Raw genomic sequence first — 144,179 nt, forward strand, 5'->3', positions numbered from 1 at the left:
TGGACTCACTGCTCTCTCACTGGCTGAACTCACTGCTCCCACTGGCTGGACTCACTGCTCTCCCACTGGCTGAGCTCACTGCTCTCTCACTGGCTGAACTCACTGCTCTGTCACTGGCTGAGCTCACTGCTCTGTCACTGGCTGAACTCACTGCTCTCACTGGCTGAGCTCACTGCTCTGTCACTGGCTGAACTCACTGCTCTCTCACTGGCTGGACTCACTGCTCTCTCACTGGCTGAACTCACTGCTCTCACTGGCTGAGCTCACTGCTCTGTCACTGGCTTGATTCACTGCTCTCTCACTAGGACTCACTGCTCTCTCACTGGCTGGACTCACTGCTCTCTCACTGGCTGAACTCACTGCTCTCACTGGCTGAGCTCACTGCTCTCACTGGCTGAGCTCACTGCTCTGTCACTGGCTTGATTCACTGCTCTCTCACTAGGCCTCACTGCTCTCTCACTGGCTGGACTCACTGCTCTCTCACTGGCTGGACTCACTGCTCTGTCACTGGCTGAACTCACTGCTCTGTCACTGGCTGGACTCACTGCTCTGTCACTGGCTGGACTCACTGCTCTGTCACTGGCTGGACTCACTGCTCTGTCACTGGCTGAACTCACTGCTCTGTCACTGGCTGGACTCACTGCTCTCTCACTGGCTGAACTCACTGCTCTGTCACTGGCTGAACTCACTGCTCTCTCACTGGCTGGACTCACTGCTCTCTCACTGGCTGGACTCACTGCTCTCCCACTGGCTGGACTCACTGCTCTCTCACTGGCTGGACTCACTGCTCTCCCACTGGCTGGACTCACTGCTCTGTCACTGGCTGAACTCACTGCTCTCTCACTGGCTGGACTCACTGCTCTCTCACTGGCTGAACTCACTGCTCACTGGCTGAGCTCACTGCTCTGTCACTGGCTGAACTCACTGCTCTGTCACTGGCTGAGCTCACTGCTCTGTCACTGGCTGAACTCACTGCTCTGTCACTGGCTGAGCTCACTGCTCTGTCACTGGCCGAACTCACTGCACACTGCTCTCTCACTGGCTGAACTCACTGCTCACTGGCTGAGCTCACTGCTCTGTCACTGGCTTGATTCACTGCTCTCTCACTAGGACTCGCTGCTCTCTCACTGGCTGAACTCACTGCTCTCTCACTGGCTGATCTCACTGTTCTTTCACTGGCTGAACTCACTGCTCTGTCACTGGCTAGGTTCACTGCTCTCCCACTGGCTGAACTCACTGCTCACTGGCTAGGCTCACTGCTCTCTCACTGGCTGAACACTGCTCTCCCACTGGCTGAACTCACTGCTCACTGGCTAGGCTCACTGCTCTCCCACTGGCTGAACTCACTGCTCACTGGCTAGGCTCACTGCTCTCCCACTGGCTAGGCTCACTGCTCTCCCACTGGCTGAACACTGCTCTCCCACTGGCTGAACTCACTGCTCACTGGCTGGACTCACTGCTCCCACTGGCTGAACTCACTGCTCTCTCACTGGCTGAACTCACTGCTCTCTCACTGGCTGTACTCACTGCTCTCTCACTGGCTGGACTCACTGCTCTCTCACTGGCTGGACTCACTGCTCTCTCACTAGCTGGACTCGCTGCTCTCTCACTGGCTGATCTCGCTGTTCTTTCACTGGCTAGGCTCACTGCTCTCCCACTGGCTGAACACTGCTCTCCCACTGGCTGGACTCACTGCTCTCTCACTGGCTAGGCTCACTGCTCTCCCACTGGCTGGACTCACTGCTCTCCCACTGGCTAGGCTCACTGCTCTCCCACTGGCTGAACACTGAACTCACTGTTCACTGGCTAGGCTCACTGCTCTCTCGCTGGCTAGGCTCACTGCTCTCCCACTGGCTGAACTCACTGCTCACTGGCTGGACTCACTGCTCTCCCACTGGCTGAACTCACTGCTCACTGGCTGGACTCACTGTTCTCCCACTGGCTGAGCTCACTGCTCTGTCACTGGCTAGATTCACCGCTCTCCCACTGGCTGAACTCGCTGCTCACTGGCTGGACTCACTGCTGTCCCACTGGCTGAACTCACTGCTCACTGGCTGGACTCACTGCTCTCCCACTGGCTGAACTCACTGCTCTCCCACTGGCTGAACTCACTGCTCTCCCACTGGCTGAACTCACTGCTCTCCCACTGGCTGAACTCACTGCTCTCCCACTGGCTGAACTCACTGCTCACTGGCTAGGCTCACTGCTCTCCCACTAGTTGAACTCGCTGCTCATTGGCTGAACTCACTGCTCTCCCACTGGCTGAACTCACTGCTCTCCCACTGGCTGATCTCGCTGTTCTTTCACTGGCTGGACTCACTGCTCTCCCACTGGCTGGACTCACTGCTCTCTCACTGGCTGGACTCACTGCTCACTGGCTAGGCTCACTGCTCTCCCACTAGTTGAACTCGCTGCTCATTGGCTGAACTCACTGCTCTCCCACTGGCTGAACTCACTGCTCTCCCACTGGCTGATCTCGCTGTTCTTTCACTGGCTGGACTCACTGCTCTCCCACTGGCTGAACTCACTGCTCTCTCACTGGCTGGACTCACTGCTCTCCCACTGGCTAGATTCACTGCTCTCTCACTGGCTGATCTCGCTGTTCTTTCACTGGCTGGACTCACTGCTCTCTCACTGGCTGGACTCACTGCTCTCCCACTGGCTGGACTCACTGCTCTCCCACTGGCTAGACTCACTGCTCTCCCACTGGTTAGATTCACTGCTCTCTCACTGGCTGGACCCTGCTCTGTAACTGGCTGAACTCACTGCTCTCTCTCATACTGGCTAGACTCACAGCTCTCTCACTGGCTGGACTCTCTGCTCTCTCACTGGCTGGACTCACTGCTCCCACTGGCTAGGCTCACTGCTCTGTCACTGGCTGGACTCACTGCTCCCACTGGCTGGACTCACTGCTCTCCCACTGGCTGAGCTCACTGCTCTCTCACTGGCTGAACTCACTGCTCTGTCACTGGCTGAGCTCACTGCTCTGTCACTGGCTGAACTCACTGCTCTCACTGGCTGAGCTCACTGCTCTGTCACTGGCTGAGCTCACTGCTCTCCCACTGGCTGGACTCACTGCTCTCACTGGCTGGACTCACTGCTCTCACTGGCTGGACTCACTGCTCTCCCACTGGCTGGACTCACTGCTCCCACTGGCTGGCTCACAGCTCTCTCACTGGCTGGACTCACTGCTCTCTCACTGGCTGGACTCACTGCTCTCCCACTGGCTGGACTCACTGCTCTCCCACTGGCTGGACTCACTGCTCTCCCACTGGCTGGACTCACTGCTCTCTCACTGGCTGGACTCACTGCTCTCCCACTGGCTGGACTCACTGCTCCCACTGGCTGGCTCACAGCTCTCTCACTGGCTGGACTCACTGCTCTCTCACTGGCTGAACTCACTGCTCCCACTGGCTGGACTCACTGCTCTCCCACTGGCTGAGCTCACTGCTCTCTCACTGGCTGAACTCACTGCTCTGTCACTGGCTGAGCTCACTGCTCTGTCACTGGCTGAACTCACTGCTCTCACTGGCTGAGCTCACTGCTCTGTCACTGGCTGAACTCACTGCTCTCTCACTGGCTGGACTCACTGCTCTCTCACTGGCTGAACTCACCGCTCTCTCACTGGCTGAACTCACTGCTCTCACTGGCTGAGCTCACTGCTCTGTCACTGGCTTGATTCACTGCTCTCTCACTAGGACTCACTGCTCTCTCACTGGCTGGACTCACTGCTCTCTCACTGGCTGGACTCACTGCTCTGTCACTGGCTGAACTCACTGCTCTGTCACTGGCTGGACTCACTGCTCTGTCACTGGCTGGACTCACTGCTCTGTCACTGGCTGGACTCACTGCTCTGTCACTGGCTGAACTCACTGCTCTGTCACTGGCTGGACTCACTGCTCTCTCACTGGCTGAACTCACTGCTCTGTCACTGGCTGAACTCACTGCTCTCTCACTGGCTGGACTCACTGCTCTCTCACTGGCTGGACTCACTGCTCTCCCACTGGCTGAACTCACTGCTCTGTCACTGGCTGGACTCACTGCTCTCTCACTGGCTGAACTCACTGCTCTGTCACTGGCTGAACTCACTGCTCTCTCACTGGCTGGACTCACTGCTCTCTCACTGGCTGAACTCACTGCTCACTGGCTGAGCTCACTGCTCTGTCACTGGCTGAACTCACTGCTCTGTCACTGGCTGAGCTCACTGCTCTGTCACTGGCTGAACTCACTGCTCTGTCACTGGCTGAGCTCACTGCTCTGTCACTGGCCGAACTCACTGCACACTGCTCTCTCACTGGCTGAACTCACTGCTCACTGGCTGAGCTCACTGCTCTGTCACTGGCTTGATTCACTGCTCTCTCACTAGGACTCGCTGCTCTCTCACTGGCTGAACTCACTGCTCTCTCACTGGCTGATCTCACTGTTCTTTCACTGGCTGAACTCACTGCTCTGTCACTGGCTAGGTTCACTGCTCTCCCACTGGCTGAACTCACTGCTCACTGGCTAGGCTCACTGCTCTCTCACTGGCTGAACACTGCTCTCCCACTGGCTGAACTCACTGCTCACTGGCTAGGCTCACTGCTCTCCCACTGGCTGAACTCACTGCTCACTGGCTAGGCTCACTGCTCTCCCACTGGCTAGGCTCACTGCTCTCCCACTGGCTGAACACTGCTCTCCCACTGGCTGAACTCACTGCTCACTGGCTGGACTCACTGCTCCCACTGGCTGAACTCACTGCTCTCTCACTGGCTGAACTCACTGCTCTCTCACTGGCTGTACTCACTGCTCTCTCACTGGCTGGACTCACTGCTCTCTCACTGGCTGGACTCACTGCTCTCTCACTAGCTGGACTCGCTGCTCTCTCACTGGCTGATCTCGCTGTTCTTTCACTGGCTAGGCTCACTGCTCTCCCACTGGCTGAACACTGCTCTCCCACTGGCTGGACTCACTGCTCTCTCACTGGCTAGGCTCACTGCTCTCCCACTGGCTGGACTCACTGCTCTCCCACTGGCTAGGCTCACTGCTCTCCCACTGGCTGAACACTGAACTCACTGCTCACTGGCTAGGCTCACTGCTCTCTCGCTGGCTAGGCTCACTGCTCTCCCACTGGCTGAACTCACTGCTCACTGGCTGGACTCACTGCTCTCCCACTGGCTGAACTCACTGCTCACTGGCTGGACTCACTGTTCTCCCACTGGCTGAGCTCACTGCTCTGTCACTGGCTAGATTCACCGCTCTCCCACTGGCTGAACTCGCTGCTCACTGGCTGGACTCACTGCTGTCCCACTGGCTGAACTCACTGCTCACTGGCTGGACTCACTGCTCTCCCACTGGCTGAACTCACTGCTCTCCCACTGGCTGAACTCACTGCTCTCCCACTGGCTGAACTCACTGCTCTCCCACTGGCTGAACTCACTGCTCTCCCACTGGCTGAACTCACTGCTCACTGGCTAGGCTCACTGCTCTCCCACTAGTTGAACTCGCTGCTCATTGGCTGAACTCACTGCTCTCCCACTGGCTGAACTCACTGCTCTCCCACTGGCTGATCTCGCTGTTCTTTCACTGGCTGGACTCACTGCTCTCCCACTGGCTGGACTCACTGCTCTCTCACTGGCTGGACTCACTGCTCACTGGCTAGGCTCACTGCTCTCCCACTAGTTGAACTCGCTGCTCATTGGCTGAACTCACTGCTCTCCCACTGGCTGAACTCACTGCTCTCCCACTGGCTGATCTCGCTGTTCTTTCACTGGCTGGACTCACTGCTCTCTCACTGGCTGGACTCACTGCTCTCTCACTGGCTGGACTCACTGCTCTCCCACTGGCTAGATTCACTGCTCTCTCACTGGCTGATCTCGCTGTTCTTTCACTGGCTGGACTCACTGCTCTCTCACTGGCTGGACTCACTGCTCTCCCACTGGCTAGACTCACTGCTCTCCCACTGGTTAGATTCACTGCTCTCTCACTGGCTGGACCCTGCTCTGTAACTGGCTGAACTCACTGCTCTCTCTCATACTGGCTAGACTCATTGCTCTCTCACTGGCTAGACTCACAGCTCTCTCACTGGCTGGACTCTCTGCTCTCTCACTGGCTGGACCCTGCTCTGTAACTGGCTGAACTCACTGCTCTCTCTCATACTGGCTAGACTCATTGCTCTGTCACTGGCTACATTTACTGCTCTCTCACATTGGCTCAACTCACAGCTCTCCCACTGGGTGAACATACCACAGAATTACCAGCCTCTGACCTGCTCCTGTAGCCACAGTATTTATTAGGCTGGTCCAGTTAAGATGGCAACTCGCAGGATAAAGCAGCCCATTCACAAACATTCACTTCCCCCACCACTGATGCAGAGTCAAAGTCATGTGTACCATCTGCAAGATGCACTACAGGAACTCACCAAGTCTCTGTCGGCAGCACGTTCCAAACCCATGACCACTAGCACCCAGAAGGACAAGGGCAGCAGATACCTGGGAGCACCACAACCTGGAAGTTCCCCTCCAAGTCAATCATCTTCTGGATTTGGAAATACATTGTTGCTCCTTCACTGTCAATGGGTCAATATCGTGAAACTCCCTTCCTAACAACGCTGTGTACCTACACCAAATGGGCTGCTGTGGCACCATAAAACAGCTCAGCACCACCTTCTAAAGGGTAATTAGGGATGGGCAATAAATGCAGGCCTAGCCAGCAAAGCTCACATCTACGAATGAAAAAATAAAAACATTCAGTAATGATAATACCACTGAATGTTAAGGGGTGATTGTTAGATTCTCTCCTGTTGAAAATGGTCACTACCTGGCACAAATGTTTCTTGCCACTTATCAATCAAAGCCTGAATGTTGTCCAGGTGTATACAAACATGGACTGTTTCAGTACCTGAGGAGTTGCAAATGATACTGAACATTCTGCAATCATCAGCGAACTCTGATGCACTCTGATCTGCAGCTGAAAGTAGTTAGGGCTAGACTACTTCACAGGTTAACTCCTGCAGCAATATGCGGACCCAGGTGACTGGCTTCCAACAATTACAATTATCATCACTTGTGTTAGGTATGGCTCCAAACCCCGATTCCTATTGATTCGAGTTTTACCAGGGCTCACACTCGGCCAAATGCTGTCTCTGGATCAAATGCAATCACTCTCACCTCCCCTCTTGAATTTAGCTCTTTTCTCTATGTTTGGACTAAGGCTAATAGGTCAGGAGCTGAGTGACGCTGGCAAAATCCAAACTGAGCGTGAGTGAGCAGTGATTGCTGGGTAAATGCTCAAAAGTATGGTTCATGACCCCTTTCATCACTTTACTGATGATCAAGAGTAGATTGATGGGTTAGATCGATCCTGCTTCTTGTGTATAGGACACACCTGGGCAACTTTCCACATTGCCAGGTTGATGCCAGTGTTGCAGCTGTACGGGAACAGCTTGGCTAGGGGTGCGGCAAGTTCTGGAGCACAAATCTTTAGTACTGTTGCTGAAATATTATCAGGGCCCATTGTCTTTGTATATCCAATTCCATTCAGACATTTCATGATATCATGTGGGGTGAATCAAATTGGCTGAAGACACATCTGTGATGCTGAGGACCTCTGGAGTCGGTTAAGATGGATCTTCTAACCAAATACCATTTTCCAGTTATTGGTCCAAAACCTTGTATGTTATGGCAGTTCAGGTGCTTATGCAAGTGTTTTTTAAATGTGTGACGGGGTATGCATCCACCACCTTACAGGCAGTGAGTACCGGGTCGGAGAATCGGCGGCGGGTGGTGTGAATCCCTCCCCCGCCGGCCGCCGAATTCTCCGGCACCGGATATTCGACGGGGGCGGGAATCACGGCGCGCCGGTTGGCGCCTTGGCGCCCCACCCCCCCCCCCCCCCCCACCGGCGATTCTCCGGCCCGTGATGGGCCGAAGTCCCGCTGCTGTAATGCCTCTCCCGCCGGCGTGAATCAAACCACCTCCTTTACCGGCGGGACTGGTAGCGCGGGTGGGCTCCGGGATCCTGGGGTGGTGGGGGGGGGGGGCGCGGGGCGATCTGGCCCCGGGGGCTGTCCCCACGGTGGCATGGCCCACGATCGGGGCCCACCGATCCGCGGGTGGGCCTGTGCCGTTGGGGCACTCTTTTCCCTCCGTGTTGGCCATAGCCTCTGCGATGGCCGCGCGGACGTGACCCCCTCCCCTGCGCATTCATGGGGATGACGTCAGCAGCCGCTGACGCTCCCGCGCATGCGCGGACTTCCGCCGACTGGCGAAGTCCCTTCGGCCCCGGCGGCGTGGCGCCCAAGGCCCTCCACGCCAGCCGGCGGGACGGGAACCACTCCGGTGCGGGCCTAGCCCCTCAAGGTGAGGGCTTGGCCCCTAAAGGTGCGGAGAAATCTGCACCTTTGGGGTGGCCCGATGCCGGAGTGGTTCCTGCCACTCCATCGCGCTGGGACCCCCCGCCCCGCCAAGTAGGGGAGAATCCAACCCCAGATCCTCAACACCCTCTGGGTGAAAATATCTCATCTTACTCCATCTGACAATTATGTTAAATTTGGTTATTGGCATCTTTGTTAAGGGAAATAGGTTCTTCCTATCTAACAAAATGGATCATCACTTATGGCTGAAGATGGTTACGTGGCTCCTTCAGCATTGAGGATGGGGAAAGTAGTGCAGCTTCCTGTTATTTGTTTAATAGTCCACCACCATGGACTGCAGAGCTTTGATCTGATGGGATTGCCGTGTTCTATCATGTGCTGCTTCTGCTGTTTGGCATGCAAGTAATCCTGTGATGTAGCTTCAGCATGCTGACACTGCATTTTTAGTTATGCCTAATGCTGCTCCTGGTTCCCCCTCCTGTACTCTTCATGAACCCAGGTTGCACCTGTCTTGATGGTAATGGTAGAGGATATAAGGCCATGAGTTTGTATTTGAATACAATTCTACTACTGCTGAAGGCCCACAGATCCTCATTGATGCCCAGCTTTCAGCTGCTAGATCTGTTCTCAATTGATCACCTTTAGCAAGGTGGTAGCCATTCTCCACAAACATGATGCTGAGTGTGAAAATGGACTTCATTTTAACAAGAATTATGCGGTGGTCACTCCTTCCAAGACTGTCATGGGCAGGTGCATCTGTGACAGGTGGATGGGTGAGGACAATATTGGGTAGGTTTTCCAACTTGTTGGTTCCTCGCTGGTTTAGCTCACTCGGCTAAATCGCTGGCTTTTAAAGCAGACCAAGCAGGCCAGCAGCACGGTTCGATTCCCGTACCAGCCTCCCCGGACAGGCGCCGGAATTTGGCGACTAGGGGCTTTTCACAGTAACTTCATTGAAGCCTACTTGTGACAATAAGCGATTTCCATTTCATTTCATCACCTGCTCCAAGCCCAGTCTGGCAGTTACCTTCTTCAGGACTCAGCCAGCTCGGTCACTGCTGGTACGTTCTTAGCCATTTTAGGCAATGGACAGTGAAGTTCCCCACCCAGAGTACATTCTCTGCCCTTGCCATCCTCAGTGTGTCCTCCAAGTGGTCATGGAGGGGCACTGATTCATCAGCTGAGGAAGGGCAATGGGGGCTGCTCCTGAGGCAACACCTTCCAAGCCCACGTCAACTACCTTCTAGAAGGGCAAGGGTAGCAAATACATGGAAACATCATGACCTCCAAGCCATTCATTATTCTGACCTCAAAATATATTACCGATCCTTTACTGTCGCTGGGTCAAAATCTTGGAACTCCCTCCCTAATAGTAGAGTGGTTATACCTACATCACATAGATTACACTAGCCTAAGAAGGCAGCTCACCACCGCCTACTCAAGGGATGGGCAACAAATGCTGGCCAAGCCAGTGAAGCCCACAGCCCGGAAGAATGAATTTTTAAAAAAAGCGGATTTCCTTGACATGATGCCATGAAGTTTCATGGGCTCCAGAGTCGATGTTGAGGACTCCCATAGCAACTCCCTCCCAACTGTATACCACTGTGCCACAGCCTCTGCTGGATTTGTCCAGCAGATGGGACAAGTCAGATCCAGGCATGTTGGCATTGTCTGTAAGGTATGGTTTTGTTCAGCTTTTGCTTGATTAGTCTGTGGGACAGCTCTCCCAACTTTAGCACAAGCCCCCTAGATGTTAGAACGAGTACACTGTTAAACTTCCCAGTGCCTAAGTCAATACAAGATGTCCATCCAGTTTTATTCTTTTTTGACTTTTCTGTAGCGCTATGGTACAACCGAGTGACCATTTCCGAGTCAACCTGTCAACGGTAGGAATGTAGATTTCTTATCCAAAAGAGCTCTCCTGAACAGCTCTCGTGAACAATCAGTGATAGTTTCATGGAGGACTAGCTATTAAATTGAGATTCTTTTTTGTGAATTTGGTGAACTTAAACTTCAGAGTGGCTGTTGCAGGATTTGAACCCATGTCCCCGGAGCAGTCGCCTGGTCCCATGGATTACGAGTTCATTGTCATTGGCATTGCACCATCGTCTACCCAAATGTCAACGATACAGAATAGATATTAAATGGTATATGAAAGCTCTTTGTGAATAGGTCAATAATGCTTCATTTTTTCCAATGCCAATATTGCATTATATAGCTGAAGAGACAGTAATTGTTCACTCCAGAATGCAATGGGATTAGATGTTCTTCCATGACATTAACTCTATTTCTCTCCACAAATGATGCCTGACTGGCTGATTATTTCCAGGATTTGCAGCATTTAGCTTTTGGCCTTGGTGTCGGGTTGGAATATATATTTAATATATTTTAAAAATTAAGCTTCAAAATAAACTGCATGATGGCATTTTAATAAAAGCAAAATGCTGCAGATGCTGAAAGTCTGAAATAAAAACAAACTGCTGGGAATATTGACTGTAATTTAAATTCTATTTGATTTCATAATTGAAATGCGAATGGCCAATTGGAGAGGTGGGAGTATGAACTGTTCTTCCAGATTAAATGTTACAATATATAGGCAAGCGCCGAGGACAGATGACATATTAAATGGCATCTCAACTTCCAGGAGGCAGCTCAGATCAAACACAGACAGACTCAGGCTCAACTCCAAGTTCACGTTTGATATCATGCCAGTTTGGAACACTCTTGGCAGAATGACGGAATATTGGAACCAGTATGAGATAAGCATTAGTGGTTTTCACAGCAAAGTACTCTGCAGAATTTGAACCAGTACATCCACTCCAAATGGTAGCCCAAAGAAAATATATCAGTACCTTTCATAAAATCGGCATCTCACTGTCATACAGTAACTACAAAATTCAATCCGCAACTTACATAGGATTACATAAGAGACACAACAGCAGGCCATTCAGCCCAACCGGTGCATGCTGGTGTTTATGCTCCATTTGAAACTCTTCCCATATTTTTTCATCTAAATCTCCCATTCAAACCCTCTGTTACAATGGTAAAACATCATGGGCAGGATTCTCCATTTCTGAGACTAAGTGTTGCCGCCAACGCATAATTCGTGGACTTTCATGACAGCAAAACTGACACCCCACCTGGAATGATTCTGCTGCTGTCGAGGGTCTAGCACTGGCGCCACGTGGAACACAAATCGATTCTAATGACAAATGGTGCCAGATTCACCGGTTTCGCGATTTAGGAGGCTGACAAGCTGCAGCCGCATATACACACTTCACTCCCCACACACACCATCCCAGCCAACAAAATGGCAGCGAGGAGAGCGGCACCAAAGTTCACGGACGCAGAGATCGAGACACTCTTGGACGCCGTGGAGGATGGCCGTGTACCCCGGTCGGGGAAGGAGGCTGCCAGCCGCCGCCATTCATGGTGCCTGGGTGCAGGTGGCAGAGGCGGTCAGCACCATGGGCAATGTAATCTGGACGGGCCAGCAGTGCCGTAAAAAAACCGCACGACCTCCTCAGGATGCCCAGGGTGAGTAGGCAGCACTGTGTCCCTGGCACTAACCTCCACTCCACACACCCGTAACCCAACATTCCCCCTACCCAGAGGGCATCCGAACCCCCACCCAGCATCACATGCCGGTACCCATACCAGCCGCCATGGCCAGGTTCACTGGCCACCGAGGCCACATGAGTCGGACTGTCTAACGCTGTTGTTTTCTGTTTCCGCCCCAAGGAAAAGGCCAAGTACAACTGCCAGGAGTGGGAGAAGACAAGAAAGGGACCGTCGGACCTGTGGCCCCTCACTGTGGCAGAGCAGAGGGCCCTGGTCATGGTTGGTGGCCCAGAGGAAAAGGTGGTCGCTGAGGTGGAGTTCAACCGTGGGTGAAGGAAGTGAGACCCCGCTTAATTGCGATTTCCCAATGCCACATGTGCCAACCACCCTCACCCCCACCTTCACACCACCCTCACCCCCACCCTCACCAAACACCACCCTCACCCACCCTCACCCCCACCCTCACCAAACACCACCCTCACCCACCCTCACCCCCACCCTCACCAAACACCACCCTCACCCAACACCACCCCAACACCACACCCACCCACACCCTACACCACCCCAACAGAACCCCCACCCTACACCCTGGCGGGTGGCAGATGGTGGGGTGTGGGGGAGGGTGGGGGGCACCTATACAGGCGGTGTCTATTTGCAGAACAAGTGGCCAAGATGGGTGGTCTGTGGGGTGCGTAGCAAACTGGGTGCCTTGCAAGCTGCGGTAATGGAGCTGGTCACCCCAGCCACTCGGCCAATTCCTCCCATCAACCCAGCCAGTGTCTGACCCGGCAGTCCGCAGTCGCTTCTCACAATGTCCTACCTCCTCTCTCCCTCATCAGCCATGACACCGATTTCACGATTTCTAAAAGCACAATTGAACCACGCTGTCGGGAACTCGTCCCATCGGAGGCGGAGAATTGCAGTGGCCCCGGTGAATACTGGGTCAGACCCGCTAATGTAATGCAAACTGTGTTTACTGTACGTGCGTTCTGTCATGCATTGATGCCGCTGTTGAGGTGACGGAGAATTGCGATATGGTGTCAAATCGGCGCCTGCCAAGATTTTGGCGTTGGAATTTATTCTCCGCCAAATCGCGTTTCATGATTTCGGCATCGCCCAATGGAGAATACCACCCCATATGCTTGGCTAGTTGCCCCTTAAATGCATCTATACTATTCACTTCAACCACACCTGTTGGTTGTGAATTACATATTCTCATCATTTCTGGATAAAGAAGTTTCTAAATTCCCCCTTGGATTTCTTGGTGACTATTTTATGTTGATGGTTCCTTGCTCTCAAGATTAATCATTTCTTCTGTATCACTCAAAATCATAATTTAAGAAATCTCCAGGTCACCCCTCAGCCTTACTTTTTTCAAGGGGCAAGAGACCCAGCCTGTTTATTCCTTCCTGATTTGTACACCCTATGCATTTCTGGAATCATCCTTATACATTTTCTCTGCACCCTCTCCAGTACCTTAATAACCTTGCTCCAAAGAAGAAAATGACACTGACGTCACCCGTGGAACTTTTTTTCAAATAAATTTGGCAAACGCAATTTTTCCAATTAAATGCCAATTTTAGCGTGGCCAATCCACCGACCCAGAACATCTTTGGGTTGTGGGGGTGAGATCCACGCAGACACGGGGTGAGCTCATGGGACGTCAGTACGTGGGTGACATTGCCATCTCCACTCTCTCAGAAGAGAATCTCCTGGTCATACTTGACATCTTTGTGGAAGCATATCAAAGAATGGGTCTCAACCTCAAGAAGACTCAAGTCCCTTACCAACCTGCCCCAGAGCAAAATCCAGTCTCTTCGATCAATATCAATGGAGAAACTGTGATAACCCGCATGGATCTTATGGGGTAGGGGTGATTAACTCTCCCGTTAAGGGGCCAGGGACCTTTAACAATGTCTGGTTATGTATAAATAGAATCATAGAATAGAATTCAATTACTACAGTGCAGAAGGAGGCCATTTGGCCCATTGATTCTGCACCAGGTGCCTCCACCCTATTCCCATAGCCCAGTAACCCCACCCAATCTTTTGGGCACTTAAGGGCAATTCACCGTGTCCAGTCTACCTAACCTGTACATATTTGGACTGCGGGAGGAAACCGGAGTACCCGGAGGAAACCCACGCAGACATGGGGAGAAAGTGCAAACTCAACACAGACAGTCACCCGAGGCCAAAATTGAACCCAGGCCCCTGGAGCTGTGAGGCAGCAATGCTAACCAAAGTGCCACCGTGCCACATTGGTCAGTAAGGCACTGACTAGAGAAGACTCAGTAGGGAACTACTGGAGCTGTGTATAATAATAGTTGTAAAATAATGTATGTTTTTGTTTCAACAAATTTGGTGTGTTCTTTGTGGCCCTTACAAAAAAAATCCTAGCAAATATGGAAAATTTCCCATAGCTGGGGTGCCAGCTCTCTTCTAAGGCTGAGATCGATGCAGAGATCCAACATCATATCCAACCCGCAAGCACCTCCTTTGGATACCTAAGGACGAGAATCTTTGACAACCGCGACATTCATGCTGACACCAAGATCCTTGTGTACAAGGCGGTCGTCCTCCCAACAGCTCAGGAACTTGGACTACATACAGGCGCCATTTTAAGGCCCTGGAGAGGTCCCATCAACACTGTCTGAGACCGATTCTCTGCTTCAGCTGGGAGGACAGATGTACTAACATCAATGTCCAGAAAGGAGTGAAGAGAACCGGCATCATGGCTATGATCACCCAAAACCAATTCCGTTGGGCTGGCCATGTGCTTAGGAGGTCAGAGTCCGGATTGCCAAAGCAAATCATCTTTGCCCAGCTCAAGGAAGGCTCCCAAACAAGAGGAAGATAAATGAAGCGTTTCAAAGACACACTGAAGGCCTACCTCAAGAAATGCAACACAGACCCCAGCACCTGGGAGACTCTTGTTCCGAAGAAATAGACTTGGAGGAAGCTCCTGATTGAAGGGACACAATCCTTTGAGGACACCCGACAGTAAGAGGAGGTCTGGAAAAGGAGTTTGAGAATGGAATAAAAGCGATTAGAGTCCAAGGACTGATCCCACCTCCCGGAAACACCTGACAACTGTGCAGTCAAAGATGCGGCTGTAGTATTGGGCTCACCAACCACGCAAGGACCCACAGAACCAATGATCAATAATATAGAGTTTCTTAGGTCGATAATCTTACTCGTTAGCGAGTGATCACTGAAGAAGAAGAAGATTCCCTTTTTGTAATATGGCAACCAGAAATACACACACCTGCCTGTGAATCTGAATGCAAACAAATTCTCCCATGTTCGCCTTTGTGAAATCCAGCTTCGGACTGAAAATGACGATTATCATTCAAGCAAACAATTTTGAAGTGTTATTTTGGGTGAATTTGGCGTGGTGTTTTCCGCTGGCTCTTTGGCACCCAGGCTGGCATACACGCATGCTTAGGGCGGATTTAACTAAAGAAAAAAAGAGTCCATTCTGGGCAGCCATCTAACTCAAGAGGCTCAAAGGTGGCGCTCGGGTGGCAGTGGCAGGGTGCCCAGGTAGCACTGTTAGGGTGCTAGGCTAGCGGTGCCAGGGTGCCATCCTGTCCAGACGCCAACCACTGAGGGCCTCCAATCACCTGGGTGATCCCAATCACATGGGTGTCCCTGACCACCCCCCCGACAAGTGCCATTCCACCTGGTCCCAGTTTGCAGGCTCCAGTGCTGAACACCGCGTGGTTGGTGTCTCCTTGGTGAGGCCAATAGATACAAGGTGCCTATTCGATCCAGTGTTGGCAGAGTTAAGTGAGTTTTTAAACTCACTTAACTCTGTGAGACTTAATCCCGCCTATTGTGGGCGGAATCCAGATTTCATCATCTCGCATTAGATCTTGTTCGATCTGAGGAGACATAACGAGGGTTGGGAATCTTGGGAGAGGCCTCTCCTGGGATCTACAGGTCGAGTCCCACCCCGTTCCGGTGGGTCGCAGCCAGTAAATCGCGTCCTTAATAATTTTTTTGGCCTTGGGGAGCTCCTTCCCAGTCCTGCCCCCGCTCAGAAATGTTTCTGCCACACCACACCAACTCCTCAGAAAGGCCGCCATTTTGAAAGGGTGCTCTGATCTCTAAGTGAGCTTGAGAGTCCCCCAGATACCCCACCAACGGACAATACCACCACTCCACCCCCCCCAACCAAGTGAGGATATCCGCTATGGGGATGCTGATGGATGCCTCCCTTTTCAAGCCCCCCCATAATCCCTTTCAGACTCCCTCCCTTTTAGAATATCCCCTTCATCCCCAACCTTTATGAGGCTCCTATATGCCCCCTTCACCTCCCCCCCACCCTTCATACCCCACTCACCCCCTTTCTCGGGCATGGCCCCTTTCAGGCCCCGACTCTTGCAATGCCAAACTGGCACCATGACTCCATGACAATGCCAGCCTGGCATTTGGGTAGTGCCCTGGCACCCTTACAGTGCCAGGTTCACACTGAGGTTGCCCAGTTGGCACTTCCTGGGTGCCCAGGTGCCAGGGGGAGTGCCAGGGTATTATCCTGCCTTGTCCCTGACCAGCTATGGACTTCAATAACCTCTGAGACTCCCGAGTGGCCATCATGACTGGTCTCTGACTGTGGAGAGCAGTACCAATCGGTGGCCAGTTGAGGCCTTACTGGTGACTCCCAGCTGATGGGTCAATACGACATTGGCATATTTAAATTTCATTATCTGGATCGCGCCCAGTGAGGGCGTAAGCCAGATCTGGCCGGGTGTAGAGAGTCGGGTGACTCGCAATCAGCCCAACGCACAGCCCGATTTGGGCCTCACCCACGATTCACCCGTCGGTGAACGCTGTGGCTGAATTGTGTTCCTGATGTGCAAATGAAAACAATTGTGGCTTTTAAGTGGAGATTGGTCTTCCCATTCTGCATTGCACAGAAAAGTTAGAATGGAACAGAGGATTTGGGATCTTGTGACAAATGAGGCCCTGGTTCCAGTGCAACTAGTGAGGGACCACTACAGTCCCCGATTCACCATTATTATGCAGCATTACCAATCCCATACAGTCATTAAAGGCCCTGAAGAAACCATATCTGCTTTTGTGGCCAGACTTCAACAGATGTCGCAACATTGTGAATTTGGTACATCTCTTAGCGATATGTTACGTGACTGATTGGTATATGGGATCACTAACTTAAATATTCAGAAGAAGTTTCTGGCAGAAACCAAAATATCCCTTCGGCAAAGTGGTTGAGTGGGCTCAAGCGACTGAACCGTTGGACAAAGCACTTTTGAACTACAAGTCGTGCAAAACGAGGTAAATCAGTTCTGGTCGGAAGCGGCAGCCGCTCAAAGTACCTGGAGTGAGGGTTTGGCAAACCCTGAAAAAAAAGCACCTTTGCTAAGTAGCAGCCATTTTTCAAAAATAATCCAGAGAGTTAAAAATACACTTCCTTCCTCCCATCAGTGATGGGGGGCATCCTATTACCTTCTGGCAGTTATGATTATTCTTCATCCTGATGTCCCTCATTCTGCAGCACTGTGGTTTTATTAACTACCATTCTTACACATGGTATTCCACTGTACTCACCTAGTTCACATAAAATCCTCACCGTCAGATATTCATTGACCAGGAATCAATGTAGCTCCACCCTGCTTAACCTGTGCAATAGATATTGGGATTTATTCACAAGGTAAGCAATCATTTTTTTAAAAAGTATGGGTGGTTTCCAGCTTTCCTCAGAGCTGAAGAATCCCTTTGCTCTGTACTTCAATCTGAGGTCCTAGTCTCATTACAAAATTCTGCCTTATTTAATGAGCAATTATTCAACGTTTTAAATACTTTTAATACGTTTTTTTTCCAGTTTAACTCTCCCGACAGATTGTTACCACAAGTAAAATATTTGTATTTTAGCCACACCACCCAAACTAGTAGGTGGAAGCAATAGAAAGATCAGCTGAAATATTTGCAACACAAGGCTGAGGGTTTTTTTCGTTAGAAAATTAGCTTAGAAATTATTACATACAATTTAGCTACAATAGCACAAATAAAATGTGAATCTTTTGAAGGTGGTTAAAGTGTGTGACAAAGGATGTGTCTAGATTTGCCTATCGATAGGTTATGATTACAGCCTACGTAGTTACTCTAGGAGAGGTTACGGCAGCTTGAAGTACCTTGATCTTTGTGCAAAAACACACAGGCAGGTGGGCTGGCTGTAGGGTGAATGTGGTCAGGTGACAGTATTTGTGAGGCAGGTTGCTAGCGTGGGTGGATTATGCTATGCTAGTGTGCAGGCGGCAGCAATTTACTCTTCCATGTGACAAAGGGGTGGGAGTTACTCTATAGGTTAGCTGTGCCTACCAGCAGGTGGTCAGTTTCAGGCGCCGAGATGAGGGAGATAAGACATTCAAGAGCCTGACTCCGGAGGCTTTGGGGGTGTGGGTCTGTGCTTCAGGGTGCAGTCATCGAACTTGCTCGTTTGCTGCAGAGTTAACAAGTCATGCACACTAGCAGGCTCGCCAAAGTACAGGTAAGACTTATTTATAGAGCTGAATGAAAACCTATGTGAACATATTGTTACTCAGTGTGATGTAACTGGAAATAATCTTAATGATGCAGTATCTATCAGCATTCTCAAAATCAATGTGATCTGTTCTAATCACCCAGATCTGGAGCTGATGAGACTCAACCTCAAAGGTTCCAACAAGGTAATTTTAAAAATCATTTCTGTAGCTTTCTGCAGACCTACAAAAAATTTTGAAATGTTAAGATCTGATGTGCATTCATTGATGATGATGTATATTACATTTTAAAGAACAGGTTAATAGTTCTGATTTTGAGAGGTTTGTTTTAAAGAGTAGAGAATGGAGCTCTGTTTCTGACCTCCAGTATGACAGCTTCTCATCTGTAAAGTTTAAAAGAATCAGATTATACATTGCATTTATATTGTTTTATTCTGGGGAAAGTGTAATTGTAATAACAAAGAAGACATTTTCAGATTTATTCATGTCTTTGTGAATTTTGCTCTTGGCTTGCCTGTTCCTTTAATACAGCCTAGCGTACATGAACACAGAATCATAGTTGCTACATGTTTTCTATACTCCACCAAGAATTTTCACATAACAGGGAACAGCAAATTCCTTTCACCTTTGGCTGTAGTCGGCGTATAACAAAGATAAGAGTACAATTCAATTGTTTTAATATGGGGCATTTAGCACCTGCTCGGCTGGTCGGCATGAGCTCAATCAGTGGTGGTTTAGGATTGCAATGCTTTTCCCTGACAGCCTATTAGAAAAGAGGATTCTCTCAACCTTGTTATTGGTAGTGGAGTACAGACACTTTTTTTTTATAAGAGTCTCTTGCCTCTAAAGTAATGAGTTGTGTGTAGTGGCACACCATGATATGCTGCACTGGCCATCAATAAAGACATTAATTTTGTGCTGGGGACACAGAATCATGAACCCCAATAGTGCAAAAGGAGGCCATTCAACCCATTGAGTCTGCGCCGGCTCTCTGAAAGAGCACCCTAGCTAGGCCCAGCCCGTTGCAATCCCATAACCCCACCTAACTGGTGCGATTCTCCCAGCCCCGCGCTGGGCTGGAGAATCGCTGCAACTGTGCCACGACGCCCCGACACCGAGGTGTGGAGACTCGGCGCCATTTGCACCAGCGTGTTTGACACTCCGCGGGAATCGGTGGGGCTGCTGATTCTCTGGTTCGGATGGGCCGAGCGGGAACTCTTCGCAAAGGGTTGGGGTGCGGCCTGTGGGGCGGGGAAAAGCACTCCTTCACTTTGGTGTGGGGGGGGGGGGGGACACTCTGATTGAGGTCTGCCCCGCAATTGGGGCCCACCAATCGGCAGGCCGGCCTCTTTTTTTTTTTTTCCCTCCCCTGGCCTACTTTGTTGTGCGGCCAGCCCCTGAACCCCCACGCCATGTTGCGTAGGGGCTGGTGCGCTGAAGAAGTCTCATGCGCAGGTGTGCGCGGTGCCCATTTGGTGCTGGGAAGGGAGGCTGAAGTGGCATGGACCGCTCCAGCGCCATGCTGGCCCCCTGTGGAGGACAGAATCGGTCATCCCCGTGCCCATTTCGCGCCATCGTGAAACGTGATGGTGTTCATGGCGGCGTGAACACTTAATCTCCATTTTGCAGAATCACCCCCAACCTTTTAGACACTAAGGGGCAATTGATCATGGCCAATCCACCCAATCTGCACATCTTTGGACTGTGGGAGAACAAAGGACAAAGAAAAGTACAGCACAGGAACAGGCCCTTCCGGCCCTCCAAACCCGTGCCGACCATGCTGCCCGTCTAAATCTTCTACACTTCCGGGGTCTGTATCCCTCTATTCCCATCCTATTCATGTATTTGTCAAGATGCCCCTTAAACGTCACTATCGGCCCTGCTTCCGCCACTTCCTCCAGCGAGTTCCAGGCACCCACAACCCTCTGTGTTTATAAAAAAATAAAAATAATTGCCTCGTACATCTCCTCTAAACCTTGTCCCTTGCACCTTAAACCTATGCCCCCAAGTAATTGATCCCTCTTATCCTGGGATAAAGTCTCTGACTATCCACTCTGTCTATGCCCCTCACAATTTTGTCGACCTCTATCAGGTCGTCCCTCAACCTCCGTCGTTCCAGTGAGAACAAACCAAGTTTATTCAACCTCTCCTCATAGCTAATGCCCTCCATACCAGGCAACATCCTGGTAAATCTCTTCTGCATCCTCTCTAAAGCCTCCACATCCTTCTGGTAGTGTGGCAACCGGAATTAAACACTATAAAGAGTAAACTGGAGCACCCGGTGGAAACCCAAGCAGACACGGGGAGAACATGGAAAATCCATACAGACTCACCCTTTTTCGGTTTAACTTTATTTATCCTGAAATTTCCTCCTTTTGTCCTCGAATGGGAATTCAGCGGGAGCATGGTTCTGTGGTTTTTCAGCATACGCTGGCCTCTGGAGCAAATTGAGGTAGGCTGTTCATCATGGCAGCAGATCCTGATCTTGGTCTCGTCCAACATCCACGCACAAACACACTTCCTTGGAAATGCCATTGAACGCTATTCAGGAGTGGGAACTACAGCTTATTTTGCTGCTCTCCTAATTAGGGCATTGGGTCCAATTGCAATGCCATACTCCTGCCCTAACTGTAACTAGTTAACACCAGATAAAACAGATCAACCTTGTTGTATTGTGTGTGTGGTTCAGTACTTTCAGAACATTTACCCACCAAGACTTGGTGGAGCTTTAAGTTTCTTTTTCTGCGGGATAACGGTTATGGCGGAGAGCAGGGATTGAGAGGATGGGGGATATGTTCATAGAGGGGAGCTTTCCGAGTATGAGAGCGTTGAGAGGAAAAGTTTGAGGGGAAACTAATTCGGGTATCTGCAGGTGCGGGACTTCCTTCGTAAACGTGTCAACATTCCCGCTCCTACCGCTAAGGGGGATTCAGGACAGAGTAGTTTCCAGAGGGTGGGTAGGAGAAGGGAGCGTCTCGGACATTTATAAGGAGCTTATGAGATTGGAGGTGACGCAGACAGAGGCGCTGAAGCGCAAGTGGGAGGAGGAGCTGGGAGGTGAGATAGAGGATGGTCTATGGGCAGGCACGTTGAGTGGAGTCAACACGTTCGCAACATGTGCCATGCTCAGCCTGATACAATTTAAGGTTGTTCATCGGGCTCACATGACAGTGGCACGGAAGAGCAGATTATTTGGGGTGGAGGACAGGTGCGCAAAATGTGCCGGAGGACCGGCGAACCATGTCCACATGTTCTGGGCATGTCCAAAGCTTTGGGGATTTTGGCAGGGGTTTGCAGATGTCATGTCCACGGTGTTAAAATCAAGGGTGGCACTGAGTCCAGAGGTGGCGATTTTCGGGGTGTCAGAAGACCCGAGAATCCAGGAGGAGAAAGAGGCAGACGTTCTGGCATTTGTTTCTTGGTAGCCTGGAGACGGATACTATTAGCATGGAGGGACTCAAAGCCCCAGAAGTCAGAGACCTTGCTATCGGACATGGCTAGCTTTCTCTGTTTGGAGAAAATCAAGTTCTCCTTGAGAGGGTCACGGTCAGGGTTCACCCGGAGGTGGCAACCGTTCATCAACTTCTTTGCTGGAAATTAATTGTCAGCAGATTGGGGGGGGGGGGCGCGAGTAGTTTAGATTAGAGTAGGGGGTTAATAAGGGTGGGACCTGTACGAGAGGTAAATGGCTTTTGCACTATGTTTATGGTTTCATGTATATTGTTTATTTTGTTACTATACCAAAAATACCTCAATAAAATATTTATTTAAAAAATTTCTTTTTCTGACAATTGGTACCAGTTGTTGAATAGTTTTTTCAGAGGAAGGATAATAATATTCTTGTTTCAACATCAATGCAAATTACCATCATGATTTGGAAATGACGAGGTCTCATTCTGCACAATGATTCCTTTGCTTACTGCATCATTGTTTTATTACAGAATTGGCAAAAAGTCTGGTAGGTTTATCATTTCCATTATTTCATTTTGCTTCTTCCATGTCACCTTGACGGAAGCTTCACAGCTAGACAGCTCTACCAATTTAGATTTGAAATTGCAAATCTTTCAGTCAATAGCCACATTTTGAATTACAGTTGGAATTACTGGTCCCCATTCGCCCCAGTTCCCAATCTCATTGAAAGGAAAGAAGTGATCCTGTTCACTCGGGAGTTTGTCTCCACTTGCAGTGCGGCAATGAGAAAGGTTATGGCAAGGTTGGCAGGCTCGTCTGACCAAAGTGAAGGAGGAAGCCTGCTAGTGAGAGGCAGTGTGGGAAAGGAAGAATGGCAGGGGAGTGGGAGGAAGTGGGACAGCAAGAAACGGCAATGAAGCCAAAGCGTGACAGTTAGGGCATTTCATGGGGGAGGGAGGGCATAAACAAAGATATGACTGTGGAGGAGGGATTATTAAGAGCAGGTGTGAGGGGGAAAAAAGAGGGAGTGCAGTAGTGGGAGAGAACAGATACTCTATTGAAAAATATTAAAATTATAACAGTTCTGTTCTGAAAATAACAACTTTTATCACAATATATCCTTGTTGCTTTTTAGCAATTTAATTGTTCGTTTTTAGCTGAGTTATGACGTTTAATGTCAACCAGGAATTTGTTAAGATGGGTGAGCAAGAGCTTAGTCAATGAGCTGGGTTTGAAGGAGGGTCATAAAGAAAGAGAGAGAGGCAGGGGAGAGCAGAGAGATCACAGGGCTACCAGAAGGAATTTGACTTGGGAGGAATTTCTCGGGTCCAGGCTGCTGATGGGGCAGCTGAAAACGGCAAAGGGAGGTAATGGTGGACCACAACAACAGCTTGTATTTATATAGCAATGTGCCAAAGGCACATCCTAGGAGTGTTATCAAACGGGATTATCCGTCGGCGGGATTCTCCGTTGCGCCAGCAGCGCACTGACACCTGCAGGTTTCCCGGCGGCGTGGGGTGGCCTCAATGGGCAATCCCATTGGCAGGTGGCGGGAACGGAGAATCCTGCTGCTGGTGAGGGTACACCAGCCAGGAAAACGTGGCTGGCAGCCTGGAGAATCCCACTCAAGGAGTTATTAGGACAGATGACTAAAAGCTTGGTCAAAGAGGTAGGTTTTTAAGAGTGTCTTAATGAAGGAAAAAGGGTATGGTTACAGAAAGGCTCAGTGAGAAAATTTCAAAACCTGTTGGCCGGGATTTACTGACCACCCTGCTGCATGTTTTCCGATGGGGGAGGAGGTGGCCTGCCTACTGGTCCCGCTGTTGTCAATAGGATTTCCCACTGACAGCACCCCTCACCCCTCAACTTGAGCGCAGGCGTGGGACCGGAACTTCCCACCATTGTGAACATTTGGTAAATCCCGCATATGGTCTTCGCATGTCCACCAAAGGTGGAGCAATATATGTGGGGTGTCCCAGAAGCCAGAATTAGAAGAGCGCAGATATCTCAGAGGATTATGTGGTTGGATGAGTAGAAATAGGGAGGGTCGAAGCCATGGAGGGAATTGGAAACAAAGGTCAGAATTTTAACTTGGTTAACTGAACTAATATCCATCAGCAAGCACAAGGATGATGGGAGACTAGGACTTGATGCGAGTTGGTTGTAGGGTTTGGATGAGCATAAATCTATATTGAGTGGGAGATGGAAGATCGGTCAAGAAATCATTGTAGTCAAGTTTAGAGGTAACAAAGGAATGGTCGAGGGTTTCAGCTGCAGATAAGCTTGAGGCAGGGTAAAGTCGGGTGACGTTAATGGCTGCCATAGTGATGGTGTAAATGTATAATCAGAACCTCATCTCCGGGTCAATCATGGCACCATGGACAGCCTGGTTCAGGCTCGATAGTTGGCAGGGATGGATGGAGGCGGTGTCATTGTGACATTGTCATAGAACTGGTCTTACAGAAACCAAGGGTAATACTCTGGGGACCCAACTTTGAATCCCGGAGCATCACGGGTGTCAGTCTTCAGCCAATATGATTCCCTCCAAGTGATATCAAGAAATGACTGAAGGCACTGGATACTGCAAAGGCTATGAGCACTGACAATATCCCAGCAATAGTACGGAAGACTTGTGCTCCAGAATTTGCTGCACCCCTAGCCAAGCTGTTCCAGTACAGCTGCAACACTGGCATCTACCCAGCAATGTGGAAAATTGCCCAGGTGTGTTCTGTACACAAGAAACAGGACAAATCCAACCCAGCCAATTACCAACTTATCAGTTTACTCTCAATCATCAGGAATGTGATGGAAGGGGTCAATAATAATGCCATCAAGCAGCACTTGCTCAGCAATAACCTGCTCACTGACACTCAGTTTGGTTTTCACCAGGGTCACTCAACACCTGACCTTATTACAGCCTTAGTTCAAACATGGACAATAGAGCTGAACTTCAGAGGTGAGAGTGACTGCGCTTGACATCAAGGCAGTATTTGATCAAGTATGGCATCCAGGAGTCATTACATAACTGGGGTCAATGGGAATCGGGGGGAAAACATTCTACTGGCTGGAATCATACCTAGAGAAATGAAGATGGTTGTTGGAGGTTAGTCATCTCAGTCCTGGGGCATCACTGCAGGAGTTCCTAAAGGTAGAGTCCTAGACCCAACCATCTTCAGCTGCTTCATCAATGTTCCATGTTCAACGCCATTTGTGACCTCCTCAGACACAGACGCAGTGCAAATGCAGCAAGACTTGGACAATGTCCAGGCCAGGGCTGACAAGTGGCAAGTGACATTCATGCCACACAAGTGCCAGGCATTAACCAACTCCAATGAGAGAGAATTAACATCCTGGGGGTTCCCATTGACCAGAAACTGAGCTTGACTAGCGATATCAATACTATGGCTACAAAGGGGCAGCACAGTGGTTAGTACTGCTATCTCACGGGGCAGAAATCATGGGTTCGATCCCGGCCCTGGGTCACTGTCCATGTGGAGTTTGCACATTCTCCCATTCTCCCCATGTTTGCATAGGTTTCACCCCCACAACCCAAAAATGTGCAGGCCAGAGGGATTAGCCACGCTAAATTTCCCCTCAATTAGAAAAAATGAATTGGGTCTCTAAATTTATTGAAATATATACTATGGCTACAAGAGCAAGTCGGAGGCTAGGAATCCTGCTGCGAATAACTCACAATCTACTATGTACGTACTGTGTACATTCCTCGGCCGCAGAAAAATACTTTTCACCATACTTCGGTACATGTGACAATAAATCAAATCAAATCATCTCCTGATGGGCAGCACGGTAGCATAGTGGTTAACACAGCTGCTTCACAGCTCCAGAGTCCCAGGTTCGATTCCCGGCTTGGGTCACTGTCTGTGTGGAGTCTGCACGTTCTCCCCGTGTTTGCGTGGGTTTCCTCCGGGTGCCTCCCACATCCAAAGATGTGAAGATTAGGTGGATTGACCATGCTAAATTGCCCTTAGTGTCCAGAAATGTTCAGGTGGGGTTACGAGAACAGGGTACAGTATTCCCCGTTTGCCTGGATGAGTGCTCCACACTAGAAATTCAACACCATCCAGGACAATGTCACCTGCTTAATTGACGCCCCTTCCAGAAACTTTCACTCAATCCACCATCAACGCACAGTAGCAGCAGTTTGTACCATCTACAAGATGCACTGCAGGAACTCACTAAGGCTCCTTAAGCAGTGCCTTCCAAACATAGAATACCTACAGTGCAGAAGGAGACCATTCAGCCCATTGAGTTTGCACCGAACCTCTTAAGAGTACTTGACCCAAACGCGCTCCCCCACCGTACCCCAATAATCCCATAAACTAACCTCCACATCATGTTTTGACACGAAAGGGCAATTTAGCACGGCTAATCCACCTAACGTGCACATCTTTGGACTGTGGGAGGAAACCAAAGCACCCGGAGGAAACCCTTCCAGAGAATGGGAGAAAGTGCAAACTCCACACAGACAGTGACCCAAGGCAGGAATTGAACCCGGAACCTTGGTGTTGTGAGGCAGCAGTTCTAATCACTGTGCCACTGTGCTGCCCAAACCCATGACTACTTACCATCTCAAAGGACAAGAGCAACAGATAGATAGCTGACAACACCTCACCTGGATGTACCTCTTTGAGTCACTCACCATCTTGACTTGGAAATATATCACCATTCCTGCACAGTCGCTGGGTCAAAATCTGGGAATTCCCTCCCTAATAGCTTGGACTGCAGTGGCACCATAAAACAGCTCACCACCACCTTCTCCAGGACAATTAGGAATGGGCAATAAATGTTGGCCTAGCCAACAAAGCCAATATCCCGTTTAAAATTTAAAAAACAAAAAAAACAAATCCATGTGGTGTAGGTATACCCATGATGCTGTTCAGGAGGGAGATCAGGATTTTGACCCAGCGACAATGAAGGAACAGTTATGTTTACAAATCAGGATGGTGAGTGACTTGGAGGGGAATGTATAAGTGATGATGTTCCTAAATATCTACTGCCGTTATACTTCTCAATGGTAGTGGTCATGGGTTTGGAAGGTACTGCCTAAGGAGCCTTGATGAGTTCCTGCAGTGAATCTTGTAGATGGTGTACATTCTTGTAAGTATGAAAGTTCAATGTTCCAGGATGTCAATGTTGTGGAGGGGGCAACAAAAGCTTTGAAGACTCCAGGTACCGATGAACGAATTGTTAGACATGCTTTGACTGTGCTTGCATAGTTAAAAGCAAAATTAAACTAGGGTAGTCCTATAAATGACCCTAGCTCCATACATGATTTTGACAAGAGGAGACTGAAGTCCAGTGGAGTTGGTGCAGTGCAGTCAGACCTGGTGCTGTGTGGTCAAGCCAACTGTGTGCAAGATGTACTTAAATCTGATTGGAAGACAGTGATGATTTTGCTAGGGGCAAGAGCATCCAAAGGCAAGGTGAAATAATAGTTGAACAAATGGGCAGTTGCAGAAATGTTTGTGTAAATGACGGGCCAATGTGCCTAAACAGTTGAGAGTTAGTAACTGTTTGTAAATGATTTAGGAGAGTTCCTTTTACAGGGGTGATGTAGAAGGAAGTGAGATTGGAAGGAAATATGGAAATGTGATTGTAACGGTTTCAAGAAAATGGTTGGTGGTGATCTTGTTAGCAACCAAAAGCCCAGGAGCAGAGAGGTAAGGGGGTGGTCATAAATATGAATAGGAGAGTGTGGATTTAGTTTAGAGGGTCAGGAAGACAACTAATTCAAAGAAGATGGGGGCAAGAGGAACTCAGATTGAAATTCAAATTACTGATAATGAATTACCATTCAGCACAGAGTCTAAGGGCGGAAAGGAAAATGGGTATATTAGGGAGAAACTCGCAAAGGGATTTAGGGGACTGCAGAAAATAAGGATTTTGCAGGAGAGGGAGGAGAGGTGAAGCAGGTAAGGAGGAAAAGTAGAGTAAGGTGAAGGAAGGTGATAGTGTGTGGGGAAGGGGAGAGTAAGGTGTGAATTGACAATAAAGGAGATAACCACATTCAAGGTGCTTTGAGCAGGAAAGGAGGTGCAAAGTATAACCTGGTAAGAGGCAAAGATAGAGAGGATTTGGTGATTGTTAATCTTCAGTGGAGTCCAAGAGGGCAGAAGTGGAAGGTGTGATTTGGGAATTGATGGAAGCTGATTAGGTTCGGCTCCTGCAGACATGCTGGGTGCGATGTGTAGTGTAGTCTCAGGTGTTAGCAGTGCAGACTAGTGGAACTGGTTAACAATAAAAGGTGTGGATCGATCCCAATTAAATCATCAGGATCAGACAGAAGCCTTGGCAGGTAACAAAGGTTATTCTGACCCTTCTGATCACTTGGTTTCCACTGGGCAGATACACTTGAGGATCACCATCTGCGATCCAGTCATGGTCGGCCAGCAGATTAACAAATTGTGAAACCCAAGGACAAGAGCAGGGTAAAGCAGGAGGCCAGGGGAGAGTAAAGCCACAGGATCAGTGCCGGCTGTTGGAACCAACAATTCTACGGACACGTTCTTGCAGGATTAGAATAGCGGTTTTAATATACTCACAACAGAGCCAGCCTATTAGCCATTGAACTTTCGGTGAACTGGCCGGCTGACCATGTGGCACTGATCTTTATATAGCAGCTTCCGGGGGAGGAGTCCTGGGCCGAGCCAAGGGAGAAGCCCCGTACAACTCTAGCATTCCCAGAGCTACTCCCCCTGGAGGACAGGTAGTGTAACTGCACTTACAATATAGACACATGTATATACAGATTATAATCCAGTGTGAATCACATTCACCACATTCACTCCCTGTGAAAACAATTGAGTCCAGCGGGGGTGGTGGCTCACAGAATTAGTCTGTCCGGTGGATGAATTGTTCTTTTCGATCTGCGGAGCACCGGGGTTGCAGCCTCTTGCGGTGGCTGGGTGGGTGTTGAGAGCTGGGGTACGATGGCAGACTCCGGGGCGGGTCTCGTCTGAACTTTATACACCTCTGGCTCGACCGGAGACTGGGGGCGGGCTGGTTCTGGCGCGTGGAATCGGTGGGGTGAGCTTGCGGAATCGGGGGCGCGAGGGGACGGCAGTATAGGGAACGGGGTAAGGGGTTCCTCAGCGGGGGTAGGGGGGGCTGGATCCAGCAGGTGCCAGGTCCCGAAGGGATACTGTGTCCTGGCGACCGTCCGGGAACTCCACGAATGCGTACTGAGGGTTGGAATGGAGGAGGCGCACCGTTTCAACAAGGTGGTCAGTTTTGTGCCCCCTGACGTGCTTCCTCAGGAGAACCGGGCCTGGTGTCCTCAGCCACGCCTGGAAGTGAGATCCCCGTGTTAGTGCCCCTAGAAAAAATGAAGAGTCGCTCGTAAGGGGTTTGATTTGTAGCTGTACAGAGGAGTGATCTGATTGCGTGGAGCGCGTCTGGGAGGACTTCTTGCCATTGGGAGACTTGGAGTTTTCTAGACCGGAGGGTCAGTAGGACGGTCTTCCAGACCGTCGCGTTCTCCCTCTCCACCTGCCCGTTCCCCCTGGGGTTGTAACTGGTAGTCCTGCTCGAGGCGATGCCCTTGTCGAGCAGGTACTGGCGCAGCTCGTCGTTCATAAAGGACAAACCCCTTCCATTTCGCTGTGCACGTAGCTGGGGAAACTGAACAGGGTGAAGACACTATGCAGGGCCCTAATGACTGTGTGGGAGGTCATATCAGGGCATGGAATGGCAAAAGGGAATCGGGAGAACTCGTCGATGATGTTGAGGAAATAAATGTTTTTGTTAGTGGAGGGGAGTGGCCCTTTGAAATCGATCGCAAGGCGTTCAAAGGGCCTAGAAGCCTTGACCAGGTGGGCCCTGTCTGGTCTATAGAAGTGCGGTTTGCACTCTGCACAGATCGGGAAGTCCCTGGTGACCGCTTTTACCTCCTCGTTGTAGAAAGGCAGGTATCGGGCTCTGATGCCGTGGGCGAGCCGGGTGACCCCTGGATGGCAGAGGTCAACGTGGATGGCTTTCAGATGGCTGATCTGCGCGCTGGCGCATGTCCCGTGGGATAGGGCATCCGAGGGCTCATTGAGTTTCCCCGGTCGATATTTAATATCGTAACTATAGGTGGAGAGTTCGATCTTCCACCGAAGGATTTTATCATTTTTTATTTTTCCCCTTTGCGAGTTGTCAAACATAAAGGCAACTGATCGTTGGTCGTTGATGAGGGTGAATCTCCTACCTGCGAGGTAGTGCCTCCAGTGACGAACAGCCTCTACGATGGCTTGTGCTTCCTTCTCGACTGAGGAGTGTCGGAGTTCTGAAGCGGATGGAGTACGGGAGAAAAATGCAACGGGCCTCCCTGCCTGATTTAAAGTGGCTGCTAGAGCTACCTCTGAGGCGTCGCTCTCAACCTGAAAGGGAGTGGATTCATCCACCGCCCGCATGGCTGCTTTGGCGATGTCCTTGATGCAGCTGAAGGCCTGGCGCGCCTCAGCTGACGGGAGAAATCGTGTGGCCTTAGAGTGGGCGGGCTTTGTCTGCATGTTGGGGGACCCACTGGGTGTAGTATGAGAAGAACCCCAAGCACCGTTTGAGGGCCCTGGCGCAATGAGGGAGGAGGAGTTCTAAGCATGCGATCCGGGTCTGGGCCCAGGACTCCGTTCTCCACGACGTAGCCGAGGATGGCCAGTCTGTTTGTGCGGAAAACGCATTTCTCCTTGTTATAAGTGAGATTTAATTTCTGTGCCGTTTGGAGAAAACGGTGGAGGTTGGCGTCGTGGTCCTGCTGGTCATAGCCGCAGATGGTAACATTGTCCAGATACGGAAACGTGGCCCGCAGCCCGTACTGGTCTACCATTCGGTCCATTGCTCGTTGGAACACCGAAACCCCGTTAGTGACGCCGAAAGGGACCTGGAGGAAATGGAAGGGGCGGCCATCAGCCTCGAACGCCGTGTAGTGGTGGTCCTCCCGGGCGGATTGGGAGCTGGTGGTATGCAGACTTCAGATCCACTGTGGAAAATAGCCGATATTGGGCGATCTGATTAACGATGTCTGCAATTCTGGGGAGGGGATACGCGTCTAGGAGCGTAAAGCGATTTATGGTCTGGGTATAGTCGACGACCATGCAAAATGTTTCCCCGGTCTTGACGACCACCACCTGAGCTCTCCAGGGACTATTACTGGCCTCTTATTATCCCCTCACTGAGCAGCCGTCGGACATCCGATCGGATAAAGACCCTATCCTGTAGGCTGTATCGCCTGCTGCGAGTAGCTACTGGCTTGCAATCTGGAGTGAGATTGGCGAAGAGCGGAGGGGGGGGAGATGCGCAGCGTGGTTAGGCTGCAGATAGTGAGCGGGGGCAGGGGCCCGCTGAGGGTGAGGTTGCACTAATAAGAGTGGCGCGCAGAGGTCGGGCAGGACATAAAGTTTAAATTTAGAATAACTAGCGCCTCGAATTGTGAGCGTAGCAATGGTGCGTCCTTGGATTTGGACTGAGTGGGAGCCCGAAGCGAGGACGATAGTTTGGCTCACCGGAAAAATAGAAAGCGAACAGCGTCTTACCAGCTCTGGATGTATAAAGCTCTCGGTGCTCCCGGACTCAAAGAGGCATGGCGTGCTGTATCCGTTGATCTGGACCTCCGCCATCGAACTTCGTTGGTGCTTGGGGCGGGATTGATCCAGGGTGACTGCGCTGAGTTGCGGGTAGTCGGCGGCTCGATCAGCTGTGCTGGAGTGGCCCCGTGATGACTGCCCTCTGAGTTCGTAGTCGTCGATGTGACTTTCAGAGTTTGAGGGGATGGATCCCAAGATGGCCGCCCCCATGAGTCGCACATGGCCGGCCGCATGGAGGAGGATTGCCAAGATGGCTGCCCCCATGAGTCGCACATGGCCGGCCGCATGGAGGTGGATTGCCAAGATGGCCGCCCCCATGAGTCGCACATGTCGGTGGGGGTGGAGTCGGCATACAGGCTGCAGCATTTCGGGGCCTGCAGGCCTGTGAATTCAGGGAACGAGTGCTTTGAGCCCTGGGAGGGTTAGAGGCTGGGGCTTTCTTCGCCAGACACACTCTGGCATAGTGTCCTTTTTGCCCGCAGCTGCTGCAGGTCGCGTTACGGGCTGGGCAGTGCTGCCGCGGGTGCTGGCTTTGGCCACAGAAATAGCTGGCTGGGGCAGCAGAGTAACTGGCTTTGGCAGCGCGGTAGCTGGGGGGGGCCGTGCGGCACAGGCTTGGGGGGACTGTTGGTCGGGGGTCCACGATGAGGTCGCGGGGTCCGCGGGAAACTAGGTGAGGCTGCGGAAGGAAACTTCCATAGTGGTAGCAGCCTCCACAGTAGTGTCTAAGTCCTGGGCCCCCTTTTCTAGAAGTCTTTGGCGCACATAGTTAGACCAAAGGCCCGCCACGAAAATGTCCCGCACAGCAAGCTCCCTATGTTCAGCCGCGGTAACTTGGTTTCCACTGGGCAGATACACTTAAGGATCACCATCTGCGATCCAGTCATGGTCGGCCAGCAGATTAACAAATTGTGAAACACAAGGACAAGAGCAGGGGAAAGCAGGAGGCCAGGGGAGAGTAAAGCCACAGGATCAGTGCAGGCTGTTGGAACCAACAATTCTACGGACATGTGCTTGTAGGATTAGAATAGCGGTTTTAATATACTCACAACAGAGCCAGCCTATTAGCCATTGAACTTCCGGTGAACTGGCCGGCTGACCATGTGGCACTGATCTTTATACAGCAGCTTCCGGGGGAGGAGTCCTGGGCCGAGCCAAGGGAGAAGCCCCGTACAACTCTAGCATTCCCAGAGCTACTCCCCCTGGAGGACAGGTAGTGCAACTGCACTTACAATATAGACACATGTATATACAGATTATAATCCGGTGTGAATCACATTCACCACACAGGCATAGAACCCGAGTCAAGGAACAACTGTAGGCTTTCAGTGAGCACATTAAACAGCAGCAGTAAGAACACATGGAGCCTGCCCATTCTCAATTCAGCAAAGGATGAGGAAGGAATCCTGAAAGATGAGAAGATCAGTCAGTAACCACGGGAGGCAAATGGATAACGGCAAAACCGAGATGATTCAGACAGAATGCCAGTCAATAGCAATGGATTAGAAGTAGCCCAGAGTTAAGTGGCTTTTGCAGATTTTATTTAACAATTCAAATAACTGGATGTTTCCCCACTGCTTATTAGATATTATACTAAATGTAACTTTTAAAAAGGAACTCGGCCCCGCATTGAATGTACATGCTCTGAGCGAAGTGAGAAGGTCCAGGCTTTTTCCACATGTCAATGTGTATAATCTGTTGATTGTAACCTCAAGTGATGCACTCTTTCAAAGTGAGCTTTGAATGTTTGCATAAGCCAAAACACTGACCTTCTATTCAACACAAAACGTCTTTCCAGCAAACATGGTCATCCTTTTGTTTTAAACTTCTTTTCAGCTTAGACTTTACAGGCAAACTATTGGGAGTGGATGGTGGTTTAACACTGTCCATTCACTTCCAGAGCCCGATTTCAAATCCTGTCCAGATTAAACAAATGAGCATCTGTTCTCTGTCCTTGAAAGTTGGCTTGATGAGGAGTATAGGCAACCTTGATCTAGTTTAACAAAGAAAAGTACAGCACAGGAACAGGCACTTCGGCCCTCCAAGCCCGTGCCGACCATGACTGGATCACACATGGTGATCCTTAAGTATATCTGCCCAGTGGAAACCAAATGATGAGAGGGTTAGAATAACCTTTGTTACCTGCCAAGGCTTCTGTCTGATCCTGATGATTGAATTGCGATCGATCCACACCTTTTATGCAGTGGCCTGAGTAGGAAGCAGCAATGACTTTTCCACGAGACCAGGCCAGTGAGAAAGAGGGTCAGGGCTAGAGAGGTTTAAAAGATAATAGATAGAACAGTACAGCACAGAACAGGCCCTTCGGCCCTCGATGTTGTGCCGAGCAATGATCACCCTACTCAAACCCACGTATCCACCCTATACCCGTAACCCAACAACCCCCCCTTAACCTTACTTTTTTTTAGGACACTAAGGGCAATTTAGCCTGGCCAATCCACCTAACCCGCACATCTTTGGACTGTGGGAGGAAACCGGAGCACCTGGAGGAAACCCACGCCACACGGGGAGGACGTGCAGACTCCGCACAGACAGTGACCCAGCCGAGAACCGAACCTGGGACCCTGGAGCTGTGAAGCATTTATGCTAAGCACCATGCTACCGTGCTGCCCCGCAATAAGTTTTATTGGGTTTTTTTTACATCCCTTGTGAGGCCTAAAGGAACAGAATCTATCAACTAGTTAGCCAACAGACCAAAACAGAAACAAAAAAAAGAATCTTACACTTCTGAGGATGAATGATCTCTGTTCTGCCAGAGTAAATCATTCTTCTCATCATTCAATTTTACACACTTACACACCCATCACGTATCCACAGGGATCTCACTCACTGCCAGCTCATTGGACACCACCTCGCACTCTCTCACACACGTCTTCAGCTCCCTTGGGGGCCATGTCCTCAATACAGATACATTAATAAGTACATTTGAACACATTCCCACCTGCACAACCTGAATTTCTATTACAATTTGATACATTTTTGGGTAGTTTTTCTGTTGTACATTCCTATGTGCAAACTTTATAATGAGGTCTCTCTATGTTTACTTACTGCCTATATCTCACCAGTAGCAATGGCAGAACACTTTAGTTTATTTGCATCTCCCAGCTTTTTAGTCTGTACTGGGGAATAATCTGTGCACCAAACAATTCCATTTCTGTTTCCCAAATTGTCCAAAGTTTTACTTTTCTTGACTATTAATATTTATGAAATCAAAATGTTTTTCTTTGACCTAATCCTACTATGATGCTCAAATGGTTGGCTTAAATACCTAATATCATTGATGAAAATGAAGATTCTGCATGTAGCATATTCCCAATTATACCCACAGGGACAATTACAGCAAGAAGTGGGGATGAAGGCTGATTGTAACTCTTTTGGAACACTCTTTGCTCTATGGGAAGGAATATTCTGTTTCAGTGGTGACCAGGAGGGTATAAAGCTAGCAGCAACAGGAAGTATAGTCATGGATCACTTATACTGCATCCCTGCTTACTAAGATATTTGTGTGGTAGTTGATATCAGAAGTATTACGGTACCTCTGAATATGCTGTACGACCATTGGTGTGGGAGGTACCTGAGACTGCTGTTTCATTGGTTAAGCCTGCCTGCTGGTTCCACCCAGTAAGATGGAGTATAAGAGCCTGTGTCTCCCCAGCAGCTGCCTTCTGTACCTGCGCTGCTGGGGGAAACATCTAGTACTATAAAACCTTCAATTGTCGTCCAATCTCGCCTCTGGAGTTATTGATCGAGCATCAATTTATTGGACTAGATTTTAAAGAATGGAGCTCCGAATCAAGCCGGAGTGTCTGCAATTCAGCCCCCACGCGGCAAACGCAGCAGCAACGTTCAAACACTGGCTGGCGTGTTTCAATGGATATCTCAGGATGGCCACAACTACACCCACAGTGGACTAGAAATTACAAGTTCTGCACTCGAGTGAGCCCAGAAATCTACACCCTCATCGAGGACGTGGACGATTTCAAGGCTGCGATGAATCTGCTAAAAAGACACTATATTCGCCCTGTAAACCAGGTCTACGCCCGACATCTACTAGCGACGAGGTGACAAATCCCTGGGGAATCGCTGGAGGAGTTCTACCGTACACTCCTGGTGTTAGGGAGGAACTGTGACTGCCCGCAGGTTTCGGCCAACGACTACACAGAACGTTTTATCCGGGACGCATTTGTTGCAGGTATGCTGTCCTCTCAAATCCGCCAGTGATTGCTGGAGAAAGAGACACTAGGCCTCTAGGAGGCAAGGGCCCTTGCTAGCGCCCGATATGTAGACTCTCAAAACGCCTGCGCTTACGGCCCCTTGGGCAGCGTGAAACCCCCCCCCCGCGGCTGGCCCCGAGGCATCTTCCATCCCCCCCACAAGCTTGCGCTGCGAGACTGCCAGGCAACCCTGGGTGGCCCCGCTGCTACTTTTGCGGGCAAGCCAAGCACCCCCGACAGCGCTGCCCGGCCCGCTCATCCATCTGCAAAGGGTGCGGCAAAAAGGGCCATTTCATGGCAGTATGCCAGGCCCGGGCGGTCGCTATCGGGACCGCCATCACAGCCCCCTCCACGAGCCATGTGTGGCCAGCGGGCGCCTCCAGCTTCCTTCTCCCGAGCCACGTGCGGCCTCCGGGCGCCGCCATCTTGCTCCTCGGACACCACGTGCAATGGATGGCCGCTGCGATCTTGTGTACCTCCGGCCATGTGCGACCAGTGGGCGCCGCCATCTTGGCTGGAGTCTCAGGACCCCGACTCGGATGACCGCACACCGCCCGAGGGAAATCTCCAACTCCTGCCATGACTCGCCTCGGTAACCCTGGACCAGTCTCGGCCCCGAACGCTCTCAACTGCAACGGCGAACGTGCTCATCAACGGGCATGAAACATCCTGTCTGATCGACCCTGGGAGCACACAGCTTCATGCACCCCAACACGGTAAGGCTCTGTTCTCTCCCCATCCACCCAGTTAACCAAAAAATCTCCCTGGCCTCCGGGTCTCATTCAGTGGAGATCAAAGGGTTCTGCATAGCGAACCTCACGGTCCAGGGAAGGGAGTAAAAAAATTTGTATTATAATTCTTCCCCCCACCCCACACCTTAGTTCCAGGACCCTTGATAGTCACGCTTAATAGAAAGTTGTCAGCTTCATTTTTGAACTGTTGAATTGACCTAACCTCAACAGCTTTTGTGTTTTTGTGTAGAGGAAGTTCCAGAGTTCCCCTGTTCTTTATGTGATGAAGTATTTCCTGACTTAATACCTGAACTGGCCCGCTCTAATTTTAAGGTTATGCACCCTTTTTGTGGACTCCCCCAACAAAGGAAATGGTCTAATGATCTTTTTCACAATTCTCTTCTCATTGTTGTCTTTCCCGACAATGGGCAAGTTTTCCCAAAACTAGCAAAAGGTTAATGAGGGCGGTAAAAGCAGCGGTGAGGCCGCCGACGGCAATGGTGGCTTTTTCCATAACACATCGTGCCAAAACATTAATCGACATGTTCACGTTGTAACGTTGGTGGGCAGGATCGGATTCAGCCACTCTGCCATTACCTCCGCACCACGGTCATCACAGTTAAAGGCTACCCCAGCGCACATCAGCCACACTTCAGTGGTTGCCAGGAAGTGATGGCTGCTAAGAAATCCACCCCCAAGGTTTCAGATGGCTCCCTAGAGAGACTCCTGGATGCTGTAGAGACCCGTGCTGAAGAAGAAAACAACCCAGCGTGGGAGGGGGTGGCAGCAATGGCCAACACTAATGCCCTGTGGAAGAGGACAGCCAGGAAGAGGATGAATGATCTCTGTTCTGCCAGAGTAAATAATTCTTATCATTCAATTCACGCACTTACACACCCATCACACATCCACAGGGATCTCACTCACTGCCAGCTCATTGGACACCACCTCACACTCTCCCACACACATCTTCAGCTCCCTTGGGGGCCATGTCCTCATCTCCTTGCTGATTCTACTCCCCATCCACACATGCCAGGCATCCTTATCATCTGCCCTGGTACCCATCCTACTTACACTCCCTCCATCTGTATTCATGAAGGAGAAACTGACGCACAACAAGCGGGAGAGATCCCAGATGGGTGGAGGGATGCCAGAACTCAAGATCCTCATGGGCTTTGAGGAGACGGCCATCCAGCTGGCCAGGGAGGATGTTGACACTTCCCTGCTGATGGTGTGTCAGCAGCGATAAAACAAGTGAAGATCTAATACTGTATAATCCTTCAGACAACAATGCTGTGCGCCATGCCTCCTGTTACTAAAGGCCACTCCGTGCACTAGTGAACTTTCCTGTCTGTCGTAGGCATATCTGGGAAGCAGTCCATAGGGAGGCTGTATGAAGTGTCTACCACCTTTATGTCTGAGGTGTGCCGACACTCCAACACAAGGTCAAAACAGCTAGGGTGGCAGGCGCCTTGGAAACCTAGGTGCAAGACTGCACTGCTGCAGAACATTCACTCCATGGCATTGGCACTTGCTGGAATCTGTCAGTGCCAAAGCCAGAGGGTGATGGAACTTCTCAAGCTCATTCCAGCTGCCCCTCTCTACAAAGGATCCTCGGGCCCCCACGGGGAGGAGGATCAGATGGTGCATACCCTGTGGCCATCAACGCAGATGACTCCAGGAGTGTCCTGCCCATCTGTATCCCCTCTTCCTGTGACTGCTGTAGCTCCAGCGCCACAGATCGAGGCGGGTGGTACTGCCACGTAGCAGGATCCCTCAGGATTCAGCCCGCCAGAGGACGTCCACCAAGGTCATCTCAAACAACAGGGCATGGCAGACAGCAGGCTTCCTCCACCTCTGCTGGGGGTGCACCAAGGTTAGAAATAATTTATTTTAAATTTAGAGTACCCAATTCACTTTTTCCAATTAAGGGGCAATTTAGCATGGCCAATCCACCTGCCCTGCACATCTTTGGGTTGTGGGGGAAAAACCCACGCAAACACTGGGAGAATGTGCAAACTCCACATGGACAGTGACCCAGAGCCGGGATCGAACCTGGGACCTCGGTGCCGTGAGGCCGCAGTGCTAACCACTGCGCCACCATGCTGCCCTCCCAAGGTTAGAAATATTAAGAAGCTCTAGATGCACAATATGGCTATTGATAAGCATTTGTTAGATAGCTTGCACCTTTGTAAATAAACTCCAACTAATCGCACCCTTTCTGTGGCTCCTCATGGAATCATATAATTCCTTCAGCTCAGAAGGAGGCAATTCTGCTCATTTGAGTCTGCACCAACGTTCTGAAAGAGCACCCTACTTGGATCCACACTCCACACTATCCTCGTAACCCAGGAACCCTACATAACCTTTGACACTAAGGGTAATTTAGCATGTCCAACCACCTAACCTGCACATCTTTGGACTGTGGGAGGAAACCGGAGCACCCGGAGGAAACCCACACAGTCGCGGGGAGAACGCACAAACTCCACACACAGTGATCCAAGACTGGAATTGAACCTAGATCCCTGGCGCTGTGAGGCAGCAGTGCTAACCACTGTACCTCTGTGCCGCTCACTGAGGAGCTGTCTTCCTGTAGCCCCAACCTGAGAACTGGATTCCTGCACCAGAAAAAGGCAGGGTGCTTAGTTCAGGGCTTCCCCCATGTGCTTTGAGCAAGGTTCCCAACACTTTGATGGCATTCCTTCATGGTAACTGAACACACCTGTTGCTTGTAGGGAATGAGGACGTCTCCCACAATGTACAGGGCTAGATCACTCATTCCAATCATTGTCTACGTGCGCTCTCTGCACCTTTTTGGGTGCAGCTGGCCTCCTATCTCATATGCCTCAACCTTTGGTGACAGTGAACCTCCAGGGTACAGCTCACCAAAGGATGAATTTAGATCGGGAGAGGTGAAACGTTCCTCGCTGCGTCGCCATGATATTACCCTAGACATTGACGGCAAGTGAGCAGCCATTAGTCAGATAGGAGTCCAACATTCACAGAAGCTCTGTGAGGATCTGTGCCCTGTCCCCACTGCAAGCTGTCATCAACCTTCTGCAATGTAGGGACTATGGGTAACCCCTGTGTCCCCATCACAGCAGCCTTGTCACAGAGTGTGTGTGCTGCCAGGAATCAAACAGGGATCTGAGAGCGGCTCACAATGTAGGAGTTTTGCACACTCCCTGAGAATCCAGCACACACCTGGAAGATGCATTCAGTGTGGTCACAAACCAACTGAACATTCGCTGTGTGCAAACCCTTGCGGGTTCATATAATCAATACTGGATGCCGCAAAGGCCTAAGTGCCACGTGAGTATAATTGGTGGCACCCTGCACCAGTGGAAAGCCAGAGAATTACAAACAGCCCTCTTGCACCCTGGCTTGCCTGATCCTGGTCGAAATGGGGAAGTTATTTGCTGTGCCCTCTTCCAGGGCAATGTGTCCAAGTTTGCAGATGACACTAAGATGAGTGGTAAAGCAAAAAGTGCAGAGGATACTGGGAGTCTGCAGAGGGATTTGGTTAGGTTAAGTGAATGGGCTAGGGTCTGGCAGATGGAATACAATGTTGACAAATGTGAGGTTCTCCATTTTGGTAGGAATAACCGCAAAAGGGATTATTATTTAAATGATAAAATATTAAAACATGCTCCTGTGCAGCGAGACCTGGGTGTGCTGGTGCATGAGTCGCAAAAAATTGGTTTACAGGTGATTAAGGCGGCAAATGGAATTTTGTCCTTCATTGCCAGAGGGATGGGGTTTAAGACTAGGGAGGTTATGCTGCAATTGTGCAAGTTGTTCGTGAGGCCACACCTGGAGTATTGTGTTCAGTTTTGGTCTCCTTATCTGAGAAAGGACGCACTGGTGCTGGAGGGTGTGCAGAGGAGATTCACTAAATTAATCCCAGAGCTGAAGGGGTTGGATTACGAGGAGAGATTGAGTAAACTGGGACTGTACTCATTGGAATTTAGAAGGATGAGGGGGGATCTTATAGAAACACATAAAATTACGAAGGGAATAGATAGGATGGATGCTGGCAGGTTGTTTCCACTGGCGGGTGAAAGCAGAACTAGGGGGGCATAGCCTCAAAATAAGGGGAAGTAGATTTAGGACTGAGTTTAGGAGGAACGTCTTCACCCAAAGGGTTGTGAATCTATGGAATTCCCTGCCCAGTGAAGCAGTTGAGGCTCCTTCATTAAATGTTTTTAAGATGAAGATAGATAGTGTTTTGAAGAATAAAGGGATTATGGGTTATGGTGTTCGGGCTGGAAAGTGGAGCTGAGTCCACAAAAGATCAGCCATGATCTCATTGAACGGCGGAGCAGGCTCGAGGGGCCAGGTGGCCTACTCCTGCTCCTAGTTCTTATGTTCTTATGTCACCTCCTGGGTGTACTTGTGTACAGGAGGCTTGCGAAATCCACACAGGTCAGTTGTGGAGCCCTGGAAGGCATAAAAATTGAGTGTCACCGTAACTTTCATTGACAGTCAATGGATGCCTCAAAGCCCCCGTGGCACCAAATCTTGCAGAAGGTGGTAGATGTAGCCATACAGGACATGCATAGTCTTTGGTTCTCAGATACCCGAGTTAGGTGCTGTCTGTAGATCCTGGGTCTAGCGAGGTGCCTCCGAGTGATGGTTCTCTGGGGATCATCCTCTGAATGCGCAGCAAGCCCTGCCACCCTTCCTCTTCATGGTTCTACTGCCATTGGCCAGCTGATGCTAACAGGAAGGGAAAATCCCGCCCAGTGTTTGTTATCCCTGGATGATGGTATTGGTTCCTAAAAATCTTTGTAATTCGAGGTCAGGTGAATTGACGTTATGTTTAAGGTGAGGGTTAGGTTGGGTTAGGCTAAACCTGCCAAAGGCCTCAACCCAGGAAGCCTGGGAAAATCACCCTTAATTGTGCCAGTCTCCTTTTTATTGGTAAGTTTTCAGACGACAAAGGTTGGTGGAATTGCGGATAGCGTTGAGGACTGTCAGAGGATACAGCAGGACTTAGATCATTTGGAGACTTGGGCGGAGAGATGGCAAATGGAGTTTAATCCGGACAAGTGTGAGGTAATGCATTTTGGAAGGTCTAATGCAGGTAGGGAATATACAGTGAATGGTAGAACCCCCCAAGAGCATTGAAAGTCAGAGAGATCTAGGTGTACAGGTCCACAGGTCACTGAAAGGGGCAACACAGGTGGAGAAAGTAGTCATGCTTGCATTCATTGGCCGGAGCATTTGAGTATAAGAATTGGCAAGTCGTGTTGCAGCTGTACAGAACCTTAGTTAGGCCACACTTCTGGTCGCCACACTACCAGAAGGATGTGGAGGCTTCAGAGAGGGTGCAGAAGAGATTTACCAGGAAAATGCCTGGTATGGAGGGCATTAGCTATGAGGAGCGGTTGAATAAACTCGATTTGTTCTCACTGGAACGATGGAGGTTGAGGGGCGACCTGAGAGGTCGACAAAATTGTGAGGGGCATAGACAGAGTGGATAGTCAGAGGCTTTCCCCCAGGGTAGAGGGGTCAATTACTCGGGGGCATAGGTTTAAGGTGCGAGGGGCAAGGTTTAGAGGAAATTTACGAGGCAAGTATTTTACACAGAGGGTAGTGGGTGTCTGGAACTCACTGTCGGAGGAGGTGGTGGAAGCAGGGACGATAGTGACATTTAAGGGGCATCTTGACAAATATATGAATAGAGGGATACGGACCCAGGAAGTGTAGAAGATTTTAGTTTAGACCGGCAGCATGGTCGGCACAGGCTTGGAGGACTGAAGGGCCTGTTCCTGTGCTGTACTTTTCTTTGTTCTTTTGGCAGGAAACTTTCCCGTGGTACTGAGACTGATGGCTCTCCCAATACACCTCCTCATTACTTCCTCGGCTCTTTGCCCCAAGGCCGGTACAATTCTGCCCGTTTACTCTATTTCGCTGTCCACAGTTTCTACCTGACTTGCTCAGAATTTCCAGCATTTTCTGTTCTTATTTCAGATTTTTAACATGAACGGTATATTGCCGAGGTAGGGTCCGCTCTCAGAGGATCGGTGCGGACTCGATGTGCTGATTGGACCCTTCTACACTGTAGGAATACTATGGTTCAAAGGTCAGCCATCACTGAGACATATCAAACAAACACAAACCATGAACAAAGAGTTTGAGGAGCTCTTCATAACAAATTTGACTTTGTTGACAATCTGGCAGTTTGATGGTTACTTTTACTGACATCAGACTTTTATTTTGTTAAAGAAAAACTAGAAAATGCTGGATACAATCAGGCAGCATCTGTGGAGAGAGAAACCGAGCAAACCAGCCATGTCAATGACCTTTTCATCAGAACTGGAAGAAGTTTGAGGAAATCCACCGAGCTAGGGAACAGATGAACAGGAAAAGCCCCAAAGGGAAAGGCCTATGATACAGTGGAAGGCAGGAATGATTCAATGGCAGCGGAATAATGATGAAAGGGATGGATAATGAGACGAGTATAGAGACAAAATATGGTTTCATTGGAATGAAAATGGGTATAGCAGAGGGGACGGCAACATGGAAAATTTGGCAAAATGGAAAGGATTACCAGGGCCCGGGATATGGTCAAGGAAATGCAGATCCCAGGGGTGCAAATCAATTATTTAGTGGTAGAGGATCACCACAAATCCCAAACCACAGCTGCTCTACTGCTGGACGTACTGGTGCAGAAAATTAGAAATGCCTCTAAAATATTTTCTAAAAAAAAAAGGACTTGCTGGTGCAGCCATTCACCATTATCAGCATTTGATGTCCAAGAGTAAATGGCAGTGGTGATTAAGATTTAAAGCTGTACTCCATTCAAATTCTGAAGTCATTATGGTGAAATTTGAACTCCCATTCTCCAGATTGTTAATCCAGCCCTCTAAATGACCCTTCCGTTACTATAGTCTTAAAGAAATGTAGATATTTTCCAGGAAAGAACTTGGCAGGTAAGGGATTTTTTTCTATTCTTGATTTGCAACAAATTACTGTATGATTTGGACAGCACAGTGACGCAGTGGTTAGCACCGTTGCCTCACGGCACCGGAGTCCCAGGATCGATCCCAGCCCTGGGTCACTGTTCATGTGGAGTTTGCATGTTCTCCTGTGTTTGCGTGGGTTTCGCCCCCACAACCCAAAGATGTGTAGGATAGGTGTATTGGCCATGCTAAATTGCCCCTTAATTGGAAAAAATGAATTGGGTACTCTTTTTTTTTAAAAGATTTAAATTATGTATGATTTTAGAGTCCCATAAATCCCTGGAAATAACAATATTTAAGAAATTTACAAAATTTAGTACTTATTTTGTGGTGCCTGAGACATTTAGCAAATAACTGATCTGGCTCTCGCAGAAGAGCATAAAGATTAACTTTCCCTCTATTTTCCCATCAATAAATGCAGCGAGAGTGGTTTTGAGAAAAGTTCGATAACACTAATTTGCAAATTAGTGAAAGGTTGTGGCTAGGGAGGTAAACTCCCGGCGGTAATCATTTCCTGCTGGCTGCTCCGATGGTTATTGTCAGGCCCTCACTTCTCTCAACTGTGGTGATTCATATGAAACCATGATAAGAATTTTAAACCATCATCTACCGTAAGATACAGTGATTCATAACTGGGCTAAAAAGTTCACCATTTGCAGAATATTTTGTTTTCCCCCACTGCATAGGTAATAGAACCATTTTGTACTTTTATGCTTCAAAGTTCAGTCACTTCTTTGAAAAAAAAGAGCATTAAAAAAAATGTTCACTTGTCTCTTTATTTTTATTGTGATTTACACGAGTAGGAAATGCCAGCTTACTTATGTTTCATTCCATTTCTAATGCTTCTCTTTTCTTTTGTTAGTTTGAAAGGTTTCCCATCAAGTCAGGTGGGAGGAATTAAACAGCACACAGAGCAGATTTTTCTAGCAACACTTACAGTAAATAGATACATAAATTAATAAAGGACATAGGCAGAAACATAGGGCTGGGTGTTCATCCTCAAGGTGGGTAGCGGCAGTCAGGAGTCTGCACTATACTGTAGGGTTGCCAGAAGAGATGGAATTTTCGTTGCTTTTGAGGCGGGTGCAGGCTGCAGTCAGATTACCTGACCTGGGAAAGACTTTGGAGGCAACCACACTGATGCTGAGGCGGACTGTTTTTTAAAAATCCCACCTCCTGTGCTGTGGGATTTTGTCCCACTTCGAATGAAAAAAGCACTTGCCCTTCCCACCCCCAGCATATGCCTCCCACCTATCGCTAATGACCCTTTAAGACCCCAATGCCAAAATATGTCTTCCATTTACCCCTATGGTCCCTCATACACTCTTATGCCAAGCTATAGCACTTCAATGAGCATTCATCTACGATACACTCTTTAGAACCAACCAACCCTACAGTACAATACCATGTGTAAGAAAAAGCTTTTTAAAAGTCATTCATTGATGACTTTCCATTTTCTTAAAACTCTTTTTTTTTTTACAAGTGTCAATCATCCAGGAATCTTAAATTAATAATAGCTTAAAACCTTGAAACTGCATTTTCTAAGTAAATAAACACTGCAATTGGCAAAAGTGATCAGAGATCCAGAGCTGTCAATCAAACTGTTTCCCCTGGGATTCGGGTTTTTCAGTACTCTAAGCGATGTCTGGGTTCTCAGTCAATAATACAGGTTCAGACTCTAGGAGTTGACCCCCATCTGGGCAGCTACTTGCGCTCCCTTTCGAGGGTGTTCCTTGAGGGCCTCTTGGCCCCCTGCAGATTTGTAGCATTTTGCCTTCTGTCCACCTGCACCAGTAATGCCTCCAGCACCGCATCCGTCAAAATGGATCCCTATCTCTGACCTGGTCTTCACTTTGCAATAATTTATATGGCAGCAATGTTGTTGAATGCATATCCCTTTTAAGATCAGCTTGTCTTTAAGAAGAGTGGGTTGGCTGGAACATGTGATCTGCAAACTATGCTAGTGGACCCTCCCATGGGGCACAGAGCCCATAAACAGCATTTCTGAGTAGACCTTAGTGTAGGAGCTGTTCAGTTTAACACCACAGCAATATGAATGGGCATGGACAGGCCATGAATCATGAGCCCAGTGCCCAAAATATAGAGCGAACCAATTTCTAGCTCTATGATTCTAAATTTCCCAGAATAGTGCATCAAAGTTTCACTGACTGTTTTACCAGTGGTTGTCTGATTACCTGATGTTGGAAATTCTTTGCTGCTGAATAACATTGTAAAGTAAGCTGCATGTTGTGCCAAGTCTACCTCGGTTGGTGTCAATTAATAAAAAACATGCTTGTTCCCAACTGAACAGTTCCCAACTGAATTGTTGCCTATCATATCAATCAGAGTACTTGTTGTGACAGCGAAACTGATTTAATATTTGAGGGTTGAATTCTCTTCATGAACAGGGTGTTTCCTACAGAAAATCTACTGTTAAGTATACATGGGTGTCATGAGTCTGCATAGCAACAGCAGTAAATTAATTTAACACGCTAGCCAGCAACAGGTAGACATTTGCCTGGAGACAGCAATTTACTGTATTCAAAAGGCCCCAATGATTCGAGTCTCTCCCCAATAACATGATTAGGAGGCTGAATAGATAATAATCTGGTGTGAATAGCTTATGAGGAGAAACAGCTTATCGACAATGGGGGAAGACTCGGTGTACAAATGTCTAGAGTAGGAAATTGATGGGGGCAGACAGCCAAATGCACAGAAGGCCTAATCAAAGAGGAACAAGGGTATAATGGACTGGATGATCAGTAGCCAAGGGGGCAGTTAACATCTAGCAGTCTCAGAAAGCAGACAAGCCAGATTCCAGCCACCAGGCCTGAAGGCCAAAGTTGTTTTTTTTCCAGCTAGCAGTTGAAAGGTCAAGTTTACATGAAACAAACCTGTAAGCCTCAGAGCCAACGCAGTGCAGAAAACCTTCATAATGGCAGTTTTAACTATCTTTGTTTGGACCAGGGAAAAACGTTTCCCAGAATTGAGTATCATTCCTATATTGTGTGGTAATTATAAGCTTGTTATTTAATTTAGATGTTGTTTGGGGAAGAGGGGCGTCTTATGGCATTCAGGTATCATAGATATATTTTGGAACAAGGGGTATGTTCTACATAAATTGTGTGTGTTTAGTGATTCATACATCTTAATTACATAAGAGTAGCATAGTCCTGTTCGTGTGTATTTGTCGCTTATTTACTTTAATAAATAGTCTCTAATAATTGTTACACAATGATTGGATTGTTTATTCCCACTGGGGTTTCACTTGTTTTATCACACTAAAACAAAACTATATACCCCCACAGTTGGGATACCCTCTCAGATAACATTGACGTGCTTCATGACAAGTGTCTATAATGATAGTGCTGGGCTTCATTCCCTGGGACTGTTTAGTTAAGATTAAAGGGCTGTTGTCATCCTGAATTAAATTTGCCAATCTTACTTTGTTTGAAGACGGGGAAAAGCCAAATAAGTTGTAGACAATTTTTGTTAGATAATTGTGCGAAAGTGATATGATAATGTGGCATGTTAATTTAAAAAAAAAAAAGCAGTGAAATGAAATCATGGGGATATGAGGAGAATTTGGGCGATTTTCAGGCTACAAGTTTAAATATGGGATAGAGCGAGATGTTCATGATCCAGGCATGGCGTCAGGAAAGGAGACTGAAGGAGTTACCTTTTTAAAGTGGCTGAGAGGAGTTTTAGATATCTGGGGATTCAAGTGGCTAAGAATTGGGGGCAGCTTCCTAAGTTAATCTGGGCAAAGTGACCAAATGAAAAGGGACTTCTGCAGGTGTGACATGCTCCCACGGACGCTGGCGGGGAGGGTCCAGACGGTGAAGATGACGGTTCTTCCGAGACTACTCTTCTTTTTTCAATGTCTTCCGATTTTGTCCCAAAGGCTTTTTTCAGGGAAATGATTGTGGCGGTATTGAGTTTTGTGTGGGCGGGTAAAACCCCGAGAGTAAAGAAGGCACTCCTAGAACAGGGTCACGGAGAGGGGGGCTTGGCCCTCCTGAGCTTTATTAACAATTACTGGGCGGCCAACATATTGATGGTCAGGAAGTGGATAGTGGGGGAGGGGTTGGTTTGGGAGCGTGTGGAAGAGGCATCCTGCAAGGGTACGAGTTTGGAGGCTTTACTAATGGCGATCTGCCATTCTTGCCGGCTCGGTACTCTACAAGCCCCGTGGTGGTGGCAGCCACAAGGGTGTGGGGGCAATGGAGCCAACACATGAGATTGGAAGGGGCATCAGTGTGGTCACCGATTTGTGACAGCCACCAGTTTGCCCCAGGGGTCTGGATGGGGGCTTTAAGGGATGGCAGCGGGCAGGGATTGAAGATTTGGGGACCTATTCATCCAGGAGGGCTTTATGACCTTGGCAGCACTTGAGGAGGAGTTTGAGTTGCCAGGTGGGAACGGGTTTCGGTACCTTCAGGTGCGGGACTTTGTACAGAGGCAGATTTGAAGCTTCCTCGCCTCCCCCTGAGGGGACTACAGGACAAGGTGATGTCAAAAACAGGGGTTGGAGAGGGGAGGGTTTTGGAGATATACAAGTAGTTGATGGAGTGGGAAGGTGAAGAGGAAGTGGGAAGAGTAGCTGGGAGGAGAGCTGGAAATTGAACTGTGGGGGAAAAAGCCTTGAAGAGAGTCAATTCATCCTCATCGGGTGCCAGATTTATAGATACATAGAAGATAGGAGCAGGAGGAGGCCTTTTGACCTTTCAAGCCTGCTCCACCATTTACCGCGATCGTGGCTGATCATCCAACTCAATAGCCCAATCCTGCTTCCTCCCCATAGCCTTTGATCCCATTCTCCCCAAGTGCTATATCCAGCCGCCTCTTGAATATATTCGAGGTTTTAGCATCAACTACTTCCTGTGGTAATGAATTCCACAGACTCACCACTCTGTGTGAAGAAATGTCTCCTTATCTCTGTCTGAAATGGTTTACCCTGAATCCGCAGTCTGTGATCCCTGGTTCTTACCCATCATCGATAACCTCTTCCCTGCATCTCCACTGTCTAGTCCTGTTAGAATTTTATAAGTCTCTGAGATCCCCCTCATTCTTCTGAACCTCAGCGCGAACAATCCCAACCTAATCAATCTCTCCTCGTATGACAGTCCCGCCATCTCTGGAATCAATCTGGTAAACCTTCGCTGCACTCCCTCGAGAGTAAGAGCATCATTCCTCCGAGAAGGAGACCAAAACTATGCACAATACTCAAGTGTGGCCTCACCAAGGCCCTGTACAATTACAGCCACCCATCCCTGCTTCTATACTCGAAACCTCTTGCAATGAAGGCCAACATATCATTAGCCTTCTTTACCGCCTGCTGAACCTGCATGCTTACCTTCAGCAAATAGTGCACCAGGACACCCAGGTCCTGCTGCACACTCTCTCCCCTCCCAATTTACAAATATTCAGGTTGTAATCTGCCTTCCTGTTTTTGCTTCCAAAATGAATAACCTCATACTTATCCAAATTATACTGCATCTGCCATTGGTTTGCCCACTCGTCCAACCTGTCCAGATCTTGCTGTAGGAACCCTGCACCCTCGTCACAATTCACCCTCCCTCACTCAATCAAGTTCGCCTTGAGAGGATCAACTCGGGGGTTTGCCTGGAGATGGCAACCATTCATTGACTTCTTCAAGGAAAATTGAATGTCAGCAGTAAGGGGGGAGGAATGTTCGATAAGGACAAGGAACTTAGTATACAGGTAATTAAGGAAGAGGGCAGGGGTAATGGGGGATCTGGTTTTTGTTCTTTTAGGTGTTTTGCATGTGTCGGCCCGCGTGGTTGTTTAAGAAATGTTAATGTGTTAAACTGTGAAAATTATAAATGCTTCAATAAAATATTTTCTTAAAAAAAAAAGCAGTGAAATGTTTGTTAAATACTCACAATTTTGGCATTTAAAAAATTGTATCTTGGGTTTCCTATTTATAGGGCAGCAAGGTGGTGCAATAGATTAGCCCTGCTGCCTCACAGCGCTGAGGTCCCAGGTTCAATCCCTGCTCTGGGTCACTGTCCGTGTGGAGTTTGCACATTCTCCTCGTGTTTGCGTGGGTTTCTCCCCCACAACCCAAAGATGTGCAGGGTAGGTGGATTGGCCTCGCTAAATTGTCCCTCAATTGAAAAAAATTAATTGGGTACTCTTTATTAAAAAAAAAAAAAAATTTTTAAAACAGGTTTCCTACTTATGTACAAAAATGCCACCACCAAATAATAGACTTAAAAATGATTACCTCTACGACTTTTTGATATAAAGATGATACAAATTATGTTCTGGAGGCACTTGGATTGAAATAGAGGGATGTGGATTTTTGCATTTATAACTTATATTGTACTCCCAATGTTTAATTTTGCTAAATTCCACAAAGGAATATTGCCATCAGGGTGCTCAGAGACACCATCAAAGAAACTGCAGGCAAGATTCTGTGACAGTGCAGGCAAAAATGAGCAAAGTAGCTTGTGTGGTCTGAGATGTTATGGAAACCCACATGTATGGGATGTACCCTATGTTTAATTGGAAATATTTTGTCAATCAGAAGAGACCGAGAGAGAGGGGACCTTACTGCAAGCAGTTCTGGAATAGCTTGTACTATAATTATTGGTAGTCCTGATTACATAGAAGAAATCTTAATGCAAACACTCCCATCATGGTATAGAGCATAGAACATTACAGCACAGTACAGGCCCTTCGGCCCTCAATGTTGCACCGACCTGTGAAACCAATCTAAAGCCCATCTACACTAATCCCTAATCATCCATATGTTTATTCAATGACCATTTAAATGCCCTTAATGTTGGCGAGTCCACTACTGTTGCAGGCAGGGAATTCCACGCCCTTACTACTCTCTGAGTAAAGAACCTACCTCTGACATCTGTCCTATATCTATCTCCCCTCAATTTAAAGCTATGTCCCCTCATGGTCACCATCACCATCCAAGGAAAAAGGCTCTCACAGTCCACCCTATCTAATCCTCTGATAGTAACTGCTTCACCCTGCAGCCCCTGGCACAACCACTTCTGGTTTTTTTTAAACAGGGGTATGCAGGGGTGACAATAGAGTGGCCAACTTTGGAATAATCACTTTACTCCTTTCCTAATTCAATTTCATACCTTCCTGTTCCTGTTCCATCTCCCTGGTAAATAACAAAGTGAAATAATTATTTAATATATTTGCCATCGCTCTATTGTCCTTGTGATATTGTCCTGTCAATCCCTTAATGACCCCTTTTCCCAGTACAACCGTCCTCTTTTTATTGATGTGCGTGTAAAATATTTTGGTTTTTAAAAAAAAAAGTAGAGACCAAACTCGAGCAGTTAGAGGGCCTCAGGGTAGTATGACCAGTGTAGTTTGCAGAGGGGGCTGCACCAATAGTCCCCATCCTCCAGCCCGACAAGATTGTCCGTCCTTGCAGGGACTATAACATTTAATAAAGCCTCCAGTTTGGATCAGTATCCAATGCCACGCGTAGAAAATCCATATGTCAAACTGGCAGGGGGTCAAACCTTCACCAAACATGTCTACCTCCAGCGAGAAATGGACGAACCATCCAGGAAGCACGTGACAATTAACACCCATGAGGATTTATACAAATATACACGCCTGCCTTTTGCATGATGAAGAACATTCTCCAAGGGCTAACTAAAGTGGCACAATACTTAGACAATGTACTAATCACAGTAGCCACGGAAAAAGAGCACCTAGCAAACTTGGAGGCGGTTTTAAAACAATTTTCTGATGCAGGTATCCATCTCAAACGAGAAAAATGTGAGTTCCAGGCTGGTGAAGTGATCTACTGAGTCGATTTTTAAAAAAGGACTACCCCAGTGGAGGATAAAGTTAAGGTTATCAAAGAGGTACCGACCCCACAAAATACGACAGAATTCCTGGGCCTTGTAAACTACATGGGAAATTTATTCCAAAGTTGGCCACTCTATTGTCACCCCTGCATACCCCTGTTTTTCAAAAAAACAAGTTGTCGTGCCAGGCGCTGCAGGGTGAAGCAGTTACTATCATCAAACATCCTGTTCATTACGACTCCCAAGAGAGTACTGGTACTAACATGTGATGCCTCTACATATGGAGTAGGGGCAGTCCTTTCCCATCAATGGGGCAATGGTGCAAAGAGACCACAGCATATGCCTCCAGAACATTGGTGGATGGGGAAAGACTCTTCGCAGATCGAAAAGGAAGGATTGGTTATTTTTGGGATGAATAAATTCCATCCACATGTCTATGGCCAACATTTCAAAATCATGACACACCATAGAAATGGATAAGGCGATTTCCCTCCATCGCCTCGGCTCAAATACTGTTGGCATTATTGTTAGTGGCCTATGAATAGTCTCAAGCAATACCCAGGAACACTTTGTCAATGCGGATGTTCTGTGTCGCCTCATGCTGTCTACAAGCTGGGTCCCTCTGCTGGCATTGGAAGAAGTCATGACTTTGAACTTCCTGGATACCTTTCCATTATCCACTAAGCAGATTCAAGCGTTGTCCCAGAAGGACCCCACACTGGCAAAATTGACCCATATGATCCTTGGTTGTGGAATCAGAGGACACTCCACAGATAACATGAAGCCCTTCCCTACTAACCGACAAGAGTGGAGTGCATAAAATGGCATCATCCTATGGGGAGCCCGAATAGTCATCCCCTGCCCAAGTCAGTGCCCAATCTGAGGGAATTACACAATGGACACCCCAGGACATCCAAGATGAAAATGCTCACAAGAAGCCACGTCTGATGGCCTGGGCCCGATTACAGACATCGAGAATCTGGTGAAGCAGTGCTTCTTGTGGCTGGAGAACCAGAAGCTCCCGCCTTCAGCCACTTCACACCCATGGGATGGCCAGGAAGACCAAGGTATGGGTGCTTTGGCCTTTGCTGCCCGTTCTTAGAATCAATGTTTTGATGTTCACTCAAAATAGTTAGAAGTACATCAGTCCTCCACAACTTCTCGTGCAACAATAGAAAATCTCTGCCAAACGTTCTGTACCCACTGCAGACGGGAGGTCCTCCCATCCGATAATGGTACCTACTTTTACCAGTGGAGAATTTCGGGCATTCATGAAGTAGTAACATTTAAACACTATCCATCTTCTAATGACTTGGTTGAATTCAAAACCAGAATGAAGAAACAGCCTGCTCGTACACTGGATATGATATTGGCCCAGTTTCTCTTTGATTATGGGAATCGCACCAGCAAAATTGTTAATGAGATGACGACTGCGCACCAGGCTCACCCTACTGTTTCACAACTTGAGGGGGTAAGTCGGAGTCAAAGCAAGAGACCCCAAAAAAGAAATACGACACCAGAAGAACCGAAGAACCTACAGGACAGCAGATGGTATCTGTGCAGAACTTTGGAGATGACTCCCAATGGTTTCCAGGAATAATATTGTAAAAGATTGGTCCTGTTTCTTACAAAGTCAAAGTCCAAGCGAAGGCTGTGAAAAAACCTGGATCAGCTGAGAAGCGGAGAACCCACTCCAGCGACTGATGCCAGCAGAGACAATGTCTTTGTCGCCTGTCACGACTACCTCTGGCAAGGGGACTCAGACTATTGGGGATCCACGAGACATCCCACCGACCCAGAGTTCCCGATTGTCATGGGTTGGGATGTTTGTTTTGTGTGCCATGGTAGTGGCTTTATTTTAATTTTAAATAAACCAGTTTGACCATACATTCTGTGCCCCCTGGAATTGTTGTACCTTCATTGATCCCCTTTGCCTTCCAAATTGTTCATAGTAACTTTAAAAATACCTCATTTGTTTCTTTATTTACTTGTTATTGCAGATATATTGATTGCATATTTCAGCATACAATTGTGTAACACTTCTGCCTTCAGCATGATAGAAGTTGCAGCAATTCCTTTGTAATAGTTATTATTGATTGTGAATAATAATATTAAATTTTTTTATGACAACTGGAGTTTTGGCCAATGGGTGAATGGGACTTGGTGTAAACTGGGTTACGTGCAGCAGAGGTTTGGATGAACTCAAGAGGTACAAAGTGGAAGGCCTGTCAGGAGATACATTAAAAATGAAAAAGGTTTGGATTAGATTTTCAGCAGCAGTTAAAGTTTGTATGGACTAGAACAATACCAGGTTCAGCCCCAGTTAGCATTGCACAATTAAATCTTAGCTGGGGTGGTCAAGGGTGATACAATTTCTATCAATGTCCTTGGATTATTGTTCATGATGTTGATTATTATTAAGCGATTGCTGCTGGCAAGTGCGTAGACGTAGTCTGCCAGAAAAAAATGTTTGATTCCCAATCATTCATTAAACTTGGAGACAATGTGATTGGTGCATCAGAAGAAAATGCATGGGGCACACCCATGCTGTTTTGGGTAGGTCAAATACTCTAGGTGTCAAAAGACGGAAAGCTTTTAATTTAGAAACATGTCTCTCCAACAGTGGGTTTAGGAGTTGTGCAGGACGTTTATTCAAAATGTGCCTCTTTACACAAATGTATTTAATACCAAGTAAAAATAGAGAAGGGGTTTCCCAAGTTGTTTTCCAAAGTGGCCCCATTTTAACATTTGAAAATCAAGGCACCAGAAAAATCAAAACAGCAGTAAAGCAGCATCCAATATATAATGATTAAAGGTTCATCTATTATAGATCAATATATAGAAATGGAAATCTGTTCTTAAAAGTCTTTATAAAAACAATTAATTATTTTATGTACTCCTGAAGGTTTCAGCTAAACCCATATTCCTGTCACACACATTATTCCCTCTTGTCCCCACACAATAATCGCCCCCCTCCCCATATACATATCCCTGTATGCACACTCGCATACAGTAACCAGCTCCTCTGCACGGTCACATATCGTATGTTATAATCACCCCTCCTGGTTTTGGTCTAGTTGCTAACCCAGGGCAAGAGTAAGCCTGTACAGCAGGAAGACAGGAGCAGAATCACAGCAACATTTGAAGCCGCCACTCTCTCTCTCCCGTCTCAACCGCATGGCCTACACTTTTTTTCCCCCGAACTCCGGACACATCAATCAGTGACTGAGTTATTCTTGTCTGCAACAAGTCGGGTACACTGGGCACTCGCTGTTAAACGGAACCAGTGGCTGCAGCATTGTGCCTCTGGATTGGGGCGTTTCTTTTCCTCGGTCATCAGTGATGCCCCAGAGGAGGGGGAGCTCGGGAACCCAATATACTACCAAAAATAAAATGCTGGAAAATCTCAGCAGGTCTGGCAGCATCTGTAAGGGAGAGAAAAGAACTATCATTTTGAGTCCAATGACTCTTTGTCGAAGCTAACAGAGAAAGTGGGAAATATTTATACTGTGGAGTGAGAACTAGCTCTCCGACCCAATTGAGGCCGCGATCCACAATTTGGGAATCGTTGGGTTAATGTTTCTAGTGATTCTCGTGATAGATCCCATGCAAAATGTGAAATGCTAAGTGACGTCTTTGCCCTCTTGTGTGGTTTTTCTTTCTTACCTTGTTTCACTTTTTTTGTCAGAAGTGTTTCATACAATTTATCAATGAATAGGAAAACAGTAAGAAAGAATGGAGAATAGTTTAAAGATGGGGGCTATCACTGGTTGCTCTGCAGAATCACGCGTGTTGATGCAAAAAGTGCTTGTTGCTATTCAATTGGTATGGGATTCCCCTCGCCAAAAACGGTCTTTTATCAGCAAGCGTGGGACTGAGAGTGAGAAAATGGCAAGATCAAAAAGAAATTTCAAAACAGGCAGAATGAAACTGAGATTAGGTCATTTCTGGTGCTGAATAATACCAGGCTTTCACATTTACACTCTGGACTTTCCTAGCAGAAATTCCAGAGAAAATTAGCACACTGTTTGGTTTCTGATATCACTCCAGTCTACACGGCAAACTGCACAAGGGACAGTCCCTGTGGACAGTGGGGATTTCAGGGATTGTGCTGGAGGGCGTAGTGTGATACCGATGTGAATGGGGAGCAACACGCGCTTCTCTTTAACGGAAGACTCTGATACAGAGGCATTTCCGACACAACAGTGGAGAAATATTTGTGTGAGAGAGAGAGAGCCTCTGACCAGCAGACAAAGGCAGGGGAAGTGCTGATCAGATGAACTACCGATTAGACCGCGCGGGCTGCACTAAAAGAAAGTTCTGACTTTGTTTCTTATTAGTTTCATTGCGGATTTATCTAGTGGAAATGACTGCTATTGTAAGATATTCCATCGCTGGATTGAAAGAATAAGAACCACGAGACTAACACAGGTTAGAAGTGAGAGCGTATGTGGTTTTGGAGAATTTGAATCAGAAAATAATACTTTCACTTGAGCTATTATTTCCTATAGTTTAAACCACCAGGGAGACTTAAAGTTCTGATTTAAATAATGTCTGCCTCTCAGAATAAGGCAATTTGTTGTAAGGGAGCTGAGTGAATGGAATGTGGAGGAACCAAAATCTGATCGTTGGTTAGCAACCATTGCATGTGTTCTGCATTAAAGATTCTGCTTTCTTTGAAAATTATTTTCTAATTTAGTTTTGGAAGGCCCCATTTCCTGAGATTTTTTTTTAAATGTGCAGGTTAAGTGGGATTATGGGGATAGATCAGCTGAGTGGGCCTAGGTGGGGTGCTTTTTCAGAGGGTCGGTGCAGACTCGATGGGCCGAAAGGCTTCCTTCTGCACTGTAGGAATTCTATGGTTCCAAGTGCTTGTAAATCCCTTTCTTCCTGTCGTTCAGTGAGGCTGCCCCTGGCGTGTATGGTCGGGGTAACAAAGTGTGTGGTCTTCAGCTCTTGACGAATGCAGTTTATGTTGTGTGACTGGAGCCTAGCAGAATTGACTGAGTGTTAAGGAATGCTGAGCGTTTCTTCCTCTCTGTGCCTCTCTCTCTCACACACACACACGCTCTGAGGTAAATGATTTCGAATGGATGTTGCTAAGTTTGCTTTCATCGGAACAATTTGAAAAATGTCGTGAGAGGAGCTTTTGTGCGTGGGTTGTCAAGAGTGTGACTTCCCTCAGGAAGTATGTTAGTCCATAGTGAGGCACGAAAAGAAGAACCGCGCGTCTTGAGTGTGGGGCCCAGTTTCTCTTCATTAGAAATGACAGCTGGTGCTGTCACAGCTCACATGACAGAGCGCTATGGAAACAAGCTGTTTAACTGAAGCCAGCCAGCAAGGGTGGTCAGCTGATCGCAAAGCATTAGTCAGGTGATCATATGATGTTGACTAATCACATTTAGTACTTACTGTGAAGACACTGAAGGCTGCAGGTAGGAGTGAAGAGATCAGCAATGGTTTTTAAAAAAATTTAAGTTGTACCCTTGGGGTTTGCTATTTGCTTGTACAAATCATCTATGCCTCTCGTATGTTCTCTTAGTATAGTTTTAAGAGCTTTCTGTTTAATAAATAAGTTTACTCACCATTTAATATGCCTCAATATAGGGGCTGGTTTAGCTCACAGCTAAATCGCTGGCTTTTAAAGCAGACCAAGCAGGCCAGCAGCACGGTTCGATTCCTGTACCAGCCTCCCCGGACAGGCGCCGGAATGTGGCGACTAGGGGCTTTTCACAGTAACTTCATTGAAGCCTACTCGTGACAATAAACAATTTTCTTTTCATTTCATTTCAGTGTGAAGTATTCTGTGCCTTCATAGATTTTGTGGCTGCAAACTAATGATCTCTACAGTGGCGAGATTGAGCACCCGTGCAGTGTATACATTTGAGACTTGTGATTTTAGTGAGAATGAGCTTGGGATGTAATTGTTGTAAAGTGACACTTGTGTCGAGGTGTTGGATCTGATTGCTGTGGTGTAGAATCTGTCCAGCTTTAATCTGCAACAGCAGTAAAGCTTTGGAGTTGGTTTAAAATAGTAGTACTGTCCTGGGAGCTGTTTTCTGTAATCTCTTTCAAATTCATTTTAGAAACAAAGCTCACATTTAAATAACATCTAGCATGACTTCAGGACATCTGAACTGCTTTTACAGCTCATTATGTACTTTTTGAAATATGCAGTTGTAATGATGGATTCCCACCAGTCTACTTGTGCTCACTGAGATGACACCAAACGGATATATGATAATGACTAGATAATCTATTGCCCAGGAGGAGAACTTTCTATTGTCCAAATTAACATTTGGAAAAACCCATTAATTTGATTTTAAATAGGTTTCACTTTTTTTTTACATCCTCATCAGCTAGGGATGACAGCCCGTGGCTTTCGTCAGGGAATTCATTTATCACCCAGTGCTCACTGACCCTCATTGGATCTCCATAAAGAAGAGCTTCAATATTACCACTGTTCTCATTTTCAAATTCCATTGTGATGTTGCCCCTCCCGATGCCTGTCATATTCTCCAGCCCCACAACCCTCCGAACGATCTGAACTCCTCCAAATCTGCCCACTTGAGCATCCCCAAATTTCCTTGTGCCGCCAATGACAGCCATGCCTTGAGTTGCCTGGGTGTTCAAGCTCTGGAACTCCTTCCCTAAACCTTTCCACCGCTTTTTTTCTCCTTTTAATCTGATATCTTTGACCAAGCTTTTGGCCATCTGCCCCGACATTGTCCTATTTGACTCGATGTCAAATGTTGTTTTATCTTCCTCCTTGAAGTGCGTTGAGATGTTTTATTACTTTGCTTTGTGATGGTATATAAAATACAAAATATTGTTGTTGAATCATCATCTTGAGTCAAATCTAAATCCAATAGAATAGTGGTGATGGATCCATTTGGTTAATTGGCACTCAGTGAGTGGCCATTTGGACAAATGCTGTGCATTTCAAACCACAAGCCAGGAAAAAAGAGGGAAGAGACACAAATGGCTCTTGCAGGACATTATCAACTCACAATTTCACTGGGCACAATTCAATGGCCACGCTGCACCTGAAAAGCAGCATGCCACGGTACAAGTGGCCGATAGAAGCTCATGGGATCTACATTGCTCACAATGCCTTGCTAGATCTAATGCGATCTCATGAGATGTTGATGTGAATCCTGTGCATTGTGGACGGGATCACTTTTTAGCAAACCTGCCTATTAAAGCGAGACAGCTAGTCCCACTTTAATGTGCAGTTTCCCGAGGTATCTAAAACCATTGGATCTATCCCCTTCTTCTTGGAGACGTCTGGTTAGCATTGTTCAGTGCTGGTCACCACAAATGGGGACCAGATGGAACGGCAGTCGTGTGAGTCACCCAGGGGATCGGAGGTCCCCTGATGCAATGCCATTTTGGGAAGGGTGGCACCCTGGCACTGGTGCCACAGTGCCAGCCTGGCACTGCTATCTGGCAGGGACACTGCTAGGTTGGCACTGCCATGGTGCCACACTGGCCTTTTTGTTGGATGCTGGCAATCGGGCAAGGGGTATTGGGGGGGACCTGGAGATATTCAGTGTAGAAAACGGGGCTATGTGAGGCATTGGCTGCATATTCCCTGCTGAAGCCCCTTATTTAAAGCGGGTGGCATTTATAGCCATGTGTTCCCATTTAGTTGAATTACGGCCACTGTGTATAGTAGGACAGTGCTCCACTGTACAGGTCACCTTCAGGAGCCTACAACTGGGAGATATAGTCTCAGGGTAAGGGAGTAGCCATTTAGGGTTGCAATGAGGAGAAATTCCTTCATGCAAAATAATTCAGAATCTTTGAAATTCTCTACTCCAAAGAGTTGTAGGCACTCGATTGTTGAATATTAAAGCTCGTCGAAGGACTTCAGTAATCTAAGGGGATATAGGGATAGTACAGAAAGACGGAGTTGATGATGAAGATCAACCATGATTTTACTGAAGGGTGTAGCAAACATTTTAGTGGTGTACGACTTACTCCTGCACCTACTTCTGTCAATCTGTACCAATTCCTTTAATTTTTCTTGAACCCATTGTCTGGATTATATTCCCTTGGGCTGTACTTCAGTCAGTATGACTACATAAAGTTGAACTCTGGACTTCACGAAGGGTTGGAGAATACAGTGAACTGTGAATAATGTAAGTGCAGGCTCTACTTTAACAAGTCACTGTATGGGACTTCATATTAGTGCCCCCTGGAGGAGAACAAGTGCAACATGAAGTACAGCATAAAGTAAGGAAGAGATGTGGGAATCTGGGTTTACTGTTTAGACTCTGTTCCCAGAAGGTATACCAACATATAGTGCAGCTGAAATTTAATGGAAACAGTTCTGCAAGTGGCTAGCTAGTACATGTACAGGGAGTTGAAAGTAAGTCTTGTAGGATCACTGGATTGAACCAAAAACTTCTGGTTCACTGCGGAATTCAGCAGTAACCAGTGAATAATGAGAACACACATTGAAAGTTTCTCTACGTGTTTGAGAAATGATTGTCTCCATCCGAAATTGTAAAACTGATGGGTTGCTCAACTTGTGCTCAATAAAGAACTCAGTGGCTGCATGTCCCTCCTTTTCTTTCTTTGTTATATGGTTTCATAGATGGTGGTTGCCTTCCAATACCATGGCCTGGCGGTAAAAGAAGATAGCAAGAGTTTTTTTTCCGATTATACGGGTAAGCAATGCGAGAATGGACATTGGACCATTGGAAAATGAGGCTGGAGAAGTAGTAATGGGGAACAAAGAAATGACAGAAGAACTGAATAGGTACTTGACATCAGTCTTCACAGTGGAAGACACCAGTGGCATACCAGAACTTCAGGTGAGGTAGAGGTGAGTGTAGTGGCCATCACTAAGGAGAAAGCCCTAGGGAAGCTGAAATGTCTGGATAAATCACCCGGACCAGATGGACTACACCTCCGGGTTCTGAAGGAGATAGCTGAGGAGATTGTGGAGGCATTGGTAGTGATCTTTCAGGAATTGCTGGAGTCAGGGAGGATCCTGGAGGACTGGAAAAATGGCTAATGTAACACCCCTGTTTTAAGAAGGGAGGGAGGCAGAAGATGGGAAAATATAGGCTGGTTAGCCTGACTTACAAATGTTTAGGTTCCGGAATACACTGCCAGGAAATGTGGCAGAGGTGGGTTCAATCGAGGTATTGAAGGGAGCATTAGATGATTGTTTGTGCAAGGATACAGGGAAAAGGCATGGGATCAGGGGTTACAGGGAAAAGGCAGGTGAATGGGGATGAGGGAAACATATTAGCCATGATCGAATGGTGGCATTGATGGGCTGAATGGCCTACTTCTGTTCTTTTTATCATATGGTCTGTGGTAACCATTCATCCATAACTTCAGTAAGTCTCTGCACATTATCCAGCAATGAAAGCACAATTCTTCACCTGTTAACCACAGAAGGTGACACTCCATAGCTTCTCCAACCCAGAAACATTGAGGCCACTTGTATTTTCTCCAACGCTGGCTTGGTTGTGAGCAACCATCTCAATGTGAAACATATCCAGATCTGTTGTCTTTCTGATTGGTATGGTTCAGAGATAATTATGTTCTGCATTCTTTTCTTGCCTCCATGCCCGTGACTGCCCACCTCCCCTGCCACCTCCACAAGCAATGGGCATGATCCAATTGCCACACACCTGAAAGTCAGCTCGTCATGGCGCAGCGTGGCCCAGATCTACACGCCTTGCAATGCCTCTTGAGATCTAACGCAACCTCCCAAGACATTGCAATGTAAATCCTGCCCATTGTGGGCGAGATCACTTTTGTCAAACCTCTATATTGGAGCGAGACAGTATACAGTCTGACTTCCCAAGGTACCTGAGGCTTTGGGATCTATCCCCTTTGCCTCGGAAAACTCGGGCGAGTGCCATTTGGTATTGGTCTCCACAAACGGGGACCAGATGGAATGGCACTGAGGGTCTCCCATGGGATCAGAGGACCCCAGCTGCATGCCCTTTGGACAGGGTAGTGCCCTGGCACTGGTGTAACCTGGATGCCTTGGCAGTGCCAGCCTGGCACCTAGGCAGTGCCACTTGAGTGCCAGTCTGACACTGTCAAGATGCCTGGGTGACACTGCCAGGGTGGCACTGTCAAGGTGCCAAGCTGGCATTTGTGCATGTGATTGGGCCAGGATGCCCTATGGTGGGTGTTGGGGTGTGTGGGTGGAGCTGGGGACCCTCCCAAAGTGTGTTGAGGCTGAGAGGGGTCAGGGGCTGCTTTAGGGCCTCGAAGATCAGGATGCCATTTACAAATGGCGTCCTGATCTCGCTATACTTGAGGATTCCGCTGAGCAGGGCTCCTCGTGTATGAAACGGGACCATTCCCTGCTGAGGCCCCTTCTATAACGCGAGTCACATTGTATAGCCATGTATTTCTTGGCGCTGTGAGCGCCAGGAAATACATGGCTAAACACGCTTGCTTTGGGATTTTGGGCATGATACAATGTCTCATTCCTCAACCAAGAAAACATTCCGAGGACCACCACCCATATCTCTGACACACTTGGGGGCGGGGGGGGGGGGGAAGCATATTCTGTTTTCTGCCAGCCCCCACTGCCTACCTCCTTCCTACATCTTTTTCTCCCTTTCTCTCTTGCAAGTGCTGACTTTTGCTGAGCTTTGTTTCGTGGGTGCAGCAGTTTCCCAAAGCCTTGCCCAAAATGCCCATTCATTGAGTGCAGGATAAGGCAATGGGTGTTACTCTGCAAGGTAACTGAGGGGGTGCATTATAGTCACACCCAGTCTTGCACTCTCCTGGAAAATACACAAAACAATCTTTGGGTGGGAGTCACACGATGGTGATCAAGAGCAGGAAGTCAAGTTTCTGCATTTCCACCCCCCCCCCCCCCCCCCCCGCTCCCCAGATCAGGAGCATTGAAATTAAGTATAGTATTCTCTTCATGACTTTAAATCACTGAGCTCTGCATAGTTCTGTCATTAAATCTGGGACTTGAATGAGGCATTTACTCACAAGCACTGGGATGCTTACAAATGACTTGCTTCTTTCCAGCTTCCCACTTCTTTAGCATCAAAAGAATGAATGCCTTCCAAGTTCTGCTTGCAGATAGTGACAAAACCGGAATATATTATCCTCCTCCCACCCCCCACATAATGCTTGTGGCAGGTGATAATTTGTCATTTTTTTGGAAAAAGGTGATGCAGAACCTGATGGATGAATTCAGATTTGCAGTCATTCTGGCTTTTAGGCAATAAACTGTTTGTTGCTGCTCGAGATGTTGGGATTAAATTCTTCAATGTAGTTATATGAATTATTTAAATGCCCGTACTACATGTTGGAATGGAAACTTACTGGGGCAAAGTTCAATTTATAGCTATCCTTTAACAACACTTCCGTCTCTGTAATTTGTTGCACCTGATCTGATCTAGGAATGCAACTGAAGGCATGTTGGCTCAATGACTTTTAGTCGACTAGCGTGCCCATATACATTGGGGATCAGGCTGCTTTTAATGTGCCCAATGTATCAGACATAATATCAAAAATGCTATTCTCTTTAAGCTATAACACCACATTGTTATTCTGGAGGAACCCAGGATAATTCTGGGGTTTTTTTTCCCAAACCATTTGTCTTCATTTAGCAAATACAATGTGATACTTGCTGTACAGCAGCATTTTGGTGAAAATTTGTAAAACAAAATGCAGGATCTGTCTGACTGTGAACAAAAAGATCTCAGCTGGTTGCTGGGCATCCAGGATAGAATCAGAAATGGTTGCTAGGTAGCATGTACTAGGTTGCTTACTAAGTAGCAGAGGGAAGCTCCAGGATGCTTGCTAGGTATTCAGATACTTTACGGGATGGTTATTTTGACACACGGGCTGATTACTAGACTACTAAGATTGTACCAAGCTGGAATTCGGGGGACATGTGGAGGCACTTGGCTTTACTGGGCTACTCATGGGTACCCTGGCTGTGACATCCTGATCAGTGGACATTCCACTGGCATGTTCATTTTGCCACATGAGGCAGTGTTGGTCTTTTCTGGGCACTTGAGAGAACCCAGCCTTGCAATTGAGTGGCTGATGGAGTAGACTCTCAACGCTAATAGAATCATCACTGCATCTGGAGCTCAAAAGTTACTGATCAAGGTAACCACATTAGATTGCCTTTACCCAACCCCCTTTAGTTATTCTTTAGCTTTGCATTTCTGGATTTAGGAATTCCAGTCATTTAATTTCTCCACCTGGTGTAATGGTTAACTTGCTAGAAATGTTTGTGGAATTTACTTTTCGAAGCAGACTGAAGCGTATACTGTGTGAGAGCACATAGCTAACCTTGTGGTATTTCTCCACATGTTCATAACCTAATGTGATGAGGATTAATTTATTCTATCATTTGTCCATTTACATTATTATATTAAGAATTTACTTAAATTATCTCCTTTTGACAGGCTTCTTTTAAATAGTTTTTGTTCTATAATATTTGTGTCCAAAATTGTTTCTTCATGTGAAGCAACAAGATGCCATGACCTTTTTTGTTTTGTGTGCTGATCTGTAAATATTAATCATTAAAAAAAGTGCAACACCAGAATTTGGGATGCCCTTAAAGTACGAGAAGAGCACTGACCATGATGCCCAATCATCTGGTATTAGTACAGCACTGCTTGTTCTCAAAAGTAAATTTCTATTGAACACGTTTGGACCATGCCTTACCCTTCAGTCTGCACTTTTACTTTCAATTCCAGTGTACAGCACTGTTCCCGTCTTGGAAGCAGAGCCTGAATTCTAATGAGGAGCCAGGCTCTTACTTACTGAAACTAGAACTTTAAAAAAAAAACAGAATCCTTTACTGATGTAACCTCAAGTGCTCTCACAGATGGTGATGTTTGGATAGATGAGCATTTGGACATTGTCAAAAGAGTGCAATTGAGCAAAAGATCTAAATGTGGTTCTTAAAATTAGATATTTTAGATGGAACAGCCAGAAGTGTTATTTACTGCTGGAATATTCAATTGAGCTTGAATCCTTCAAGAGAGCACCACAACATTAGTATTAATGACGTGGCTCTAACTGCTCCCACTGCAGGGCTACAATGGCTGCTGATCATATCTTGCAGGTCCATGAAATTCTCTCTTCCCTGCACTTTTAATAGAATTGCTAACCTTCTTATTTTGAATAGGTTAACATTCACTAAAAAAGCAGAAATGAATTGGGTTTGAAGCACAATAGCATCGTTAATGGTTATTTCTACTCTCTTTATATCAAAGAGATAGGTTGGGAATGAGGGAGACTTCAAATCTATTTCTTAGCAGAAGTAAACTGGGCCCATAATTAATTCAATTTCATTGCACTTCACACAGTAAAATGCTGAAATTTCTTACGAAAAGTGTAAGCAAACAGCCCAGCTATTAACTCTTCTCAATATCTTTGAAGAAGATGCATTGCTATTTAATGTATGGCAAAGAGGGGTAAATTACTGAATGATTTGCCTGATATTTCAAGCGTGACCTGGAAAATGAGAATTGGGTGAATGCTGCCAAATTGGTTGTGTTGTAATTCTCGGGTGTTGTACTGAAGCTGAACACTGGAACTTACTCACCAATAACTTGTTCGTGAATGAACAGTTGGGGTTCTAACAGGATCATTTGGCTCCAGGCCTTATTACCAGCTTGGTCCAAATGTGGACAAAGAGTTGAATTGCGGAGGTGAGGTGAAGGTTACTGTCATTGACTTCAAGGCAGCATTAGTTTTCTCTTATAACCTAGAACTAGGTTTTTGCTACTGAGGCAGGCAGATCCAGTCAGCAACATTTGCTGGCACTGCCAGGCGGCGCACTAGCAGCACCATGATGCCTGGCTGGCACCAGCTGTGTCAGGGTGCCAGCCTTCCCAGAGGCCAACCACCTGGGTCCTCCAATTGCCTAAGGGACCCCCCCCCCAACCAAGGTATCATTCTACCTGGTCCTGTTTGTGGGGACCAGTATTGAACAGCACCAAGCTGGGGTCTCCTTGGTGAGGCCGGTGGATGCCGGGTGGCCGATCGATCTGGCATCAGCATGGCTAATTGGGTTCAAAAACTCACTTAGCCGTGCAAGATGGGTCCAGCCCATTGTGGTTGGATCTCGTGACGCATACCGGCAGTGGGGAATCCTGGGGGAGGCCTCTCCAGGATCTACAGGCCACGTCCTGCTCTGCTTCCGGTGGGGTGCGGTCGGTAAATCGTGCCCAATATCTGTAAACAGACCTGTTACTCCCCTTCCAAGTGCATTTACATCTCTACAATAAATTTGTGACCCTCACAACTGCAGGTTACGACCCTTGGAATAGGGAAACTGGGATTTGTTTGAACTCCGTACTAATTTCAAATGACCCTGCTGTGTTTGGGCTTCCCACCTGTGTGATTCACACCCTTCCACATTCCACCTAGTGGCGAAAATGGGGCCTACTGGAAATGGGGATGGGACATCCCCATTCGGCGCCTGCCCATCATTTTTAAAGACTTTCGAAGTTAGCCCAATTCTGAAAATGTGGCCCCTGTTGCGGCACCAAAAAATCCTGTCAAAATTGAAGTCGATGGGAAACTCTCCACTAACTGGAGTTACACCTAACCCAAAGAAAAATGGTTGTGGTTGCTGTTAGCTAATCATCTCAGCCCCAGGATACTGCTGCAGGAGTTCTCGGAGAAGTTTCCTAGGCCAAATAATCTCCACTGCTGCATAAATAACCTTCTCCCCACCATAAGGTTTGGGTTGGGAGTGACGATGTTTTCTGACTATTAGTGTTCAGTACCATTTGTAATTAATTAGTCCATGACATGTATGCAGCAAGAAGTGGACAATGTTCAGGATTGGACTGATAGATGGCAAGTGACATTAACCCAACACATGTATCAGATATTGATCACCTGCAAGAAGAGACAATCCGGCAAACGAGAAAGAAACTAACCATCTCGGCTTGACATTCAATAACATTGCCATCGCTTGAATCCCCACCATCAAAATCCTGGGGGTTACAATTGATCTGAAAATGAATTTAATCTGCCATATAAATACTATGGCTACAAGAACAGGTCAGAGACTGGAAATACTGTGGCGCTTAACTCATCTCCTCGTTCCACAAAGTCGCAAGTCAGGAGTGTAATGGAATATTGTGTACTTGTCTGGATGAGTGCAGCTCCAACAACATTCAAGGGTAATGGAAAGCATCCAGGACAAAGCAGTCTGCCTGAATGGCTCCCCATCCACCGTCTGCCTGAATGGCTCCCCACCCACCATCTTGAACATTTACTCCCTCCAAGACTTGTGCACAGTGGGAGCAGTGTGCACAAAATGCTCTGCAGCAACCTGCCAAGCCTCCTTTGACAGCATCTTCCAAACCCATGACCTCCACCCCTAGAAAGACAAGGTCAGCAAATGTATGGGAACTGAAAATTTCACTCCCAAGTCACACACCCATCTTCACTTGGAATTTTATTGCTCTCCCTGGGTCAGAATCCTGAAATTTCCTCACTTCTCAAAATGGTAAGTGTACTTTTAAAAAAAAAATAAAATAATTTTTATTCAAATTTTGACAAAATATCAATAACAAAATACAATAAGAAAAGAGGAAACAACCCCCCCCCCCCCCCCCCCATATATATAAAAAAGAAATAAATTAACACCCGTCATCAACAATGAACAAATATACATGCCCCTTCAACGCAAAACAAAGAGACAAACCCCCCCCCCCCCCGGGTTGCTGCTGCTGCTGGCCTTTTTTCTAACGTTCTGCCAGGAAATCTAGGAACGGTTGCCACCTCCTGAAGAACCCCTGCACCGATCCCCTGAGGGCAAATTTCACCCTCTCCAATTTAATAAACCCTGCCATATCGTTCATCCAGGCCTCCACGCTTGGGGGCCGCGCATCCTTCCACTGAAGAAGAATCCTCCGCTGGGCTACCAGGGACGCAAAGGCCAGAATACCAGCCTCCTTCGCCTCCTGCACTCCCGGCTCCTCTACAACCCCAAATATTGCGAGCCCCCAACTCGGCTTGACCCTGGATCCTACCACCCGCGACACCGTCCTCGCTACGCCCTTCCAAAATTCCTCTAGCGCTGGGCTAGCCCAAAACATATGGGCATGGATCGCTGGGCTCCCTGAGCACCTAACACACCTGTCCTCACTCCAAAAAAACCGGCTCATCCTTGTCCCGGTCATGTGAGCCCTATGCAGCACCTTAAATTGTTATGAGGCTGAGCCTCGCGCAAGAGGAGGAGGAGGAGTTCACCCTCCCTAGGGCGTCCGCCCACGTCCCCTCCTCTATCTCCTCACCCAGCTCCTCCTCCCACTTACCCTTCAGCTCCTCCACCGAGGCCTCGTCCTCCTCCTGCATCACTTGGTACGTTGCAGAGATCCTCCCCTCTCTAACCCACACCCCCGAGAGCACCCTGTCCTGGACCCCGTTCGGCGGCAACAGTGGGAACTCCGCCACTTACTGCCCGACAAACGCCCTTACCTGCATATACCTGAAGGTGTTCCCCGGGGGAGCCCGAACTTCTCCTCCAGCTCACCCAGGCTCGTGAACTTCCCATCCACAAACAGGTCCCCCATCCTCCTCATACCTGCCCTGTGCCAACTCAGGAACCCGCCGTCAATCCTCCCCGGGACAAACTGGTGGTTCCCCGTTTCGGGGACCCCACCGAGGCCCCCACCGCCCCCCTGTGCCTCTCCGCCCGCCATCATCTTGTGCTTCTTCCCTCGCACCTGCTTTGGCTCTGCTACCACTTTTTTTACTCGCCCCACTCCTGGTCCAAGCCGTACACTGCTGGGGAAATGTTGCTGACTCCTTCCCACGTCGGGAAACGTCGAACAAGTACCGCTGGGGGCCCTAAAAAGAGCCCAAAAGTCAGTTCCTAGCGGGAGCTGCTGAACGTGCGACTTAGCTCCGCATAGCCGCAACCGGAAGTCCCAAAATGGTAAGTGTACCTGCACCACATGGACTGCAGTAGTTCAAAAAGGTGGCTCACTATTTGGGATAAGCAATAAATGCTGGCCTTGCCAATTGTTGTGTTTAGTGTTCAATGTCTAGCAAGGAATCTGATGTGTTGGGCAGGCTGGGTCTATGTGGGCTGTGTTTGATGCAGTGTAGCGAGAGACAGACTTCCAACACTTGATGAGATGCAACACAATTTTATTTAACATCTAACTATTTTACATGTTCAACTGTGGGTTGACACTATGCTGACTTGACTGGAGACCTGAGGCTAGCCTGACCAGACTCGCTGACTACCGCATGGTGTTTGCACTGGCTACTGCTCACGAGCTCTGACTGTCTCAGAAGCTGGATCCCGAGAGAGTGGGAAAACTGGTGCCCTCTGGCTTTATAGTGGTCGTGTCCTGTCTGGTGATTGGCTGCTGTGTTCTGTGTGCTTACTGGTCATCCTGTGTGTCAATCACTGCCTCTCTGCACTCCATTATATACATGGATGTATATTATGGCAGAATCTCCCAAACAACTTGACTTGTCCAAACCAGGATCCTTATTGAATCACGCATGGTAAGATAACAATCTGTTACAGAGCAAGTCACCATTGAGTTTCTTTGTACTCCTCTGGAACTACACCTAGTACGACTGTTCACTTGTACATCTTACAACCATCCTCTGATGGCTGGATGTGCCCCCACTTATATTGGAGTGCCTAGTCACATGACCACTGTCTTGAGACCGCATGGCATGTTGCACCACCACCTGCTGGTTGGAGGTCGCACCACCTTACAGGCATATCACCATTCCAATGACTCCTGATTTCCATAAATAAATAAAAAGAAACATTGGTAAGCAAAGGCTCCAAACTAACTATTCAAAAGCAAGAAATATACCAGTACCAAGAAATTACCCAAAGGGCCAGTCTTTCTGAAGCTTATTTGATGGTGACACATTAGAAAGCTGAGCAATTGCCTCTGAGTCTTGCAAACACTCACTCATGTGCACACACTGACACGCTAGCATGTGCAAACACATGCATACGTTTTTCAGCAGGAATTGCAAGATTATGTTTAGGGTGAGACATCTAGACTAAATATTGCCCTCCCTATCTGGAAAGGCAGAGCGGAACTGTATTAATGCTTTTTTTTTTCTTAAATCCTTCTGCGTCAAAGTACTCATATTATTCTAAATAAATTAAACTGTTATGTTTCATAATGTTAAAATTTTCAGGCCTTCCATGTGTGTTTGGAATCTCGAGGGTTAAAGTTCTGATCACATTGGCTTATTCTTATTTAGCAGCCAAAATTGGAGGCTGGGAGTGAAAGGCCTGTCATAAAAGGGAGTGTATTAGCAGGAAGCTCTTGTCGGTGTTGAAGTAGAATGGAATGTTTGAAAGATCAGACATGTAATTTCCAGGATAAGGGTGGTTGCTGCATTCTGGTGGTGATGTGGGAAGCATTGAGAAGCACAGCCTGCCCACTCACAGGATATAAAGGGGAAGTATGACCAAATGGGCAGGGGTCAGAGAATAGTTGGGTGGAAAGCTAGCCAGGGGCTTCTCAGGGACTGCTGTGGTCATATATCCTGAGTTTCCACAGCTGAATACAGGGGCTGTGTCCTGCAGGATGCTGGGTGTGCTGCATTGCGTTAGCTGGTGTGGTGCGACAGTGGGTGGAGATTATAGTATTCAGCTGCTTTTCCTCTGACACCTTTTAAAGGCACAGCCCACCACTTGCTTTCTAAACTCCGTTGTTTAAATTCTAAAACTGTAAGATTACCTAATTTGACTGTAACTTAGGCTATTACCTTTTCAGCGGTCTTAGTTTCTCTAACGAGTTCAGGAAGGGCCACAGAAAATTGTCTTGGATGTGTTAAGGGTGCAAGGTCCCTGAATGGCCCATCAAATCTCGATTAAAAGCACTTGCTTAGAAATTACACAACCATGCATTTCAAAAGCTGGTGTCTTGCCTCCTACCAGCAGCTGTTCAACACTCAAGATTGCTTGCTTTTTAAATTCACCTCCCACCTGCTTTATTTGTTAATACATTTTCAGTTTCTCTGCCTTGATACAAGCTGATGTCGAGGCATTCTGTGCCTGGGGATAGAAATAATTGGTTGAACCTTATTTTCCATGTGATGCCTTTGGAAGTGCTGGCGATTAAATGGAACAGCCAAGAGTGATGGCATCAGTTTGACAGCAACTTTTAAAAGGCAATTGGACATAATTTTAATCTCGATCAATAATAATCTTTATTGTCACAAGTAGGCTTATATTAACACTGCAATGAAGTTACTGTGAAAAGTCCCTAGTCACCACATTCCGGCGCCTGTTCGGGTATACAGAGGGAGAATTCAGAATGTCCAATTCACCTAACAACACGTCTTTCGCACCTTGTGGGAGAAAACTGGAGCACCCGGAGGAAACTCACGCAGACACAGGGATAACATGCAGACTCCGCTCAGACAGTGACCCAATCCGGGAATCGAACCTGGGACCCTGGTGCTGTGAAGCAACAGTGCTAACCACTTGGTTACATGCACCAGAGAGATTGGATAGACTGGGGTTATTTTCCTTGGAGCAGAGGAGACTGCAAATGACAGTTCTACCTGAACCCTCCCTGGTTTTTTTTTAAAAAGACCTTGTGCATTTTCTATTTTTTCTGTTTTCATTCAACAAACATTTGACATTACCTCGATTTGGAATTATCTGTTCCTGGACTTTGGAGGACTAAATTCTTTAAAAAGCCAGCATGAGCCTAAATGGCTTCATCCTCCTCCTGTGTTCTAGGATTCTTATGATTCTATTCCAGGCTGCTCTGATCTCCCCTCTGGCACAGACTATATGGTCAGGGATTACCTGCTTTGGCCAAACAATGGAGAGGCTGCACAAAGGAGTATAGAGAGTGAAGCATTATTTTTTTTAAGAAAGTGGAAAATCAAACACTCCATAAAATGGAATCACCAGGACCAGAGACCGATCATTCCAAGTTGAGGCAATCTCAAATGTTTGTGCAATGAAAACACAAAATACACAGGGCTTTTTTTTCACAGGGAGAGTTCAGGTGGCACTCATTTGCACTTGATTAAAATTATGCAGGGGGATGTAAAATGGGCAGCTAACCCAAACCCAGCAGGCGAGTTAAGTTTAAAATTACCCCAGCATGTCTAGAAGGGAATGACAATTCAGTATTTTATTTTGTGTGTGGCCTTGCTCGGAGGACTTTCTCCCATTTTTGACAAAGGACTGCACCTAAACATGTCTTTCTCGGATTGCCAGTGTTCAGCTTTGCTCTTTATCTCATGGATATATCCCACTTTTGGACATTAACGGACAGAAATAAAGTGTATTATTTAGCAAAATATTTGAAAACGATAAACTGAATTGTAATTAATTCAATTAACAAAAGATTATTGTAGGTATCAGATGGTATATAATGGAGGCAACAGGGATTTCTCACACTGGCTGAAGAGCCAGCAAGAGACCCATGTCACCTCTCTTCTAGAAAGGCAGTGGTGGACCTTTCCCAGTATCAAGGATCTCGGTGGTGATGATCTTGCCCACCAATAGCTGCTGGCCAGTCCATGGCCAGCAGACCTTCATTGCTCAGCAGACCCACCACTGGGAGGCAGTGGCTGCTGCTGTTACTACACTCCCATGAGGCCTCAGTCATCATGGAGACAAACACAGGTGGAGGGGGGGAGGGGATTGGCAGCAAGGGCCGAGCGATGGCTCTCGGCGGCCTCAGCCATGTGCCAGATTCCTCGATCGACGAATGAGCAACCTCTGGAAGCCTGGCATATTTGCTTTTTGGGCTTCTTGCATGGCAAGTCCCCAACTTGCTGCTGGGTGAAACCCTTAGTGAGTATTAATTGCCCACCAGAAACCCAGCTGAACTAGCTTCAAGAGCAGGTCAGCGGCTAGAAATCCTGCAGCAAATAACTCTCCTTCTGGCTCCCCCAAAGCCAATCCACCAACTACAAGGTACAAGTTAGGAGTGTAATGAAATAGTCTCCACTTGACAGGATGAGTTGCAGCTCCAACAACACTCATAGGTTGACACCATCCAGGACAAAGCAGTCTGTTTGATTGTGCCCCCTTCCATAAAAATTCAAACCCTCCACTTACGCACAGTAGCAGCAATGTGTACCATCTACAAGATACAATGCAGGAACTCACCAAGGCTCCTTGGGCAGCACCTTCCAAATCTATGATCGCTACCATGTAGAAGGATAATGGCAACATATACCTGGGAGCATCACCACCTGAAAAATCCCCACCAAGTCACTCACCATCCTGTCATTCCTTCACTGTCGCTGGTTCAAAATCCTGGAACTCCATCCCTAAGAGCCCTGTGGGTGTATCGACACAACATGGACTGCAATGGCTCAAGAAGGAAACTATCCACCACCTTCTAAAGGGCAATTTGGAATGAACAATAAATGTTGGCCTAGCCAGCGAAGCCCACATGGAGGGTGTGGAGCGGGATCACTATCCATGGGGCTTACCACCACAGACTTGATCAGAGCAATGGTTCGGTTTCCACCTGCCATCCTCCTGTTTGATTAAATGCCCCCATCCCCAGGAAGCAGGGCAATACATTCCGCCCATCATATCACACAGTTCTGGGACATAGTTATTGCTTTCTTCCAGCAAAATGCAATGTTGCAAAATATAATTCATTTTTGATCAAAATTGAAATGGGTTTGAGTAAATTGGTAACCTGACCTCAAGGGAATTTTTTATGAAGTCTTCCCCCATACCAAAAACAAGCAATATCGTATTCTGCTATCTAAAATGGAAAGACAATGTTAGTAATGTATAAAACGCAGAATCTTAAAACATCGAAAGGTCTTGAGTAATGTCTGAATATGTTGTCAGTCAGGTTTTCCATGACTGCCTGTCCATTAACGTGGGCTGGAGATGCTGCCTGCCTGGATTCCTGGAGGCAAGATCCCTTGTGTAATAGACCAACTTGCATTAAGTAGGGACTTTTTGTTTTAAATATAAGCCCCGTTTCCATTAAGCTACCATCTGTTAAAACTTGTATTTTCACATTGAAAGTGTGTTGTGACTGTTTTTGCTCTTTTCAGCATCTTTATAAAAATAGCTATTCTTCCAGAAAGTGATCATTTATTAAAAGACGTTTAAGTGGCAACATTGTTTTTGTTGATGATGGGCCTTCTGTAAACAACAGAAAAATGTTTAATTTCTCTGTTAAACTTTGGTCTAACACCAGCATTGCCTAAAGCTTATTGGTCTTCAGACTTTAGACTTATCAGGGTCCTGGGCAAAGATTAAGGTGTAAACCATGCCCCTCTTTCATCTTTTCCGCTCCCCTAATTTAGTCTACAAGGACCCACATAGCCTGGGACCCTGGGCTGTAACCCTGCAGTTGCTCGTTTGGAAGATTAGCTGGAAAAACTAGAAGTATTTCTAACTTTATGCAGTTTCTTTACAATTATAGCCTTCTTACCAAAAGAATTGGCCATGACCTAGATGAGAGAGTATCCGTTGAGCTATGCAGCCAAGTGATCGATGGTCTGCAAGTAAGAATTCAACTGAGCTGATGAAATTAAGTAAATTGAAGCAAGGAAAAAATGTGGTCATAAGGACCCTATTTTAGCCTTTTGATAAATTGGCTTTTTTAAAAAAAGACATGTGATAAGTTGTCAGGAGTTCAACAGTAATTCAGAGAGACTTGGTCAAAGATTCAGTTTCGTTTCAAGTGTCAATTTTACTAAAACTTTCAAATCAATTCAAATTACTTGTTGATCATGGGATGGGCCAAATTAAACCAAAAAAGAAATCCTGTGTGGCAACAGAATGAGGTCATGTGGTGTGAAATGTACAACAAATGGTGAGGTCTTCCAGGCAGATCAGTTGAGTGAAGAAATCAGAAGCACGAATCTCCAGAAAGATTTCGAAGTGTGTTAATGAGCAGGAACTGCTGCAGCTGCCTGGTGCTCAGCTGGCAAAGCTATTCCACGTTAATTGGTCCACTTAACGAGCCCCACAAGCTTCTCGCCACAAATGAAGGCCCACCAGCACTGTGCTTTCCTGCCCCCCCCCCCCCACGAGGCCGAGCAGCAAGCCACAGGGCAGCCAGTACTGCCTGGGATGAGTTGGTGACTGTAAGCTCTGGGAGTGTGACCAGGAAGACCGGCCTCCATTGCCGAAAAAAGGAGGGGGCCACCTGGGATAGGCCGGCGACGACACCTGGAGGACCTGCGGGAGAATGGGCATGCGGTCAGTGGGAGGGATAGATCAAGTCAGTCAGGCAATAACAACGTTGACAGGCCCTCTGGATGGGGCCAGATGGTTCCTCACCTCTGCAGTTTCCACCAACCTCTGCATGGGTGACCGCCCGGTCCTCATCCACCCAGTCACCTCCAGGGCCTGCTACTCGCCGGCCTATCCCAGGTGGACCCCTCTCCTTTTTTCAGCAATGGAGGCCGGTCTTCCTGGTCACACTCCCAAAGTTTACAGTCACCAACTCCTCCCAGACAGTACTGGCTGCCCTGTGGCTTACCCTCAACTACATACACCGAGCAAAAAAGTTCATCGACATACACCGGGCAACACAAGTGAGTAGACACCAAGGCTATCACCTCCCCGCAACCTTTTTGCCCCCATGCGGCCCCCAACCCTTCCTTCACACCCCTCTCCCACCACTGTGAACCATGCGTGCGGCTAAAGATGCCCTCTACGTCTCCTCAGGAAAAGCTGTCCCACAAGTGTTGGGAGAGGGCCCAGACTGGTGGAGGTATACAGGACATGAGAATCCTCACCTCCGACTAGCGGGCCCTGGAGGTGACTGGGTGGATGAGGACCGGGCGGTCTCCCATGCAGAGGTTGGTGGAAACTGCAGAGGTGAGGAACCATCTGGCCCCATCCAGAGGGCCTGTCAACGTTGTTATTGCCTGACTGACTTGATCCATCCCTCCCACTGACCACATGCCCATTCTCCCGCAGGTCCTCCAGGTGTCGTCGCCGGCCTATCCCAGGTGGCCCCCCCTCCAGCCTCCCAGGAGACCCTCTCTGAGGAGAGCTTAGAGGAAGACACGATTGAGGCATCACAGCTGTCACCCCCACCCTCCACCAGTGCAGATACACACCCTCGGTGGGAAACATTAGTGGTCAGGTTTCTGGGGCACAATCTGGTGAGCACCACACAGTTGCTGATGTACATCAAATGGAAGCAGGAACCCCCAGACAAGGCTGCAGCCAGAGGTCTGCCATCCCAGGATCCAGCTGGGTCTCAGCCTGATACTGAGCCTGTGGAACAGGCTAGCCCGGAGCTGATGGAAATGTTTGGGTGCCGTCAGGTCAATTCAGAGGGAGATATCAGCGACACTCCAGCAGGTCTATAGCCGATTGGAGGAGTCCCAAAAGCTACAGACACTGGAGATGTCATTGGCAATGAGTGGCACCGAGGCCAACACTGCTAGGGTGGTGAACGCAGTGGAGAGCCTGGTGCACAATGTCAGCACCATTAGGGAGGTGTCCAAGGTGTTGCGCAGAGGGTCTCAACAGAATGTTCACCTCCTTGGGGGATGTCACCCAGTACCAGGCCAACCTTGATGGGGTTCTCTGGGACATGTCCCACTCTTAGATGGGAATGGGCCAGGCGCTACGGAACTTGTCCTAGTCACAGGTGGGAATTGCCAAGGCACTGCAGACCATGGCCCAATCACTGAGGAGCATCGCAGAGGGCGCTAACACGATGATGCAGGCATCGGGATGCCACTAGGGCTGGCAGAGCCAGATGATGATGCTGGGGCTCAAACCAGCTGCCCCTCTGAACTCCAGAGCCCTATAGGCAGTGGGCGGGAGGTGGGGGTGCTGGGTGCCAATCTGAACCCATCACATGGAGTGGCAACGGTGGCCACCACCCTCCCAGAGTTCCACCCGAGGCTGTGTCTCACAGCCAGCACACAGGACAACACGGCACGGCTGTCCATATGCTGCCGACAAGTGCTCCGGAGCCTTCCAGCCCCAGAGCCCCCAGCGGTCGCCGACCAGGAGCATCGAAGGCTACTGGACGAGGGAAACATCTGGCTGCCTCCATCTCCACCTGTGATGTGCATCTTGGGGGAGACACCTAGATGTAGCAGTAGAGCTAGAAGGGCAAAGCATATTGAGGATCACTGAGGGCACCAGGGCAGGGTGGGGCCAGGTAGGAGGGGAGGGGGGGGGGGGGGGGGAGTGTACCATCGGGAGAGTGAGGAATTGTATAACATATTAAACACCCTTGAGCACACCCAGTATGATGACGCTGTCACTTCCTTCCACAATGTGGGCCGACCTCTGAACCCTTTGGCCATCTTGCCACATGGTTTCCACCCCACCCACGCAAATCACCTTGTGATGTGTGAAGTGCTCACTAAACCACGATTGCCAATTCCCATTCGCCAATAGCCCCCCCCCCCCCCCCCCCCCCCCCCCAGCCGAGCACTGGGGTGGCAAGCCCAGCACCCTCAGGCTCTTTGCTTGCGAGCAAAGATTGCTACTCACCTCCTTGGCTCCCCGCAGTTCCGTCAGGTTCACGTTTTTCAAAAGGAGTACTTGGTATTTGAAAACCTACACCCACATTTTTGTGTAATTGACCAAGGATGTTTTTATCAGCATGGTTCAGAATTGAAGGAAATGCTGGGAGATGGTGTGTTACAAAGCAAAGCAGTGATCAGATCTGCTTGGAACGGATCAGGACCGGTATTCATTTTGCCCTTATTTTAAAAAAAAAAGAGCTTTTGGTGAACTTTGATTGGATTGCCAGATGTACAGGAGAATGGGTCCCGTTAATTGTATGGAAATGGGGCTTAAAGTGGTGACAATTGGTTCCTTGACACACTATATGGTGGGATCCTGATTTTGCCGATGGGAGCCGGCCAGTTGCAAACTGTGGAGCCTGGCACGGTTCTCGTTTTTGGCCTCTCCCGATGTTCACTGGCCTCGTTTTGCTCAAGTGGAGCGTAAAAAGGCCGGAGAATTGCACCCCAGGTGTTGAAATTGCAATGCTCTCTCTATGTTTAGAAACAAAAGGCATGAAATAGTGATTGATACAACTGGCATCAAATTACACAATTGGATGCAAAAATGATTGTGTTAACTTTTTTAAATAAAACTATAAAATCTAACTTGTATTAATAGATGTATATTCTGCCATATGAACCTTCCTGAACACAATACATGGTGTATTTTTCAATACTGATGACACCTGGGCGTTTGACATTTTAGAAAATGTTCCAGTGAGGTATTGGGAGCCTTGGTCTGGTATAATATTTCCAAACTGATTTCCTGTGTTTCAGGTGTAGCAACGTTCTAAGTTTGTTGTTTCTATGCATGTTTTTCGCTACATTTCCTGAACACAGGAATATTTTTTTTATTTTGCTCTATTTCATGTCATTTTCTATTGTGTCTTTTGTTTATTTGTAAATCTTCCCAAATGTAAAAAGCAATGTTCAACAACAAAGCCCTGGAGATGATAGAAATGAGCTAGCGCAATGTCAATCTTGGTTTTTATAATAATCTTCAATATTGTCACACGTAGGCTTACGTTAACACTGCAATGAGGTTACTGTGAAAAGCCCTAGTCGCCACATTCTGGCACCTGTTCGGGTACACAGGTAGAATTCAGAATGTCTAATTACCTAACAGCACATCTTTTGGGATTTGTGGGAGAAACCTGGAGGAAATCCACACAAACACGGGGAGAACGTGCAGACGCCGCACAGACAGTGACCCAAGCAGGATTCGAACCTGGGACCCTGGTGCTGTGAAGCAACAGTGCTAACCACTGTGCTACAGTTTTGGTCTAATGTACCTATTTATCTGCCTTTCTGTAATTGCTACTCATTGGAAGCTTTCTGCTCTGCATTCGCTAAAACTTTTGAGACGTGATTTTGTAGTGGTTAAGACAACTTGTTTAATCCCAAAATGTTAGGCAGATCTATCTGTGTCCCAGACTTCTCTACAATGCCACCATGACCAGCCAGTCTATAGGGCAAGTTAAACGGAGCGGTTTGAGCAAGTGCATTTTTGGCTCCACATTTTCCCTTCTTGTCATGTATACATGTATATCTGGCAATCCAGTCAAAGTTCACCAAAAGCTCTTTTTTTTTTAAAAATCAGGGCAAAATGAATGCCAGTCCTGATCCATTCCAAGCATTTCATATTGAGTTGCTGTAGGAGTCAAGAGAATTGGCATAAAGCAATTTTAAGATAGTGCCACTGACTGTGATGTGGTGCATCCTGCCTGGTGTATTGAGCCCTACAGGCCAGGACGATTGTGGGTTTGCTCAAATGGTTTGAGCTTAGTTTACTATTAAGGTGGCAGTGGAATTGACACAAGTGGTTTTGATGTCTCTTGAGCTAATTGGGAATGGCCATCCAACCCCCTTCTGATTGCTTGAGCCACCTCTGCTGGGCAAAATTGGCTTCAGGTCTGATGATTGTTCCTTCCCACCCAATAATGTTCAAGATCACATGTGAAAAATGGCCAAATGGCAAGCAGACAATCCAGGCATGTCATCAAATTTAGGATTATGGGAAGTGGGGCCCTTCTATGTCCCATCGTGACCACTGATTAATGCTAACATAAGTCTATCGACAAATAAGATGAAAACCGAAGTGCTTCTGGACTTTGCAGGGGCTAGAAGAGAACAAAAAGTGAGATTGTTCTAGTCACTAACGATGTTACCCAAATGCAAATAACACATGATGTGTGGCAAACATTTGGTGCTGCACCTTATTAAAACAACTCCATTTGATTTCCTGCAGACAGCTGTGGTGAATGGTGGCCACATGCATTCATTGTTCAAAGGAGGAGTATTTAAGAGATTAAAATTATAAAAAATATGCAGGTGGATGGACACCCACAGTGGCATTATGGATAGCAAAAAAAAAACACACACACACTGATTCTCTTAAAGGATAAAATAGCCCCATTTTTAGAGAATCCCGCTCAAAGTTTGTGAAGAATTTATCTCCCCACTGGAACTCTTGAGTCATGTGCCACTGAAGATGTTTAATAGGGACTCCTATTGATGACTCAGTGAATAAATTGTTGTTCTAAGTTATCTGGATCAAGAAAGTCCAAAGTTCAATCCACAACCTGCAATGAGTCAACTGATTTTAGGCAGAGTAGTGATTACAGTTGACTACTTAATTCCGGAAGTGAAAACTTCCCAAAATCATTGCACTGTTCACTAGCCTTCTTTGAAAATCTGCACATATGAACTTTGAGTGAGGCAGAGGCAAGCATCAGCCTAGATGCTAAAGTATGGAATAACATTTTCTCAAATTAAATAACTCGGCAGCTATAGGAGATAAAACTGACTTTCCTGCTGTACATGGCTCAGTATCATGTTGGGTTGTATATTTACCAGATTATCTGGCTAAAATTAGCTTACTTAAGAACATATGAACTAGGAGCAGGAGTGGGTAATTCAGCCTCTCGTGCCCGCTCTGCCATTCAATACCATCTTGGCTGATAGCTCGGCCTCAAACCCACTTTCCTAGCCATTCTCCATAACCTTTCAACCCATTACTAATTTAAAATCTGTCTATCTCCTCAAATTTACTCAATGTCCTGACATTCACCACACTCCTGAGGTAGTAAATCCCACTGATTCACAACTGTTTGCCAGAAGCAATTTCTTCTCATCTCTGTTTTAAATCTGCTACCCCTTTATCTTAAAACTATAATCTCTCATTCTAGATTGCCCCACAAGAGGAAGCATCCGCTCTACATCTACTTTGTCAATACCTTTTTATCATCTTATATACTTGATCTCCTCTCATTCTTCTAAACTTGAGTATAGGCCTAACCTGCTCAATCTCTCTTCATAATCTTCATAAGACACACCTCATTTCTGGAATCAATCTAGTGAACCTCCTCTGACAGCTTCTAATGCTTACTGCATCCCTCCTCAAATAAACAGACCAAAACTGTACACCGTACTCCATGTGCAGTCTCACCAGTTGCAGCAACACTTCTCTACTTTTCTACTCTATTCCTTTTAACTGTGACGGCCAAAATTCCATTTGCCTTCCCCATTACCTGCTGTACCTGCATGCTAGTTTTCTGCAATCCATATGCAAGGACATAGAAAATACAGTGCAGAAGGAGAATGTAGAAAATACAGTGCAGGAGGCCATTCGGCCCATCGAGTCTGCACCGACCCACTTAAGCCCTCACTTCCACCCTATACCCGTAACCCAATAACCCCTCCTAACTTTTGTTTGGTCACTAAGGGCAATTGATCATGGCCGATCCACCTAACCTGCACGTCTTTGGACTTGTGGGAGGAAACCAGAGCACCCGGAGGAAACCCACGCAGACACTGGGAGAACCTGCAGACTCCGCACAGACAATGACCCAGCGGGGAATCGAACCTTGGCGCTGTGAAGCCACAATGCTATCCACTGTGCTACCGTGCTGCACCTAGATCCCTCTGCACCAAAGCACTAAGGTTTCTCTCCATTTAAATAATAAGTTGCCTTTCCATTTTTCTGACCAAAATGGATAACCTCACACTTAGCCACATTGAACTCCTACTGCCAACACAATCTACATCCATTTGTAAATTTCTTATTTCTTCATTGCAACTTACCATCCCACCTACCTTTTAGTGTCACTGCAAATTACTTTTAATCCCTACATCCAAGTCAATGTGTATTGTGAATAGTTGGGGCCCGAGGACCAAACCCTGTGGCACCCCACTAGTTACATCTTGCCAACCTGTAAAAGACCCATTTATCCCAACACTTTGCCTTCTGTCGGTTAGCCAGTCTTAGAATCCTTGCAGTGCAGAAGGAGGTCATTCATCCCATCAAGTCTGCACTGACCCTTCGAAAGAGAACTCTACCCATGTTCACTCCCCTGACCAGCCCCCCCCCCCCCCCCCCCCCCCAAATCTCCATAACCTAACCCGAACGTCCCTGGACACCTAAGGGGAAATTTAGCATAACCAATCGACCTAACGCACACATTTTTGGACTGAGGAAACCAAGGCACCCAGAGGAAACCCATGCAAACACTGGGAGAACATACAAACTCCACACAGTGAGTGGAGGTATGGACTTGGGTAGGGTGCTCTTTCAGGGGCTGGTGTAGACTCGATGGGCCTAATGGCCTCCTTCTGCACTGTAACGTCTATGACTCCTCAGATAATGAAGCAGTCCATGTCCAAATGCAGCAAGACCTGGACAATATCCAGGCTTGGGCTGACAAGTGGCAAGTTACATTCGTGCCACACAAGTGCCAGGCAATGACCATCTCCTAGAAGAGAGGATCTAACCATTGCCCCTTGACATTCAATGGCATTGCCATCGCTGAATCCCCCACAATCAACATTTTGGGGGTTACCATTGATCAGAAACTGAACTGGATTAGCCACATCAATACTGTGGCTACCAGAGCAGGTCAAAGACTAGGAATCCTACAGCGAGTATCTCACCTGACACCCCCACCCTCCCCCAAAGCCTGTCCACCATCTACATGGCACAAGTCAGGAGTGTAATGGAATACTCTCCACTTGCCTGGAAGAGTGCCACTCCAACAACACTCAAGAAGCTCGACACTATCCAGGACAAAGTAGCCCGCTTGATTGCTCCCCCTTCCACAAACATTCAAACCCTCCACCACCGACGAATGGAGGCAGCTGTGTGGCCATCTACAGGATGCAGTAACTCACCAATGTTCCTTATACAACACCTTCCAAACCCACGACCACTACCATCTAGAAGGACAAGAACAGTAGATACCTGGGAACCCCACCACCTGGAGCTTCCCCTCCAAGTCACTCACCATCCTGATTGGAAATATATATCGCCGCTCCTTCACTCTCGCTGCTGCAACATCCTGGAACTCCCTCTCTAACAGCATAGTGAGTGTACCTACATCTCCAGAACTGCGATGGTTCAAGACGGCAACTCACCGCCACCTTCTGAAGGGCAACTAGGGATGGGTAATAAGTGCTGGCCTAACCAGCGACGTCCACATCTCGTAAATGAATTTTTAAAAAAATTGAACCTGGGTCATTGGCGTTGAGGCATCAGTGCTAACCACAGTACCACCAAGCTGCCCTTCTATCCAAGCTAATAAATTGCCCCTAATCCCATGTGATCTTACCTTTTGTGCATTAATCTTTTGTGCGGCACCTTATCAAATGCCTTCTGATGTCCAGATATACTACATATACAGGATGTCCATTCTCCTCTTGGCTTGTTGCACCTTAGAAAATGAGTCCAACATGACTTGCCCTTTATAAAACCATTCTGACTCTGATGGATTGTGTTTTGACTTTCTAAATGTCCTGTTATTACTTCCTTAATAATGGATTCTAACAATGTCCTAATGACAGATGTTAAACTAACTAGGTTAGTTTCCTGCTTTCATTAGCATTTTTTCGATCGACTGGTACCTTTCCCCATCCATGGAATTTTGGAATATTATAACCAATGGACCAATATCTCTGTTACCACTTCCTTAAAGACTCTCTGATATAGGCCTTCAGGCCCTGGGGGCGTATCTGCTTTCAATCCCAATAGTTTGTTCAGTACCGTTTCCCTATTGATGCTGATTGTTCTAAGTTGCTCCCGTTTTAATACCTCTGCATTACCTGTTACTATTGTCATGGTACTAGTGAAACCACCGTGAAAACAGACAAAATATTGATTTGGCGTCTCCACCATGTGTGTTCCCCATTATTAATTCCCCGGTCTCATCAACCAAGGGACCAACATTCACTTTATCTATTCTCTTCCCTTTTATATACTTCTAGAAGATTTTGCTGTCCTTTTCTTATATTTTGCACTAGTTTTCTTTTAGAATTTATCTTTGCTCTTTTTATTACCTTTTTAGTAACCCTTTGTTGATCTAAACATTTTCCATTCTTTCAGCCAGCCACTGGCTTTTGCACTATGGTATGCCTTCATTGTTGTCTTTGTTATCTTTAACTTCCTTGCTTAGCCATAGATGTTTCCCCCCACTCCCTCTTACAATCTTTCTTCCTCTAGAATATCTTTTAGTTGGGAGGATTGGGAGGAATTGAATATCTCCTTAAACATCTGCCACTGGTCTATGGGCGATTCCTGATTCCCATATGTTTATGTTAACATGCGGGCTAATGTTTGGGGTTTGATGGAAGGATGGGATCGTTGTTATTGAAATGGGGATTCGCATTACATTAGTTACTGATTATTGTTTATTGTTGGGTGTAAATTTGGGAGAAAATGTGAAAAAGGAGAATAAAAATATTTTAAAAAAAACATCTGCCACTGCTCAACTGTCCTACATTTTAGTCTTCCTGCCCAGTCCACCAGGGCCAAGATTTAATTACCTTTGTTTACCTCCAGACGAGAGTGTGAGACTCCAGTTTCTCGCCCTCAAACTTGAGCTTACTGACAAAGTTGGAGGGCAGATGCTACTGTATTAGTTGTTTGTAGTCATCCAAGAATTGGATAAAACTATAACTAATGTTTGGACAGAATCTGCCATCTTACTCGTGAACAACAAATGCTGCGCATCGACCTGAAATGTGAGTGACGGGGAGAATCTGTAAAAAATTTTGTTCCTAATTAGCCACTTGCAATTAATAAATTTTGAGATGTAATGAAAATAAGTACTTAACATTTATTTTGTTTTGCTATAATGGTACAGTATTTTTGAAGGCCAGAATTTAGTGGACTTTTTTTTATTTGTAAAAAACATATGATGTGATAAATCATTTTAAACACCATGTAATTTGTACATGTTGCAACAGTGGCTAAAATGACTCATTGTTTTCTGGCACTATGGCCTATCAAATTGTAAAAAGTTTTAACAAATCTTCAATGAAGGCAGTGCACCTTTGTTATAACTATGTATCTCATTTGTTCTTCACTGGCTGTCTGGATATTAATGCTGCACAACTCTATATGGAGTAATTGGACTGATTCATGCTATTCTGACATCTTAACTTAATTTGACCTACTGCAAAACAAACTGTACTATATGAAATGCACTCCCATCTGCCTCAAAACCTCAGTGACACATCACATATGATTCAGACACTGCCCACTCCCTCCCCCAGAAGCAGCCCCCTCTTTTTTATGCTTTAGTACTAGAAGTAAGTCCTTTCAACAATCTTTGAAGCTTGCAGTTGCTCTTGTGTGTTAAGCTAAGCAGAACACCAGTACCCAATTATAGGGAGAACAACAACACTTGAGAAGTTGAGATTGAACAGTATTGACACCTGGATTTAATTGAAGTTGGTACGTATTAATAATAATTTCAGAAATTGCCTACTCGTTTCTGTTCAGACTAATAATAAACAAAGACAATTTTTAAAGATTATGTTTTGTTATATTTGCGATCTTGACATGTGTAAGAATGGCCTCTGTTTTCTCTGGGACTGCTGTTACTTTATTCATTTTTTAAATAAAATGTTATCCTTTGCTTACACCCTCCATCTCAAGTGAGTTTTCTGGAACTTAGACCCAGAACCACTCCCTACCTAACCAACCTCTCCATTTGTACTTCGCCCCATCCCCACCACATAACACCCGCACAGGTTTGTAGTGTTCCACTAAGATCCAACTACTTTCAACTTGTTGATTAATAAACTTCAGCATGTGTAGGAGTTAGTCATAGAAGTTATGTTATATTTAAATCCAAGGCCTGGTTGTTAATATAGAGCTGTGGAGTCAGTTTTCTTACATATCACAGATGTATCAAATGAGTCAGTGACTATATATTACAGACTGAAGACTAACTTATTAGTTTCAGGTTTGGCTTGGATTTAATGTCTTACATTTTTGTGTGTGGCCTCAACAAAGTAGAGTTGAGAAGACTGGAAAACAGGTTATTCTATTTATGAATTAATCGGTCAGAAGCCACAAATGGCCCTCATTGTGGGATAGTTGTCCCTGAGTTTTAACCCCAGTGTGCCATGTCGGTGTTGCAGAACTGTTGGTGAATCCTGCCAGATTCTCTTGTCTTAGGTACAGGAAGAGAACTCTATACATTTTTTAAAAAGGATAATGACTGCATTGGAAGTTGTAGGCCCACTTCAGGATGTACTCCCAGTGTGTGTGTGTGTGTGGGGAGGGGTGATCCGTTCAAAGACCGCCAGACGTTTCCCTTATTTGGATGAAGGCCATTCCTCTGGTGTGTAAAGCAGGGGAGTTTCCTGCTCGCAGCGGCTGGAGGCACAGCCTGGGCGGATTCTGTCTTTTTTTTTGAATGGATGCCCTTTTCCTAACCCCAGCCCAGCCCCTGATTGAGAACTTTGTGTGGGGATTGCTTATGTGATTGGCAGACTGGGTGTTTGGGAGGGAGTGGGGAGGGGAGTCTCAGCGATTGGCCGCCAGTGATTGGCGCTTGTCTATAAGAAGAGCGCGTCTGTATTGGGAGCTGCCTGGAGCCTTCCTCCGCTCCAGACACACTCGTTAAAGCTGACTGAGGGAGACAGTCAGATAGCGATAGCAGCAGCATTGTCACTGGCACTGGCCACACAACCAGAGCACACACACTGCAATCACCTCGGACGTGGATTACTCAGCGACAGTGCAGGGTGGCGAGTTTAAACCCTAACATTTGTTCCTAGTTTGGACTGAAAAGAAAATGCTTTTTAAAAACCACCAGCAAGCGATATGTGTGGTCTGAGGTTGCCCGCCCCCTTTGCTTATTTATTTTTCTTTTTTGTTGTTGTTGCACAGGGATGAAATAGCGATTTCTTTTCGCGTGTCAGCATTTGCCAGAAGTGACATCCAGTAGCAGCATTTGTTTAAAACTTTTTTTAAAAAAGAAGCCAGTGTAACGGAGGGGACTTCCAGTCCAACTAGCAGCAGCCTGCCATAAGGAAATACTGATGAAAGAATGCCTGCCCATAAAGATGACTTAATCAGACTGGGTGAGTGAAAAGTCATCACTAACTTGTACTTTTCCTTCAGTAAATCGTTTGGAAATATACTAAAACATTTTTGGACATTATGGAATAGATTAAATTTAACATTTTAAGGCAAAACAGTAGAGTAGACGATGCTTACATATTGCAATGAATTGCCAAACTGCCCACCAGCACTGGTGTAATAAACTTGCACTCTTGTTGTGACATATGGGTTGATCAGATTGCCTCATTTAAGTTTCAAATTATTTGGGTGCTTTCTGCTTCAGGGTTAAAAAGTAAACACGGGTATAGCCATGTGAATTTTTCTGTGTAAATTTTTGATGCTGAACAGTGTAGCGAAAGAGGGTGTGAGAATCATGCCACATTTCTCATGAGCGTTTGGGTGTGGGAAAACTGTAACTTTGTTTTATTGTTGGGTGACTTCAGTACTTGAAGGGTTAATGTTTAGCACTTGTAAATCTTGTTGGACTCGATTGTTATGCTTTGGTGGCGGGAGAGGGTATGATTAGGAAACACAAGGGAGCAGGGGTCAAAATTGCAGGCAGCCTCATAGCTACCTGTAGAACAGGAAGAGAATAATAAAGGAGCAGCAATAAAATAATTTAGCTTAAGATAACGATTGATTAAGGGTGGAGCTCCCAAAAACTATTACAGAAACTGTCGGGGCTTTGGCGCCAATATCTGTATATACTCCTATTAAAGGTGTGGTCCAAAACCATGTAAGGTGCTTCAGTTTAAATTTGTGTGGAAGCGTTTAATTGCCACTCCCTTGCACACTGGCAGTTAATGCCTGATAGTCTATAACAGGGAAGACAACATTCCCAAACTACCTACCATGTTTTAAACCTCCCAGGAGGAATGTTGGCAGAGTCCAAAGCATGCTCTCCCCCCGTGGAAACTAATTCACAATCATGGTACTAGTTCTACAACACCAGGTTAAAGTCCAACAGGTTTGTTTCAAACACAAGCTTTCGGAGCACGGCTCCTTCTTCAGGTGAAGAACGCCGGCATCTCCACATCATGGTACTAGTTGACATTCCTAATTTTCATGTAGCAGAGAAGAGGCATGGAGATAATATATTAAAAATATATAGTTTTTCAATGGTGGTGTGGAGCCTTTGGGTGTCCCCTGTACTAATTTTTAAAAATAGCCTTCAAAACAACTGAAGTCCAAGTGTGCCCTTATTTAAATTTACTTTGAATATTTTTTAATACCAGTGTTTTTTAACGCCAGTGCCAACAGAGAATGTTGCTTAAAATCACATACCAGTCCCATTAAGACAAGGGAACATGAAAATCAGGCACTGATCGTAATGTTCATGACATCCATCTCACTGCCCACACACAACCTGACACTTGCACAAGAAAGCAACAAACTTATGGCACCATAAATGGAGCATTCTGTACCTCGGTTGAACATTATATGTTGCACGGAGATCAGTAAAGCATGCGGGCGTGTCAGGCACGGTAAGTGACTTGAATCTTGTCTGAAGTGAGATGGACCTATTGGCACTCGGCCATCGTCTCGCATCACTAGCATAATTCCTTGGAGGTTGCATGAAACTACCAAAGGATCATATAATTTTATGGCACAGCAGGCCATTCATTCTCTTTACACAAGAGTATTGGCTCTCTGAAAGAACTATCCATTTGATGCCATTGCCCTATACCCCCTTATATATTCTATATGACTCTTCACGGTTTCCAGTAGGCCTGTTCATGCCCCAACAATCTTCTCTTTCAAGGTAAATAACTTGGTCCTAACATCTTCCACTTTTTTGGTGATCATTCTGCTCTCTAGTTATAATGATGAAATTAGGTTTTCATGAGGCAAATAGGATATATTTAAAGAATTTTAACCTCTCTATTGGGTGTCCTCTTCACTTTTCCTATTCTAACAAGAGTCCCCAATTTCTCTCCCCAGTGTCTCATTGACTGTATCTTTTCTGGTATAATATATTCTGTACCTTTTTTTCCTTGATCGTGACAATTTCCTCAGGTGTCAAGGATGGATGCAATAGTATACGTCCAGCCGAACCAATGATTTATGAGTTTAACATGACTTTTTTTTGTTTTGTGTAAGCACTCTTATATGGATGATGAGTATTGAATATGATTTGTATAGAAGGCTGCAACTTTATACAGTTGAAGAAAATATTATGGTTGATTTCAAAATGAACTAATGAGCATTATGATTACAAGTAACTTGCTTTGAAGTTTCATGGACCTGGACCATGCAGGTTTACTTTGCAGCTCCACCAGACTTCCACTGTAACTCCCTGTGGAAAAAGGACGAGGCCCAGAGAAGATTCACAAAATAGCTTGGAGAAACAAGCCACATGGTGAGGTTTCAGCCTGGGAAGTGACTGAGGCTCCTGAAAATAAATGCATTTTAAAATTTAAACGTATTAAATGTCAGTGACCAGTGTGGGACTGATGAGCATGTGACATGCTGAAGAAATGCCCTTCCTAATGATCCCACAACTTTGGTGGGTCGATGCTAACATGTCTGTTAGGAAAGACCCTGACGCACATATTTTGGAGTTTTTTAATTTGTTGGATCACTGTCTGGACAGCAGTTATTGCCCATTCCTGACTGTCCTTTAAATTAGTTGCTTGCTCAGGCATTTTAAGAGTCAACCAAATTGTTGTGGATCTGGGGGGGTCATGTAGATCAGACCGGGTAAGGGGGGCAGATTTCCATTCCTAAAGGATGTTGGTGAATCAGATGGGTTTGGATGACTATCAACAACGGTTTCATGGACTTTTAATCCCAGATTTTTATTGAAGTCCAATTTCACCACCTGTTGAAGTGGGATTCAAGCCAGATCCTCAGAGGATTACCCTGGACCTCTGGATTGCTAGTCCAGTGAAAATACCACTGCCTCCACTCTCAAACTTCACCGGTGCGAAATTTTAATAGTGAAAATAATGAATGTACCTCTTGCTTAGTTAGATGCTTTGTTAACTAGTGCTCTGCCTGTTGTGTAATGGATTCCTAACCTTGCAGGGAACTTGTCTTCCTTGCAATTTTGGATTTGAATAGTTTTAGTATTTAAATGGTTTTGCAAGTTGAGACAGGGACTAGTGGTGTCTGCTCAAGCCAAGAGTCATTGAAGGTCCCATGGGATACTTGAGTTAAGCTTTCACTACAACCATGCTGATTTTGTGTCACCTCACACTTCAAAGGTGGCGTAATGATCAGGATTGATGCCAGCGTAAGAGATCAGTCAGTTTAATTGTGGAGCCAATACGCGGACCTGTATGTAGTATTTTTGAATTTCAAAGTTTTCTAGAAAGGCGTAACTTTACCATCAATTAATGTTCATTGTTAGCCAGTAACATTGCACCTTTTTGTCTTTCCCTGCCAGCTAAGTATGATTATTTTGGAGGGCCTTGCATGTGCCTTTGGTTGGAGAAAATTAAAACTAGTGTGGTTGTGGGGGAGGGACCTCCTAAATAATGAGCACTGTTCCAAAAAATGGGTGGGGTATAATTTAATATAATTTCACCATGGGTGGAAATGTGAGCTCTTCCCACATGTGATCCAGAGCAAATCAATCCATGAAACACCTGCGCAAGATGAAACTTTGGCTGAGTAATAATGATTTTTAGCCCCCTGTGGTTGATGGCACTGAGTTATCTCTGCCATAAAGAGGGAAACAAATGTGTGTTTAACCTGTTAATGTCCTTATTCTAGTTATATCCCTGATTGGTCCACTAAAGTAGTTCCCAAATAAAATAATTTCTCCCTCTTTCAATTGTTACACTGAAAAATAACAAAGCAACACTGAAAAATAACAAAGCAACATAATTTAACTTTCCTTGATTAAGCATCATAATCAGTGCATGTTCAGGTAATAGAATCTTTCCTAAACCATTGTTGCAACTGTTAAATAAAGATACTAATTTCAGGGATTGCATTTCAAAATCACTTTGAATGTTGATTCATGGGGATCTTCAGCTCACTCCTTGGCGTGCTCCACTTTGAGGAGGAAATATGCCCATTAACATATTGAAAGTAAAATTCCAAAATTGTTACAAGCATCACACATGAAGCTAATAGCACAATACCCTCAGTAGTCATGATCCAACCTGTGGCTGCAGAGTGATGGGAGGTAGATTTATTTCAAGAATATCCCATGGTGATTTCCTGATCGCAGTCATCTTTTGGAGGGGAATATGAGAAATGACCTCACCAAGTAGTGATGGGAAAATTCAGTAAAGTTGGTCTGTTCCCTGACATTTCATGATGGCTAATAATCATTAGGCTGGGAACGGATATCATGCACATCCAATCAGAAAATGATTCGTAACTCTTCCTGACTGTGCAATGCTCAACTGAACTCCATCGCATTTCAACTTTCTCTTTGGTTCCACGGCACCGAGTTCGTGGGTTTGATCCCGGGTGGCTGCCCGTGTGGAGTTTACACATTCTCCTTGTGCCTGCATGGGTCTCGCCCCACAACCCAAAGATGTGCAGAGTAGGTGGATTGGTCATGCTAAATTGTGCCTTAATTGATAAAATTTAGAGTACCCAATTATTTTTATTTTTAAAGAACTTTCTCATTGGCTGTTGAAAGGCCCAATGGAGCGGTGCAGCATCAGTTAGTTTATGGGGTAAATGTATCTCTCATTTTAACACACTGGCATGAAGCACAAAATGGGTTGCTTGCAAAAACAGGGTGACTCAGAAAAAAGTGTTCTTTATTTTTGGGGATTCTAATTTGAATCCAGGACAAATAAAATATTGCCTTTCAGTTGGTTGTTGGGTGAAATTGGTTTGGCTACTACCCAGTTCTGATGGTTGTAATTCAAAAGCAAATAGCTTTCCATAATTTTGCACTAATTGGTTTTTGTTCTTTGTTCTATCTCTTCCCCACTTCCTCATTTTCCCACCTCCCCACAGGCCATGCCTATAAGGTTGTCTAGTATAAATAAAGATGCAGTTGAAAACTTCTCCTGCAGTTGGCAGAATGACTACCAACTGCATTGTTGATTCTTTACTGGATAATTACTCTGGATGTTTACTTCAGCAGCGTGGAAAGTACTGCTCGGTTTCTTGTTGCTTCTCCACGCCCCAAGACATGTTACTTTTATTCCCCTTAGAATTGTGGAGGCCTGAATGGATCTTGCTTTTCTGAAATTGGGGTTGAAGTAAAATGCTCTGACTCTATAGCACAGGATTAGCACTGATGCTTCACAGCTCCAGGGTCCCAGGTTCGATTCCTGGCTTGGGTCTCTGTGTGGAGTCGGCACGTTCTCCCTGTGTCGGCATGTGTTTCCTCAGGGTGCTCCGGTTTCCTCCCACAAGTCCTGAAAGACGTGTTGTTACATAATTTGGACGGTCTGAATTTTCCCTCTGTGTACCCGAACAGGTGCTGGAATGTGGCACTTAGGGGATTTTCACAGTAACTTCATTTCAGTGTTAATGTAAACCTGCTTGTGACCATTATTATTACAGATAGGGTCTTGTATTGCATTTCCCTGTGTTAAATTTCAGCCGCCAGCACATTATACTTTAGTCCAATCATTTTCAAACACGGGGTCATGAGCTGTGGGTGGGTAGCGGAGCGATCGATTGCAGGAAGAAGTGCCCAATTTTAAAATGCTGGCCGTGACAAGCTTTAAAGAATGCTGGTCATCCCGTGCATGTATGCCCCCTCAGCCGGATGTAGCAGTGCGCAGGCCCTCAGCCCAGTGGGGCAGACTGTCTCCTCCATACGTCAGCACACTGTCTCAGGAGCAGATTTTTGTTAAATCGATGGAGTCCTCCCGCCAGAAACGGTGGCAGAGAACAGGCCATGTGCCTGGTATACTGACGTTACGTTCTCTGGGTGCGCACGAAATAACTGAGGAGTGCTTAGTCCATTTTGTAGCTACCAGCAAGATAGCAACATGACTGTGTGAAGAGCTGAAGATGGATCTTTTTGGACTAAGGAAGAGAGGACCAGAGACACGAGCAACCAGGATCTCAACTGAATCTGCTGGAGAGAGCTTCACGGAGGAGTCCAGGACAGGACAAAGCAGTGCGGGTGTGAGCTGCACAACCTCTGAACAACCCGTACAGAAATGTAACATTGAATGACAAAGCAAGTGAGTTGTGAGGACCAAACAGGCTCACCTGTTGCATTTAAAGGTAAGCGAAAATGGTGGGTCAAGAAGATCGGCTGGCGTGGGTCCTGTAGGTCGGCTGGTTGGTAAAATGGGTCCCTGGAAAAAAAGTTTGAAAAACACTGCTCTCGTCAACATTGATGTTAAAGTCCAGAAAGACGAGCTGTTAGGTAATTTGGACATTCTGAAGTCTCCCTCTGTGTACCCAAACCGAACAGGCGCTAGAATGTGATGACAAGGGGCTTTTCACAGTAACTTCATTGCATTGTTAATGTAAGCCTACTAGCAACAATAAAAGATTATTACAATTATTATTGAAGTATGGGTCCTCGTAACAAGTGTTAGAAATGTCATAAATAATGCTGCACCGGACTTCAGTGCCACTGATTCGGATTGTCAACATGCTAAATATTCTTGTACTGAACCTGAACTAGTAGCTTCAAGGGCACTGTTGCATTTAAAAGTATCTAATATACTTCATTTTTGTTTTGCAAATCACATTAGAATATAGCATTACTAATATATCTGTAGACTGGCAGGCGAACCTGGGTTTTTACCTATTTGTCAACGGAGAGTAAATTTAGCCCATTACTCGTACATCAAAAAATTCTCTCTTTGAATTCATGCCTGACTATGTGACTATGCTTTCACCCTTCACAATCATTCAACATCCTAGTATGAATCATTAATTTGTCATTTGCATTACATTTCTGAAGATTACATGAACAGCCAATCCTACAGCTCAGGCTGATGGCACTTTTGGGTCATTGCATGCAGCATCCACTGCTTTTTATGGTTTGAATCATTTATTAAGTACAGCAAGAATTGATGAAGTGGGTTATCAATAACTGTCAACCGTGTACACTCTGAATTAGTGAGTTGGATAATAGTCTGAGTACAGTCACCATGCATTGTTTAGTTACAGAACTGCTAAATGTCTTGTCTCAGTATAAACTTTTATCAGATGTTTTAGCAACTTTTGACTTCTTGTTCATTCTCTCTCTTGGGGGGGGGGGGGGGGGGGGGGGCTGCGCGGGGGGGGGGGGGGGGGGGGGTGGGGGGCTGCGCGGGAAGAGGAGGTGGAGAGAGGAGAAACCTGCACTGCAAATATGCCAACCTCCAATCAATTGGTCAGAGTGATGTCTGTCTGTGGCCTGTGTGATCCACTGTCAGGAGAGGAATGTGGCATAGCCAACAAACTGAAAAAGTTAATAATAGTAAATACCGGTAAGTGTGTGTGAGGGAGCCCTTTTTTATTTTAGGATGGTTAGAAAGTCCCTAATACTCTACCACAGACCACTTCCAGAGAAACTTTTGGTTTCAAGAGTTAGTAGCTGAGCAATTCCAGTATAAAGACAGTAACTGACTCGCCATTACTTAAATATTTAATTTGAATGGTTCGCCACATTTCTGTGCGAACTGTCTACTGTAGATATTTGAGTAAAGGTTACACTTTTTACACTGACTTGAGCACAACACTAACTGTGTGCTACTGTCAAGTGTGTGGCATCCAGTTTCAAATGAGCCATAACTTCATCCACATTGAAGGAGTCAAAATAGTTGGTGCAGATGAGGAGTTGGTATGGATGAAGAGCTGCTATGGTCAGTGTATAACCTATAGAAACTGATCCTATGTCTGCGGATAACGTCACCGAGGATTTGCTGTGTAAAAGCCAATTGGTTTGGGTACAAGCAGTCTCACTGAACTGGACAGCGGAGAAGAGGTGTTGAGAAGGCTGGCGTGGCTAACTGTGGAAGGTTGTAGAGATGCTGAGGAGGGATAGTGCATCTTGGTCATGAGGATAACATTTGGCTCAATATTTCTGTGCTGTGGCAGGAATTAAATTTGAGTGGAAAGATTTAAATGCAAAGTTCTGGGAAAGATGGGATTCGATTTGAAGGGTAGCAGCATGTTCAATAAGTTGGAGGAGAAGGGGCAGTTGATGCTAAAGCGGTCATTTGAAAGGATAGAGTGGTTGAGAGTGAATTCTTGAAGGCAATTGACAGCAGTTTGAAAGTGACAAATCTGGGATAAGGGAGCCATTTACATTTTCAACATAATGCCTTAAACATAATTTGACACCGAGCCACAAGGTGATATGAAATGAAAATGAAATCGCTTATTGTCACGAGTAGGCTTCAATGAAGTTACTGTGAAAAGCCCCTATTGGGTCATATGACCAAATACTTGGCCATAAGAGGTTTTAGGAGTGTCTTGAAAGAGGCAGAGAGGTTTATGGAGGAAATCCCACAGATTGGGGCCTAGGCAGCTGAAAGCAGAGCTGTCAGTTGTGGCACAGTTAAAATTGGGGAGTGTCAAAGGACAGAATTGGGAGAATGCAGATATGGGGGTTGTGGGGCTGGCAGAGGTGGGAAGGGCGGACACCGGGGAGGGATTGGAAAACACTCAAATTGGAGGCACTGTTTAACTAGATGACTGTCAAGGAGCATAGGGATGAGTTAGTGAGATAGGTCACTAAAAGCAGAGGTTCTCATGACCTCATGATCACAGGATAGAATGTGGAAAATCGACCAGAAATTCACTGGATTAATCATGTCCAGAATTAACAAATGCTTGGTTGAGGGTTTCTGCAGCAGATGTCGAAGCAGGGTGGGGTATGGTGATATTATGCATACAGAAATAGGTGGCCTTAGTGTTGGTGTGGATTTGTGATCAGAAACTTGGTCAAATAGCGATCTAAGGTTGCAAATAGTCTCGTTCTGTCTGTTATAATTGTCAGGGAGAGAGACAGAATCACTAACTAAGGACCAGAGTTTGTACCAAGAACCATAGGGTAATTGACTTCAGACTCCCCAAAGTTTAATAGGGAGGAAATTTTCTGCCCCTTCAGTATTAGATATTGAACCTTTGTACAGCAACTTTGGAGGAGTCAACATGTAATGTTGAAGTAGAGCTGGGTATCAATGTTGTCAGCATTGATGTGAAGCGAAACACACTCTCAACTAGCAAGGTAACAGGAAGAGAAGTAACATGGTCAATAATTTAGGGCAGGGTTTTTAACAGTGAGGGTTGTGACGTGCGGGCGGGTGTCAGAAGGTGTCCTGAGCTAAGGGTCACAGTGTTCTGAATCCATCAGCCGTTAATGCAAAGTTTCCCAAATTCAGCTTTCAGAAATCGGCAGACAAAGTCCTGCCTAAAATATCAATTCGGTCCTCTCGAGGGAGCAATTATTTGACTGAACTCACTCGCTCAACCCACCACCACAAACCCCTTCCCGACGCAGCTCCGCTTCGAAAACCATGTGCTGCGAAACGGTTGGCAATTCGGCAACCTCTCCTGGCCAAAGCTGTGGCCAAAGAGTTCACCTAGATGCGATCCATCTGCACTTCCATATCCTTGGACATGGACCACATGTGTTCTTCCCTGATGCAGAACAGTGGTCCAGTGGACAACATCAAGGAAGCCATACTCCAATTCGGGAGACCATCCTGCAGCACAAAGAGGTCGTCATGAAACTGAAGGAGACATCCGAGGACTTGCTGCCAAGCTCAGCAGATCCAAAAGTCCGCATGCAAACCTCGATGGGGATTGTGTCCGTGTCTGTGTCGTACATCTGGATAAACTTGAAAATCTTCTGCAGATCCTCTTTCTGTGTGGTTGCTGCTGAGGGGCCAGAAGCTTGCACATTTACTGGGAGGCTGCCATTGTAGCAAGAGATACATTATTGGAGCTCACAGTCTCCATAAAGTGACTGCAATGGCATGTCTTCTGGTTGGGGAGACATGAGCACATCTCAATGCCACAATTGAATATCTGAGAAAATAATGAATATTTGAGAACTTTTTTCAATATCTATTTTGTCTGAATAATGGCAACCAGAACAGTTAGTTTGTCAGTTGCCTGTGGGTCAGTTTTAGTGTTGTCAGCATTCAGCAATATTGGTCAACTTGTTTCTAATAGTGTACAAGTTTAATAAACTCGCATCAAATAATTTAATTGCATTTAAGCCAATCCTAAATCAAGATTTTAAGATCATGAAAACTAGTTTTATTTTCCTTCCCTTTCCTAGGGCAAGAAAACTTTAGTGTCTCAAACGCTGCCTTGAATGAAGACTAGACTGGATTAACAAACATAGGTCCTGAAAATTGGCAGGTTAGCAAAAGTGGGTCCCGGAGGAAAATTTGAACAATGATTTAGGGGAATGGATCAAGGGGGATGTTGGTGGATTTCATGGACAAGAGGTGGGGGATGAAAAATCTCCAGTCAAGAGATTTGGCTTTCTGGGAGTGGGGTGCGGTAGCTGAACAGATTTCACCAATTTTAGTATCAAAAAGTCTTGTCTTTTGCACCAGGTGCAGAAACTTGAGGGGGTGGTTGGTTATGGAGAAAATAATGTTGTCTTTGCTCTCCACGACGATCCTGGAATGGTATATGAGTTGAGAAGAATGTGTGATCCCATATAGCACTTGATGTGGTTGAGTCAATTGGGTGATGAATGGCTCAATTCCAGTTTATGGAGCAATGGGTGGGGCCATACTACGAGAAATGACTGGGGACAAAGTCATCAAGAATGGAAGCAAGGGAATGCTTGAGTAAACTAGCTGCAAATTGTAAAGCTAAAAAAAGGCTAGGAAACATGCATTTTGAAAGTGCAGCTATGTGATTAGAGGAAGTACTTCAGGGATTAACTTTTAAAAGTGGGTGGCGCGGTGTGGCTGCTGAGGGGTATAGGAAAATGGTTGGAGATGGGATGTGATGAAGTCTTGAGGTCACAGGTGACCGGCTTAATGGGTGGCTGTGAGAATAGAACATGTACTGAGAGACCAGTTTAGAGCTCACCACAGTCATTTGTTTTTCTGCATTTCTGAGTTGTGGGTCTGGTGAGACCATTTACTTGTTGGTCCTCAGTTGCCCTTGAGCGTGATGGTGATCTGCTGTTAAATTCAGAGAGGAAGGAGAATGTGGAGAAGGATGAGTTCTGCACAAAGAGGCTATTTGAGAAATTTTGAAGTGGGAACACCCAAGTACAAGGATGGTAAACGGTGAATGATCCCAACTTGGAGAAGATATTCGAAGAAATTGGGGAGACCAAAGTGTAATGTACTCTTCCCTGCTGAGTTCACTAGATAGCAGCCAAAAGCAGAAATATTTTTTGGCTATTATTTGCCTCTCTCTCCATGGGTTTGGAACTGAGGGCAATTGTAACACTCGCCACCCAGACTGAGGTCAGCTAACATGAAACAGATTAGGCATCAAACCTAATAATCTTCCAGGTCTGGACAGATCTAACGGTTATCGCAGGAGTAGTTAGTAATTGAAACTTGATAATGTTGGAAATGGTCATTAAAAATTTTTTTTAAGGTTATTAACGATGCAAAATCTGCCTCCATGACAGGATCATGAATCGGACCTCAATAGATTTGAAAGGATAGCATTGTGTGTAGAACAAAATCCAGTAAAGCTAGGCATAGAAAATAATAGCAACAGTCCCAGTTTTAATCACAGTACCAGTTCCCATTTAAAGGTTGGTTTGAAAGTCATATTTTTTGGGAGTGGGATTAGGCTGCTTGATTTTTTTTAAAAAATGAATCGCTCTGCGATGTTAGTTTATTTGACTAAACAAAGAATTCCTAATGAGTGAATAAGAAGTAAATATTGCTATACAGCTCTTGCATTTCTGTGGAGAAGCTCCTAACCATTATATTTTAGTCAATGCCAGAATATCAAATTGAAAAAATTCCAGACAAGAGTTTATTTGTACAGACAGTATTGATAATTACACTTTAATTAGTTCACTGCTGTTGTGACTTCCAAACTTGCACTTAAAATACTCCTCAAATATTTTAGTCATCGGAAAATGTTCAAACTTGCATTTTAAAGTTCAGTTGCTGATTCCATCTCTACAGACTGGGAAAAGATAACATTTGTCTTTATGCTGGCATAAGGATAAGTGAACACAGACTTATTTAGGATGTGATCTATTCCCACAGTGAATCATTGTAACTTAGTTCTCATTCTCAAAATAAATCTGAATGAATCAGCTTGTATTTTGAATCAGTCCAATTGGAACCATAATTGAATCCAGTCCAATGGGAGGGAACCATCCATCCTAAAAACCAGATACATTTATCCATATACAGGAGCCTAACCTGTTCCATAATTCAAGGACATACAGCAATGTAAAAATTATTTGATTGAGTTTCTGGCCTAATCGTGGCGGTTGCTGCCAGATAGTGGGTAATGACATATTTTAAATATGTTTCTCACTTGAATAGTCAAAGATTCTTTCTTGCAATGGAGTTATGTATCCTCTGTTTGTACTACATGTAATCATGGTAGAATGAATCAGCACAAATAATTAGGGGCTTTTGGGCATCTTGGCATTTGTGTTGTAATTCAGGATAAGTGAAGTGACTATTCAGTATTTGAGTATCATGAATGATTCAGTTCCTGTTGGCGTGATCCTGCTGACAACAATTTGGTTAGGAGAACTCTAAAAAATGTTTCAGAATGTGGATGTGGTGAGCCTAGTCATCTTCGAGGTATTTCAGAGGAAACCCACATCAACTGTAAAAATGAACTTTGAACTCCTGGACTCCAGTAATGGTTCCAGTACTGCTTGATGGGCATGCTTACTATTAAAATGTATCCACCTTTTGGAAACATTTCCCTTGGTATCTGTATAATATTAAAATCCATGAGTATGCTCCTGGGATCATTTGGCTTTATTTCTGCATTATACTTGCTAACAGGTGCTGTTGCAGATTAGTGCTTCTAGCTCCAAATTTCCATATGATGAGCTTTTGATGCCATCAACGAGGGTATAAATTGAACCCCCCCCCCCCCGCCCCGTGCAAAATAAATTAATTTGTGGGTATTTCAGTTGGTTATATTCTTTTCCATTTTCTGGAAGCTAGTTGCAAAATGGCATTAGCAGTCTACTAATTTTGCTGATTTTAATCCCCCAATTTTAAAAAAATTCCATCTTGTACAAGCACCCCCCACCCACCCAATCCCCCGCAAACTGAGATTATTGTTTTGCCTTGATTCACACATGAGACAGTTTACCCGATTGTTGGAAAGCCTGCCTGTCCCATTGGTGTCAATGGGATGAAAATCACATTGGGCTCTGAACATTGGCCCTGCTAGATTATTGCCCAGAGTATAGTGAAAATTATCCTTCCGATTGTTTATACCAAACTGACGCTACACTAACCCCTTTTTATTTTTGCGAGACTAACTTCATAACTGCCTCTACCACATTCTCTGTTGTCCTCTCCCATCCTGCAGGCATTAACTTGTGGTGGCTTGCAGACCCACAGCTGTCAGCAACCTTTTGGAATATCTCTGCAGAAGTCATTCTTCTTGTGTGAGTCTTTTGTGGCAGTGCAGATCAACTTCAGCAGGAGTCCAAAAGAGGCAGCAATGGAAAGGAGAGCAGCCGGGGGGTGGAACAGAGTTGCTGATCCATTTGTGTCCCCACTGTTTCACTTTCACTCCATACCCAATGTTCAGACCATTTACAGTTGAACCAAATTGTGTCCTTACTCTGTATTAAAATGCGTACATTTTGAAATGAGGGTCTGTTTAATGTATGCTTTTAAAATATGTAACTTTGTCTAATTTAAATTTGCTTTCTTCAAATCTAAAACCGGACCAGAAATCTGTTCTTATCTGCACAATTTAATGCTTCAAGATGTAGAATTCCAGCTTCTTTAATACTTCATTGTATGTTCCTTTTAAGATCAGTTTTGTTGCTCTTCTCCACACCCTCCCATTGCTTGTATAGGGTTTATTGCCATGTTGACCAGAATCAAATACAGTACTCAAATGATGTCTGAATAGCACATTGTAAAGCTACAGAATAACCTCTGGGGACTAGGGACTGGAATTTGTCTCCGCTATATTGTGGGTTTGTTTTGGTCTGGTACAGTGGTAGACAATCACGAGGGAGGCCTATCAATGCCATGGCTTTGGCACAGAAAGCCAGAAGGGAGCCTGGTTCTCTTTCTTTCTCTTCTACCCAAACTTTTTTTTTCTCTTGAGGTGTCCAGCTGTAACAACAAAACCTAATTTGCTTGGGCCTCCTTGGCAAGCTGCAGATGTCTTGTACTGATTTCCTTTGTTCTAATGTCCGGTATAGCTTGTCAGATTGGGACCCACCCAATGTTGGGCAGTCCAGGATGGTCCTGATCACGGGGAGCAGGGATGCCTGTGACCGCAGCATCCCAGATTCTCTTGGGTGGTGCCCAGAAGAATTACTCCTGTCCCTCTTGATTCCACAGATGTAAAGCTACAGAGCTTGCTGAGTTTCAGTTTTTATCTCTAGTGAGTGCACAACGCACGGACATGAAATGTTCGCTCCTAAAATAGTCATTGGACTCTACTGTCCAGCATACAAACTTAATTCACTTTATAAGGGGGGTACTCTTGGCTGACTTGTTATCCAATGTGACACCAGACCTTTGTGGCTTTTAGTAAGGGCCGATTCCCTGGGGATGCTTCACAAGTTTGCTGAACGTCAAAATAAACTGTTTTGGAGAATTTGATTTTCTACTTCATCTGTAACATCCTCAACTAACTCGAGGAAGTTTGTCAGGCAGTACATTCCCCTTTCAAGTCCAAATAACTTTTGTATTATACAGTGCCCCTCCTGTCTACTTGTTTGACAAGACTGTTATTTATCTAGGTGGATGAGCTTGTGGTGTGGCCAAGAATTATTGACACTAAGGGCCACTCTTATTCTGCTGCCAGCGGGAACTCTGCATGTCTGGAGCAAAGGTTAGAAATTCAGATTTGGGCAACCAGTTCCCAGATTTTCACTGAGCTGGTGAGGCTATAGCTTGAATAAATTCAGCCTTGTATAACTTGCTTCCAGTTCAGCATGATCTCACCTGTGCCTAAGGTCAATAGACTGCAAATACTTCCTCTGTCTGCTTCATAACCTGTGATTGTACAGCATCTAATCCAGGGGATTTGTTCATCTTCTATCTATCATGGTTTCAATATGGTCATTCCTATAGAACCCCAACTTCCTTAATATATTGGAAGGTTTTAAAATATATTATTCCTCTAATCTTTTGCTGATCTTGTCTCCTAGCCACCTCTTTTTGCATCTCTTAACCTGTTTCAGCAAACCATGCACTTCTTTCCATGACTTTTCTTCTTCTGTTTTTAATTTCTTATTTATCCATCTTCACAATTACCTGTTTACATTTTTATTTTAATGTTAGTCAGTATTGCTATTCTTGAAGGATTCCCCAATTCAATTTGCCACTCATTCCTTTTTGAAATTAATTCACACTTTTTGGTCTGGAGCAGATTGCTGTATTATAATAAAATTTTCACTTGTCCCCAATAGCTACTTCTGGAATATGGATGTTGTCCAGCCACTCGTGATGCTTGGTTCCAAATGTGAATGACCTCTTGTGCAGTCCACCTTGTATCTAGTTCTATCACTTTCCAGTTGCCCATTGTTGACGTATTGTTGAGTTAAACTTCTACCTTATCTCATCATCTGGTATTTGCAGTACTGCCATGAGTTACCATTGAATTTGGGGCAATAAATTGGTACTAACACTTTAAGAACTCCTCTCGGTCTTTTCTGGAGACCATTTTATCAAGAGCTGCTTGATGTATTCAGTGCTGGCTGACATTTTTCTCTTGGTGGATGGGTTCCTGAATACTTAACCAGTCTGCGCAAACAAGTAAGTCAGTGTTATGACTGCTGTTTTGTAGCAGCACAATAGCTATGTACACACCAATGGCAGGGTTATGGGGAGAAAAGCTGCATTGAAACCCAAATTCAAAGAATGGAGCACTGATAACAACTGGAAGGAATCATACATATCTTTGGAGCAAAGCCAAGGGTAGATTGACCAGGAGCAAATATTTCCGGGACCCTGAACTTGTCTTGGGCAAGAAGGACTTGGGAGTACTGCCGAACATGTGCAACTGAATTTTCAACAGGATTTGTGATGATCAAGTTGGATTATCAGTAAAACATTATGGTAGTAATTGAATCTGGAGGTGACAACATTGACTGGGACAAGTCTGCAGCCAGAGAACCGTCACAATTTGTTTACTTGAAAATAAGCTTGCATTAATGTACTCTGCTATTTAGAGGATCTCCTGCTTAAAATATCTAAACCCAAGGAACTGGGTACCATTTTTTAAACAGATATTTGAAAGAAACGTGTATTACTGTATCACTCTTCACTACATATGTAAATAATAATCCCAAGTTTTAGTAGATTTGTATATATTCTACACTGCATTATTTTCTTCAATGCAACAGTCTATTTGACAGAACTGACCTACGGGGCAGCACGGTAGCATTGTGGATAGCATAATCGCTTCACAGCTCCAGGGTCCCAGGTTCGATTCCGGCTTGGGTCACTGTCTGTGCGGAGTCTGCACATCCTCCCCGTGTGTGCGTGGGTTTCCTCCGGGTGCTCCGGTTTCCTCCCACAGTCCAAAGATGTGCAAGTTAGGTGGATTGGACATGATAAATTGCCCTTCGTGTCCAAAAATTGCCCTTCGTGTTGGGTGGGGTTACTGAGTTATGGGGATAGGGTGTAGGTGTTAACCTTGGGTAGGGTGCTCTTTCCAGGAGCCGGTGCAGACTCGATGGGCCGAATGGCCTCCTTCTGCACTGTAAATTCTATGATTCTATGACAGAGCCTAACAGCTGCTGTAGTAAATTAATCTGAACTGATTGTAAGAATTTAAATGTAAGAATTTGGATGCATCTTGTCTGTGTTTATTCAAACCTTTGTGATTGACACTTTTTATTTCTCGCTATAGATACTACAACAGTAACTACTTCAGGTCACCAGTGAGCAACACCCACAATCTTTTGCCTTACAAGTGCTGTAATTTATTACCTATTCTATCCCCATAGCCCCCAGCTGCCAAGCATTTGAGAACCGAGGATTTGTTCTTTGCAAATCCAAATACCAATGCTATATATCGGAACTCCGATAAGCCACAAGCTCTAGATAGAACCCAAATAAGCTGTCTTCTCTGAAAGGTATGCAATTTTATGAGGAGGATCTACATTTTTTAAACAGTTTGTTTAAATTGATTTTTCAAAAATATAAGTTTTCTTTCCAATTTGTTCCTTTGCTTCGGCTACTCAACCAAGAGGGCAGACTATCCATTAAGTACTTTGAACATCCCAGATGTGACCTAACTACACTGAGTCTTCCAGAAAATGTTGCCACTTCTGCTTGAGAAGGGAAACCTTTTAAAAAATCTTTTTCAACAATAAGGCAGCTCACCATCGCCACCTCCCGGGGCAATTGGAGACGGCATGGTAGCACAGTGGTTAGCACTGTTGCTTCACAGCACCAGGGACCTGGGTTCGATTCCAGGCTTGGGTCACTGTCTGTACTGAGTCTGCACGTTCTCCCCGTGTCTCAGGTTTTCTCCCACATGTCCCCAAGACGTGCTTGTTAGGGTTACCTGAATTCTCTTATGTACCCAAACAGGTGCTGTAGTGTGGGCGACTGGGGCATTTTCACAGTAACTTCATTGCAGTATTAAGTAAGCCAACTTGTGACATTAATAAAGATTATTATAAATGCTGGTCTAGCCAGCGATGCCCACATCCTTTGAATGATGTTTTAAAAAATGAATGCTGTTTCCTCTTTGAAATTTTGTGGAAATCCGAGTGGAGATGGGGGGTGCCCAACATTTCCAATTCAGTTTTTCAGAAACTGAAGACTTCATCTTCACCCAGACGATGTTAATAGATTTTTACTTTCCATAACAAACCACAAAGAACACTACCCCATTAGAAGTAACAATCGGTTTTTTTTATCCCATCCCTTTCTCTCCGAGATCTTAGTTCTCTTCTGGGGTTTTGGATACCAAAATGTGTTTCAATAAATATTTGGCTTCCATGCTCGAGCCTCGATCTCCATGGTGCGTGCCAGGAAGCTATTAATCAGCTGACTCATCAAAGCTCAAAACTCTGTCCTCACCCAATGCCCACTCAAATTTCTCTCTCTCTCTCTCTCCTTTCTCTCTCTCTCTCCTTTCTCTCTCTCTCTCTCCTTTCTCTCTCTCTCTCTCTCTCTCTCTCCTTTCTCTCTCTCTTCTCCGCCTCTCTCTCTCTCTCTCCTTTCTCTCTCTCTCTCTCTCTCTCTCTCTCTCTCTCTCTCTCCCTTTCTCTCTCTCTCTCTCTCTCTCTCTCCTTTCTCTCTCTCTCCTTTCTCTCTCTCTCCTTTCTCTCTCTCTCCTTTCTCTCTCTCTCCTTTCTCTCTCTCTTCTTTCTTTCTCTCTCTCTCTCTTCTTTCTCTCTCTCTCTCTTCTTTCTCTCTCTCTCTTCTTTCTCTCTCTCTCTCCTTTCCTCTCTCTCTCTCTCTCCTTTCTCTCTCTCTCTCTCTCTCTCTCTCCTTTCTCTCTCTCTCTCTCTCTCTCTCCTTTCTCTCTCTCTCTCTCTCTCCTTTCTCTCTCCTTTCTCTCTCTCTCTCTCTCTCTCTCTCTCTCTCTCTCTCTCTCTCTTTCCCCTCCCCCTCTTTTCTTCCCCCTCCCCTTTTTTTTTTCCCCCCCTCCCTCTCCCCCTCTTTTCCCCCCCTCCCTCTCCCCCTCTTTTCCCCCCTCCCTCTCCCCCCTCTTTTCCCCCCCTCCCTCTCTCCCTCTTTTCCCCCCTCCCTCTCTCCCTCTTTTCCCCCCTCCCTCTCTCCCTCTTTCCCCCCCCTCCCTCTCTCCCTCTTTTTCCCCCCCTCCCTCTCTCCCTCTTTTCCCCCCCTCCCTCTCTCCCTCTTTTCCCCCCTCCCTCTCTCCCTCTTTTCCCCCCTCCCTCTCTCCCTCTTTTCCCCCCTCCCCTCTCTCCCTCTTTTCCCCCCTCCCTCTCTCCCTCTTTTCCCCCCTCCCTCTCTCCCTCTTTTCCCCCCTCCCTCTCTCCCTCTTTTCCCCCCTCCCTCTCTCCCTCTTTTCCCCCCTCCCTCTCTCCCTCTTTTCCCCCTTTCCCGCTTTTCTCTTTTGTATAAATATTCCACGTGAGTTGACGTAAATTCCCCAGCTGTTGTGGTGGGATCTCAATTTATCTCCAAATCATAGTTCAGGTTTCTGACTTACTAGTCCATTGATATGACCTCTATACTTCCATATCCCTTCTTGTCTCATTCTGCCTGACCCAGAATATGAGGGGGCAGTTAATGTTTTATGATCTGACAGACCTGACTATCAACTGTATATTTCTGGAACGATAATTCTTGAGAGATTAACAGGTTGAACGTTTTTAAACTGAGACTCCAAATTAGTATTCTGAGAGCTGTGGGGGCTCTCGTATGGCAATGGAAGAAGGAAAAAAGCAGAGATGACTGCCCTCTTGATTGTAATTAAGCTAGTGCCATGCTGGAAATGGGTTGGGAAATTGGATGAAGACCGGAATGGAGCTTGTGTGTCTTCTGAGAGATGGAAGTATGTTATATGATATGAGGGTGGGGGAGTCCTAAAGTGTGAGCAGGGAGTAATGTAAATCACAACAAAGCTTTAAAAGTTTAAAACCCTTGTATATAAATGATTCTTAAAAGTGTTGCACCCTTGATGATTCACTATTGTCTGTTTAAACTCCAGTCAAGCACCTCTTCAAACCTCCTTCTGTTAGTATACTCCAGAAAGCTACTTGAAAGAGTCTTGACAAAGTTTCTTCTCCTACCTTACTTAAACTGGAGGTTGATGCGTTTACCACAAGAGTGGCATTCCAGTAACCATTGACTACTAATTATATGTTTGATCAGTGCAATCGCAAGATCTCAACAGTTGTATGGGACTGAATTAACTACCAGTTTCCAGGCCATAAATGTACTCCATGCATATCCTGGAGGAACTGCAATTAACCATGTGCCAGTAGTAGCTGAGTTCTGAGTAGATTCTATAAACTTACCCTAAGTAGCAAGCAATTAATCATGTGGATTGGAGGGTGTAGGAGAATGAACAGCCCACAGGTGGGCTATTCCGCCTAACAGGTCAATGCTGGTGTTTATGCTCCCTCACTGTGTCGCCTCCTACCTTCCTTGACCCATCCCATCCGATATCCTTCAGTTTCTTGCTCCTTCAATGCATCCATTTCCCGTGACTCTCCATATACTAATCCCAACTTTATACTATCCTGAAAGATGAGAGCAGTGCTACTATTTGAACAAGCGCATGTCTCCGATCAAGTGAGCCTCTACATTAGTGTTGTGCTGCTGTGTCCTCTCTCTTCTTCCTTGGGCAACTGTGGCTGGAAAGGCAGCAGTGCTTGGGTGTCTGAACATGGAAGGAGGGAGAGGTTAAGGGTGGGAGGCAGATGGTCCATCAGAACATCATTAGCAGCTTGCTCATCATGAGCATGTTTTGAGAAGGGGAATAAAGCAGGAAGGTTACACCATCAGTGACATTGGCAGTGAATGCTGCAGGCCATGTTGGAGTCGGCCTCGTGCTGCTGAGAGTCACCCCTTCTGTATGGTTCAGGAAGTGCAGGCATCATTGTTCTCCATCGGGTTGACTTGGCTCTGTTCCTTCTGTTTTGTCACCTTTTTCCTCGAGAGAGGACATAATGCCAGATTGTGTAGCACTGTTTGGGTTCTGTTTTTGCTGAATACCTGGAGTAACGTGGAGGGGTGACAGGTGGGTGTGAGACTGGCAGAATTGGCACTGGCAACAACGCTGCTGGGACCCCGGTTGTGTGTGTGTATACCTAACCAGCAGGATTGAGAGGGAGAAGCAGGGGATATGATGGCGCAGTGGTAATGTCAGTGATCCAGAGATCTAGGCTCATGCTCTTGAGGGCATGGGTTCAATTCAATTAATAAATCTGGAGTTGAAAAGCAGCCTCATTAATTATCATGAAGCTACCATCAATTGTCATAAAAATCCAACTGGTTCACTAATGTCCTTTAGGGCAGGAAATCTGTCGTCCTTGCCTGGTCTGGCATACGTGACTCCTGATTAAACTGCCCTATGAAATGGTGAGGCAAATGGTAATGAGGAATGAGCAGCAAATGCTGACTTTGTCAACCATGTCCATGAAAGAATAAAGGAAAAAAGCCACACCAACTAGTACCAAAGTCCTTCAGATGAGGTGGGTAGATAAATTATGTTTGCCCACACCCAAAAAATCAGGCAGACTGATTTCTAAACCTACATGTTTTTCCTGAGTTTATTGCATTTATTCTCTCTATTCTATATTTAATGCTCCTAATTCTAGTCACCCCAACAGGTGTAAATATTTTCTCTACATCTACCTGATAAATTGACTGCTTTCTTCCAATTATCAATTGCTTTCATTCAGTGCCACCGATTAACCTAGAGACTGAAGCAAAGTTTCAAAGCTGGAAATTAAATGATTAAAATCAAAATATCTCATCAGTCATGCAGATATTACTTTTTGCTGTATTACTGACTTGTCGGTGTACAAGCAGGATTGTTTCTTACTAAAATGGTTAAATTGTGCTGGAAGCATAACAAACGCACCAAGTGTTCGTTTTATCAGCCTTTGAAGATTTAGAAATGATGAGTTGGCTTTTACATGTAGCACACCATTTTACGGTTGCATGTAGGGAATAACAAGCTGACGGATATTACATGGCGAAACATTGTTCATTTTAACCTGCGACAGTTAGTTGGATATGTAGAATGAATGGAATATATTAATCTCTATCACTGCTCAGCTACATGCTTTCTAATCCACAAATACACCTCATTGCATTTTAAATGCAGAGACCTGATTTAACCATCTAAAGTGTTAAAAAAAGGTTATCCAAGGAAATGATCCTTGCATTTGAAATGGAGGTCACTTCACAAATCTGGGACATTAGACTGGTTTGGTTTCTTCCTAAGCATTGCGAGCTCAATAAAGGAGTTATTGATCTCCCGGAGACACTGAAGTTACAATCAAATGCAGCGCGAATGTTGAAATAGGTTTAGCCCTAGATACAACGGGCGTTTAAACATGTCATCACAGGTTATAAGTAAAATTTGAATGGTCAGCTCCAAATGATCTGATTGGTATTGTATCAATGATTTGATTTATTGTCACAGGTACTGAAGTACAGTGAAAATTATTTTTCTGTGGCTGAGTGTCAGTCATTTGCTTCCATGATATATTCCATCCAACAAGATGTGAAAAATAGCCATAATCCACGTGACTGAGTTGTTCATTTGCTAAGGTTGAAATATTGAGCTTGCAGCCTTGCAAGGGATTGAGGACAAAGCAAATCCTTGCCACTTTCATTCCACTGAGAGTGAGCGATTGACTTGTTCTCAAACCTCTGCTTGAATAACCCACCCCTAGTTTATATGTAGGCTTGACCTCTGTCAGTCTCTTTTGGAGCAATGGAAAAATATCTAGTTTGCGTTTACTGGCTTTCTTTCTGATGACTGAGCTGAGATCTGATCCTCTGTGAACCATGAATTGCATGAATCTAGCTCAATATCACCGCATTAGACATCTCCCTCCCCGAGTATTCTCTCTTCCCAATTATCAGATCCAAAGCGGGAACCCTGGTGGTCTCTGCTGCTACTCCAGCCTAAAAGCAAGGTAGTACACATAGCCAAGATAATCATACACAAGGCAAACATTAAATCCAGCCTCTTTTTGAGTTACATGAATCATTCCCCTCTGCGTCATTAAGGAAATTATATCAATTCTGTGCTTGATCTTTCAACCTTTTTTTTTCTAAAACTGAAAATATAAAAGATGAAATAATTCTGAATTTGTCCTTTAGGCAACTTGCAATGTCTTCTTTGATTAAAATAAGTAAGAGTATTTTGCTTCTGATTCTTCAATATAGTGACTGTGATATTTTCTTTTACAGAGCTGATGTGATGGCAGAATGACAGATGGCCAAAAGACCAGTTGTACTCCATATTTCAGTGCTCATCACTTGCTCAGTAGTCAGTGTAGATTCTGTCTTCATCCAGCAGCTACATCTGGCTACTGGGTCTCTGATGGTATTGCACTCCTCCACTTCTGCTGGCTCATTCTCTTTCAGAATTGAAGAGGCTTTCTGTCCAAGGTGGTTCCACCAGAGGATCCAGTATTCAGAATGATCCCGCAGTTACTGAATCTGAGCCCTAGTGATTATTCCACTCTCTTCTTAACGGAGACTTCTGGCTGCAACTGTAACCAATAAAATGTCCGAACTACTGCCTATGGCGCTGAGGACCCGGGTTTGATCCCTTGTGGTGTCCATTTTTGATTAAAGATCCTTGCATCAGTCATTTATTGAATGTGACCAAAGTCGGTTCATCTTTCTGGATTGTTAGTTATCTGTGCTGTCTGAGGCACACTTTCATTTGTCACTTTGGGAATGGCACAGCAGCACGGCAGTTAGCACTGCTGCCTCACAGAGCCAAGGACCCAGGTTCAATTCCAGCCTTGGGGCACTGTGTGAAGTTTGCACATTCTCCTGGGTTCCATGTGCTCTGGTTTCCTCCTACAGTCCAAAAATGTGCAGGCTAGATTGATTGGGCATGATAAATTTCCCTTTGGGTGTCCAAGGATGTTCAGGTTAGGTGGGGTTATGGGATAGTGCAGGGGAGTGGGCCTAGGTGGGGTGCTCTTTCAGAGAGTCAGTGCCGACTCAATGGGCTGAATGGCCTCCTTCTGCATTGTAGGGATTTTATAATTCAAACCTCCTGTCGTGATGCGAGAGTCATTGCAGGCACCTACACTGGGTGTTGTTGCACTTTATTCAGATGTCTCGAGACCGCCACATTTCTCAGCAATGGAGAAGCTCAACCAGCACATTTTGCTTAATCCCATTTGTTTTTCTCATATTTGATTTCAAATGTTGTGCTACCTTCATCTGATGTGTGCTTTGACATCCACCCTGGAGAGCCAAGTAGGCAAAAGAACATCCAGTTTTGCAATTATTCACCTTGCAGATCTATTTTAGAGTGCTGCTTACTTTCGAGGCCTAGAATTTTACAATACTGACTGAAGGTTCTGGTTATAAAATTAACTTTCTTTTAGTTTCTGAACTACTTAACTACAACTTTCCTTACCCACCTGGATTGTAAGTAGTGTCAAGATTTTTTTTTTAAGCAATATTTTCTCTTTTCAGCAATATTTGGGTTCTGTACGACCAAAGTGATTGTAAACTGAGTTCTTCACTCTTATTACCACTTACACTAATTTGTTATTTGCCATTTAGTAATAGAGATAATTCCACAGCTAACTGCGTCATAAAGGTTAGTAATTATCATGTGGAAAGTTTCCTACAATTGAAAAATTGAAGTAACAGATGTCCAGTTTCTGACAGTCTGTTGTGCAGACCATTAAAACACTTACAAAGATCACCAACAGCCCCTAGTGGCAAAGTTCAAGTCCTGCATCATTCTTTGATCTGTTTGCACTTCATTTACTACAAGGAATTTCTTGGTTTGGCCATCAGAATGCTGATTCTGTTAACACCGCTGCTTTTGAAACTCTACTTCAGGGACAGTCAGACCGCAAGATGTAGATCCCAACTGGTGAAGGGTGAATTTAACACTGACACCAGGAAAACCAGTCATACTTGGACTAGATTTCTAGGAAAAATATTGGGAGACAAAAGCCTGCGTCATTCCCAAACCCTGTGTTGGAAATACATAGTTTATCTTTCTGGATGGATAATCTCCCTCTGTGTATTCATATTTTAATTGGCTGATTAACTCTTAACTACTTATTAATTTTCACAAACCTGTTTCAAAGATTTATATTTGCATATTTATTTTCCTTCCACACTGAATTCAGTCTGCAAATGCTCTGTATTCCCAATGGACAGGTACATAAAGACTTGACAGGGAAAAACAACACCTACAGGCACAAGTCACTCTGGATTCAGCAATTGAATTCTATTATCTATGCATTTGGTCCAATTTTCAAGGAAGAATACTTCACTCCATCAAAGTGATATAACACTGTGTGTAGCAGTGGCACGGGTTGCAATTACAGAGACAAACTAATGCATATCAACGTGCATTTCTTTTTGGAATTGCAAAATGGGTGCATCCAGGTGGCATGATTCCAGATTTGGTGAGAAATTCTGCTACTTGGAGCAGGCTGAATACAATCCAAGCTGATTACATTTATATATCCGGTTTGGGCCTGAACCTGGCATACAATGTAGAATTCTGTGTTAGTATACAAACAGCTACATTGTCTGCTGGGTTTCAGGCTACCTGGAGCAGTAGAAAATCATTTGAGTATTGCAACGTAGCTAACTGGATTAAAACGTAAGTATGTCTTCTGGTCCACGTATATTTTATTTTAAAAACAAAATCTGTCGCTACATTTATCACTCACTCCTAACAAGGAGTCCGTTCCAAAAGCTGCCTATCACTGCAATCAGCCAGATTTATATTGACCGTTCTTTTTTTTTGATTATGTAGAATAACCTAGGAAGCAACATGCTGCGAGACCATGGGGAATTACTGATCAAATTATGAAACCGTGCCAATAGGACTGACTGCCTCTGTTGTATGTCCTTTGGTCAGCAGGAGAAAAACAGCACCTGTGCTCAGTGAGGAAGTTTTGTTCGTACAATCATACATTACAGGTGATGGCTATTCAACCCACTCTTTTTCTGTGCTTGCTCTCTTGAGAGCTATCCAATTAGCCCCACTCCCCTTTCTCCATAGCCCTGTATTTTTTCCTCCAAATATTTATCCAGGCTGTTTTGAAAGTTTGAACCTGCTTCCTTCACCCTTCTCAGACTGTGCACTCTAGACCATTATTTGCATCTCCTCTCCCCTACAGTTCTTATTATTTACCTAAATATTTCAGTAAAAATGGAGCACTAAAAGAAATAGTGCAAAATGTTCTGATAGTTTTTGACCAGATCAATTTTTCAACTTCTCAATATTAAATTCTTAAGCCGAGTATTTTTGGTAGGATTCCCACATGAGAATACCAACAGTTTGCAATTTGCCAGACCTGAGGGAAGGCCACTAAACCACAAGAGTGATGACACCAACCCTTGGGTATCTTTTATGTTAAAACAAACTTTTAATTTAAACACACAATCAATCACACTAACTTTCCAATTAACAATTTAAACAGTTCTTAAATAAAAAGAGGGGGGGGGGGGGGGGGAGAAAGAAATGCAAGTCCTTATCTACACCTGCCCCTCATATTCCCAATACAGTTCAAATGCCACTTATAAAGTTAACAATCATGGTTACTTGCTTCTTTGTGCAGACCTTTGGAGAGAGATCCTTTCAGGAGAATCAACCTGACAATGCTTCTGTTTTGTCAGAGTAAAATTCTATGGCAAACTGCAAAACTACAGACAGACCTGGATCCTCCCAAGAATTGCATGATCTGTGTCCCAAGCATGAGGCATTCTCCTGTCTCCTCCCACTAAGGTATCCCATGACCTGCTTGACTAGGACTAAATACAAATCTACACCCCAGGGGAACCCCTTAAACATGAATAATATTCCATTTAGCTATCCATATGTAAACAAGTAAATGGTTAAAATCAATGATTCACCTTTATGACCCCTTATTATCATTGTTCTTAATAACATTACCGCAAACCATTTCATACATTCATCAAAATATGAATTTGCTTGATATGCACAAAATGTTATGCAGAGGTTGTATGACGCAGATAGCTCAACACCAGAATATTTGTCACTGAATTTAAATGCATTTGTGATGGAGCATTTTCTGATACCCGTCTTAAATTGGTAAGAGAGTGATTGCTAGTCTACGGTTTGGGGATATGGAAATAACCTGTAATATGAATTATCTGAATGAATTAATTAAACAAAATAATTAAAGCATTTAACTTCATTGTTTTCCAATTTGTTGTGTGCTGATGTATCTCATGGTAATAAGATCATTAAAAGTGTGATTGCTGCAGAATTCCTCAGGCATTGTCTTAGACTCGGCCATCTTCATTTGCTTCAGTGAACTTCCCTCGGTCATCGTAAGGTCAAAACTGGGCATGTTTGCTGATAACTGCAGTGTTCAAATTTTATTTGCTACTCAAATCAGAAAACAATGTATGCCTGGATGCAGCAAGAGCTGAACAGCATTCAGGAGAATGTTCTTGTCACCCAAGTGCCACGCGTTCAGGAGAATATTCTTGCTGCACAAGTGCCAGGCAATGACCGAGTCCAAGCACCTTCCCTTAGCATTCAACGGCATTACCATCTCTGAATCCTCCTCCATCAACATCCTGGCTTATTTGAGTAGCCCAGCCATATAATATTGTGGCTAAAAAAGGCAGGTGAGAGACTGGAAATTCTGCAGCCTAAAAAAAATTTCCACCATATGGAAGACATGTCAGGAGTGTGCTGGAATGCTTCCCATATGTCTGGATGAGTGCAGTTCCAACAAAACTTGAGAAACTCAACACTATCCAGGAGAAGGGTTGTTTAATTGGCACCCTCTCCACCAACATTCACTCCCTTCAATACTGGTACACTCTGCCTACATTGTGTCATCTATGAAATACACTGTAGGAACTCGCCAAAACGTGTCTTCAATAGCACCTCCCAAACGCATAACTTCTAGAACGACGAGGGCCGTAGCAGAAGGAAGCAACATCTCCAAGTGTTTCACACCCACATCCTGTGAATGAATTAAATGGTGTCTTCATAATTCTTCACAAATTGCTTACTTAAATGCTGAGATGTGCAGACACCCAAGGTGCAGGCTTGATGGGCTGAATGGCCTCCTGCACTGTAGGGATTCTATGATATCAATGATCAGGCGCTCATTTAATTGCAATCACAACATACAAACCGCAACTGCTGGGCAGCGATCGACGTTATGATATGCAGATTTGAACTCCAGTGATCAGAAGGGAATTGAGAAGTGTGTAGTTTACTCAGACTGGGATACAGGAGAGTTCACAGCCTGGCGATGGTAAATGTTATTAATTCATGCAAAGGTTGACAGGATTTCCCAATTCATGAAGTTCAGAACTGAACTATTGTACTAGTACTCCAAAGAAGCTAATTTTATCTATACTGTTTCACATAGTGCAGTGTTCAAATACTGGGATAAGAGTCCATGTCCTCATTATCAGTAAATATTGCTATTACTGAAGCATAACTCCAAGAAGGATCGGAGCGGCTGCTCAACATTCCTGGTCACAGGGTTTTCAGATGAAATAGAAAGGGGATTAAATAATTGTTAATAATAATCAAAGAAACAATAACGGCTGTGAGAATGCATGCAATTCTGAAAGGATCACCAAATGAGCAGAACAGAAAAGAAGCAATCACTGGGTATACTGGTATATACTATAGACCCCCAAACAGGGAGGTACAGCAAACATATAAACTCAATTCTGAGAAGTGCTAAAACAATAGGGCAACAATAGAAAATGAGTTCAACTACATTAATATTAACTGGAATAGAAACAGTGAAATTTATATTTATACACACAGCTCTTAAAATGCATGCAGGAGAATGTTTTAAGCCACTATAGCGCACACTTAACAGGAGGGGACAGTTCTGATAGTTGTAGGGAAAGAAGCTGAACAATTGAAATGGATATCAGTGAGAGAGCATTTGGGTGATAATTCAGAGTGATCATACTTCAATTAGCTTCGGTGTAGTTATGGAAAAGGACAAGGATAACCCAGGTGTAAATATTCTCAACTGGGGAAAAGCCAATTTTTCCAAACTGGAATACAATTTGGCACAAATAGACTGGGAACTGCAAGTCAAAGGTAACACAGTATCAGAGCAGTAGGAGGCATTCAAAAAGGAGGTGGCGATGATGATACAACATGGGCTAGACAAGTAAAAATAAGGAAATTCCAAAGATATTTTCCAAAAATATGAGAACTAAGGAAATATAGGGCTTATTTGAGACGAAAAGCATAACCAGTGGGTGAAAATGTGAGTATGGTTTGTAATGAATACTCTGGCTGTATTCACAAAAGAAGGGGACAATGCATAAAAGAAGAGGAATGTAAACTATTGGATGGGATAAACATATAGTGAGTGAGGAAATAGAAAATGATTTAGCATCTTTAAAAGTAGATAAATCTCCAGACCCAAATAAAATGCACCCCAGTCAAAGAAAGGGAGGCAATAGCGAAGGATCCAATCCTCTCTGGCTACAGGCGTGGTGCTGAAGAAGTGCCAACATTGTACTTTGGGCCCTGACAAAATTTCAGCAATAGTATTGAAGCCATGTGCTCCTGAACCTGCCTCACCTCGAGGGAAGCTGGTACAATACAGCTGCAATACTGGCATCACCTGGCATTGTGGGAAACTGCCCAGGGATGTCTTGCACACAAAAAACAGGGCAGATCCAACCCCGTCAATTACTTCTTCACCAGTCTACTTTTGATTCTCAATAAAGTGATGGAGGATTCCTCAACAGTGCTATCATGCTGAACTTTGGCAATAACCTGCTCTTTGATGCTCAAATGGAGTTCCGTCAGCCTCATTTCTTTCATTCATCACTCAGCTCCTGACCTCATTACAGCATTGGTTTAAACAGGAACAAAAGAGCTGAACTCGAGGTGAGAGTGAATGCCCTTGGCATCCAGGCAGCATTTGACAATGTGACAGCAAGGAATCTAAGCAAAACTGATGTCAATGAAAATTGGTGGGGTGGGGGAGCTCTCTGCTATTTGAAGTCATAAATAGCAGAAAGCAAACTGGTTGTGGTTCTTGAATGTCCCTCATCTCAGTTCCAAGATATCATTGCAGGCGTTCCACAGAGTAGTGTACTCAGTCCAAACATCGTCAACTGCTTCATCAATGACCTTCCTTCCATCATGAGGGGATGTTCACTGATGATTGCACAATATTCAGTACCATTCATGACTCCTCAGACATGTTCAAATGTAGCAAGAGCTGGACACTATCCAGGCTTGTGCTGACAAATGACCAGTAACATAAATGCACACAAGTGTCAGGCAATGACCATCTCAAACCAGAGTGAATCTAACCATTGTCCCTTGACCTTATCATCACCGAATCCCCCACTATCAATATCCTGGGATTACCATTTATCAGAAACTGAACTGGACGAGCCATATAAATACTGTAGCTACACAAGCAGGTCAGAGGCTAGGAATACAATGGCAAGTAACACACATCGTGACTCCCCTAAGCATGTCCACAATCGACAAGACACAAGTCAAGTGGAATACTCTCCACTTCCCTGCTTGAGTGTAGTTCCAACAACACTCAAGAAGCTCAGCTCCACACAAGGCAAAGCAGCCCATTTGATTGGCATCCCTTCCACAATCATTCACTCCTTCCACCACTGAGGCACATCCACAAGATGCACTGCATGAACTCAGCAAGTCTCCTTGGGCAACACCTTTCACACCCACGACTACTGCCGTCTATAATGACAAGGGCAGCAGATACCTGGGAACACCACCATCTGGAAATTTCCCACCAAGCAACTCAGCATGCTGATTTGGAAGTGCAGCACCGTTTCTCCACTGCTGCTGGGTCAAAATCACAGAACAGCACTGTGGGTGTATTTATGCCACATGGACTGCAGTGGTTCAAGAAGGCAGCTCACCACCACCTTTTCAACGCCAGTTAGGGATGGGCAATCAATGCTGACTGAGGCACTAAGTCCACATCCCTTGAATGAATGATAAAAACTCTTTGACTGACACAAACACAATAGACTGAATGGCCTCCTTGTACACTGTAAATTTTTAGGATTGCATGTTTTAAGGAGGTTTCTGCTAACAGTTCTGGTTATTATTTATTCAGCAGCAGTTTCTTCCCAGGAATAAACTACTGTGGGCGGAGAGCCTCCCCAATCCGTTGAGCCCTTTCTTAGCACATCTCTATCAATATTTACTGTCAGGTTGCACCAAAGAGGAGCACTAGGACAGGAAAAAGCAAGACATGCTTAACCAATTTGGGAAAGCACAATGTTAGGAGTGTTCGGCTTTTTTCATTTGAAAGTTTATGCCAGAATGGCAGTGGTTGTGATCAGGGGAACAACAAGTAGCTACAGTTCCTGCGGAGATCCCAGGAACCGTTTCATTTCCATTGCAGATCAACTTCACACTCTCCAAACCCAAGAAATTTTAGTTTTGTTCTAAAGTATTGGATAACTGTAGCTTAAAAACAAGACACCTTTTCATTTTGAATGGATACGTGGCTTAGCCAAGATACAACTATTAACTAGTATACAACAGGCAACATTAAGAATGATCCATCATCAAATCTAAGCTTGGAGGGCAGCACAGTGGCGCAGTGGTTAGCACAGCTGCCTCACGGCGCCGAGATCCCCGGTTCGATCCCGGCTCTGGGTCACTGTCCGTGTGGAGTTTGCACATTCTCCTCATGTTCGCGTGGCTTTCGCCTCCACAACCCAAAGATGTGCAGGCTAGGTGGATTGAACACGTGAAATTGCCCCTTAATTGGAATAAAATGAATTGGGTACTCTAAATTTACTTTTTAAAAGTCTAAGCTTGGAAAAACACAGAAATCCTCCCTGCTTATAGCAATGGAACAGTTTAATTATGCCTCTGAACAGATGACATCAAAACAAGTTCTTAGGGATTGTGTTTTTAAACACAATAATGAGATTCCAATGTATCATTGTGTCTTTTGGGATGTTATACAAACATTATCATGACTACCTTTTTTTCCCACAAAATTGATCATTTCAGTTATGTTTAGCAGTGGTATTGCTAGAAATGGAATGTTTGCATCCAGTGACTCTGGCTTGCCATCCTTGCTCAAGTTGTCAAGTTCTTAATTGCAATAGTGAGCTCTTAGTAACGATGTCTTCATCACAAACTCCCACACACCATTTTCACATTTCCAATTATTATGTTAGCCAACACGACCTGAGAAAAATTATGAAGCGCTTTCCTGAGTTTTGGGTTTAAACTGGAATAACAAGTTTTGCTGAAACATCACAATGAAAAAGATTACTTTAGCATTTATCCAATTTCAATTTCAGTCCAAGGCACCAACATTGTCAGCCATTCAAACCCTACTTGCCCATGGAAATATCCTCTGTCATTCTTCTCCACAGCAGGTTCACTTTGTTGAGTAATGGAATTCATTGATGTCTGAAGCAGATGGGAAATAAATAGAATAAGGACAAGCAGCAGGAACGGGAACAATGTGGCATCCAGTCCTAAATAGCATGCCCAATGCAAACAATAACACTTATTTGAGACTAAACACAAAATTTAACAATTTTCTTTTCTAAATTTTCTACATATAATGACTTTTCCCAGTTGTTCTCTTCAACGTCCAGTTTTCAATATTCACAGAGTACCAGTGATAGAAGTAAAACTTTAGTGAATCCAATATTCCCAACATATGGGCTGGATTGCATTAGCATTATGTCTAATAAAGCTTCTCCTTTCATTTTATGTTTAAGTGCATTCCACAGCACACCCACTGTCTCGAATTATTTTATTAAACCCTTGATAGGATACTTTCTAGTCTTACTTGACTGTACAATTAATGGGTCATTTTGCAACCTCATGCTGTCAGTGAGCAAGGCTCCCCACTAGAATTACATTTCAAGAATTTAGTCATGTGTGGTGTATGGTTTAAATGAAAGATTGCAAAGTTAAGCTTTGTAACAAACACATTTCCAGTATGTGTGGTGGGTGAAGCTGCCTCAAAAAAGCACAAAGTCTGAACAATAACCTTTTACTTTCTTCTGCCAACACTATGTAGCATTTATAAATCATTCTGGATAGGGGCAACACGGTGGCACAATGGTTAGAACGGCTACCTCACGGCGCCGTGAAATCATTCAGGATTACCATTGTCTAGGTTATTAAAATATACTACCGGTTCTAAATTTGAAATCTTAATTTTTTTTGTTGAGAGTTAACGTTGCTTTTTGCTCAGTGTATATATACTGGTTCATTAATGCGCTACAGGAAGGAAACCTTCCGTCCTTACCTGGCCTACATGTAACTCCAGATCCACAGCAATATGATTGATTCTTAAATGCCTTCTGAAATGGTCTAGCAAGTCAATCAGTTGGAGCCAAGACTACAAAGAAAACACAATGGAATGAAACCGGGTGGACCACCCGGCATTGACTTAGGCAATGGAAATGTCAATGGCAAACCCAGCCCCGTTGATCCTGCAAAGTCCTCCATACTAACATCTGGCAGCTTGTGCTAGCCAAAAAACAGTCTGACATAGTCATACTCACAAAACCATACCTTAAAGATAATGTTCAGACACCACCATCACCATTCCTGGGGATGATTTGTCTCATCGGCAGGACATACCCAGCAGAAGCGGCAGCACAGTGGTGTACAAGTGGGAGGGAGTTACCTTGGGAGTCCTCAACATCAGCCCTCGACCTAATGAAACTTCATGGCACCAGGTAGGAAACCGCCTGCTGGTTAACACGTACATCGCCCCTCAGCTGATGAATCAATACTCCTCCATGTTGAGTATCATTTGGAGGAAGCATTGATGGAGGCAAGGGTGCAGAATGTACCCTGGGTGTGGGGACTTCGATGTCCATCAGCAAGAGTGGCTCGGTAGTACCATCACAGACCAAGCTGGCCGGGTTCTAAAGGATGTAGCTGCTAGACTGTGACTGCAGCAGGTGGTGAGGGAACCAACAAGAGGGAATATGTTACTTGACCTCATCCTCACCAACCTGCCTGCCGCATATGCATCTGACCATGACAGTATCGGTAAGAGTGACCACCGCACAGTCCTTGTGGAGACAAAGTCCCGTCTTCACATTCAGGATACCCTCCATTGTGTTGTGTGACTCTACCACCATGCTAAGGGATAAACTTCAGACAAATCTAACATTTCAAGACTAGTCATTCCTGAGATGCTGTGGGCCATCAACAGTAGAATTGTACTCAACCATAATCTGTAACCTCATGGCCCGACATATCCCCCACTCTACCATCACCATAAAGCCAGGGGATCAACCCTGGTTCAATGAAGAGTGCAGGAGGAATACATCAGGCATACTTAAAAAATAGGTGACAACCTGGTGAAGCTACGACACTGGGCTACGTGCAAGCCAAACAGCACAAGCAACAAGTAATAGACAGAGCTAAGCAATTCCACAACCAATGGATCACAGAATCACACGGTGTAGAAGAGGCCCTTTGGCAATCGGATCTGCGCCAACACCTGACGTCCTACCTAATGCCATTTGTCAGCCCTTGGTCCATAGCTTTGAATGTTATGAAGTGCCAAGTGCTCATCCAGGTACTTTTTAAAGGATGTGAGGCAACTCGCTTCTACCACCCTCCCAGGGAGGACATTTCAGACCATCACCAGCCTCTGGATAAAACATTTTTCTTCACATCCCCCCTAAACCTCCTGTCCCTCACTTTGAACTTGTGTCTCATCGTGACTGACCCTTCAACTAAGGGAACAGCTGCTCCCTATCCGCCATGTCCATGCCCCTCATAATCTTGTACATCTCGATCAGATCACCCCCTTCTTTGCTCCAACAAAAATAACCCAAGCCTATCCAACCTTCATAATGAAAATATATCATACCAGGCAACATCCTAATGAATCTCCACTGAAATGAAAATGAAATGAAAATCGCTTATTGTCACGAGTAGGCTTCAATGAAGTTACTGTGAAAAGCCCCTAGTCGCCACATTCCGGCGCCTGTCCGGGGAGGCTGGTACGGGAATCGAACTGTGCTGCTGGCCTGCTTGGTCTGCTTTATAAGCCAGGGATTTAGCCTTGTGAGCTAAACCAGCCCCTATATGCACCCCCTCCAGAACAATCATATTCTTCCTATAATATGGCGACCAGAATTGCGCACAGTACTCCAGCTGTGGCTTCACCAAAGCTCTATACAACTCCAACATGACCTCCCTGCTTTTGTAATATATGCCTCGATTGATAAAGGCAAGTGTCCCATATGCCTTCTTCACGACCCTATTAACCTGCCCTTCTGCCTTCAGAGATCTATGGACAAACATACCAAGGTCCCTTTGTTCCTCAGAACTTCCCAGTGTCAGGCTGTTCATTGAATATTTCCTTGTCAAATTACTCCTTCCAAAATGCATCACCTCACACTTTTCATGGTTAAATTCATTTGTCAATTTGCGATTCCCTGCCCCTCCAAACCGGCAGCATCATTCTAGTTAAGTCACCAGCAGTTCGTGCATCATTGTAACAACAAGACAACAGAAAACAACACGGTACCAGGTATGTTGAAAATTTAAAGGTAACAGCAGAAAAACAAAGGAATACCGGCCGAAGAATGAAAAAAAGGAAAGATTCTTCAACAGACCTGGTAAACTATGGCTAGTGGCGACTCAACACAATAAAGGACGGTGAAGCGCGAGATGGAACCTACCAGCTTCAAGTATCGGGTAACGTGGCCGAAAACCGGCGTGTTTTCAAACAGCAGTTTAAGCTTGTAGGCACAGCCTGATGAGAGGCACATTGCGTTGCTACTCACAAGTGTAGGTAGCCACCCAGCGCCTTCTCCTCCTGCTCGGTACCCATAGAGCCCTAGGGTTCACCTTTGGACAGAGGGGCAGCTGGTTCAGGCCCCGGCTGCCCCTGCATCATCTGGCTCTGCCAGCCCTGGCGGTTCCCCATGGTCTGCACCATCATGTTTCATGTTGACACCCTCGGCGATGCTCCACAGTGACTGGGACAAGCTCTGCAATGTCTTGATCGTTCCCTTCTGAGAGCGGGACATGTCCCGCAGACCCTCATCAAGGTCAGCTGGTACTGGGTGACATCCCCCAGTGAGGCGGACTTTCTGCCGAGACCCTCAGCCATGGCCGTCACCGACTGCGCAAAGCTATGGACACCTTCATTAATGGTGCCGACGTTGAGCACCGGACTCTTCACTGCGGTCACCATCCTGCAGTTTGGCCTTGGTGCCACTCATTGCTGGTGCAATCTCCTGTGCCTGTAGACTCTGGATCTCTTCCAATCGGCTATGGACCTGCTGGAGTGTCGCTGACATCTCCCTCTGAATGACCTGGCCGCACCCTAACATCTCCATCAGCTCCGGGTAACCCTGTACCAGAGGTTCAGCATCAGGCTGGGACCCAGCTGGGTCCTTAATCCAGCAGAACTCTGACTGCTGTCTTGCCTAGGTGGACCTGCTTCCACCTGATGAGCATCAGCAGCAGTGTGGTGCTCACCAGATTGTGCCCCCAAAGCCTGACTATTAACATATCCCACTGAGGGGCGTATATCTGCGCTGGTGGAGAGTGGGTTGACAGCTTGATGACTATTATAGTGGCATCCTTGGAGCTCTCCTCGGAGATGATCTCTTGGGAGGCTGGGGAGGTTGCCGTTCAAGATGGGCCGGCACCGTCAGTTGGTGTTTACTCACTCATGCTGCCCAGTGTAGGTTGTTGACCTTTTTCCGGTACTGGCGGCCTGGTCTCCCTACTGGCACTCACAGCCGCTGCCACCTCGTCCCAGGCAGTACTGGCTGTCTTGTGGCTGACCCTCTGGGACCCTTGGGGGAATAGGACATCTCTCCCGGCCTCCACGCTGCCTAGGAGCCTCCCCAGATCTGCATCCCTGAATTTTGGGGCCGCTCTCCTGGGCGCCCTTGTTGCGAGCAGGTTGGGGTCAGTTGAGCAGGTGCTGTTTAAGTGCGTCTTGACCTTATTAGCGGGGGCTGGCTAGCGCGGTGGCGGCGAAAGCTGGTGAACCTTCATTTGCGGTGAGATGCCCATGTGTCCTCGTTAAGTGGACCAATTAATGTTGAATAGCATTGCTGGCCTCACTAGTCCGAGCGCCAGGAAGCTCGCAGTAATTCCCACTCGCTACAACATTTCGAAAACTTTCCGGAGAATCGCGCACGCAAGATCCGTTCCACATTTGGTGGAATTTAGAACATAGAACAGTACAGCACAGAACAGGCCCTTCGGCCCTCGATGTTGTGCCGAGCAATGATCACCCTACTCAAACCCACGTATCCACCCTATACCCGTAACCCAACAACCCCCCCCCTTAACCTTACTTTTTAGGACAGTACGGGCAATTTAGCATGGCCAATCCACCTAACCCGCACATCTTTGGACTGTGGGAGGAAACCGGAGCACCCGGAGGAAACCCACGCACACACGGGGAGGACGTGCAGACTCCGCACAAACAGTGACCCAGCCGGGAATCGAACCTGGGACCCTGGAGCTGTGAAGCATTTATGCTAACCACCATGCTACCGTGCTGCCCACAGTTAATTTAGTTAATTATGTAAATGTGGAAAAATTAAAAGCTAGTACCTGTAATGATGATAATATAATACCAGATTGTTGCAAAACCCATCAGGGTCCCTTTGCTCGGGAAGGAAGCCTGCTGTCCTTACCCAGTCTATCCTATATGTGACTCCAGTGAACCGCAATGTGGTTAATTCTTAACTGACCGCTGAGGACCCTGGTTTGAATCCCTGCTCTGGGTCACTGTCCATGTGGAGTTCGCACATTCTCCCCGTGTCTGCGTAGGTTTCACCCTCACAACCCAAAGATGTGCAGGGTAGGTGGATTGGCCATGCTAAATTGTCCCTTAATTGGAAAAAAACTAATTGGGTACTCTAAATTTAAAAAAAAAATTCATAACTGCCCTGTGAAATGGCCTTGCATGGCCATATATAGAATAAAACTGGATGATCGCCAGGTACATATTACGACATGACAGAACACACACTGCCCACCCAACCCTGTAAGGTCCTCCTCACTAACAAGTGGTCACTTGTGCAAAAGGTAGGAGAGCTGTCCCACAGACTAATCAAGCAACAGCCTGATTCAATCATACTCACACACCTCCTTCACCATTCCTGATTATGGGGTCGAGATTCTCCGTTTCCCGACGCCGATTTTGTAGTCGGCGATCGGCGGAGAATCCATTTTTACATCGGAATCGTGGGCGGCGCCTGTTTTATGCAGGTTTCGCATGTTCCGCGCCTCCAAAATTGCGTCATTACAGCGTGCGCCAGACGCCGTTGCCACGGCTTCAAGACGTCAGCTGAAGGCCCTCCCCCGATGCTCCGCCCCGATGGACATAGTTCATGATGCAATGGTTTTTTAAAAAATAATTTTTATTGGAATTTTTTACAGAAAATATAACAACAAACAATGAAAAGCAACAATAAAACACTGTAATAACTGTAACACCCCCAAGACCGTATCAACGCATGTATCACACCCCCCCCCCCCCACCCCCCACACCCTTCTCTAGCTTAATGAAACCCGCCATGTCATTGATCCAGGTCTCCACGCTTGGGGGCCTCGCATCCTTCCACTGTAGCAAGATCCTCCGCCGGGCTACTAGGGACGCAAAGGCCAGCACACCGGCCTCTTTCGCCTCCTGCACTCCCGGCTCCACCCCAACCCCAAAAATCGCGAGTCCCCAGCCTGGCTTGACCCTGGATCCTACCACCCTCAACATCGTCCTCGCCACCCCCTTCCAGAACTCCTCCAGTGCCGGGCATGCCCAGAACATATGGGCATGGTTCGCTGGACTCCCCGAACACCTGACACACCTGTCTTCGCCCCCAAAGAACTTACTCATCCTAGACCCGGACATGTGGGCCCGGTGCAGCACCTTGAATTGGATGAGGCTAAGCTGCGCACATGAGGAGGAAGAGTTAACCTTCTCCAGGGCATCAGCCCATGTCCCATCTTCGATCTGTTCCCCCAGTTCCCCCTCCCACTTAGCTTTCAGCTCCTCTCATGATGGCATGGTTGACATACGGTCCCAACCGTGCGGTAACCTGGAGTGGTGGCTGCGGACTGTGTCCAGCGCCGCCACAGTCGGGCAGGAGCCATGCTGCTGGCAGGGGGGTGCTTCGGCGAGGGCTGGGAGGACTGGTGGGGAGTGGCCAGTAGGTGGCGAGGAAGTGTCCAGGGGGGGCACAATCTGGCAGGTCGGGTCCGCGCATGGCCGCCGCCAAGTTGTACGGTGCGACTGCTGGGGTACTCGCAGTACGCATACTCAGCTAAGGACCCGGCAATTCTCCGGCCGTTTATTTTGTGGAGGCTAGGCGTTTTATGTGGTGTGGCTGCTAGCTCTTCACCGGTTGCAGCATCGGTGAGGGGGCGGTGCTGATTATTTTCCACGTCAAACGCCAGGGTTCCTCTGCACTTAGCCTTAGAATCGGAGAATCTGGCCCACGACCTGTCACACCTCCAGGATAGATCCACCAGAGGGGCAGCATATTCTTCTCTCTCCCATAACCACTGATTGACCTGATTCAGTGAAGGGTGTTGGTGAACATGCCAGAAGAAGCACCAGGCACACTTAAAAACGAGCTACCAACGCAAAACTACAAACATGCTAAACAACAGAAGCAGCCTGTGATAGAGCTAATCAATCCCACATTTTTAAAGCAGAGCTTGATGTTTTCTTGATCAGCAAGGGGGTGAAAGGCTATTGGGGGTAGGCAGGAATGTGGGGTTGAGAATCAGATCAGCCATGATCTTATTGAATGCGAAGCAGGCTTGAGGTGCCGAGTGGCCTACTTCTGCTCCTAATCCATATGTTTGTATGTTCATCTCCAGGGGTCAGATCAAAGCTCTGCAGTCCTGCACATGCAGCCATCAATGATGTTGAGCAACTAATCAACTGATAGGAAAGAGGAGTCCCCATGAACATTCCCATTATCAGTGATGGCTGAGCCCAGAACATTAATGTAAATGACGAGGCGGAGCATTCATATTCAACTTCGTCTGATCTATCTCAGTCTCCTCCTGAGGTCCCCAGCATTATACAGATCAATTATTTTCCAATGTGATTCACTCCACTTTTCAATCATTGACAAAGTGCTCCACAGCAAATACAGCAAAGGTTATGGGCCCTGACAATCCAAGCTGTAGTGTTGAAGCCATGCCCCTGGCAAAGCTGTTCCAGTACAGCTACAATATTGGCATCTACTGGACAAAATGTAAAATTACCCCGCTATGTCCTGTCCATAAAATTAAAGACAAAACCCACGGTCTACTGGCCTCATTGCGCCTGCCTCTCATGAGATTTAACAGCCTCATTAAGCTTCATAAGATCTTGTTAGATCTTGCGAGGTGTTGCGATCTGGATCCCGCCCACATTGGACGGGGATCCCGATTTGCATATTCAAGTTTGCAGTTAGGCTGAATTGAATATGTTCACAGCAGAGTTACTCAAGGAATGGGATCTAACACCATGATGCTTTGAGGGTTTCCCAGGCGATCAGAGGCCCCTGGGTGGTTGGGCTCTGGGCTGAGTGGTATGCTGGCACCCAACAGTGCCACCTGTGCCTGCACCAGGGACTGGGCCCAAAGGTACCCTGCCCTTCTGAGGTGGGATGTGGGGGCTCAAGCATCCCCTCATTGGTAAGCTGTGGTGTTAGGGAGGGTCTGGATGCTGTGGTGGGGGTTCAGGAATCGGGTGCCATTTAATAATAGTGCCCCAACCTCTTCCTGCACTGGCGACTAAGTACTAAGTGTGGCCTCTTTGGGGCATTCCTCGCCAAGGCCCAGAAATGAAGCAGAGTCCTATTTAATAACGGCATCGGTCTCATCACTGCCAGCACCAGGAAACACCTGGCTAAACGCACCCGACACAGGACTTTGGTTCATTTCCGGTAAATTGTGCCCAAATTCCATCTGGCCAATTACCCCCACATCAGTCTGCTCTGAATCATCAGCAAAGTAATGAAAAGGGTCATTGACAGTGGCATCAAACAGCACTTACTCACCATTATATAACCTGTTACTGATGTTTAGCTTGCATCCTGTCAGGGCTGCTCAGCTCCAGGCCTCTTTTCAGCTTTGGTCAAAACATGGACAAAAGAGCTGAATTCCAGATGGTAGTTGAAAGTGGCCGGCATCAAAGCAGCATTTGATTGAGGGTGGCATCAAAGAACCCTATCAAAATTGAAAACAATGGGAGGCAAGGAAAACTCTTCACTGGTTGCAGTCTTGCCTAGCACAAAGAAAGATGGCTTTGGTTGTTGCAGGAGAGTCATCTTAACCCTGGGACATGACTGTAGGGGTTCCTCAGAGTAATGTCCCTCGGCCCAACCATCTTTGGCTGCTTCATCAATGAACTTCCCTCCATTATAAGGGCAGGTGTGGGGATGTTCACTGATGATTGCACAATGCTCAGTACCATTTGAAGTACCCCAAGAATGAATCCGCTCATGCATGGATGCAGCAAGTCTGGGACAATATTCAGGTTTGGGCGGATAAGCCATGTGATCTTTGCGCCACATGAGTGTCAGGCAATGGCCATCCCCAACACGAGAAGCTACCCACTTTCCCTTGACATTCAACAACTTGTATTAATAATAGCGCCTTTAATATAAAATACCTTGCAAGGCACTTCACAGGAGCATTGTAAAACATCATCAGATGACCAAAAACTTGACCAAAGAGGTAGGTTTAATGGAGCAACCTAAAGGATGAAAAAGGAAAGAAGGACTTGGATTTATATTGCGTTTTTCATCACCACAGGATGACGCAAAGCGTTTCACAATTAAATACTTTTTGAAGTGTAGTCACTGTTTTAATGTAGGAAACGTAGCAACTAAGTTGCATTCAGCAACCTCTCACAAAGAACAACATAATAATGACCCGATAATTGGCTTTTTGTGATGTTGATTAAAGGAGAAATATTGATCGAGACACAAGGAACTATTTATCTGCTCCACTTTGAAATGGTGATATGAGCTCTTTCACATCCATCCGAGTAGGCAGATGGGGCTTCAGTTTAATGTCTCCTCTGAAAGACAACATCTCCAACAGCACAATGCTTCCTCAGTACTACACTGGGTGTCACTTGAGCCCAGAAAGGGGTAGAGAGGCAGCATGTTTAGCGAGCAAATTGCAGAGTTTACAGCGAAGGCAACTGAAGCCACATCCACCAATAGTGACGTTATTAATGCTGGAGGTCTTTATAAAGACAGAATAGGATGGAGTTGGTGGCTAGTGCATGGAGTTTATGGTGAAGACCAAACAGAATGAGTCTACATTTTGCGGTCCTACCTGACATGGGAATCGAGGGTACGGGATGGTAAATTTGATGGACCAACAAAAGGCAGGGCTGGAAAATCCCGCCCAGTGTCTTCTGGTTTCTTCGTATTTAATTGGAGGAAACTTCTACTCAGCCAGTACTAGATGGCAGACAAGCAGTCTGATAATTCAGAGGTTGTAGAGGGGATAAGAGAAGTGATGGTGAGGTGGATCTGGGTATCATCACCGTAAATGTGGAAACTAGTGATTTAAGGTGATGTTGCCAACCGGCGGTATGGAGATGAGAAATAGACTGGGGACAAGAATATATCACTGGGGACACCAGAGCTACTTGGGCAGAAGTAGGAAGAGAAGCCATAGCAAATGATTCTCTGCTTACGATAAGATCATTAAGAATGGAACCAGCCAAGTGCAATTCCACCCAGCTAGTCAACAGTGGGGAGAGACATTGGAGGAGATGGTGTGGTCAACTATGCTAAAGGCTGTATAAAGGTCAAGAATCACAAGGAGGAATACTTTACTTTTTTCAGTCACATCGGATGTAATTTCTGACTTTGTTATGAGTTGTTGTAGCAAGGATGGAACAATGACCGAAGGGATTGAAACGTGTAGTACCAAGAGAGAAGGGCATGGATTTGGGAGGTGACAATAGATTCAAGATCTGCAGAGAAGAAAGGAAGGTTGGAGGTGGGGCAGTAGTTTTGCAAAAATAGATGGATCAGGGGCGAGATTCTCTCAGCCCGGGGCCAGGCTGGAGAATCCCCGTGATCGGCGCGAACCACGCCATGACGCCAGCTCGCGATTCTCCACAGAGCAGAGAATTGGCACCATTGGCACCCGTGTGGTTGATGCGGCACTGGTCGGGAGCCGCTCAAATCGGCCCCCCCGCCGATTCTCGGCATGGGATGGGCCAAGCAGCCGTCGTAAAAGAGGCGAGTCCCGCTGGCACCGTCCACACCTGCTCTCAGCTGGTGGGAACTCGGCATGGAAGGGTTGGGGGCAGCCTGTGGGGGGGGGGGGGGGGGGGGGGAGAGGGGGTCTGACCCCGGGAGGGAGCCTCCGATGTGGCCTGAGACGCGAACGGGGCCCACCGATCTGCGGGCCGGCCTCTCTGGCTGGGGCCCTCCTTTCTTCTGTGCCGGCCCCTGTAGTTCTGCGCCATGTCGCGTCGGGGGCGGCGCGTTGAAGGAAGTCACTGCGCATGCGCGCATTGGCGCCGGTGCCACAGCGCATGCACGGATCCCGCTGCGGCCATTTGAAGCTGAGTTCAGCAGCTGGAGCGGTGTGAACCACTCCAGTGCTGTGCTGGCTCCCTGTAGGGGCCAGAATTGCTGGGATCAGCAGCTGGAGCCGTGTGAACCACTCCAGTGCTGTGCTGGCTCCCTGTAGGGGCCAGAATTGCTGATCCTGATGCAGTGTTGACGCCGTCGAGAAACACGATGGCATTTCCGACGGTGTCAACACTTAGCCGCAGGATCAGAGAATCCCGCCCCAGGTTTTGGTTTTTGAAGGGAAGGGTGATGACGGTCAATTTGAAGAAGAAGAAGATAATATCTGGAGAGAGAGAGAACAGTCAACAATATCAGCAAACATGGGTGTCAGGAATGGAAAAGCAGCAGTTTACTGGGAATAGCGTCAAAGCAGCAAGATGTGCTTCGGAAATGCATTACCATTGTTGAATCTGCCACAATTAAAATCTGGGGTTACCATACCAGAGTCTTAACTAACTTGACCATATAAATACTGTGGCTATAAAAGAAGTCAATAGTTTGGGACTCTATGGAGAGTACTTCACTTCCTGATATCTCTTTCCACCATCTACACATGTCTAGGAATACTGTCCACTTGCCTGGCTGAGTGCATTTCCAACAGCACTCAAGAGGCTCCAAACAACTGAGGACAAAGCAGTCTGTTTGATTGGCACCCCACCCACCAGCCTAAACATTCACTCTCTCTCCACCACTGGTGCATGTTTACAGCGGTGCGCACTGTCTGTAAGATGCAGTGAAGAAACACGCCAAGGCTCCTTCAAATGCTTCATCCAAACCCGGCCTCTACCACCTAGAAGGACAAGTCGGACACGGGAATGGATTGGGAACGCCACCAAATGCAATTTCTCCTGCAAGTCACACACGCATCCTGACTTTGAAATATGTTGCTAATCTTTCACAGTTGCTGGGTCAAAACCCCTCCCCCTGTCCTTCCCCGCTCCTGTGGGAACACCTATGCAACGCAGACAGCAGTGGCTCAAGAAAGTGCCTCACCAACACTGTCTTAAGAGCAATTAGAGATGGGCAATGAGTGCTGGTGTTGTCAGCAACACCCACTGTGATGAATGTTATCAGTAGCTGATATAATGGTACCTTACCTTTAATGCATTGGCCCTTTAAGACCGGGCTTGGAACCCTGGGGGACTCCGCCCCTGGCTCCGCTCCCAGGAAACGGTATATAAGTTAAGGCTCACTCAGGCAACATGTGATGAGCACACTTCTCGGCTGCTGTACAGTTCTCAGATGATTAAAGCCTTTGAATCATCTATATTCTCTCCTGTGTTGTGATTGAGGGTATCTCACCCACATTCTGTGACGGAATTTTTAAAATCTTGATTTTTCTGCAGAATTACAAGCAGATTCGTCAGCAAAATCCCTGCTCACAGGCAAAGGGTGCATTTGATCTACTGGAATGTCTGCACTTATTTCAGCTCAGTGATGTTCTTATTCAGCAATCCTGCAACAATTCACTAAGACCCTCAGTTAAATTAAATTAATTGAGTTCTGGGAACAAGAGGATGCAGAAAATCTGCTTTTCTATGACTGACTGATTGTTAGAAAGGGGATCCTGTTGCCCTGCCTGCCGCCTGCTTCCAATTTTCCATGTGCTGTCCTTTGACTCACAAGTGCTGTTGACTCTGTTGTCAATATTTGAAACCTGCCATGGAAATATTTAGCATGTAATTAAAATCCATTCTCATAGCTTCAAACTAAAGAAAATCAAGTAAATCGAATTAATTTGGGGAGGAAGCACAGTTGTTTTCAAAAGGAAACATGATTCAGCGTCCATTACATTTTTTGCTCGTGAATCAGAACTCTCGAGGAAGTCAGTTAAGTGCTTTGCAACATATTCAGTAAAATTTATTGGTAGTAGCTTCTTTTGAAGTAAGTTGCTTCCAAGCTGAATAACTAATATGGGCAGTCTTGGCAGTTTCTTTATTGGTTACAATCGGCACTATCAGATTTCTGACCGTATGGAATGAAATCTTAGGAACTGGAAACAAAACCATAATGAAACACACACAGCCTCAGTGAATGTGGCGCTGAAAATCTGCAGCCTTTCCACACATTCCCACCATATCTCCAGAGGGAATGCCAGTGGGACCAGAAATTGGGAGTGGAGCTAGATTTGCCAACCTTGAGCTAACATACATCATATACGTAGGTGCTTGTTTGATTCTACTGGTAACATCCTAGAGATGCCAGTCGGTCGTGTGTATCACTAAATTGTATTGTAATCTCACTAAACTGTACTGAAATATCGCAAAACTGTACTGCAATATCGCTAAACTGTACTGTAATCTCACTAAACTGTACTGCAATATCGCTAAACTGTGCCGCAATCTCACTAAGGTGTGCTGTAATATCGCTAAACTGTACTGTAATCTCACTAAGGAGTGCTGTAATATCGCTAAACTGTGCCGCAATCTCACTAAGGAGTGCTGTAATATCGCTAAACTGTGCTGCAATCTCACTAAGGTGTGCTGTAATATCGCTAAACTGTACTGCAATATCGCTAAACTGTACTGTAATATCACTAAACTGTACTGTAATTTCACTAAACTGTACTGTAATATCGCTAAACTGTACTGTAATATCGCTAAACTGTACTGCTATAAGCCTTTGTAAAATCAAATTGGCATTGCCATTCCACAGACATATCAGCCCCATAAACTTCTTGGAGAGGTACGTCCAGCATGGAACAGTCCTTCCAGCTTCTTGCCTTTCCTGTCAGAAAGTCTGGCAGCTGTAATTTTGGGTGTATAATACATCCATCCAAATACGGGTGTATATTTATGCTCCAACAATCTAGGATGTCTGCGTGTTCCAGTCACCTAGCATTGCAAAGGGCTGCAGATTCAGTTTTAAATGGCATGCATTCCTAATGTTCACCATGGAAACTGGCATGTCTCAATATGGGCCAGTTGTTCAATGCTTTTAAAATTGTCAGTTGAGACTTTGGCCCGAATTATGCTGTAGAGTCCCCTTCACTGAAGGGAGGCGCCCAGCGACACTGTAAATGTCCATCTCAAATACTTAAATGTTTCTGACACCACGATATGGGCTGAGGTCAAGGACAGATTTCAAGGATGGGCCAAAGTTCAGCCCCACTGAGGTTTTATATTGCAACTCACAAAACTATCTTGACGCTGAGGAAATGAAGCAGACGTTTACAATGACACAATATCAATATCAATCAGACAGAATGGCTACGTTTTTATACCAGTGAAATACATGTACACAGTGTCTATAGATTCACAACCCTATGGGCTCATAATATCAACAATCTGATTCTGTGACAGACAATTCATCTGATTCCTAAACCATTGACATTGAGGTAACTCCAGCCGGTGTATTTTGATGGAGAGTGAAACTTGTATACAATCCCATATTGAGATATGCCAGTTTCCATGGTGAACATTAGGAAAACATGCCATTTAAAACTGAATCTGCAGTCTTTTGCAATGCTAGGTGACAGGAACACGCACACACCCCAGATTGTTGGAGCATAAATATACAGCCGTATTTGGATGGATGTATTATACACCCAAGATTATTGTTGCCCAAAATTCTGACAGGAAAGGCAAGAAGCTGGAAGGACTGCTCCATCCTTGGAAGCAACTTCCATTCTGACAATGTTTTGCAGAATTAAGTCTGAAAGTTTTGTAAAGCAGCAGCAAAATCAAATCATTATAAAACTGCCTGTTTTCCTGAATACTCAGTTACATGACTGAACTAATTTCTGGAGTTTGGGCTCCTCTGAAGTCTCGTACTAGTCAATTCTTGTGATGGGTTTGGTCAGATATCAACAAAACTGACACTCTCGCCCCAAAACAGCACCATTTATCCTGGAAATGCTTTTAACCCAAAAGAGTCAGTGCTGTCATCAGAGTATATTAAAAATCCCCACTATGTACATGCGTTTAATGAACTCAGTCACCTGGCATTAAAGAAAGATATTAGCTCCCATATAGAGACCATCTTTAAGTGAAGCAGTCAAAAGACTTGTTTTTTTGAAAGACTGTTGAAGTGCTTCTCAGAGTACCTCCACCAACTATGAAAAAGACTCCGGCCAATTGTTTGTGCACTGCCTTTGGACCTGTGGCATTGTCACAGAATCACAGAAGGGAGCCATTTGGCACGTCAAGTCTGCACTGGTTTTCCTAATGAACGTCATGAGTTGGTGCCATCCCCCTGCCTTTTCCCCGTACCTCTGCACATTGTTTCCATTCAAATGGAAACAATGGCAGCACGGTAGCCTTGTGGATAGCACAATCGCTTCACAGCTCCAGGGTCCTAGGTTCGATTCCGGCTTGGGTCACTGTCTGTGCGGAGTCTGCACATCCTCCGCGTGTGTGCGTGGGTTTCCTCCGGGTGCTCCGGTTTCCTCCCACAGTCCAAAGATGTGCGGGTTAGGTGGATTGGCCATGATAAATTGCCCTTAGTATCCAAAATTGTCCTTAGTGTTGGGTGGGGTTACTGGGTAATGGGGATAGGGTGGAGGTGTTGACCTTGGATAGGGGGTAGGGTGCTCTTTCCAAGAGCCGGTGCAGACTCGATGGGCCGAATGGCCTCCTTCTGCACTGTAAATTCTATGTAAAAAATAATCATCTAATGCCTCTTGAATGCCTCGATTGAACCTGCCTCCACCACACTTCCAGGCCATGCATTCCAGACTCAAACCACTCGTGTGAAAAAGATTTTTCTCACATCACTTTTGCTTCTTTTGGAAATCACTCTTTTGAAAATTACAAGTGGGAACAGTTTCTCCCTATCTACTCTCTCCAATCCCCTCATTATTCTGAACATCTCGATCAAATCGCCTCTTAGCCGCTTCTCTCCAAGGAGATCAGTCCCAACCTCTTCAATCCATCGTCAACTGGATATTTTCATCCCTGGAAACATTCTTGTAAACTTCTTCTGCGTTCTCTTCAATGTGTTCACCTGGAGTGCTAGTTGCAGTGAGTGAGACTCTGGAGTTGAGGTAAGTGTCGGAATATATGGAAGTGGGGGAGGGAGGTATTGCTTTCCCTTGCTAAGTCTATTGGTCAGTGGGGCAGGAACAGACCAAGGCCAGAGAGCTGGCAGATAAGCTGCAACACCCTTACAACATCGGGTGACCGTGCCCTTGTAATATCACAGGCAAGTGTTTAGGAGATGAGTATTCTCTTCTACCTTTTCGGACTTGCTTTGCGATCGAAGGCTAGGTAGAAAATGTTAGTGTGAAAACTAAATATCAGTAGTAAAATTAAAAACAAATTGAAAATGTAATTAAATAAGATAGGGAAGGAGGCCCAGTCGATATGTTTTTTAGTTGCGGCATGTGGGAACTGGTGGACCCCCCTTGTGGTTCATAGTGACCACATCTGTAGGGAATGCTGGTCGCTCAATGAACTTCAGCTCAGAGTTAATGAACTGGAGTCTGAGCTTCAGACACTGCGACACGTCGGGGGCCGGTGGGGGAAAAGTTATCTGGATGTTGTATTTCAGGAGGCTGTCACAGCTCTTAGATTAACTAATTTGTTCAGTGGTCAGGGACAGGAAAGTCTGACTACAAGTGAAGCAGGTAGAGTAATCCAAGCAGCAGCACTGCAGGAGCCAAACCCCCTGCTCTTGTCCAATAGTTTTGAGATTCTTGCTCCCTGTATTGATGAGAGAGGGGACTGTCGGGAGGATGAGCAAACTGATCATAGCACCGTGGGACCATTCAAGTGTGGGGTGAAAAGGGCAATGCAGTCGTCACCAGGCTAGCATAGTTAGGGGAATAGACACTGTTCTCTGGAGCCAGGATCAAGAGTCCCGACGGCTGTGTTGCCTGCCCAGTGCCAGGATTCGGGATATCTGCTCTGGGTTGGAGAAGAACTTGCAGTGGGAGGGGGAGGATCCCATTGCCGTGGTCCATGTAGGTACCAACGACATAAGTAGAAAGAGGAAAGGGGTTCTCCACAGAGTGTTTGAGGAGTTTGGCACCAAATTAAACAACAGAACTTCCAAGGTTATAATCTCTGGATTATTACCTGAGCCAGGTGCAAATTGGCATAGGGTACATCAAATTAGAGAGATGAATGTGTGGGTCAAAGACTGGTTGGTTTTTGGCAGCAGTATTGAGGAAAGTGGGCTATACCACTGGAACGGCCCACATCTGAACTGTGCTGGGACCAGTGTTCTTGCAAACTGCATAACTAGGGAAGTAGAGAGGACTTTAAACTAAATAGATGGGGCCTGGTTCTATAGGGGTATATGTAGGCTTGCAAAGCAAAAGGATATGACAGCATTACAAGGCAGCTATTTAGGTGTTGATGCATAGAGTGTAAAAGGAAGAGACAGAGTGTACAAAAATGGAAAAAGAGCAACCAATATGGTCAAAAAGGGAAAAATGGTAATACTTAAATGCATGTAGCATTCGGCACAAGCTAAATTAATTAATGGCACAAATTGAGGCTAATGATATGATCTTATAGCCATTGCAGAGACATGGTTACACAGAGATCAAAGCTGGGAACTAAATATTCAGAGGTATGTGACTTTTCATAAGACAGGCAGCAAGGAAAGGGTGGTGTAGCTTTGTTAGTACAAGAAGGAATAAGTACGACAGCAAGAAATTATCTTGGATCAGAATATGTAGAATCCATATGGGTGGAGGGAAGAAATAATAAGCGGAAGAAGACCCTGATGTGAGTAGTCTATAGGCCCCCAAACAGTAGCTATACTGTAGGACAGAAAATAGATCAGAAGATAAGAAAGGATGTAAAAAGGCAAAATCTTGGATGACTTTAATCTTCATGTAGATTGGGAAAATCAAATTGGCAGAGGTAGCCATGAAGAAGAATTCATCGTGTGTATTCGGGACAGTTTCCAAGAATAATATATTGCGGATCCAACCAGGGATTAGGCTATTTTGGATTTGGTAAAATGTAATGAGGCAGATTTAATAAACAGTCGCAGAATAAATGGAAGCCATGACCATAACATGATAGAATTTAACGTTCAATTTGAGAGTGAGAAACTTGGGTCAGACACAATGTGCTACACTTAAATAAGGGTAATCATAAAGGAATGAGGGCAAAGTTGGCTGGAGTGGATTGGGAAAGGAGTTTAGCAGGAAAGGCCACCAATGGCAGACATTTCTGAAAATAGTCCATGACTCACAACAAAAATATATCCCAGTGAAGGATTCTAGGCAGGGGATAAATCAACCATGGTTAACCAACGATGTGAAGGATGGTGTTAAACCTAAAAAAAAAATCAAATAATGTGGCATAGATTAGTGGTAAGCCAGAGGATTGGGGAAGTTGCAAAAAGTAAGAAAAGTTAAGCAAAAAAAAAATGAGGGATAAGATTAACTATGAGGGTAAACCAGCAAGTAATATGAAATGGACAACAAGAGTTTCTTGAAATATATAAAAAGGAAGAGAGAGGCCAAAGTGAACATAGGCGCCTTAGAGAATGAGACTGGGAAAATAATAATGGGGAACCAGGAAATTGCAGAGGAGTTGAACAAATACTTTGCGTCAGTCTCCACGGTAGAAGACACTAAAACATTCCAAAAATAAATAATCAAAGGGTAGGAGCGGGGGCGAGGACACAAATGCAATAACAATCACTATAGGGACTGAAGACTGATATGTTCCCTGGACCTGATGGGTGGCATCCCTGGATGTTAAAGGAAGTAGCTACAGAAATATTGGATGTACGGATAGTAATCAAGGTTTATGCCCTGTAGCGGGACGATGCAAATATGTCTTAATGGGTCTTCATGGGGTGGGCACATATTCTCCAGGCCCGCGTGATTCTTGAATCCTCTGAGCCAGGAATCACGTGGGCGAGCATAACTACTGGTGTTGACAAACATGGCCCTGACATGGTGGACCTCATGGTGGACCAACAGGGTCATTCTTTAAGAGAGATGCCCCCAAAGTCTATCTGAGTGCCGACCTCCCCCCCCCCCCACAATGCAAGACCTGCCCACCGTACCCCCATCAGATCCTCCCCCCACCGCCCCCTGGCCGATACCCACTAAAGGTAGAGACCCTCTAAATTAAGAGACCCCCCAAGAGATCCACTAAATAAAGAGACCCACCCTGCAGAGACCCCCAAATAAAAAGACACCCACAGAGACCCCCTAAATAAAGAGATTCCTAAATAAGAGACCCACCCCACAGAGCCCTAAATAAAAAGACACCCACAGAGACCCCCTAAATAAAGAGATCCCTAAATAAGAGACCCACCCACAGAGACCGCTAAATAAAAATACACCCCACAGTGACCCCCTAAATAGACCCCCCACAGAGACCCCCTAAATAAGAGTCCACTCCACAGTCACCCCGTAAATAAAGAGACTCCACCCCACAGGCCCCCCAGAAAAGTGTTCCCTGTCAGGAAGCCCCCCAGAAGAAGGATCCCTGCCTGGAAGCTAGAGAGCAGTCCAGACAGGCAGTGAAAAGAATATAGTGCTTGAACGCTGACTTGGACAATACACCTGCTGGCTCAGGCACAAGAAGCAGCACCTGACAATTCCTGAAAAGAGAAAAACAGTCAGCTGGGTTTAAAACTCCTCAGATCTTTCATCTTTAAAAAAATGAATTCACGAGATGTGGGCATCTTTGGTTAGGCCATCATTTAATGCCCATCCCCAGTTGCCCGACAGAAGGTGGTGGTGAGTTGCCTTCTCGAACCACTGCAGTCCCTGAGGTGTACACCCACAGTGCTGTGAGGGAGGGGGTTCCAGGATTTTGGCCCAGCGACACTGAAGGAACGGCAATATATTTCTAAGTCAGGGTGGTGAGTGACTTGGAAGGGAATCTCCAGGTGGTAGTGTTCCCAGGTATCTGCTGCTCTTGTCCTTCTGGATGGTCGTGGTCATGGCTTTGGAATGTGCGACCTATGAAACCTTGGTGAGTTATTGTAGTGCATATTGTAGATGGTACACACGGTTGTAACTGTTTGTCGGTAGTGGAGGGAATGAATGTTTGTGGCGGGGTAGCAATAGGGCAGGCTGCTTTGTCCTGGATGGTGTTGAGCTTCTTTAGCATTGTTGGAGCTGCACGCATCCTGACAAGTGGAAAGTATTCTGTTACACTCCTGACTTGTGCCTTGTAGATGTTGGGCAGGCTTTGGGGTCAGGAGGTGAATTACTTGCCGTAGGATTACTAGCCGTTGGCCTGCTCTGGTAGTCTAAGTATTAATATGGCTAGTCCAGTCAGTTTCTGATCAATGGTAACCCTCAGGATGTTGATCTGCAAGCCATTCATTCATTTCTCTTTGATATTGATTTTACTAGCTGTGATTGACAGTTTCCACACAGCTCAGCTATCAGCATTGTTCCATTCACCTTCCTTCATAATTCAGTAACTCTTAAGTGCCCGAACGGCAATGTTTATAAACATCACACTTTGATTGACAGCTCCTGCACCACTTCAAACAGAATTAAATGCTGCCAATTTCCAGCTGACCACTTCAAAATCACTCGACCAAGAAGGGAGGAAATAACAAAGAACAAAGAAAAGTACAGCACAGGAACAGGCCCTTCGGCCCTCCAAGTCTGTGCCAACCATGCTGCCCGTCTAAACTAAAATCTCCTACACTTCCGGCGTGCGTATCCCTCTATTCCCATCCTATTCATGTATTTGTCAAGATGCCCCTTAAATGTCACTATCGTCCCTGCTTCCACCACCTCCTCCGACAGCGAGTTCCAGGCACCCACTACCCTCTGTGTAAAAAGCTTGCCTCGTACATCTCCTCTAACCTTGCCCCTCGCACCTTAAACCTATGTCCCCGAGTAGACCCCTCTACTCTGGGAAAAAGTCTCTGACTACCCACTCTGTCTATGCCCCTCATAATTTTGTAGACCTCTATCAGGTCGCCCCCTCAACCTCCTTCGTTCCAGTGAGAACAAAGCAAGTTTATTCAACCTCTCCTCATAGCTAATGCTCCACCCCCGATGGGTTGAGTTCCCGTCTGTGCAGGGCACGTGTGCGTTCAGTTTTCGTGATGGGAAAGCACTTAATTCTGTGAACACTTAACTCTATTTGAAGTGTTTGATGTTTGCAAATTCACTTTGAGCGGGTGACCCTCAAGCGGGATTCCCTTGGGAATCGCTCGTAATCCTCACCATACATAAATTTGCATAATGAGTTGGAATCAGTTGGAATTCACCTCCAGCGGGAGAACATAAGGTGGGATTCTCCGTTACCTGATGCCGATATCATAATTGATGATTGGGCGGAGAATCCCTGTTTACGACCCAATCGGGGGCGCCGCCCGTTTTCGGATGCTCCCCCCTTCCAAAATGGCATCATCGAGGAGTACGCCTCACGTCATTGGGACAGCCTCAGGACGTTCCCTAAAGGCCCTCCCATGATGCTCCTCCCCCGATGGTTTGAGTTCCTGACCGCACAGGGCACGTGTGCTCTCAGAACCCAGTGTGGCGGCTGTGGACTGTGTCCAGTAGTGCCACAGTTGGGTGGTAGCCGTGCTGCTGGCTGGGGGGCTTTGGCAAGGGTGGGGAGACTGGTGGGGGGTGGCCTGGGGGTGGCGAGGGGGTGCCCAGGGGGCACTATCTGGCAGGTTGGGTCCGCGCGCAGCCAGCACCGTGTTGTACTGCGCGACCGCTGCAAGCTGTTGCCGTGCGTATGCGTGGCCATGGACCCAGCAATTTTCCAGGTGAAATCGGGAAAGCCGTACATTTTACGTGGCACGGCTGCTAGCCCCTCACCGGTCAGAGGTTCGGTGCGGGGGCGGCACCAACATTTTCGTCATAAAACCAGACACATCCTCCGGACATAGCCTCAAAAGCGGAGAATCCAGTCCATAGTCTCTCAAATGGAGATTTTTGCCCAATATGTTGCAATAAACCCTGACATGAATTGGGCTAATACTTTGTCCAGAATCTAGGATTGCTGCTACAAAAATTTAATAAATGAAATAGACAATGTGATGGTTTATTGAGTGCTCCTTTGGAACAAGAAATTTGTCAGGATTGGAAAGAGACCAAAACACAGAGAGCAATGAAGGAAAAGCTGGTACAGAAGGAGCTGCAGCTTTAAGTATCTGCAGTGTAGGTACAAGAACATTTAAAAAGACAGATTTTTGCACATCACAAACAACAATCTCCCCTTGTGAATTTACATTGGAAGGAGGATGGAGCCTCACCCACCCACTTGAGGTTTTGTTGGAATGCAATGAAGTATGCAACTCATCATGTGTCACACCTCTATAAATATCACTTAAGGTGTGGATCCAGCCTTAGAGGAGTTGGATGAATCAGTTCATTTGGCATTGTTGAAATATGACTTGCGGGTAAACACACTGTGTACTGTGTTATTAAGCTATACAGTGCAGGGATGTCTGAGCCAAACTCTGGCAGGATGGCTGCAGAGACACTTGTGATTGATCTCGGCAATTCCAAGCCAAGGAGAGAGAAAAATCAGCAGTCATATCACCTCTTGTTAACAATCCAACGATCCTGTCAGAAAGTAAGAACAGGTTCAGGTTTGCCTCCACATTCAAATAACCCCCTGATACTTATTCTCTGGGCTGTTGCATGAAGAAGGGGCATTACCACAGGAAGTAGTTGATGTTAAAACATTGAATATATTCGAGGCAGCTAGATATAGTACTTGGGGAAAATGTGATCAGAGGCTATGGGGAGAAAGCAGGATTAAGCTATTGAGTTGGATGATCAGCCATGATCGTGATAAATGGCGGAGCAGGCTCGATAGGCCTCCTCCTGCTCCTATCTTCAATGTAAGTACCGAAGGTTGGCTAGTGTTTAGGAACCATACCCCAGAACAGGAGCGAAGGAAAGGTGAGAAAAAGAAAATGCCCAAATGTGCAGTTGGTTGGAAGCAGGAGTAATCCTTCCTTCATCATTCCAGTAATATTGATACATCTTCCCCAAATTCCAGTGTAGGCCGCAAATCTCCAGAAACCTTTCTAAGTGTGGAACCGAGTGGGAACTAGCACAAGCTTCCCTGCGCTTGGCGCAGTGAGACCTGCAACACCATTCAACGTTAATTGGTCCGCTTATGAGGCCTCACGGGCTTCATGCCACAAGTGAAGGCTCGGCAGCCGATTCGCCAGGACCACCCTCGCTAGCCTCCCCACTAACAAGGTCAAGCAGCACTTAAACAACACATGCACAACCAACCCCACTCAGCTCTTAGCCATGGCGCTGAGACAACCAGTCCCAAGGTTTGAACATACGGACCTGGGGTGGCTCCTAGATGCAATTGAGTCCAGGATGGATGTCCTGTTCCCCCAAGGGTCCCGTAGAGTGAGCCATAGGGCAACGAGTGCTGCCTGGGACGAAGTGCCAGTGGCCGCAAGCTCGGGCAGCGTGACCAGGAGGCCCGGCCCCCAGTGCGGCAAGAAGGTCAATGACCTACTCCGGGCAGCATGGGTGAGTTGACACCACCCCCCCCCCCCCCCCCCCCCGGAACCTTGTCACCCCCAACACGACCAGCTCCCCCAACCCTTCATCTGCCTCCCCAACCCACTCTTCACACCCCTCTCCCATCACCCCAATCATCCCATCACCCCAATCATCCCTTCATAAATGCTCCCATTACTGTGAACCACGCGTGTGGCTAATGATGCCCTCTCAGTGTGTCCGCAGGAGAAGCTCTCCCACAATCGCCGGGAGTGGGCCCAGACCGTTGGAAATGTGCTAGACATTCGAGGAATGGGTCCTGGAGGTGACGGTGTGGCCGAGGACAGAGCGGCCATCAATGCATGGTCGGCGCCCTCCACAGAGGTGAGGATCCATCGGGCCCCACCCGGATGACTGTCACACGTGAGTTCTTGTTGCTATACAGACTGACCCATCCCTCCCACTGAGCGTGTGTTCATTTTCCTGCAGGTCCTCCAGCCGACAGCGCCAGCCCATCCGGGATGTCCCCCTCCTGTGCCTCCCATTAAACCATCTCAGAGTAAAGCTCCAAGGATTCCACAGTCAATGCGTCACAGATGTCATCCCCATCTTCCACCAGCACAGAGATACGCACCTCGGTGGGCGACGTTAGTGGTCAGGCTTCTGCGGCACAACCTGGTGAGCACCACACTGCTTCTGATGTACATCAAGTGGAGGCAGGAATCCCCTAGGCAAGACTGCCGTCGGAGGGCTGCTGGATCCCAGGACCCAGCTGGGTCCCAGCCAGACATTGAGTCTGTAGAACAGGGTTACCCGGAGCTGATGGAGACGATAGAGAGTGGCCGGGACATCTAATGGAGGTGTCAGCGACACTCCAGCAGGTCCAAGGCAATTGGAGGAGACCCAGAGGCTACAAGCACAAGAGATGTTGCCAGCAATGAGTGGCGTCGAGGCCAACACTGCTAGGGTGGCGACCGCAGGGGAAAGCCTGATGCATGACCTCGGCACCATGAGTAAAGGTGTCCAAGGAGTTGTGCAGTCAGTGATGGCCATGGCTGAGGGTCTCGACAAAATGTCCGACTCGATGGGGGATGTGACCCAGTACCAGGCCGACCTTGATGCAGTTTTGCGGGGTATATCACACTCTGTGGTGACAATGGCTGAGGCGCTGCGGACCTTTTCCCAGTCACAGGTGGGCATTGCTGAGTCACTGCAGAGCATGTCCCAGTCACTGAGAATCATCGCCAAGGATATTTACACGATGGTGCAGACGCCGGGGGGCCGCTAAGGCTGACAGAGCTTGATGATTCAAGAACAGCCCAGGCATGAACCAGCTGTCCCTCCATCCCAAGGTGACCCCGGGGCCCTATGGACAACGACCGGGATGAGGGGGTGCTGGGTGGCTACCCGGACCCATCCTATGGACTGACGACAGTAGCCACAAGCTCACCCGAGTTCCACCCCTCTGATGAGGCCGAGTCTCGTAGCCAGCACACAGGACAGGGCGGCACATCACCTAGGTGTTCGGATGTTGGCTGCTGCGTGTGTGGTGCTGCCCCCCCCCCCCCCCCCCTCCCCCACAGTATTCAAGCACAGTGTCTAGGCATCAAGGTGTGATTATAATGCTGGGCAATGAGTCCCACATGCTACATGGCCCACCCACCCACGAAGATCCACAATATGTGTGAAGTGCTCACTTAATTACAATTGCCAATTCCCATTAGCAATAGCCTTCAGCCACACGGCCAGAGACCTCAGTGGTCAGTGGGAGTTGTTAATGGTTGGTGAGGCAAAAGGGCAGGGGCTGAGTTGCCCCTGTTATGGGAACACACGGTCCAAAGGTTGGCGCGCCCCCTTCCGCAGTGGGGTTCTCCGTTCCTGCAGCTGGCCAATGGAGTTTCCCATTGTGGCCACCTCACGCAGTCAGGAAACCCGTGGGCGTGGATGCGCTACGGGCAGACCAGAGGATCCCACGACGGAGAATTCCGCTGAGATCCTTTACCAATGGGAAACAACAGAAAATTGAAGAACAAGCTGTTCTTATGCAATATGAACCCAAGTGTGAGATATGTCTTGCCCACAGCATCACTACGCTGCTGTGACCACAACGAGGAGCTGTATTTGCTGCGCAGTTCTCCCTTTTCTCAGATGCAATCACCTCTTTCTCCATTTTAGATCCTCAATTGAGCAGATAAACTGGACAAAATTGCTCCAAGAGGTTTAAGGAAAGATCACGTGACAGACCGATGCTCTGTTATCCTGACTCCTGGGCACATTTGACGGCCATTTGGTAAATCATTCTATAGCTGGATTGGTATTTGTTGTAACATATGTTTGCTGTAATATTATGAGTGTGTAATGCAAGTCTTTTTCAGAAAAAAATTTAAGGAACATATATTTCATAGTTCCATATCATTTTGATGAATTGCAAAAACGCAGTCCCTTTGTAATTGTACAATTGTTTTTAAACCGTTTTTTTTTCTGTAAAGCAATGTGGATTTTAAAAAATGCTATGAAATTGAACAGTTACCCGCATGGGTTACTATGGTTACAGCTGTATTCACTGGTGCTGAGCATTAGCCAACAG

General features: G+C 46.2%; 1 long non-coding RNA gene across 1 annotated transcript; it reads left to right on the forward strand.

Moving 5' to 3' along the window:
• The first annotated feature begins 55,438 nt into the window (after positions 1–55,438).
• Positions 55,439–99,616, forward strand: LOC119968992. The gene is made up of 3 exons (XR_005461275.1): positions 55,439–55,584; positions 85,793–85,986; positions 99,350–99,616. It is a non-coding gene; the product is annotated as an uncharacterized LOC119968992 (long non-coding RNA).
• The last annotated feature ends 44,563 nt before the right edge of the window (positions 99,617–144,179 follow it).

Source organism: Scyliorhinus canicula, chromosome 7 (assembly GCF_902713615.1).
Source record: "Scyliorhinus canicula chromosome 7, sScyCan1.1, whole genome shotgun sequence".
NCBI classification, from domain to species: Eukaryota; Metazoa; Chordata; class Chondrichthyes; order Carcharhiniformes; family Scyliorhinidae; genus Scyliorhinus; species Scyliorhinus canicula.